Genomic DNA, 128408 nt, shown 5'->3' with positions numbered 1-128408 from the left:
AGAAGTTACGTCTCTTCACCTTTGTGTTTTGTGGCGGCAAATTGTAAAGGACCATGGCATTTATATCACTTTGGTGTATCACTCCATACCACATTCATAATGACCATCTGTTGGATTTCCTGCTGACTGTGTAAAAATGACATAATTGATCATATGAATCCATTCCTCCTTTTGTTGAATTATAAAATAAAACAGCTTCTGGTTCTTGTGTGGTTTCATCAATCTCTTTGCTGAGATGCATAGAAGACAACAACAAAACATTTTTGTTAGGTTTTGGGGAATATGAAACAAGCATCTTGTCAAGCAAAGTAAGAAGTTCCCTCTGGTTTTATTGCCGTGAATGATGGAGGTATTACTGATTTATTTGACCTCAGGGTCCGCACCATAGTGAATTTGTGATCTTGAAGCATATGGTGGAATAAAGACACGGAACTGAACCAATTATCAACTGTTATATTATGGTTAGTTCTGTGGGCTGGCTCAGACAAAGTTCTGACATAATAGGATGGTATTGGTTGTTTATTTGGGGGGGGGGGGGGGGGAGGGTGAATTTTACTACATATGGTGATGCATTTAGCATATGAAATGATTTGGCATCGGTCATCATAACAACCTTCAGGCCAAATTTATCAGGCTTGTTTCTCTTATACACTCTAAATGAACATCTACCTCTAAATCCTAGAAGCTGTTCATCTATTGTCACGTACTCTGATGGTATCGACAAGGAATTACAGTTCTCTACACATTTTTCCCAAATATCACCTATTGCTGCAAAATTGTATGTCGACTGCCTTTCTTGTCTTGTGGCTTTGTCATGAAATTGCAGACATGATGCTATAAATTTGAAACGATTCAAAGACATAGCAGAGTGGTAAATAGATGATCCGAAAGCAACGGACCACAGTTCTTCTCAATTTGCATGACAAACTCGTTGTACCCCAGACAAATAAAGTAAACCTAAAAATGCCATAGTTCTTCTTTGGTTACAATCCCACGATAGCTTAGTTTTGTACTGATTTCTTGGACTTTTCGTTCTATTTCTTGATTTGTTCTTAGTACGATTTCGTCTGAGATTGTATTATCGATTCGTAAATTCCAAGATGAGAAAGGACTACTTACATCCTTAGCCAGTTCTTTCGCTCCAGGCAAGTGTGTGACCAAATTTCTCGCTAATGTTCGACCTCGTCGCTCGGGTTCCTGAACGCTCCATATATGTCTATTTCTTCCAACACGAGCAACTGTATTTCTAACTCTTGGAAGTGGCACTGAGGCATTCAAAAGTCCAGGCACTAAGTTTCTGTTACTTCCATTTGGTTGTGGTTCTGGGTCAACTTCTTCATTGGCGATATCTTCGTCAAAAAAGTCACTTTCTTCAAACACAAAGTATGGATCTTCATCTCTATCATCACCACCAAAAACATCCCCGACACTTTGATTATCGCTGTCCTCGTCCATGAAAAGTCTCTGATATTATCATTTCCCAAAGCCATATTATCACGAAAACTACACTAAACACACTATAAGAACAGTGTTATGTAACAGCCACACTGGGGTGTTTAAGACCCCACTATGAACACGTAAAGGACACACTAGGGTGTACAACACCCAAAGCAAAAAACAATAAAACCTGATGACTCAGAGAAAGTGCGGTAAACAATGACAGTGGTCAGGGGCTGTAGGCAATGGTACCAACTAAATTTAGAGTGGGACCAAAGTTTCCCTCTCGCTAAAATGTGGAACTATGGAAAAAAATAAAATTTGTTGGGGTGTTTAACACCCCAGTGTGTCCCTTTAGGGTTCAGCCAAAACATTATGACCATTGCCCACCTCGATGTTGGATGCCACCTGGTGGCATTGCGGGCACCTGATGCAGTAGCAAAAATATTTAAGGGGAGCAGACACAGATGGTGGATCACCCAAAAGAAGATATGAGCTGCAAATGGGGGAATCCATTGAGACAAGCGACTTCTACAAAGGGCGCATTATTATTACCCAGAGCCTGTGAACGAGTATCTCGAAAACGTCGAAGCTAGTCGAATGTTCATGTGCTATTGTCGTGAGCATCTACAGAAACATGTAGAAGGACAGTGAAACTACCACTAGGTGCTAAATGGCTGGATGTCATACACACATACATAAATTAATCCTTCTTCCATAGATCATAAATACATTTCGTAATGATGTGGAATGTGTCACTTTAAAATAAGTTTTCTTTTCACAAATTAATTAATTAATTTTTTTTACAGTTACTAATTCATATCTAAGAATTCATCTATTGAGTAGAAGGAGTTGCTTTTCTGAAAGTCTTTTAATTTGCTTTTTAATGTTGATTGGCTATCTGTCAGATTTTTAATACTATTTGGCAAATGACCAAAGATTTTTGTGGCAGCATAATTCACCCCTCTCAGTGCCAAAGTGAGATTTAATCTAGAATAGTGAATATATCCATTCTTCTAGTGTTGTAGCTATGCACTTCGCTGTTATTTTTGAATTGGGATGAGTTATTGACGACAAATTTCATGAGTGTATATGTGTATTGCGGAGGTACCGTGAATATCCCGAGTTCCTTAAATAAATGTATTGGGTGGGTTCAAGCTTTTATTCTGATTACACACTTTTGTGCAATGAATACTTTCTCTCTTAATGACGAATTGACCACGATTCTTCACAGAACATGGAATTTGGAGGCTTATCTGCTCTGTAAAGTGGGATAGATGGTAAACTGTGGAATCTCTGCAGAAAGAATACAATGCTGCTACATGCACAAATGCTTCGGAGCACACCGTCAATCGTGCATTGTTGAACACGGAACCCATACGCATTCACATGTTGACCCAACGACATCGTCAATTATGATTCCAATGAGCACTACATCATCAGGATTTGAACGTCGATCAATGGAAACGTGTCAGCTTTTCAGGTGACTCACATTTTGGTACACTAGGTCGATGGTCGTCTCCACAAACGTCGTCATCTAGGTGAATAGTGGCTGGAAACGGGCACCACGCCATGGATGCAGGTTGGTAGGAACACTATTATGCTATGGGAGACATTGTCCTGCACTTGCATAGGAGCTGTGGTAGGAATCAAAGACATGCTGATACTTGTGAACCACCCACATTCCTCCATGCCTGATGTCTTCCCCAGTGGTGATGTCATCTTTCAGAAGTATAATTCTACATCTACACCTACATCATCTACAGGGATACTATGCAAATCACATTTAAGTGCCTGGTAGAGGGCTCATCGAACCACCTTCCCAATTCTCTATTATTCCAATCTCATGGAGCGTGCGGAAAGAATGAACACCTATATATTTCCGTACGAGCTCTGATTTCCCTTATTTTATCGTGGGGATCGTTCCACCCTATGTAGGTCGGTGTCAACAAAATATTTTCGCATTCGGAGGAGAAAGTTGGTGATTGGAATTTCTTGAGAAGATTCCGTCGCAACAAAAAACGCCTTTCTTTTAAATGATTTCCAGCCCAAATCCTGTATCATTTCTGTGACACTCTCTCCCTTATTTCGCGATAATACAAAACGTGCTGCCTTTCTTTGAACTTTTTCGATGTACTCCGTCAGTCCTACCTGGTAAGGATCCCACACCACACAGCGGTATTCTAAAAGAGGACGGACGAGTGTAGTGAAGGCAGTCTCCTTAGTAGACCACTTACATTTTCTAAGTGTCCTGCCAATAAAACGCAGTCTTTTGTTAGCCTTCCCCACAACATTTTCTATGTGTTCCTTCCAATTTAAGTTGTTCATAATTGTAATACCTAGGTATTTAGTTGAATTAATGGCTTTTAGATTAGACTGATTTATCGTGTAACTGAAGTTCAACGAGTTCCTTTTATCATTCATAAGGATGAGCTCACACTTTTCATTATTTAGGGTCAATTGCCACATTTCGTACCATTCAGATGTATTTTCTAAATCGTTTTTTAGTTTGTTTTGGTCTTCTGATGACTTTATTAGTCGATAAACGACAGTGTCATCTGCAAACAACCGATGACAGCTGCTCAAAAAATGGTTCAAATGGCTCTGAGCACTATGGGACTTAACATCTGAGGAGATCAGTCCCCTAGAACTTAGAACTACGTAAACCTAAGTAACCTAAGGACATCACACACATCCATGCCCGAGGCAGGATTCGAACCTGCGACCATAGCGTTCGCGCGATTCCAACTGAAGCGCCTAGAACCGCTCGGCCACACTGGCCGGCACGGCTGCTCAGATTATCTCCAGAATCGTTAATATAGATAAGGAACAGCAAAGCGCCTGTAACACCACCTTGGGGAACGCCAGAAATCACTTCTGTTTTAGTCGATGACTCTCCATCCGTTACTACGAACTGTGACCTCTCTGACAGGAAATCACAAATCCAGTCACATAACTGAGACGATATTCCATAAGCACACAATTTCACTACGTGCCGCTTGTGTGGTACAGTGTCAAAAGCTACACTTATTAATTTGCAATGGGTGGAGATTGTCTCTTAGGAAGGCGTCAAGTGAATTTTTATCTGCTTTTTTGAATAGGTATATTTTTCGCTTATTTTTCGAAGATTAGTGGATTACAGCATTCAATCTCGCTACGACAACCCTGTGTTCACTAATCCCTGAATGGGTTTTGATGCTCGTTATTAACTCAGGATTATTTGTTGCTAAGAGGTAAAGTGTGTTTTCACAGCCGTTGTCCATATCTCAGAGCCAGATGCATGATACAGTGGTTTGAGGAGTATTATAGTGAACTCACGTTGATGTCTCAGCGATTTGCCTGATGTAAATCCTATGGAACCACCTGGTCACCATTGGGCGCTATCACTGTATACGCAAATCAGCTTCCCGTTATTTATGTGAATTACATGACACGTGCATAGACAATTAATGCCACATATTTTCACAAACCTATCAACAAACTGTCGGATCCATGGTGTGCAGCATCAGTAACGTCTTTCCTTCCAAAGATGGTCAAACAAGCTACTAAGCAGGTGGTCATAATGTTTTGGCTCATCAGTGTATATCTACATCCATACTCTGAAAAACACTGTGAAATGCATGGGAGATGGTACATACTTATTGTACCAGTTATTAGGGCTTCTTCCTGTTCTATTCACCTATGGAGTGCGGGAAGAATGACTGTCATTGCCACTGTGTGCATAAACTAATACAATCGTAGCCTCACGATCCATATGGGAGATCAAACCTAGTGGTGGTGTTGCAACACTGCAAAAAGTGGTAGTAATTACGGAGCCATATATACGTAAGATGTTTAGGAGCTCAAGGTGTCATTGAACTGTCTGCGAAAACCTAGACTGCACAAAAAAGTATGACGTTTTCAAAACCAAAGAAAAAGGTGCCTACACCATGTCTCTGTAACAGTGCTGAAGTATGACGCCCTGCGACATCACCCTAGGGCTTGGCAGTGCTTCGAACAACAACGTCTAGGCACATACTAAAAAAAACACAGCTCAGAAGATTATGTGAGGTACTAAGTGGGTTAATTATGTCACATTGTCCCCAAATTTCACCAGTGTTATACCCAACACCGTCGTGGACTTGTCACGCGATGAGAAGGTCATCACACTTCCTCTTACCCACATTTCACTAGTTTTTCTGATGCCTCTGGGATGAAGGTCAGAACCGCAACATCCAGCATTGAAAACACGCAGTTTTCTTATGGGTTGTCGGGGAAGACATCTCAGACTCTCAACTGCTCGTAATTGACATTAAAGGCCCTTAGGAGGGGACATAAAGGTCATCAATGAAACCACCCCTTCCCTTGAGGAGTTGATTCCCACACATTTCATTGTCGAAAACGTCATTCGCAGAGTGATGAGCAATAGGACGACTTTCTTGACAATGTTCGATACTGCTGACAGCCCCTGAACGATTATATACTACTCTAAGGACATGGTGAGGTTGCAACCCTACTGAAGGTGATCTGACTCTCTTGGACTGTAGTTCGACCGCAATGTTTGCCCTGGTATACGGGGTGGAACCACTACAGACCGTTCAAAACCTTTTTGATGAAATTTGAACATGATCTGAAGCTGCAAGTGTGTTTATGGTTTTTCAGTCCTCCTGTTTTGCATCCTACTGTGGCGTGATCACGGAGGGATGTAACATTGACATATGCGTCAATAAAACAGCAAATGATCCCTCCAAGAGCCCCCAGTTCGGAAATACCTTCGGTGCAATACACGCACCTTTGTTGAGCAGGTTAAAAATGTACCTGTCAGAGACTTTGAACGGATTGCCTTCTCTCAGGTGCTAGAGCGGCCGAGAGACACCGCTCGTGTCGAAGTCTTTGTCAGGACATTTTTAACGTGCTCAACTAATATCTGTCAGTGGCACTGAGGGTGTTTGTGAACTGGGACCTCTTAGAGGGATTATTTGCTCTTTAATTCGAACTCATGTCAATGTTGCATGTCTCCACGATCAAGCTACATAAGGGTGCGAAATCGGAGAGTTGAAAAAGCATAAACATAATTTGCTGCCTCGGGTCACGTTCAAATTTCGTCAAATGTTTTTGAACTGTCCCTAGTGGTTCCACCCCGTACGAAGGGCGGTCGAAAAGTTTCTAGCCAGAGATAGTTACCGTAACGTCTCGCACAAACAACACCACCTACTTTTATGATGACCCTTTGCGGGTATGCAAGTAAAATTACGTTGCTCAAGCTTCGTTAGTTTTGCCTCTAGTACGCGTTGTATACCGTAGTGCAAGCAAAATGGCAAATATCGAGAGAATCAAGAACTGTGCTGCGACTGAATATCTTCATTTGAAGGGAATGACTCCCAAGAAAACTGTGGAGGACATGCGGAATGCACTTAAGGACAGTGCTCCGTCTTATGCAACAGTGAAAAACTGGGTGTCCGACTTCAAACGTGGAAGAACGGGTGTGGAAGATGCGCCATAGAGCGGAAGGCTAGTCACTGTTGCCACTTATGAAACAGTGACTGCAATTAACGACACGATTTTGCAAGATCGTCGAACAACGTTGCAGCACATTGAAGCCACAATTGGAGCATCCGATGGGCGTGCTCATGACATTGTTGTGGATACTTGGGAAACTCAGAAAGTTTCGTATCGGTGGGTCCCGAAAGACTTGAACGCAGACCAGGGCTGGGAGTGTGTGCAGTGTTGTGAAGAAATCGTCCGCCAATTTAAAGGTGATGAAGACGGCTTTCTTGCAAGGTATGCGACAATGGACGACATATGGGTTCACCATTTTGACCTTGAAAGAAAACAACAGTCACAATAATGGAAACATCTTTCATCCCCCCCACACCTAAAAAAATTCTGGGTGCAAAAATCAGTCGGTATGGTGATGGCACTGATCTTTTGAGATGCAGAGGGGGTAATTATGGTGGGTTAGTTGCAAAAGGGTGTAACTATCAGTGTGCACCATACTATTGTACCCTCTTGGTCCGTTTGAGAGAAGAGATAGAGAGAAAAAAGCGGAAAATTGGCGTACGGAGTTCTTTTGCATCAGGACAAAGCAACAGCGCACAGTCCTCGCAACATTGGAAACTCTGCGTGACTGCGGGTTCGAATTGTTAAGACGTTAAGCATATTCTCCAGATTTTGCGCCATCCGACTTTCTTCTTTTTCCAAATCTAAAAAACGACTTCATAGGACGACGATTTGACAATGATGATGCAGTGACTAATGCTGTGAACGCTTGATTGGACTCTAAAACGAAGACCTTTTATTTGAATGGTTTGCAGAAGGTATTTGAGCATGCCTGCAATTGTATTAGTATACACGGGTATTATACTGAAAAATAAATTGGTATTATGAAATTTCTGTAATTCTTTAATTCTTAGGCTAGAAACTTTTCGACCCTCCCCCTCGCCCCCCCCCCCCCATATACCAAGCAAAAATTGAGGTTGCATTACACTCCAAAGGGGTGAGATCACATTCAGTGGGGTTCCAGTTTCACAAAGTCTTTAGACTAGGGTTGAATCGTCTATGTGGTGTAAAGCTGAGTCGAAGGTTGTCAAGAATGTCGTCCTATAGATCCTTGCACTGCGAGCTGTCGTTTTTGACAGCGAAATGTGTGGGAATCAACAGCCCAAGGACAAGGGTGGTTTCATTGATGCCCTTTATGTCACATCCTGAAAGCTTTTCGTGTCAATCATGAGAGGTGGTGTGTCTGAAATGTTTTTGTCGGCCACCCATAAGGAGGCTGCATGTTTTCAACGCTGCATGTCACGGTTCTGACGTTTAATGCAGAGATGTAACAGAAGGGGTTAAATCTGGATGAGATGGGTATGTGGCGACCTTCCTATCGTGTAGCACGTCCACGATGGCGTTAGGCAGATTTGTGGTGAAATTTGATGGCAATGTGATATAATTAATTCATCTTATACTCCACATAAACTTCTGAGTTGTGGTCTTTTTTCCGCTTATGTCAACTCCTTGCTGCTTGAAGCATCACCAAGCCCTAGGGTGACGTCACGCAATTGGCCACGCTATTACACCATTACAGAAGAAGGTTTTAGACACCTTCAAGCCAAATTTCAAACCTTTGCATTGCAGTGGGGGACAATTACAGGGTTTCTAAAAAGTGATACTTATTTTTGCACAGTGTATGCATGGAAAAGCAACATATTATAACTGTGGGTACATACAGACATATGTTTCTAGCTGATCTCCATCAACTGCTTGTAGAGATAGACAGTAAATATTATGGGAAAAATGACTGGATGAATATAATAATAGCTGATGACATTAATATTGACACACTGTCCAATAATTCCGCCACAAAAAGTTTGCATTTCTGATTACATGAATTCCATTTAAATTTACTAAGGAACTCTCTAGAGAGAAAGGTGACACTAGAATATTCTCACTCACGCAGATAAGTTTACTTATAACACAGCTGTCCTCAAACTTGCTATCTCTGAGCATCATGCTGTGGAATTTTTAGTTTCTGTCTAATATAAACCCTCTATCAAGTAAAATGAAAAGACATATAACAATGATACATAACAAACAGAACAATACATAATGGGAATACGAAAAACCTCGGCCACATTTTAGGAAATGCAGCATGGATGGAAACAAACTGTTACACTTTTGAAAATTTTGCTAGCGAGTTCTTCTACTATTTTAACATCATAGGCCCAGTAAAAATCAAAACAGTGAAAAATAATCAAAATATGTAGGAAAGTACTTGGATATATGGGAAAATTGTACAAGAAAGGGAAATTTTAACACTATTCCAATATAAAATGTTAGAAAACTGTGAAAATCTTAAGCTGAAAGGACCATTTAGTAGACATGAGGAATATTATAAGGGCTTACTAGTACTCACAAGAAGCAAACATGTAGTTCACACGTTTTATAATGGAAACAATGCTACTGCGTGCATTTGGAATAGCTTCTGAATCAGAAGGGTAACTTCATTAATGACCTCATAATAAACCACAGTTGTAGTATATTAGAATGCCAACAGAATATTGCAAATATCTTTTTGTGACTATTTCTCTTTTGTTGGTAAATCTATCAACTATACGTTCAGTAACCACCAATATAACTTTACAAGTAGAGATTGTGCATACAGCATGCAACTCACCCCAACAGACAGCACTGAAACAGAAAGGGTAGTAAAGGCATTATGAAATTCTAAGTCTATGAGATACGATGTGCTGTATTATCATATTCAAATCATCCACTGACAATATATCTGGATCCCTTTGCACTTTCGTTAATAGTGTTGTAACATTAGGAAGTTTTACTGACCCATTGAAAAGAACCCAGGTAACTCTTACCTTCAAGAAAAGTGACACTCAGGACATAGAAAATTATAGACTAAATTCTGTCTTTCTCGACATATGTCGATACAAACATAATCTAATCTTTGAAAATCGGAATGATTTCATTAAAGACACACAGTTTATTGATAGGATAATATTTGCTATCAAGAACAATGAATACATTACAATCATATTTCTTGACCTATATGGGGCATTTGATTGTATCTCCATAACAATACTACTAGAGAAATTATGGGACATAGGCATCAGATGATAGTTCATGACCCAAAAAATCTTATCTAACTATACTGCTATGAATGGTGAGTGGCACACAGAGATCTAGCATTGCCAATATGAAATACAGGGTTCACCAGGGCTTGGTACCAGAACCCCAACTTTTCTTGCATTGTGCAAGTGACATAACGTACTGCTTCCGAAATTCAAAGATAACTCTGTACACTGATAATATATCTATTGTGTGCAAGCATGAAGATTATGACCAGTGAGAAATATTATGCAATCATATCACAAATGAAACAGTTCAATGAAAGTCATCTCAGTCTCAGCACCAAGAAAAAAGCAGTAATAGATTTTAGCCTCACAAGACAGACAGATCTTAAAATTTAGTTGTGCATTGGAACTAACATTGCCATAAAAAAACTATGTAATATGCTGGGAATAAAAGTATAAGATACACTTCAGTGGGATAAGCATGTTCACCCTCTGGCTAACGAAAAAGCGGAAACATATATTTGAATGAACATGATTAGCAAATATGCAATGTAACACATATGCTATGGTCTGTTTTCTTGCATTGATGTCAATCAGTGTAAATGATAGAACAGGAGTATGGGATGCCATAAAACAAGCAAACCTTTACAAGCCTTTAAGCATTTAAAAGTACAGAGGAAGACTCCGTTAATAGAAACTGGAAAGTACAGTGATACTCATGGGAAACGTTAATTTAAAACAAAATATCGCAGACATTCTAATTATAAGAAACTAATTAACACATTTTCCTTGTTCATTAAGAAAGCATGCTTTACAAATATCTATTAACTTGTTAGTGTATTTTGTGTATAAGAGCACTTAGTTATTTTAGTAATTTGTTAATTTTTCTATATTAGTGAATCTTTGACAGATCCTGAATTTTGTTTTTTTTCCCATGACAGTCTGTAACATGAAGACTCTCACAGAAACGTATGCAACAGTTTCATGCATATGTGTTCTGGGTGTTTACACAGTGGTACAGATTAGTCTAGAATATGATGCCCTATTTTTAATTAGGAATCTGATACACAGGTGGGACAAATGACAATCTTTTGTGATTACGATTAACTTCTTGACATCTATGATTTCGATGCTGTACCATGTTGCAAACGTAACTAGACTTCAAGAACGCCCTATTTAAAGCCATAATATTATTATTTTACTCAAAATTACGAATTATATATGGTTATAGAAAACATGATGTTTTTAACAAACTTAAAAGTATTCAGACCATATGTACAAAAGTTTTGTTCAACTTTTGTCAAAGATTCAGGGAGAATGTTACTAATACAGTTCACAAAGGAATGAAAATGTAAATTGACTTTTTCTGTACTAATGAAATACACGTCTATAAATTTCTATATGTAATGTTTTTCTGTCTAAATTATACTTTTATGAAACTTATTTACAGTAAAAAAACTATCATATTTATAATTTTTGACAGTTCTGCCTAATTTAGTCTGATTTTAGTTTGTGTTAAGTCAGCATGGAGTTTGTGTTTGTTGTTGCCAGAAATGTGTATTGTAATGTGTTTATATCAGTGTAATAAATGAAGGTTAATCTAAAAAGTGTTAGGTTAATCATTGCAACAAACACATATCCAGACGAGTGATTAAGTTACACTGCCCAAGTTCAGCAAATTTTCATTGATATTTTATTTGTACATTTGCCATTCGAACTTCTATTTCTCACTGACAGGTGCTCTAGTTGAATCACCTGTAGTTTTTCAAATTTCATTATTGGCAATGATTATGATGTTTATAACTATGATGGTTTTCTAATGGTCAATGTCACAAATGATGCAGTTGAGCTGGTGTTGTAAGTAATTGTTAACAACCTAATACATAGAAGGGAGAACTGATAGAGATACTCAAAGTACCATCTGCCATGCACCATCAGGTGGCCTGCAGAGTATGGGTGTAGATGTAGATACTAAATTTTGCAGCACCTTTATGTACAATTTAATAATGATATTTTGGAAAAAATTGAGCATCTACAAGATTAATTACAAACTCAAAATTGAAGAAATGATCTGAAGTGGCACAAAGTATGCTGACATCTGTTTTACAAAATTAAAACGAATATCTGAATTAGAAAAAGTGTAACACTAACGGAATGGGGCTGAGACACTCAAATAATTGAGTATAAAAACTTTTATTTTCCTTTTGTTGTGGTTGTTGTACAAAAACATTGTGTGTGACGAAATTTTTATCATGACGCTTCAAACTATTAGCATATTCTATAATGTCAAAAATGAGTACAGATTTAAGACAGAACAGTAGGAAAAACAGTTTTGGGCTAGAAATACATATGGAACGTTTCGGTAAAGAAAGTGATGAAGTAAGTAAAGAATTGAATGATAAAATAGACAGAATGTATAATGACGTAAAATACGATTTCTGTAGTAAGTTAGGTGAATGTAATAAAAACAGGATCATATAGCAGGTTACAAGAACAGAAAGAATTGTGCATTGAACTGGACACTGTTATTTGAACCAACCAACATCAGCTGAGTGAAAAATATCAGAAATTCGTGAACTAACAAGTACTGTTGAGGTAAGAATGAAACAAACAAGTGACCAAACAGATTCAGCTTTAGACATCGGACAGAGTGCTATGATGACTTCTGAAGATGTCCTTGTATCTGATGTAATTAATGACATTGAAATTATTTCATTCAGTGATTATTTAGAAAAAGACGTTTTTAGTGAAACTGACGATGTTGAACATGTGGCAAGTGAGCTGTCAAAAGTAACCAGTTTTCAACTAACTGTTCTAAAAGCGTTTTGAAACCTGTTGCATGTGGGATGTTTGTTTTAGAGACAGTACTTTAAACTCGAAAAGCTAGTCTATTTGGGAGCGTTCATCAAAATTTTGTGTTCAGCAGAAATTAGACTGGTGGAGTCATGTGCAAATAAAGTTTGCAATCAGCTTAAAACCAATAGGAGATACGTTTCCAGTGGCTGCATGAGTGAGGTAGATTTACACAATACTTTAGAATCAGGTAAGGAATTATATAGCTTTGAAGTACCATCTTCATATACTGTTCAGAAATTACGTTATAAAATACATAAAAAAACTTATGGTAGTGCTAAAGATGTCACTGACATCCAGAATAGTTGCAGTTCTGATGTAAAACATACTGGTTTTTACCTGTCATGTGTCTTGAATGAGAGAGTAACAGTGTTTTGTAAGTTGATTGATTGATTGTTTTCTTGACCTATTTCATCGTTTTTGTATATAGTTACAAACTGATATTGGAAATGTCAATTTTTGTACGGTGATGAGATGAGACAACATGAATTAATGAGATGGTTATGAATTGTATATCTACTACAATATAAATAAGTCTACATGCATAAAACTGTAAGCAAATGTATACATACAGATTATGTCTTTGTGCTCTTCTCAATAAATTATCACAGTTTCCTAGTTAAAGAGCAGGAGAATTTTTACCAATTTTTTCAAAACTATGTTGATCATGGCTTACAATTTTTTATAATCATTAAAAAAGCAGAATAAGATTTACAGTTTTGTGCCATCTTCATGCCTATAGTTTACAGCTTTTGCATTTGATCAAAGTATACAAATTTAAAGATAGGAAAATATTTAAACATTATATGACATACACTAAAGCTCATTAGTTTACTGACAGAAGTATTCTAAAGTATCTCATTCAGATTTTGGAAGCAGCTAGCTTCACTAGCTTGCACATAGTTCAAGATTGTATGTATTCATCAACATTATAATATAGTTTATTTAAAAGATACATTTTAGAGCTATTTTAAAATTCCATAAATTTTTTTGCTTCTTAAAGTGGTACAGTAACTTGCTGGAAATTATTTTCCCTGCTAGTAGAGGCCAATCCTGTCTAAGTTTTTGCATATTCACTAAGCTGATACATTTTTGTCATATATTGTACTAATGAACTGTTTCATTTTTTTTTACAATAGTTGGTCTCCAGTGTCTGCTATTTTCTTAATGGAACATGAAACTTCCAGAATGTATAAGCAAGGTACCAGTGGAAGAATTTCTAGGTTCTTTAGCAGTGGCCTGCATGAGCTTCTAGTAGTTACATTTCCTATGGTCCTTAAATTCCTTTTTGGACAATAAAGCAACTTCTGATGACAGGTGAGTTGCCCCAAAACATTATGACATATCTCAACAGCGATTTCATCTGTGTGTCATATGTAACAGCAGGTGTCACATAATTTCTTATTGATGAAGCTTAGATGTTTGTCCCACTTTAGGTTTCCCTGAATTCATATTCCAATAAATTTGGTGCTGTTTACAGTTTGTAATTCTTTGCCAGATAACATCATGATTGGGCTTGAGGGGTGTATGCTTTTTGTCACATGAAAATGTTGTCTTTTCAGCATTTATGATAATATTCTTTATGGAGAACTAATCACGTATGTATAACATACATACTTTGATTTCATTCTCTAGCTCCTCTACAGTCTTCTCTTTTATCAGAATATTTTTGTCATCTGCAAATTTTATACATATATGGGAAGTGGTTTCTGGCTCTAAGTCGTTTATAAATAGCAGTAACAAGATTGGATCTAGAATGGAACCTTGGGGTGCAACATATTCAATATTCTGTTACCCTGACTGATAATAATGTATATTGTTTTCTTCTTGATATTTAAGTCCACTATTTGTTGTCTGTTGTTCAGAATTGTATCTATTTGTGTCACAGTCCCCTGACACATGATTGTTCCAATTTGGAGAGTAGTAGTTTATGGTTTATGACATCAAAACCTTTGGTGAGGTCAAGAATATTTCAGTTAAGTGTTGTTTACAGTCTACTGAGGTCAGGGCCTCATTTACGAAATCAAAGATGGCAATTTCTGTGGACCTACATTTATGGAAGCTGTGGTGTGATTTTAAGAAGAGGGTAATTTCTTCTATAAAATGATCAGAACCTTATTAAATATTTTAGAAAAGCCAGACAGTAGAGAGCTCTGCCTGTCCCATTTGAAGGAACTCTCCAGGCATCAAGACCATTGGGAGAGAGAGAGAGACAGTAGAGAGACTGGCATGTAATGTTTTATTTCTGCTCTTTGACCCTTTTTAAATAGAGGCCTCACTTTTGCTATTTTCAACTTTTCAGAAAAAATCTCAGTAACCAGTGAGGAATTACAATCATCTGCAGAGGGTTTTGTTTACTGCAGAGGATTTCTGTAAAGTATCATCAGGGATGTTGTCAATGCCAGATAAGAGTTCTGATTTAAGTCCTCTAATGACATTTGGTACTACTCTCTCACCGACTGGATATAAAAAAGTCACTTATTTAATCTGTCTGGAAATTGTTCTTTCCTAGACTTTGTTTGGATGTATTAAAAGATGCTATTCCAAGTGGGTGTAAAATGAATATGCACAATAGAAATACTGAAAGTGAAAATGAAGATTTGGTCCTGTTTGACTACCCCCTGAAGTAGATCTTAGGATCTCTTAATGGTGATTATCTCCTCCTTCTTGCACTTTAACATATAAATTACACCATAAACATAAACGAATGATTAAGGGAACTATTAACTACAAAATGGTAAATGCTCTTTCCGCTCATACATTTATTGTAGATTAACACCCTTTATATTACAAATGTTTATATATCAATGTCCAGTGGACATACAGAGATACAAATGAATTTCTTAACTAATACAATTGATCAGTAGCCCAAATCTGCTCCTTTTATGGCCACGTGATCTAATATAAATAACGTGAGACGACTGACATCATCTACATACCAAATACTAGAAGACACTACTGTCAAAGATAATCTACAGTGGTGTGCAACCTCAGTGGAAATAAAATTTACGTAATCACAGCTTTTTAGCTTTATAGGCCTAATAAGCAGAAGCAATTAGCAATATCACTGTATGTACTGCATCCAGTGCGTCTGAGTGATGGTTCTCGTACACATCTGCAATGACAGAAGAACTACAGCCACAAAATATTAAAAAAATGTCATTCGAAGACTAGGATGGCACAAGACGGTCATCTGACTAGTATAATCTAATACTGTTTCCTCCTCTCTGTGTTCTACAGACAAGAAACGCGAACTCCCAGCAACAAGGACAGAGTACAGATAACGTCTCAACATGGGTATAGGCAGAAGAAGTGCTCTCAATCACTGAACACTGCGTACTCAATGACCAATCCCAACCCAGAGGCGAAGTCCAGAATCGTATAAGTTCGCAGCAGTTTAGTGCCTAACCGTTCTAACTATAAAATCTCCTGAGAACGAAGACAGCAAGTCCGTCTGTACCATCAAAAGCTGATACTGAGCGACCGTCCAACGTGAGCGCTCAAAACGGAAGACGTCGCCTCTCCACCGCTGGCTTCCCAGCAAAACTCGGTTCCCCTCCCTCATAACTGCAGAGGGCGAATCATATTCTCGAAACCACAGATATTCTCCATCTCTACTGTTTCTTCCGAACGCTGACCAACCATATATTTGTCATTTGTCGTCCAGCGCGGACAGTTTGCGAGGAAATACCTATACTCACACAATGGTACACTTCTCAGAGTAAAAATCCTCGGAAATAACCCAGCCTGCTTGATTTCTGAGGTAACGCTTCCTCGTTCCTCTATGCTGCATCCACGATTTTCAGAGTTTCCAAAGTATTATCCGATTATCCTTCTGGCCCCACTACAACACTGGCCGGCCGCCGCTATATTGTGCTTCCACGCTCAGGTGCCCAGACCGTCCGTCTTGGCACTTCTTGTGTGAGTCAGGACCAACACCCAGGCTTTTCCACCCAAGGCTTGAGTTACGCCTGCTGTTTGATATTCATTGGCGTTCCGACCTCTACTGGTATAGGCAATCGCTCATTATGCCATTTTGATAATTAAGACGCTCTGTCACCTTTCATGCAATAAGCATTAACAATTATTTACAAGGTGTACATGAAAATGTCAGTCTTCTTTAAATATTCATATATACGATGTACAACCTATCAAACGATACATAATTCCAGTTGTGAATCACGGCAAACTACGTAGATGAGTGCTTGAAAGGTGCGAAATTATAGCCACCTTACAATACCCCCACCTAATGAACTATTTTGTACTAGGATGGGGTAATTCTTATAGTATTGTCTCATCCAGTACAAAATAATATAACCATCAATTGTCTGTACAAGTGAACTAATAAGAATATGAGGGCGGAGGAACAATTGAATTGTGATATATTCTTCTACAGTCATTCTGCATTCATTAATGGTCTTACTGGCATAAATTTATTTACTACATGTTTATTTTAATCTGTCTGCTCCTTATGTTTGGAACTTTTTTTGTGACATAACAACTGGAATATACAATAACACACAAAGTAACCCATGTTATCAAACGAAATTTAACTAACGTTACACATTTTTTTGCTCTTTCAAAAATGGCAGTTCCCATCTTTCTTTAGACTTAAGGGCCATGCTCTCTGTCATTCGTCCATCCTTAAGAGATAGATTGAAGCAAGAAATATTAACGTAAAATATCCTAATCTTTTCAAAGTGGTTGTCCAATAAATTACATGTGAAACTTCCTAGCTGATTAAAACTGTGTGCCAGACCGAGACTCGAACTTGGGAACTTTGCCTTTCGTGGGCAAGTGCTCTACCACCTGAGCTACCCAAGCACGACTCACTCCCCATCCTCACAGCTTCAATTCCGCCAGTACCTCGTCTCCTACCTTCCAAACTTCACACAAGCGCACACTCAGCTGTAGAGTGAAAATTCCATTCTAGAAATATCCCCCAGGCTGTGGCTAGCTCTGCAAGGTTCGCAGGAGAGCTTCTGTGAAGTTTGGAAGGTAGGAGAAGAGGTACTGGCGGAATTAAAGCTGTAAGGACGGGGCGTGAGTCATGCTTGGATGCCTCAGATGGTAGAACACTTGCCCACGAAAGGAAAAGGTCCTGAGTTCGAGTCTCGATCCGGCACACAGTTTTAATCTGACAGGAAGCTTCATATCAGCGCACACTCCGATGTAGAGTGAAAATTTCATTCTAGAAATTACATGTACTTCATTTAGCCATTAATGTGCAAAACAAGCAGCTATGTCAATCATTCTAGAGGTTATCTATTGGTCATTATACAATTACATAAAATTATGTGAAACACCTTGTGTAATTTTTACTTGGTCATATTTATGCTCTTGGCTTACATTTAGAAACATCAGTTCACAAAATCATTGTCGAAGTCTAGTGTTTCCCTAACGTGTATACTCTTAAAACATTTCAGAAATCTTATGTTCTAAAGCGTTATTTGACAAATGGCATTTACATTTACTGTGAAAACTAATATTTATAATAACAGTTTGGATCAACTACTAATTTTAACTAATTTTCTTGTCTACAGTGTATACAAATGTAGTACATTAAGACATTAAGTCCATAGCATCTTAATCAAGGAAAATGACAAACAACAATTTTACATAAATAAAAACACAAATAAAATTCTGGAAATGCACAAACATTTAAAAACAGTGAAGGACATAGCATCATTATCTAAGAGAATGACATACAATACTTTTTCATGAGTAAATACACAAATATTTTCTTAAAACTACCCTGAAAAATAAGTAAAAGGTGTTTACAAAAATTATAAATATCGGAAACTGTTAGTTTGTGGATGTAACAGTTCAGTGTTCATTAAATTATACACCTTTTTTTTATCAAGAATCACACACTGATTCGGATTTCATAACATGGTTTCATCTTAATTTGTGTATGGGGATGGAAGCTACAGTTTTTGTGAAGTTTAGGAAGTGAAGATTGATTGAAATCGGTCTTGGTGGCTTTGCAAATCGGTCTTTGGACCTGAAGCCCATTGTTGATCCCATCAGGTTACAAGTCTCTCGCAGAGTTGATGATATGGAAGGATCCTCAGAATATACAGCAAGGTAAGTTGGTGTATGTTTAGATACAGTCCAGTTTTCGTTGAATTTGCACACTGTATGAGGGATGTATAGTCAGGTAGGATATTTATAGGTCACCTAAAATTCTTCTGCATTAGCTAAGAGAAGTGTAGTGGTACCTAGTCTTCAGTTTTTCATGTTTCTTCTTTTTACTATGTTTGTATTCCTACTCTTCTGTTCTTCATGTCACTTCTTTCTCTTGATATAAATATTACATTTTGGATAAGGATATCGATAATTCTGGACAGGTAGGTTATCTGTTTGGTGCATTATACAAGGAACTTGAGTTGTGTGTGACTCAGTTTCCTCAGGAGTCAGTGCCAGGTGACTGACTGCTACAGATTATGATGTTTATCAGTCTCTGTCTGGCAGATAACAGCAGAAGGAAAAGCAAATAGAGTTCACAGTTCCGTACAGCTATTACCAATTGCGCTATAGGCTTAACTGACTGCCTTATGTATGCAATTTGTTTAACTTGTCTCCATAATGCAGTACAACAGTGGAGACAAGTCATTAGTGGGCCATTTCAACACCCATCTTGACTCGATATTGCGGATGGCTGTTTGCTATCTACTCTTTTATTGCTGCATGAGGTCTTCATTAGCCGCATTTGAATAGTCCAGCTGTTTGCCCACATCTGCGACATGGCTTTGTCTTAGTGACGGCATCCCTTGCAAACACTATTCTGCCCGAGGTCTTCATTTAGCTGTGTTTGAATAGCCCAGCTGCTTCCCCACATCAGCGACATGCCTTTGTCTTAGTGACGGCGTCCCTTGCATCCGCTATTCTTTGCAGCTGTGCTGTTAGCCTCCTGTTCCATCCACACATCATGTTGTTGCTTCCAGTGTGTCTCAAAAAATTTTCTTTTTCTGACACCTGTTCCCACTAATACATACAATTAGTTTCCGATTTACACAAATATTATACAATACATAACACAAAATCATTGACATGTTTCAGTTATGAAATGTGAATTTTTAAGATGCTTTCATTAGTGAGGTCATTTATCTTTACAGTTATTATTGTTCTAGTTGTACAATCAGCCAAGACACTCACTTATTTACTCTTATTATCCTGATCAAAATTTCATGTACAAACTTAATATTAATTATAAAGGAACATATTCCTCAACCTAGGTAATTTAATTATTAATTATCCGTCGGCACCTGTGTAACTATAAAAAATACATGTTCATTAGTTATCCATACAACAGTAGAATTATAATCCTCACCAGATCCCAATGTTAATAATTGCAAATATTATTTCTTAAGCTACTCGTTAGGGTACTGGTCAGTAGGATGTTTATACTAGTCTAAGCACAACCCCTATTCAAATTACTACACTGTCGTTGGGTATCACAAGATCGTCCGCTCTCATGGATCTTGGTTTTGTCATGAATATCATCAATGAAGTGCATGTCTGCACAAAACATACTTGAACAAATGATTTGGCAGGCCTCTTCTTCATTCCTGTGGACAATCAAAAAATACATAGCAAGTTTAGTACAAAATTACTGATACTTTCCTTAATCACATGGTCACATACCTTCTTTCATGTTTTTACTTAGTAATACCTTATCTGTCTCTGTTCTTTTTCTGGTGCTACAGCCATTACCTTTATGTTTCATTAACTCTTCCTGTTAGTTTACTATAGATACTTTTTATTTTACTAGTGGTACCTGCAAATATAAAGATTTTAGTACGTTATATAAAATCACTTCTCATCAACACAGCTGACATGCCCTTATGTATGACTCACGCTGTCATGTGCTTTGAACAAATAGCATTTCTTTGCGGACCTCACATCCTACAATTTCTTACTTTCCTTTATTAATTTTTACATATCTATATCCTCTTGTTTCACTTCAATTTCCTGTCGCTATAACATTCAAACAATATTTCGGTGCCCTCATACAATATTCCGCAGTACTGGCCACCATGTACACAATTATTCTGTCTCTCTGAACAGTACAAAAGTACAACGTTTCCATATACAAATAACGATGCGTTCTCACGTAGCCATGTGGAGTAGGCCATCTAGTGAACTCTTGTTTCTCTGAATGGAGACAAATCATACTTGGACGGCACACCTATGTGTCACTACAAACCACTACTAGCAAGTCACTCATTTGTGACCCAATTGCTAAACATAGAAAATAGACACTCATTTCATGAAGCAGTTCTAAATTTTTTTTTTAAACTGCTGTCCTTCTCTGCTAATACATTTCACATCAATTGGGTAAAAAATTTACGTATTCACAGATCTTGACAAAATTTTTGCAGCAACATACGCTTCTCATTTTTACTTTATTCCTTCATGGACAGACAGCACATGTTAAACTTTAAACATCTTTTAAATTGCATGCTCAGCTTTCTGTGCACATAGTAACAGCCTACACAAAGAAACATACCCTAATTTTTCACCCTCGACATTCTGCCCTTTTTTATGCACTGTAGTACCTCTTTCAACATGATAATAGCACAGAAAATATTGATAAATATACATATCCCTTCATTGTAATAACTTAACCTAATTGCTAACTATATACAATATATTTTACTTTCGCCATACAAGCTCATTTTAATTCTTCCTACTTATTCTATAAATGGCTTGAGATGGCTCACATGATGGAGCCCTAAAGAGTTTCCTGATTTGACAGACTCAATTTCAACCGCATTTGCGTGCGCTAGTCTTCTTATACACACAGGGGCGTTGTATCTCTTGAAGAACTTTCGACATAGCTTCATTTGTTTATTGAACAACCTATAAGAATTAACTAAGACTTTTTGTCCAACTACAAGTTCCTTTACGTGCGCCTTTTGGTCATTCCGCACATTGCGCTTCTCTCCAGCGACCCAAATATTGCGCAAAGCCTCCTACACCATGACTTTACGTTATTGGCGCATCCTTTGTGGAAAAATAAATTACCAAAATCTTTCATCATTCTTTCCACAGTGTTCCAACTTGGATGGAATCTACTGATAAATATGGACTTTATTTTATACCTTCTTAGTGTTCTTTTCCGTACCTCAGATTTATATTGAGGTCCATTATCTGAAATAATACAATCCACAGTTCCCACTTAGTTTATGAAATCTCTGCACAAGGCTCTTCTCACAGTTGCATGAGTTGCCATTTTCAGTGGTGCCAACGTCACAAATTTGGATGTCAGCTCCAGTACTACCAATATATATTGATGGCCCATCGGTGTGTTGAGTAATGGTCCCACTAAATCGCTGCTATATCCCTTAGTTTCTCAGGAATAATTTGGCATACATCAGCCTGTGTCTCTACAGTTGTGGATTTCGCCTTTTGGCAGTTTTTACAGATGGCTATTACTTTCCTTATACGTTTCTCCATGTTTTTAAAACAGCAGACACTCCTCATTTTCATAAAAGATTTTCATGGACCGAAATGTTTGTAGCTTAGGTATATATACCATATAAGCTTATTTATTAACTCATTTGGTATGCCCACCACCCACAACGAATCATTAACGTTTGTCGTATAAAACAGAATCCCTTTTCTCAAGAGGTAGTGCTGTCTTATACGGGCCTGCATCCGATCCTTCAATTTTTTCTTTATTTTGACTAAATCTGGGTTTTTGTCCTGTTCATTTTGAATATTCCGCATCGTTACATTGACGAAGTTTTCAAATGCAACCGCAATGAGGTAGAACAACGAAAAGTGCTCTTGATCTAGTGCTACAGCTGTCTCTTCTGTTATAGGAATAGGTGAGTGGGACAGGGCGCCAGCAATTTCGTTTGTCGGACCAGGGACATAGACTGTTGAAAACTGGTATTCTTGAAGACAGGTACCCACCTCGCTAGCCTTCCATGTGGAAGTTTGGCGGTGAGGAGAAATTCTAGGGCCCTATGGTCTATATAGACTTTTGTTTTTCTACCGAACAGAAAGTATCTAAACTTTTTAAATCCCTATACCACTGCAAGGGCCTCATGTTCGGTGACAGAGTAATTCCTTTCACTTTTGGATAGTATCCTGCTACCAAAGCCGATTGTTCTGTGTCCTAATTTGCCATCTTGTTCAAACTCTTGACCTAATTTGCCATCTTGTTCAAACTCTTGAAACAACATAACTCCCAAACTGCTCTTCGCGCTGTCAGTGGACATACAAAAATCCTGTGATAAAATAGGAGCATTGAAGATTGCCGCCTTCAAATTATTGATTTCTCGTTGTGCACACACATCCCACGCCCAGGGTGTTCCTTTTCCTGTCAGTTGGCAGAGTCATGGACTAGCTAATGTTTCTACATAGATAAACTTTTTATAAAAATTTATTATACCTAGAAACCCTCTCAGTTGTTTTCTGGTTTTAGAAGTGGCAAACTCTGCAATTGCTGACATCCTCTCTGGGTCGGGACAAATCTCTTCTCCTGTTATCACATGTCCCAGAAAGCTAACCCTACTGCTTCCAAAACAAGAGTTATCAATATTTTCAGTCCCACATACCTTTTCAAACTGCGAAACACTTCCCCTAAGAGTTTGTTATGTCTATCCCAAGTATTTTCTGCTATCAGTATATTGTCTACATAACACATGAGCTTCTCTTTTAACTGGTTCAAATGGCTCTAAGCACTATGGGACTTAATGTTTTAACTCCTCAGTCAATATTTTGCTAAAACCTCTGATAAATGCAGATGAAGATATATTCAATCAAAAAGAGAGCCTTTTGAATTGAAAATACCTTCCGAAGGCAATAAATGCCGCATATTTTTGGCAGTCAGGATCGAGCTCTATTTGCCAAAAGCTCTATCACAAATCAAGTGAGGAAAACAACGAAACCCCGTGAAATCTTTGAAGGAGCTCCTCAAGCCTTTCAGGGTGATCTGTCTCTGGCCCAGCAATGGTTTCTAGTTGGCGTGAGTCTAACACCCCCCATGAACGATAGATCTTGCCGTTGGTGGGGAGGCTTGCGTGCCTGAGCGATACAGATAGCCGTACCATAGGTGCAACCACAACGGAGGTGTATCTGTTGAGAGCCAGACAAACGTGTGGTTCCTGAAGAGGGGCAGCAGCCTTTTCAGTAGTTGCAGGGGCAACAGTCTGGATGGTTGACTAATCTAGCCTTGTAACACTAACCAAAACGGCCTTGCTGTGCTGGTACTGCGAATGGCTGAAAGCAAGGGGAAACTACGGCCGTAGTTTTTCCCGAGGGCATGCAGCTTAACTGTATGAATAAATGATGATGTCGTCCTCTTGGGTAAAATATTCCGGAGGTAAAATAGTCCCCCATTCGGATCTCTGGGCGGGGCCTACTCAGGAGGACGTCGTTATCAGGAGAAAGAAATCTGGCGTTCTACGGATCGGAGTGTGGAATGTCAGATCCCTTAATTGGGCAGGTAGGTTAGAATACTTAAAAAGGGAAATGGATAGGTTAAAGTTGGATATAGTGGGTTTTATTGAAGTTCGATGGCAGGAGGAACAAGACATTTGGTCAGGTGAATACAGGGTTATAAATACAAAATCAAATAGGGGTAATGCAGGAGTAGGTTTAATAATGAATGAAACAAGAGGAATACGGGTGAGCTACTACAAACAGCACAGCGAACGCATTGTTGTGGCCAAGATAGACACGAAGCGCACGCCTAAGGCAGTAGTACAAGTCTATATGCCAACTAGCTCTGCAGATGACGAAGAAATTGAAAAAATGTATGATGAAATAAAAGAAATTATTCAGATAGTGAAGGGAGACAAAAATTTAATAGTCATGGGTGACTGGAATTCGGTGGTAGGAAAAGGGAGAGAAGGAAACGTAGTAGGTGAATATGGATTGGGGGTAAGAAATGAAAGAGGAAGCCGCCTGGTACAATTTTGCGCAGAGCATAACTTAATCATAGCTAACACTTGGTTCAAGAATCATCAAAGAAGGTTGTATGCATGGAAGAACCCTGGAGATACTAAAAGGTTGATATAGATTATATAATGGTAAGACAGAGATTTAGGAACCAGGTTTTAAATTGTAAGACATTTCCAGGGGCAGATGTGGACTCTGACCACAATCTATTGGTTATGAACTGTAGATTAAAACTGAAGAAACTGCAAAAAAGTGGGAATCTAAGGAGATGGGACCTGGATAAACTGACTAAACCAGAGGTTGTACAGAGTTTCAGGGAGAGGATAAGGGAACAATTGACAAGAATGGGCGAAAGAAATACAGTAGAAGAAGAATGGGTAGCTCTGAGGGATGAAGCAGTGAAGGCAGCAGAGGAGCAAGTAGGTAAAAAGACGAGGGCTAATAGAAATCCTTGGGTGACAGAAGAAAAATTGAATTTCATTGACGAAAGAAGAAAATATAAAAATGCAGTAAATGAAGCAGGCAAAAAGGAATACAAACGTCTGAAAAATGAAATCGACAGGAAGTGCAAAATGGCTAAGCAGGCATGGCTAGAGGACAAATTTGTGGATATAGAGGCTTATCTCACTAGGGGTAAGACAGATACTGCCTACAGGAAAATTAAACAGACTTTTGGAGAAAAGAGAAAGACTTGTATGAATATAACGAGCTCAGATGGAAACCCAGTCCTAACCAAAGAAGGGAAAGCAGAAAGGTGGAAAGAGTATATAGAGGGTCTATACAAGGGCGATGTACTTGAGGACAATAGCATGGAAATGGAAGAGGATGTAGATGAAGATGAAATGGGAGATACGATACTGTGTGAAGAGTTTGACAGAGCACTGAAAGATCTGCGTCGAAACAAGGCCCCGGGAGTAGACAGCATTCCATTAGAACTGCTGACGGCCTTGGGAGAGCCAGTCCTGACAAAACTCTACCATCTGGTGAGCAAGATCTATGAGACAGGCGAAATACCCACAGACTTCAAGAATAATATAATAATTCCAATCCCAAAGAAAGCAGGTGTTGCCAGATGTGAAAATTACCGAACTATCAGTTTAATAAGCCACAGCTGCAAAATACTAGCACGAATTCTTTACAGAATGGGAAGATCAGTTTGGATTCCGTAGAGATATGGGGACACATGAGGCAATACTGACCCTACGACTTATTTTAGAAGCTAGATTAAGAAAAGGCAAACCTACGTTTCTAGCATTTGTAGACTTAGAGAAAGCTTTTGAGAATGTTGACTGGAATACTCTCTTTCAAATTCTGAAAGTGGCAGGGGTAAAACACAGGGAGAGAAAGGCTATTCACAACCTGTACAGAAACCAGATGGCAGTAATAAGAGTCGAGGGACATGAAAGGGAAGCAGTGGTTGGGAAGGGAGTGAGACAGGGTTGTAGCCTCTCCCCCATGTTATTCAATCTGTATATTGAGCAAGCAGTAAAGGAAACAAAAGAATAATTCGAAGTGGGTATTAAAGTCCATGGAGAAGAAATAAAAACTTTGAGGTTCGCCGATGACATTGTAATTCTGTCAGAGACAGCAAAGGACTAGGAAGAACAGCTGAACGAAATGGACATTGTTTTGAAAGGAGGGTATAAGACGAACATCAACAAAAGCAAAACGAGAGTAATGGAATGTAGTCGAATTAAGTCGGGTGATGCTGAGGGAATTAGATTAGGAAATGAGACACTTAAAGCAGTAAAGGAGTTTTGCTCTTTGGGGAGCAAAATAACTGATGATAGTCGAAGTAGAGAGGATATAAAATCTAGACTGGCAATGGGAAGGAAAGCGTTTCTGAAGAAGAGAAATTTGTTAACATCGGGTATAGATTTAAGTGTCGGGAAGTCGTTTCTGAAAGTATATGTATGGAGTGTAGCCATGTATGGAAGTGAAACATGGACGATAAATAGTTTTGACAAGAAGAGAATATTAGCTATCGAAATGTGGTGCTACAGAAGAATGCTGAAGATTAGATGGGTAGATCACATAACGAATGAGGAGGTACGGAATAGGATTGGGGAGAAGAGGAGTTTGTGGCACAACTTGACTAGAAGAAGGGATCGGTTGATAGGACATGTTCTGAGGCATCAAGGGATCACAAATTTAGTATTGGAGGGCAGCGTGGAGGGTAAAAATCGTAAAGGGAGACCATGAGATGAATACACTAAGCAGATTGAGAGGGATGTAGGTTGCAGTGAGTACTGGGAGATGAAGAAGCTTGCACAGGATAGAGTAGCGTGGAGAGCTGCATCAAACCAGTCTCAGGACTGAAGACCACAACAACAACAACAACAACAACAACATCTATTGGTCATCCAGTTTTACTCCATTTTTTCTACAGCCATAGTGGCTGTTCAAAACTGAACAAAACTCATTTTGCTGAATTTATGGTAAAGCAGTAAACGGTTCATAATATCCACAAAAACCTTATTTAATGACAACACCAGTCGAATTCCACTGTCCTTTTTGTCTACTATGCGTAGTGGACTATTATACTCAGATCTTGCGGCCTCAATTACACCTTCGTCCTCCAGTCTTCGTAGTTCACCTAGGACCCTTTCCTGGGATGACCATGGGATGGCGTAAGGAGACACCTGTTTGGCTTGTAAGTAACTGCAAGCGCATCACCTTGCTGTCGGTGACCTGTGAACGTGTCTTGACCATGTGTATTAAAGAATTTGCTACAGCCGCAACAGTATTCTTGGAGCAGGGCAAGAGCACTTGGAGGAAGAGGAGGATGGTTGTAGTACAGAGTTTAGAGTGAGATATGGTTGGAAATGGCACCAAGACAGTGTGTTGTAGGAAGTCAATCTTACTTTGGATGTCGCTAGGATTCTGAAGGTTGGAATCATGGCTCTCGATTAAGGTATGAATGTGGGCACAGTATGCTTCCCAGTCTGCATGGGAATAATCCTGGATATGTGGGAGTTGATGATTAGGAGTGGTGCGAGTTGGGTTGGGTACACTGTACGAAGTATGAAGGACAGGTAGGAGATCACTCTGAGCTGGATCTCAGACTTCTACTGTGGTGCACCTCAAGAGGTTGGGAGAGACAATAATGATATTGGGGTGGTATCTGTGTCAGAGTGGGTGTGCACAGGGAAAATGATATCATGACCATTGAGGATGTTGCTAAACTGACGCCACCGCCATTGTTCGACGTTGTGTGGGATTGAAGGTTAAGGCCAGCTGTGATTGTGTATGTGGTAAAGGTTTGGTCTACATTGGTCAGGAAATCTTAGGGGATGCAATGGGTAGGGTGGATGTAGATATTGGCAAGTTTTGGGAGAAAGATGGTGAGGATGAGGTGCTCAGTTGGATCACTGGGGAGTGGTTGGGGAGTGGAAGAGATATTTTAGAGATGGGCGATGGCTATTCCACCATGGGAAGTAGTACAGGGATTATCAGTGCAGATGGAATGGTCAGGATCGAGAGATGTTTCGTTGAGGAGGAGGAGGGCGTGGATTTTATGTGTTGGAGGGTATGGATAAGAAGATGTTTATTAAAATGGAGGGAACGCATATTTTGGTAGAGGATGTTGTATTCTGCTGCCCTGTTTTCAGTAAGCAAGGAGTTTGAGGGGTACATTAGACTAGTGTTTCGAGACGATTGGAAATGAAATGGGCTTGATTTTGGGAGTTTGTGATGTAGGTATTGAGATGGAAGATGGTGCCTATGGCGAGGGTTATTTGTTGTAGCATGTGGGGGTCTTGCAAAAGGATGAATGTTCTGTAGGATTAATGCTATTAAACGGATTATATCTTTGACAATAGGTGGAGGATGGAGGGAGTTGTTTCTGTTCATAAGGGGGTGGTGAGTTCAGGCTTTTGCAGAGAGGACTTGGATTTTTCGAGTGGTGTTTTTGAAGGTTGTTTTGCTTGCAAAGATCTGAGCATAGTGCACTAACATTTTATCTACACCGTCTCCCGACAGAATCAGTAGATTTCATTTAATCACTGTATTTCTAGACGGTCATTAGCAGAGCGTTTACAAGTAAAAGATAAAGTCGGTAAAATTTAGTTTGGGAACCAACTTCGTTTGTTTCAGTACACCATTTTCTACAGAAAACTTTAGAAGTATAACAACTACACTGAAGAGCCAAAGAAACTGGTGCACCAGCCTAATATTGTGTAGGACCCCCGCGAGCACACAGAAGTGCCGCAACACGATGTGGCATGGACTCGAATAATGTCTTAAGTAGTGTTGGAGGGAACTGACATCATGAATCCTGCAGGGCTGTCCATAAATCCGTAACAGTACATGGGGGTGGAGATCTCTTCTGAACAGCATGTTGCAAGGCATTCCAGATATGCTCAATAATGTTCATGTCTGGGGTGTTTGGTGGCCAGTGGAAGTGTTCAAACTGAGAAGAGTATTCCTGGGGCCATTCTGTAGCAGTTCTGGACGCATGTGGTGTCGCATTGTCCTGCTGGGATTGTCCAAGTCCGTCGGAATTCACAATGGACATAAATTTATGCATGTGATCAGACATGATGTTTATGTATGTGTCACCTGTCAGAGTTGTATCTGGACATATCAGGGGTCCTGTATCACTACAATTGCACATACCCCACACCATTATGCAGCCTCCACCTGTTTTAACAGCCCCCTGTTGAAATGCAGGGGCCATGGATTCATGAGGTTGTTTCCATACCCACACATGTCCATGCACTTGATACAATTGAAAAAGAGAATTTGCGACCAGGCAAGACGTTTCCAGTTGTCAACAGTCCAATGTCGGCGTTGATAGGCCCAAGCGAGGCGTAAAGCTTTGTTTGCGCAGTCATCAAGGGTACACGCGTGGACCTTCAGCTCCGAAAGCCTATATTGATGATGTTTTGTTGGATGGTTCACATGCTGACACATGTTGATGGCTCAGTAGTGAAATCTACAGCAATTCGCGGAAGGACTGCACTTCTGTCACGTTGAACGATTCTCTTCCGTCATCTTTGGTCCCATTCTTGCAGGATCTTTTTCTGACCGCGGCAATGTCGAAGGTTTGATGTTTTACCAGATTCCTAATATTCACGGTACACTGGTGAAATGGTCGTTTAGGAAAATCTCCCCTCACCGCTACCTCAAAGAGGCTGTGTCGAATCGCTTGTGCGTTGAGTGCAACACCATATTCAAACTCACCTAAACCTTGATAACCTGCTATTGTAGCAGCAGTAGCCGATCTAACAACTGTACCAGACACTTGTTGTCTTATATAGGTGTTGCCATCTGCAGCGCCATATTCTGCCTGTTTACACATCTCTGTATTTGAATACCCTTGCCTATACCAGATTCTTTGGCGCTTCTAGTGTATTTAAGGGAAAAACGTTCAACAAATATATTACAGTATTCTCGATCGCATGTATTGTTAGTTTGACATTGAAAGCGAAAACTCTGCTGCACCGAGCTGGAAGACACCACCCAACCCCCCCCCCCCCCCCTCCCTCCCCAGAGGGTATATTACGCCCTAAGCCATGCAGGCAGTCGAATATGTAATGAAGTTTTTGGTTGACCATAAGTTTACTAAAACAACAGCCAATATAGTACCTTGTCTTTCACATGAATCAGATTACTCTGCTTAATATAGGTACAAATAGAGCCAAATGTTGCAGAGTTATGAAGTAGACTCCACTCACATTTTTCTTAGTTTATCTATGATGTGTGTGCATAACTACATCAATACACTTGGAGACTTGCCTATTCTCTAAGATGTATTTTTTGAATTTACCCTGCAGTTTTAGTTTTTATGCCGAAACATGCGTTAAATATAGAAAAGGGCTGAAAGTATACATTAGGCTTTGTTACAGGTCAGTCTCACCAGAATCAAGATTTAAGAGGAGTGGGGAGGGGGGGAAGTGAGAGTGGGGTCGTCCAATGTAGCACTTTAGCCCCATGATTAATCTTCTATATTTCGATTTCTACGACTCAGCATGAGATTAATTTACCCCTTGCTCATTATATCTTATCTACATGGTCATTAGATGTTATAATTTAAAATATGTAACTACCTGTTGTAGATCCAAACTTTAAAAAATGGCTATCCTTATATAAACTCACACTGTAGTGATAATGGAAAATTAACTTGCTGCAAAGTGCCACTTATCAAATAAGTTTATGAGCTGCTATGTAGTCATAGTGTCGTTTATTTTTTGTTTTTACTTTTGGTTTGCTACGTGTAACCAGAGATGAATTTTACAGATTGTCTCTGTAGTTGCACTTCGTAAATGTTTGAATAAATTTTGTTAAATAGCCAACATTTAGTGGTGACTCCGACGTGATCACCCCGCCTAACGAGTTAACGACCACATCGACTACAGTGTATGCGTAAACCTTCTGTAAACATATAACAACTGCACAAGCCGCACTGTGTACTTCTCACACAACTTACAGAGGATCCTAGACTATACTCATGTCGGAACCAGTACCACAAGCAAGATGCCAACGATGCCAGCAGTCAGCCACACATCCGTAAAGCTGCCTCTCTTGTGGCAACAAAGCCCAATGCTTTGGTTTGCTCAGTTTGAGAGCCAGTTTGTGTTGGTGAATGTCACCGCCAATGAGACGAAGTACAACTATGTCGTTGTTGCACTAAATAAAGAGATGGCTAGTGGAGTACAGGATATCCTAGCCATGTCCCCACCCATGGAACCATATGCAACAATCCAAAGTGCACTAATCCTGTCATGGTCATGGTCTGAGACCAAGAGACTGAAGAAACTGTTGTGAACAGAAGAGCTCCATGATCGCAAGTCGTAGCAATAATTACGTCGTCTGTGCACTTTGGCAAATAGTGCAGTCAGTGATGACATACTGAGGAGCATCTGGATGTCACCCCCCTCTGTAGAAGCACAAAAGATATAGTTTCTAGCCGGCTGCGGTAGCCGTGCGGTTCTAGGCGCTGCAGTCCGGAACCGTGGGACTGCTACGGTCGCAGGTTCGAATCCTGCCTCGGGCATGGATGTGTGTGATGTCCTTAGGTTAGTTAGGTTTAAGTAGTTCTAAGTTCTAGGGGATTGATGACCTAAGATGTTAAGTCTCATAGTGCTCAGAGCCATTTGAACCATTTTATAGTTTCTGTAGGAGATTTAGACGTGCTTGCGCGGACAGCCAAATATATAGTGGAAATGTGTCCATGTGCAAATGTAGCAGTTGTCGCACCATAACCAGAGTCCTGCCACCGCAACATTTGCATCACTATAGGCAAAGTTTACAGCACAGGTCGCAGATCTGTATGCAAGTACCAACCGACGTCGACGTCGTATCTCACCAAAGGGTCATAGCCACTCACCATCAACCATAAGGGTATGCTGGTACCACAGACGATTCAGTATGGAGGCCAAGGAGTGTAACTTGCCATGTGAAATGGGAAGCAACGACAAGGGCCCAGCGGTGATGGCAACTGACTCAGATAAGGGCCGCTGCCTTTTCGTCGCTTAGCAATACATGAAAGAGCTGTTCTTGGTAGACACTCGAGCAGATGTGTCAGTTTACCTGGCCAAATGTCTACCTCACTGTAGTCGTGACGACTGTCACCTGTTTGCCACTAATGGCTCCACCAATCAAACGCATGGACAGGTGATTCATAGTCGCCGATGTAGTGCATCTGATATAAGGAGCAGACTTCTTGTCATACTTTGGACTACTTCCAAACCTCAGACACAGCTGTCTTCTGGACACAAAAACCAACCTAAGCAGTAAGGGTCGATTTCATCATAATGACTGTGCCAGAATACGAACAGTGAGTGATTCACTGTATATCACACTCTTTCAGCAGTATCCAGAGATTGTGTAGCAGTCACCCAGACTTGCCCCAGTACAACACAATATGGTGCACTATGTATTAACAACTTCTGGACCACTGATCCACGAATGACCAAGGCATTTGAAAACAGTAAGTTTGAAGCAGCAAAATGGGAGTTTGCCTTCATGGTGGTACAGGAAATCTGCTGACCATCTTGTAGCAGCTTGTCTTCGCTTCTCCACTTCATACTAAAGAAAATGGATGGCACTCCAAGTGATGTGATCAAGGCCTCGGACTTTGTTACGAAACTGCGGTCGCACATATAGCAATTGCGCCCGGTGGCACCGAGAGAATGGCAGTCCCATCATTCATTTGTATTCCGCGAGTTGTCACATACGAGTGCAGGCGCCACCCAGCAGAGGTCAACCAACGGTGCTGGTGACGCTGTAAGAAGCGAAAGTAAGTGGTTACGAGGTCGGGGCGTCGTGTTCAGTTCAACCAACGGTACTGTTGACACTGGGGGGAGGGGGGGGGGAGGGGGGAGGTGATAGTGGAATTTTATCTTGCTGCATAGTGCCGCTTGTGAAAGAAATGTATGAGACGTTATGTAGTCATAGTGTTCTATGTTCTTTGGTTTTACTAATGGTTGTTACGTGTAGCCAGAAGTGTATTTTATTCATTGTCTCTGTAGTGGCGCTTCGTAAATGTTGAAACAAATCTTGTCAAATCCTCAACAATGTCACGATTGATTCACAGAATAATTTGTGCTCTATACTTAGCATATAAAGGGCAACTATTATAATTTGAAATTATAATTTAAAACGTAGTTTATGTTCTCAGGGAATTACACATTTTTCCTCCAGTAAACAATACTTTCTAATATGAAAGCATACTTCATTTAGGTTCCAGAAAGCAACAAAAACAGTTATTGCTGTAATGACTATTGCAACTGTCAAAAAAAGAATAATACCAAAAAAAATCGAACATACCTCGCAACTAGCAACGAAGTTTTCCATTATAAAGAAAGCTTAAGATCTTATGGTGCTTACGTTTCGGAAACGTTACAAAGTATGATGCGGGTCTTTGGTAGCTTCTCCATCGTCACAAAATTCTTGGAATATCGTGTAGATGAAACAATCTTTATTACCCAAGTAAGCAAATACATCATTGTACACAAAACACAGCACAGTTACAGAATACATTCTGTAAGAATAATTACATCTATCTTCAATCTTTTTTCTGGATATGTGCGTTTTTTTTTTCTCTGAGCACGCGACAGCGATGATTCCGAAAAGAAACTCAGCAACTGTATAGCTCACAAAACCGTACACGAACTCTCTCGCTTTCCAAAAAAGCGCAGAATGACCTCTCGTCCCCGCCGTAGGAGCTACTAGTATGGCGTGGCACTGCAGGCAGTGCTGAATAACGTGTCACAGTCTCTCTATGTATTCCCTGTCTCCTTGTGTTATGCTGTTACCCGTAAAGATAGGCCGTCTACACTCTGTTTTTGTGCATATCTTGTGGAAGCTCATTGATCAGTGTTTACCTGAGGTACTGTTTTAGCTATTTTGTTGTTGTAGTAATGTTGTTGTGAGAAGCAGAAGAGGAAGGAAAAGGTGTCAGCTGATCGAATAATATGTGTATGAAAAGGTACGAGTAAAATGGATTATTGACGAAATTGAAGAGGAAGCATAAAACCTGAATTTATGTTTTGTTTACGAGCTGTTGCTCTCTACCTGTTGACTGTTCGATAGCTGGTTTGAATCCAAGTTACTGTTATCCAAAGAGGTACTTATTTTATAAAAATGAACTGATTAGATGTGTTGTCCATTGGCGAAAGTGAATGATTTGAAATTAGGTTTACTGATGAGAACTATAGTCAAAATGTATACCGATTTGAGACTTTACCTTTGTTGCTTTTACAAGTATATTTTCCAAATCAGCGTACCTTAACCGACGTCTTATGCATCAACACCAGGCATCCTCAGATCCAGATAGACCCTTTCATGGTGCCACGGACGACCACACCTGAAATAACTTATAGATGCCGTCACAATATTTTGGTGCTATAATCAGTAGGCTGCTATGCAGCAGCATGTGTAATGTTCGGAACATTTGCAACTAATGAAAACCTGGAACAAAATAGAGGTAAATTAATGAGCAGTTTTACCATTCCGTCATTTTTGAGACACATGGGTTGGTGCTGTGGTCGAACACTATCCAAGAAAGGCATTTGATTTGATTTTGAGTTTAGTTGTCGGTACCGCTGTGAACATGTTAGGGTACACAATAGCCATTGTACCGTGTGTTATTTGTGTCATATTAGTCGGTCTACGGAACAACGCGAGCCATCGATATATTCTTGTATTAATAAGAAAGACGTTATACGTTGTGTCCGTGGCGCCGTGAATGTTTTTATGTTTTAAATGAAGTTGTATTTACGGTTGTGTGTTTTGTTTATAATACGTTGGTTAATCTAGTAGGTGGTGGCTATAATTTTGTTTGCTGTTGGATATAGATAACGCCTCGACAGAAGCGTCCGATCCCACGCGTCGGCTTTGACCCATGACGTAAGGGTGTTGTCGTGTGTGACGTCATGACGGCGCGGAGTATGGTTTGTGTGTGGCTGTCTCCAGTTCTGTTTTATCTTATTTTATTTACTTTTCTGATCTGTTCGTTCTATCTCGTGAGATTTTTTTTAAATTTAAAAACACTTATTACTTATTTTAATTATCTGTTTCCTCCAATTTCTGTTTTAGTTTATTATATTTATCTCTCTGATCTGTTCGTTCTATCCCGTGAGATGTTTTTTTTAAAGACAAAAAACACTAATCAGCTACTGAAGCATCTTTATCTTTTATGGGTTGCAGGGGTTACGACCCCTGGGGAGGTGGGTGGGTATTCATGCATGGCTGTCTTCACTTACACGTTGTAGCTACGCAAGGCGTCTAAATTTGTTTATATTTAGTTTGCCCCCCGCCCAAAACACCCCATTTCCCGCGCTTGCCCCGTTAGTGTCATTAGGCTTCTTGTGGAAAGAGTGTGTGTGTGTGTGTGTGTGTGTGTGTGTGTGTGTGTGTGTGTTTTTCCGCCATATTTGTGACGTCATGGGTCAAAGCAGACGGGCGGGATCGGACGCTTCCGTATTTCCGATAACCATTGAGAAGGACGACGTTTTGTATTTTTTTAATTTACGGCACTCGAAAGACATTTCTTATGAGTCTGCAATGACGTCATCGCTACATGAACGAGGTATCACGTTGTTAAATAGTTCACAATAGTTCCTCTATCTTCTATCGATTGTGTTGTAGATGGCGATATCATGGTGGAATAATTGGCTTGTTCAATCTCGCTTTGCTGTTGGACTATTCAAGACCTCTGGCTACACTGCACTACAGATGAGTACGTTACCTTATTATAAGATTTGTGAGAGCAATGTCAAAGGAAGTAGGCCCATGGTAGAGTTACTGCTGCGATAAGGCCTATAGTTACTCCACTGAAGATTTCTGTTGAATCATAACCAAACAGTAGTACATCTTTGTGATGAACATTCACTTTCTTGGCTCTGTGAAAATATGTGTTCTTCTTAAGTTAAAGTCTATTCACTGCATTTTTATGTATGAAATCAGGTACGCATGTATGCGTATTGTTTCAAAAATCTGTTTGACAAGAGAAATTAGAATACTTGCTTTAAATTAGATAAAAGTAAAGAAGAGAGCCTATGTACCTGCAGATGATGTACCTGTATGCCCATTTGGAAAATAGGCTGTGAGAATATATCAAAGAAATAAGTGCAAATTAAGGGAAAGATTATGGTGGCTGAGTGTGCATAAGAAAGAAATGAAATGAACACCCACTCAGTTACTAATTGCTACCATTTTAATGTAAGGGTACTAGTCACCATTGCCATTTTAGAGAATTGGTGAAAGGAGTGCAGACCTAATTGGGTGGCCACAAAAGTGCATTGTTGACTAGGAAAAATAAAAGGTGGGGAAATGTTCTTGAAAGACTGTTGTTATCCTGAGTGTAACTCATGTGATGAATAGTTACGGATAGCAGGACTGTGGATGAACAGAGGAAGGAAGTCTTCTCCAAACATTGATTGGTTTAGTCTGCTTGTACTGGAGTCATTGGTTTGACATGGTGGAATTCCATTATACTGCATGTTTATTGTATAGTGCAGAATTGGATTGTGAGTGGCAATTATTGTGTTACACTTATTGGTTGACTGTACTTTGGTGCTATAAATTTACATGCATGTAATGTATGCACTCTGATTTCAGCTTGTCTTAGTAACCTCATTTCATTTATTTATCCAGGGATCATCTTACAATGATATTGAATTTGTCATCATAATACAACGAAAATAAATAGCTAAAAATATATATACACATAGAAAATGTAAGTATACTTTATGAAGATAGAACAGGTGATAGGCATATGATTTCTTTGCAAAAGCATTACAGCATTGTTATGTGAAAAGGTGTTGTAATTATCCCCATTCATTATGAATCCCTTACTGCGAATTCTCTTCAAGTAATGCTTGATTATGTTATACACAGTACTTACAAACAACGTTTCAGCTGCCTGATTAAACCGATGTATTTTAGTAATCTTTTTCTTCATGTTGGGCAGTTTATTATATAGTTTTATTCCCTGATGGAAAATGCTGTTGAGTTATTTGTTTGTCCAAGCAAGCTCTAGCTCCATGGTTCCGTATATAACGATACGTACAATAGATTGATAGATGTACTCACTTGGTTCCGTTAGTATACTCAGTTTTTTTAAACAGTTCTGTACAATGAGTCTGACTACTACTACATGTAGTTATATGGTGTGATTCTGCAGAACTTTATGTATGCTACACAATCTAGAGATTTATAATCTATGCTTAATGCAACAGTATGTTCCCATTTGTAAATATCCTTGAGAGTTTCATTTGAGTTCTGGTGTTTTATCAGTGACTATGATGTTGCTGTCATCAGCAAAGATAACTTTTTCTTCATGTCTTATACTTCTTGAAAAGTCATTGATATGCAGGATGTTTGTTGTAACTTGGAATAACTAAATGTCTCATCATATGAAGGAGATGGGGGGGGGGGGGGGGGGCAATGATCCAGATGTAATGTCTCCCTTTTCCATATAATACATCAGTCTGTACTAAAACTGGCCAACCCTCCCTCCCCCCCCCCCCATATGGGGATCCCCCTTTATTGCAGATTTTTTTCATCCATTCATGGTCAATAGCACTGGAATCAGCATGAGACTTACAGCAGATAGATGAAAGAACAGACTGAAATCAGTCACCTTGATGATGAGTTTCTAGAGGGCTCTTCAAAATAAAGCGTCCTGGTGGTATGAGGATTCTCCGAAATCAACCGCAAAAAGAACAGAACTTACATTATGCATTAAATGTAGCCTGTTTTCCAAACTTTTAAACTACTAAAAACAAAGGTTTTACTACGCAACCAAATTTATAAAAATGGAACCAAATGAGTCATTTCTTAATTCCTAAAATCAGAAAAATTGAATATTGTCAATTAGTGTGCCAGGTAGCCTAAACGGAAAAAAATGTCTTTGCTAAATCCTAGGAATTTTTTGGCATGGAATCATTGTCTGCAATAAAAATGGGGGGGGGGGGGGGGGCTCCCATTTGAAAATAAATAGTTGACTATTCCTGTTGTGTAAGTTGTGGGGTGATCAGTTTTAGCATAGACAGATGTCTCACTTGAAAATATTGGGGTGAATCCATATGAAGTGGTCCAATGATGGTTGCTTGGCCATTTTTAAATATTTTAATTTTTTATATATGATCGCCCTGTATTTGAGAAGTTCAAAACAGCTTTGTAAAATAACTATCTTGCACCTTTACTGGATGGCGGCCATTTTTATTTGTAGGCGTGCGACGATTTTTCAATCTTGAGACATTAGCACAAATTTAAATATCTCTGCACTGGGTTGAGTTACAACATTTCAATTGATGAATTTTTCTCGGGTTATCAGCAGAGTGGTGGTATCATCTTGTCGTAATGTTTCAATGAGTTTCGAATCCATCATCTTCTGGTGAAGTGTTGGGATGCTGTGTTCTGCATATCTACATAGCTGCTTGGCCGTCATCCCCTTCTGTAGGCTGGCCAATCCCGCTCCTCCTGAAGGGGGTACTGCATTGTTGGTGGTGGGGGACTGCGGCCCGGTGTGGAGACCCGGTGGCTATCCAATCTGTCTGCAGATGCCACTGTCTTCAGATCGGAGCGTTCCTGACGTATTTTGTCAATTGCAGGATTCCACGCTTCACTGAACTGAAAACCGCTATCCCTGTTTATTAAATTGTTGTGCAGACATATCTCCACTGCTTCTTTATAGATCAAGTGCCAGAAACTGCAGACGCTGCACAGCTTCTTCATTTTTTCAAATTCAAAGGTGTGCCCCTCGATAATGCTATGTTCTGCTACCACGGACTTGTTTATCTGTCCTAGTCGTACGTTCCTGATGTGTTCAGTACAGCTTTGGGAGATACATTGTTGTGTCTGCTCGACATATTCCATCCCACTATTACACTCAATATTGTAAATGCCCAGCGTCTGCAACCTCAGCTGGTCTTTGGTTGAGCCAAGTATATCTTTAACTTTTTGCGGTGCCCGAAACATGGTCCTTATTTTGTGCTTCTTTAATATTCCTGCAATCTTGGCTGTCAGCGGTCCAGCAAATGGCAGAAACGCCACACGTTTTGCTTCATCTTCTTCTGGTTTCTCCTCCTGCCTCTTGTCTGCAAACCGAGCGGGGTGGCGCAGTGGTTAGACACTGGACTCGTATTCGGGAGGCCGACGGTTCAATCCCGCGTCCGGCCATCCTGATTTAGGTTTTCCGTGATTTCCCTAAATCACTCCAGGCAAATGCCGGGATGGTTCCTCTGAAAGGGCACGGCCGACTTCCTTCCCAATCCTTCCCTAATCCGATGAGACCGATGACCACGCTGTCTGGTCTCCTTCCCCAAACCAACCAACCAATCTTGTCTGCAAGCAAGATGAGTATTATTTGCGTCTTGATGTATCCGTTCGTTCAGAAGGTTTCCCGCAGATGTGCTAACTCATGCGTCAAACTCTCGCTGTCACAGATCGACCTGGATCTTTGTACTAAGGTCTTTAGTACCGAGTTATGTTCTGCTGGATGGTGGCAGCTCCAAGCATTAAGATATAAGTCCGTGTGCATTTTCTTTCTGTAGACCGAGTGTCCTAATGTACCGTCTGGATTTTTCTTGATCAAAATATCCAAGAAGGGAAGGCAGCCATTCTCTTCGCTTCTACCTCCATGGTGAATTTGATGCTTTCATGTATGCCATTGAGACGGCGTGGGAACTCCTGTGGTTTTTCCTTGCCATGGGACCACACTACAAAAGTATCGTCTACATATCTGTAGAACACCTTTGGTTTATGGCAGGTTGTGTTCAGAGCCACATCTTCAAAGTTCTCCATGTACAAACTGGCAATACCTGGGGCCAGGGGGGAACCCATGGCAACACCATCTGTTTGCTCATAGAATTTCCCGCCACATTTGAAGTTCGTTGTGGTTAACACGAGACGAAAGAATCTGAGTGTGTCTTCATCGAAGTGATCTTCGAGGAGAGCTAAGGAATCATCCAGCGGCACCTGGGTGAAAAGAGAAGTGACATCAAAGCTGACTAGTAGATCATTCTCGTCCAGGTATAATCCTTGGAGTACCTTAACAAATTCGGCCGAGTTCTTGACATGGTGAGGGCAGTGACCCATGAGTGGTTTTAACGGCTGTGCTAGGTGTTTGGCTACACCATGCGTCAGAGAATTTATGGTGTTCAGTTTAGGACGTAGTGAGACATTCTCCTTATGGATCTTCGGGAGGCTAAACAGTCACGGTGGAGCTGGGGTTCGAGGCTAAATCTTCCTGACGGTGTTTCTGTGAAGTCCTGAGCTATTGAGAAGATTGATGGTCTTGCGTGTAACAGAAGTAGTCGCGTCTTTTGCCACTTCTTTGTATGCTGGATCTTGTAGTAAGGTGTCGATCTTCTGCCAGTAATCTTCTGACTTCAGTAGGACTGTCGCATTCCCTTCGTCTGCTGCTAAGACCACTATATCCTTATCATCGCGAAGGCTCAACAGTGCCTTGCACTCTTCTGCTTTGTTAAGGTACACCGTGGGTTCTGCCTGGATGAGAAGGATCTGCTAGTCAGCTTTGATGTCACTTCTCTTTTCACCCGAGTGCCGCTGGATGATTCCTTAGCTATGCTCGAAGATCACTTCGATGAAGACACACTCAGACTCTTTTGTCTCATGTTAATCACAACATACTTCAAATGTGGTGGGAAATTCTATGAGCAAACAGATGGTGTTGCCATGGGTTTCCCCCCTGGCCCCAGGTATTGCCAAATTGTGCATGGAGCACTTTAAAGATGTGGCACTGAACACCGCCTGCCATAAACTCCATAAACTAAAGGTGTTCTACAGATACATAGACGAATGGCATACATGACAGCATCAAATTCACCATGGAGGTAGAAAAGAAGAAAATGGCTGCCTTCCCTTTTTGGATATTTTGATTGAGAAAAATCAGGACAGTACTTTGGGACACTCGGTCTACAGGAAGAATACGCACACGGACTTATATCTCAATGCTCGGAGCTGCCACCATCCATAAGAATGTAACTTGGCACTAAAGACCTTAATACATAGAGCCAGGTGGATCTGTGACAATGAGAGTTTGCCGCACGAGTTAGCACATCTGCAGGAAACCTTCTGAAAGAACGGCTACACCAAGACACAAATAATACTCGCCTTGCATGCAGACAAGAGGCAGGAGGAGAAACCAGAAGAATATGAAGCGAAACGTGTGACGTTTCTGCTGTTTGCTATACCGCCGACAGCCAAGATTGCAAGAATATTAAAGAAGCACAAAATAAGGACCATGTTTTGGGCACCGCAAAAAGTGAAAGATATATTTTGCTCTACCAAAGACTAGCTGGGGTTGCAGATGCCAGGCATTTACAGTATTGAGTGCGAATGTGGGATGGAATATATCGTGCAGATACAACAATGTATCTCCCAGTGCTGTACTGAACACATCAGGAACGTACGACTAGGACAGATAAACAAGTCCGTGGTAGCAGAACATAGCATTATCGAGGGACACACTTTCGAATTCAAGAAAACGAAGAAGCTGTGGAGCGGCACAGTTTCTGGGACTTGATCTACAAAGAGGCAGTGGAGATATGTCTGCACAACAATTTAATAAACAGGGATAGCGGTATTCAGCTCAGTGCAGTGTGGAATCCTGCAATTGACAAAATACGTCAGGAATGCTCCGATCTGAAGGCAGCGACTTCTGCAGACAGATGGGATAGCCACCAGGTCTCGACACTGGGCCATAGTCCCCCACCACCACCGACGCGGTACCCCCTTGTGGAGGAACGTGATTGGGTGGCCTACAGAAACCAAGCAGCTATATAGATACGCAAAACACAGCAACCCGACACCCAAAGTGACAGTTCCCAACTATGTTAGCTACCGTAAATACAGGCCAATCCAAGTCGGAGGAGTGGCCATATACATAAAAAGAGAGATCCCCCACCATCAGGTATTCTTATCAGCTACCAATAAAATCGAAGCAGTGGCGGTCAAAGTAACCACTGCCACTGGACCCCTAATAAGTTTTGTAATCTACCGACCCCCACAAGACAAGATAGATGAGGGAGACATAACTGCTCTAGGGCAAATTGAAGGCAAATTCATAATAGGAGGCGACTTCAATGCCAAACAACCCGATTGGAACTCTAGAGTAACTCCAGAGCAGGCGCCAAACTGCAACAACTAGCGTGCAACCACCACTTCGAAACATGAGGTGTGGTCAAGTCCACACATTTTCCAAAAAATGGAGGTAGACACAACATGTTAGACATAGCAATCACTAGGAAGATCACGGGTTTTGTGGCCGCAATGACAATCAACACAATGTCCTCTGACCACAACCCAGTGATTCTAGAGGTCGATGTGGGAGAATGGGTAGCACTGCCACGATACCAGACATCTTACAAATGTACAGACTGGGAGCAGTACTGAGAAACTGTCACCTCTGACTTTGCTCGCACTCCGCCACCTACTGCTGAAACAGTAGAACAAGCACTACAAGACCTAACAGGTACCATCTTGCAGGCAGCAGAAGAAGCCATGGCCCCCCCCCCCCCCCCCCCCCCCGCCACAAAGGGACGGACTGCCCTCACAAATACAGCTCCCGGAACACTTCCTAGCTCAAATTCGACATAAGAACAGAGTGGCAAAACAGTGGAAGATCACCAGAAATCAGGCCCCCAGGAGGCTGCTCAATCGTCTGCAGAGAGAGCTGAAAGTAGCACTCAATGAGCACGGAAACCAGCAATGGCAAAACCGCATCAGAGCTCTCAAAGTAGACGATCACACACTACGGCAAGCAACCAAGCAATTCACAAAAAGACGTGCTAGGATGCTGCCACTGCACGGCAAGTGGGGTCTGGCCTACAGCCATACTGAAAAGGCCAACGCCCTCGCCGACTCCTTCAAGAAGCAGTTTCAAGCGGCAGAACCCCAGGATGAAGAACATGAAGATTTAGTCCGTCGTTAACTGACTGTCTTCCTCAATTCGAAGGAGGACCCAGAGGATGAACTCACACTTTTTGCCCCCGAAGATGTGGCAAAGGTAATTAGGTCCCTCCCCACAAAAAAGGCGCCAGGACATGAGTGTCACCAATCAGTTAGGCCTAGTTAAAAACCTCCCACCCTTGGCGATCACACACCTCGTGAATGTCTTCAACGAGATTACTCGTTCCCGCGAGTTCCCAGCTTGCCGGCTACAGGCCGATTAGCCTCTTGCCAAATCTCAGCAAGATCTACGAGTGCCTCCTGCTAATACCCATACAGGAACATTTTACCAGAGAGCAACTTCTGCCGGATTCCCAATTCAGATTCCAGCAGAACCACTCTGCCCCACAACAGATCATGAGAGTGGTTAAAGCAGCCACAGAGGCTACTGCGGGATAGTGCTACTAGATGTAGCCAAAGCCATCAACTCAGTATGGCACAGAGGGCTACTTTACAAGTTGTACGCACAAGGGTTCCCCAGGAGCATAGTTAAGCAGATCGAAAGCTATCTCTCAGATAGGACTTTCTCTGTCAAAGTAGAAACCGCCACCTCCACCAAAAGGCGAATCTGTGCCAGGGTGCCACAGGGATTGGTCCTGCGCCCGTTTTGTACAGTCTGTACACTGCGGACACACCTATGCCCCCCCCCCCCCCCCCCGGTGCACACCGCACAGTACGTAGATGACACAGCCTTCTACACACTAAATGCGAACAAGGGCCTGGTCATCTGTAGGCTACAAAGGGTTTTAGATGACACAGTCACTTGGGCCCATCGCTGGCGCAGTAGCAACTCCGAAAAGACACAGGCTATGCTGATCATCCGGAGGCTCGAAAGGCGCAGACCACCTCAACGCCCCCCGCCCTTCCACCATCACCTAAACCGAACCAACTCCCCTGGCGCAAAACCGCCAAGTACCTTGGCGTAACCTTGGACTCTCATCTTACATGGAAACCCCACCTAGAAGTATATGAGGCCCTGATACGGCCAGTAATGGAATGTGCGTGCCCTGTCTGGGGATACGTGGCAAAACAGCACCTGAACAAACTCCAGAGGCTGCAGAGCTGCGCCCTCAGGAGGGCACTGCATCTACCTGTCGGATTCCATACCAATGATCTGCATGCCGCAGCTGAAATCCCGCTCCTGAAAGAGTGTTTCCAAGACCTGCCAAGGGCCTTCTGTGAAGGCTCTTCCAGATCAGGAAAAGTCCTCATCCACTTCCTAGGTCAGCATGACATGTCCCGCGACAAGCACAAACGCCCAATGATGATCTTCTCTGACTGAGTCGAAGAGAAAATCCCCATATCCAATCCCTAATCCTTCACCCTACCCCATAATATCAATCATCTGCCAACCTCAGGCAAGTACCAGACAAACACGGAACATTCATCACATTTTGCAGACACCCAAAAATTACAGAAATAACCACACATACAAGGAAACACATGGAGTAAAAGCTGAAAGGCTACAAACTCCCCCACACATTTCCCCAAAGAGGGGAATGCCGAGAAAGACTGCAATCACGTATAAACATGAGTGTTTTTAGAAAAGTGTCCTCTACAACATTGTCTGTTATACAAAATACCCTAAATTCAAAAATAACCAGTCAAAATGACCTTCAAAGTTTGGTATCCAAATTTTAAAAAATCCATTTTTTAGGCCCAAAAATAACTAACAAAGAAGTGATTTATGAGTCTATTTTTTTCCTATAGTCAGATGTCATACACCACTAGCCTCATATACAGCAAGAACACCTACAGATGCTTCCTTAATTTTTTATGAATTTTTGAAATTTGAAAATTTTCATGTTTTGTAAAGTTTGCGGTTAGTTATCTCAGGTGGGTGGAATATAAAAATATGATTTTTGCACAGTTTGTACACCTATATGATAGCAACATACTGTAAAAATTTCAACATTGATATCTGAGTGTGAACAAAGATATGAATTTTTGAAAATGAGGAAATAATTCACATTACTCTACACCTGATCTTATGGCTGTTGCCTATTTAAATGGTTTATTGTTTCGTTGTAATAAAATTTAATTGTGACATATATTTAGTTAACACTATCACCCAGTATTCATTTAGTTTATTTATTTTTAATAATGCAATAATTAACAATAGGAGCTTTCGCTTTTGTTGTATGGTAATAAAAATGCCCATTTACATTTAGGTTTATTGTCATGAAAGAAGTACATTATTGTTGGGTGTGGCATTGTTGTAGTCTGTCCTGAAACCCTGTTAGAGGGATGTACATACTTTATCGAGAGTGTAGAATGTGTTATGTGCTTTGTTCTGTGTAATTTGTAATTAATTTTGAGAGATTAACTGGGATGCAATAACATGGATTAACATTGCTCTGTTGGACAGATAGCAAGTGAAGTGTGTCACAAAACAGTTAAAGTTCAGTTTCAAAAAACTTGAAAAATATGAATGACTTTGACGAAGTTAGACAAACTTTGTTTAAATTTCGAGTAAGTTCTTCTGTAACATCAGTGTGTGAGTATCATGAGAAGAAATATATTCTGAAATACAACCACACTTTTGGAAGAAAGTGCTGTGATCCACTTAAAGTTCATAAAAAGCCCATTACTGAAGGTTTGAGGGAAATAAAACTTGAACATTTGTCCTTGTTATGTGAGAGTGAAACAGCTTCCCAAGTGAAACATAATGTGATTCCTGGAAATTCCCTGTGCCCAAATTGTTACTCAAAAATATTTGTTGTGAATCCAGAACCAGAATCATGTAAACTTGTTAATGACATTTATATTCCTAATGAGGAAGCTGTTAGCATATTGGATTTTGCTTGTTCTAAGTTAGACATGTCTCCTGCTTCGAAAACAATAAAATTAAATAGCAGAAAGAGAAAAGCAGCTATTGAAAATAAAGTACAACAAATTTCAGACAAAATTAGAGAAGACTTGGAACCATGCTTTATTAATACAGATACCAACATTATTTCTAAAGAGGCATCATCTGACACTGAATATTTAAGCTTAATAGAGAAATTAAATATTGAGTGTTCAGTGGCATCTAAAGAGGAAAAAGTTAAAATTTTAAGTTTGCTCCCTGACTCATGGTCAAGAGAAAAAATAATTCATGAATTCAATGTTTCTCATCGTTTGGTTAAACTAACCCGAAAATTAATGAAAGAGTAAGGCATTCTTCCTGTTTTAGGAAAGAAGAAAGGAGTAGGTACAAGTGAAAAAACAATTAAAAAGGTCCAGCAGTTTTTTGAAGATGATGAAAACTGTAGAATGTGCCCAGGTTGCAAAGATAGCAGAAGAGTTGTTATAAATGGAGTTAAAGTAACAAAGCAGAAACGACTAGTGCTGTCCAATTTAAATGAACTTTATGTAGATTTCAAAAATTCTCATCCTGAATGCAAAATTGGAAGGTCAAAATTTTGTGACCTCTGTCCTAATCTTCAGGGACATACTCCGTATGTCAAACTGATGATTTTGGGTGCAAAACTCAGTGATCTTAACTAAATAGAGTTACTGGATTTAATGGTCTGTGACACTAACAGTTATGACTCTATGATGAGTTTGTGTAATAAATGCCCTTGTAAGGAAACTGTTATTGAATTGTTTCACGAATATGATGAGGAAATGCCAGACAGTACTACCTTCAAACAGTGGGTCACAACTGACAGGGCAGAAATGATAACAGTAGTTAAATCTCAGGAAGAGTACTTGGAATCTTTAATTGATAACTTACAAAAACTCAAAAGTCACCACTATGTTTCTAAAAAGTAAGTTTTTGAAGGACAAAAAAAGCACAACTTCATGAAACTGAATGCATAGTGCTAGCTGATTTTGCAGAAAGGTTTACATTTTTGATTCAAGATGCAATACAAGGGTACCACTGGGTCCAGTGACTAGGCAACAGTGCAGCCATTTACTCTCTACTTTAAAAATGAGAAAGCCGCGCGGGATTAGCTGAGCGGTCTAAGGTGCTGCAGACATGGACTGTGCCGTTGGTCACGGCGGGGGTTCGAGTCCTCCCTCGGGCATGGGTGTGTGCGTTTGTCCTTAGGATAATTTAGATTAAGTAGTGTGTAAGCTTAGGGACTGATGACCTTAGCAGTTAAGTCCCATAAGATTTCACACACATTTTTTTTTTTTTTTTTTTTTTTTTTTTTTTTTTTTTTTTTTTTTTTTTTTTTTATGAGAAAGATGAAGTTTGCAGTTCTTCTATTTGCATTCTAAGCGACTACTTGCAGCACAACGCTTCAGGCTGTACACGTGTTTCAAAAGTATGTAATAAAGTACATAAAAGAAAATTTTGCCAAGGTTGAGAAACTGTTATACTTTTCAGATGGAAGTGGTAGTCAGTATAAGAACAAAAATAATTTTTCACATCTGTGCAACTGCAAAGTAGACTTTGGGTTGGAGGCTGAATGGCACTTTTTTGCATCTTGCAATGGTAAATATGCATGTGATGGAGTAGGAGGTACAACAACATGTGAAGTAAGTAAAGCCAGCCTACAAAGACCTACCACAGACCAAATTCTCAGTACAGGACATTTATGTCTTTTGCAAGGATAATATTAAAGGCATTACCTATTTTCTGAATAAGAAAGAAGTTGTTCTGCATATGAAAACAACACTTCAAACCAGATTTGAAAACTGTATAGCAATAAAAAGAACAAGGCATTTCCACAAATTCCTTGGCATTGCAGAAACCTTAGTTCGATGCTATGAAACATAAGAAACCGAAATTTATAAGGATCATTGTGTCAGTAAAATTACATCTCTATCTTTAATGTTGAATGACCTAGTGGCATGTGTGTATGATGGACAGTGGTGGCTTGCAGAGGTTGAAAGAATAAGTTTGGAAAACAATGATGTATCTGTGCATTCTTACTATCCTGCTGGCCCAAGAACATCTTTCAAGAAAGCTACTAGTGACAAAGTTTGGATACCGATGAATAATGTTTTAAGGAAACTTTCTGTGCTTGAACGTACCACAGCAACTGGGAGGTCTTATTCTATATCACAGAAGCTATCTGAAGAAATAAGTGTTCTTAACATTCACCACCAGGTGTGGGAACAGTCACATCTCAAAAGATGTTAATTGAAAATATTTATTTTAAGTATGTCAAAATAATATAAATGTTAATTTCAGTGATTTTTCCACTTTTTGTGTATAATTCAGTACCTTACTTCAATAATAATTGATTATATCCCACCAATATCACACATGAATAGGCAACAGACATAAGACCAGTTGTAGAGTAATGTAAATTATCTCCTCATTTTCAAAAATTCATATCTTTGTTCACTGTCAGATATCAATGTTAAAATTTTTACAGTACGTGCTACCATATAGGTGTACAAACTGTGCAAAAATCATATTTTTATATTCCATCCCACCTGAGATAACTAACCCCAAACTTGACAAAAAATTAAAATTTTTAAATTTCAAAAATTCATAAAAAATTAAGGAAACATTTGTAAGTATTTTTGCTGTATACGAGGCTAGTAGTGTATGATACCTAACTATAGGAAAAAAATAGACTCTCATAAATCACTCCTTGTTTGTTACTTTTGGGCCTATAAGTGGATTTTTGAAAATTTGGGTACCAACTTTGAAGGTCATTTAGACTGGTTATTTTTTAATTTAGGGTATTTTGTGTAGTAGACAATGTTGTTGAGGACACTTTTCTAGCCGGCCGAAGTGGCCGTGCGGTTAAAGGCGCTGCAGTCTGGAACCGCAAGACTGCTACGGTCGCAGGTTCGAATCCTGCCTCGGGTATGGATGTTTGTGATGTCGTTAGGTCAGTTAGGTTTAACTAGTTCTAAGTTCTAGGGGACTAATGACCTCAGAAGTTGAGTCCCATAGTGCTCAGAGCCATTTGAACCATTTTGACACTTTTCTAGAAACAATCATGTCAGTTGCAATGTTGTAACTTAACCCAGTGCAGAGATATTCATATTTTTGCTAACATCTCTAAACTGAAACATCGTCGCACACTTACAAACAAAAATGGCTGCCATTCAGTAAAAGTGAAAGGTAAATTTTTTTGAAAAACTTTTGAACTTCTCAATTATAGGGTAATCACATATAAAAAAATTAAAATATTTAAGATTGGTCAATAAGCCAACTTAATTTTTATTGGACCATTGATGTTTTATTTGGAATTTTTTTTTGTACCATGCATATTTTTTTTGAGATAGTTCGTTGATCCAAATTAAAACAAGCGCCTTGCACATTAAGAACAGAACTGGACTTAATACACTACCCTGAGGAAAACCTATATGTTTCTTGTCTAACAACTGCTTTACAAAAAATTTATCATCAGCAGATATGTGCACTATCTGTACCTTGTGCACCCAGTTCTCCAAGTAATACTGAATCCAGTCATTTGCTATTTTTCTAGCGCTTCTAGCTTGGTTAATAGTATTTTATGGTCAGCAGTGTCAGAAGCCTTGGACAAGTAGAAGAAAATACCTGTAACCCAGCCATCCTTGTCAAGAGCTTCAAATACCATCTTTGTGAACTCTGTAATGAGAGACTTCTCCCACTTCAGAAACTAGATTGTGCTTCATTAATAGGTTGTGTTTATTCGTGCAGTTCATTAGTCAGTATTTCATGATGGATTCAGTTATTCTTGAGGATGCATACAACAGTGAAACTGGCCTGCAGTTTTCAGTACTATCAACATTACATTACTTTAGTAAGGGCACAACTCATGCATGCTTTAGTTACTCTGGAAAAATACCTGAATTAAAAGGCTCATCTATTATCTTTATTAATAATGCTTGTATGCTCTCTATGCATGCCTTCAGAATAGAGACCAGGAACTATCTGTGTCTGCTGACTTCTTATTTTTTAATGTCTCTATTGTCTTCCTGACTTCAAGCTCTGTTGCAGAGAACATCATTGTAATTGTTGTGTAAGTCACTGTGGGCACTGTGTGTGTTTTACATGTAGGAAGATTTTGTTACTACAAAATTTACTAATTCCTGGAGATTTTCAGTTATTCTACTACCATCTTTGATTAGTACTTCATTACATTTGAGTCTTTCTTTTCCAGTTCCTTGCTTTATGATGCGGCGCAATTTTTTGCTTTTATTTCTGCATTATATATTATTTTGTTGTTGAATGATATTTTTGCAGCAAGCAGCACCATTTTTTATACCTGGATGATAATCTATGAATCATGGATTAGTGTAGTGCTTTTGTAAAGAATTGAGAAATTTAAATGTCTGGGAGGACTTTCTAATACCTGCAGCTGTCCATTATTTTCCTAGGCTGCTGCTGTAGAAGTGGCCTCTTTTGGAAATATCTCCTGAAAAATTAATCCAAACAATATGTAGAATGTAGATAACTTACCATGTACATGGTTTTCCATTTACAGTTCATCCCAGATTTGATTTGCCAATGCTCTAAAAAAATATAAGTATTTTATGTTCCAAGAAGAACAGTTTTGCGGGTTTTACCAAGCCAATCTTTAGGTTTATTATCTGACAGCAAAGATCAGAAATGCCAAGATATCTTAAAAATACTTACAATTTTCCCTGTTCATATCTGTAAGCACATGGTCCACTGATGCTGAAATTTCTGGTACCCTACTTGCGGTGCTTACCATTTGTGCCACACCAAAAGTACTGAAAATGTTTAGGAAGTTATTACTCATTTCAGCCTCAACACCTGTGTTAATGTCCATGTTGCTAAATGCTATTATGTTTTGGGGTTGAGGCATTTTCCAGGATTCAGTTAATTTGCTAAAAATGTCCACATTATTACAAGATGAGTGGTACACATATAGAGAGAGTCACTCCTCAAAGATGTCTGGCTTTGTTATTTTATTGCTGCCTGTTCAAAATGTCTATCTACTCTAATTTCAATCAGATTTTCTCCAGATTTAAAATGTGTACCATCTGTAGTATATATACATGATCCCCCTCCTTAAGGTAGTTCTACAGCAGCAGCTTTCATATTCAGGTGATGACAGCACTATATGCCACAGTTAATTATCTCTAAACCAGTGCTCCCAAATGCATACCATTTTGCTGTTCAAAGACTGCAATTCAACTTCAAGCTGGTGTACTTAGCTTGAATGGACTGCACATTTTGATGAAGATTAGATAATTCCCAGCAAATTTCTATGATGTTTGTGCACTCTGGCCTGGTACATTCTTTTTTCTGTGTACACGATGAAGTAATCTGTAAACAGTTTGAGATACATTTCATGGAGTGGAATGTGGTGTCATGGTTATTCTGAAAATGACCTGGAGCTCTTTTTCATGGAAACAGCTATTTTACTATTGTGGAGCCACACCCACAGGCTGCACTCCGCCTGGTTCCCTTTCCCAGTCCTGTTACGGTGGAGACCATGCTTAATGTAGCCCCATCTCCAAATAGTCACCACTGATACCAGTGCAATGTGCATCCGGTCAACGCTCATCAGTGCCATCTCCAGCCCCTCATTGATTCACCATACAGCAGTGCCAAGATGAGGCCAGTAATGTCACCAAACAGTTCAGCCATGCTCATATTGGTGCCACCAGTTAGTCAAGCTATTTACTCATGTCACCACCTACATTGTATGCCCTGACCCTATCCAAGCTGTTCCGTTCCCCACCAATGTCACTACCTAATGGCCATAAACCCATGATCTCCTGATGTAGCCCAGCACTTGGTTTCAAAATGTTGGTGACATGATGCTCCTCCCCTAACTTACCTTGTAGTTAAGGACTTCAACAGTTCTATTACTGATACTTAGAAGCAGTAGTATCTTTTTCCTAACATTTGTGCTTTTCATATTCTTTCTACTCATGGGTAGAGTCTTCTGCACATTCCCTACTCCTACACCATCTCCTGGCTCACCTCCTCTGAACTCCAGCAACTGGAAACTGTTGCTGGTAGGCAACAAACACCGTCAGACCACATCCTCCTCCTGCAAGCCCTCATCCCAGCTGCAAGTTTTGAACCCCCCCCCCCTCCCCTCCCCCTGTTATGAGTACTTTCCTTCAGCCTCACTAGCTGTCTCCTAGCTTGGTCCAAATGTGCCTGAAGGACACAGATCTTCCTTCCCTGCTCCTCTGTTAACTTGTTCCTGCTGCATATTTTGCTGTTCCAGAAGAGGGTCTCGGTGCCCTCCACAGAGTTCTCCCCATTGCATTCTCCACAGTGAAGCCATTTACTATAGCTCCCACAATGCATCCCACTACTTACTTTCATAAGAAAACTCCCACAGTTTCCACTCCTGGTCAAATAAAAAGTCTATAGGAAAGCTTAAAAAAAAAAAAAAAAAAAAAAATATATATATATATATATATATATCTAAAAACAAAGATGATGTGACTTACCAAATGAAAGTGCTGGCAGGTCGACAGACACACAAACAAACACAAACATACACACAAAATTCAAGCTTTCGCAACAAACTGTTGCCTCATCAGGAAAGAGGGAAGGAGAGGGAAAGACGAAAGGAAGTGGGTTTTAAGGGATAGGGTAAGGAGTCATTCCAATCCCGGGAGCGGAAAGACTTACCTTAGGGGGAAAAAAGGACGGGTATACACTCGCACACACACACATATCCATCCACACATATACCTAATATATATATATATGTGTGTGTGTGTGTGTGTGTGAAACTAAAGTAATATTTTGAGATTTATTATGTTCGTTTCACTATAAAAAGAATTTAACCTCAATTAATGTGTTGAGTTTGCTACTAGTGCAAGTTCAGTACCGTCAGATGTATGTAAACAAAAATGTTAAACAGAAGTCACACCTAAAAGAATGTCAAAACAACATGATTTCCAAAACATAACTCAGAGATGTCAAATCTTCACCTGTGGGACAAGAAAAAAGTGACTAGTGCATCTGTTCATAGCAAAAGGTATGTATAAAAATACGGGCAGATTTGCAGTTTGTTAAGAGTGTTGCATTTAGTATGTAAACAAAGTCAGATGTAGGTGTCAAGCATCAGAAATTCACTGTACAGGAAAACCATTAATATACTCATCACTGAATAAGCTGCAGAAGGTACTCAGAGCGCAAAACAGACGGAAAAAAGAAGGAAAAATACAACCCAGAAACATGATCAAAACTTATGTTTTGATGAACTCTATAATCACACTTGTCACTTGGCCACCATCTTTCAACCATATGTTCCATGCTTAACAGTGCAAGAAATGGCCGCTGCTACCCACCTCTTACGCCAAATCGAAGCAGATTGTACTGCTCGTTAAACCAAGAAAATTTAATGTGAGTGTGGCTGAAAATGTATACTTTCTTGATAAAGGGCACAAGGAAAGGATTTCATGAGATGGACAATGTATAACTTCCTGCCCATTTACCCCAAGCAGCTATGATGATGTTTCAAAGGTCATCACAGGTTCTTGTTGCATGGCCAGTATAGTTGTATCATATCGACTATTTCTACATCAATATACATATGGTACTCTGCAAACCGTTGTGAAATGCATGGAATAGTATACTTAATATGGTACCACATGTTAGGATTTCTTTTGACACGTAAACCTTTCCTCCTTTGATAACATTTTACCAGAAACCCTTATATTTTCTGAAAGCTTATGTCACAAGTAGAAATCTTAGGGGCAGACGGACAAGCGTTTAGGAGCTAATATAGGACCCACGAAGTATCAGTAAAGTGTTGGAAATATGAAAGCAAAAGTTGCTAAAATGCTAATTTCACGTATTTATATAAACAAACAATATGATAAGAAGTTGGAGATCTCAATATAAAGGAAGAAACAGCTCATTGAAAAGAAACAATATATGTTGAGGTGTTGCAAATGTGACTTAGTATTGATTTCAGAGAAAATCTATTACAAGAGATGGTCAAAGCGCAATTCACCAAATAAACAATGAGATGGACAGAGGGACAGTTCACAATGGACACATTTTACAAAAGTGATAGTCTCACACTATGCACACCCATCATTTGTTAATTAATTGAAGCAGTAATCCATTGGCGCAATCCGCATTTCAGGTTCGTTGTCCAAGTATCTGCCCTTATAAAAAGCACAATTCATCAAGTTCTTGAAACGAGGAGTGCTGAACTGATATAGGGAAAAGGACCGCATGGCCAGAAAACTCTGTACATCCTTCACATACCAGTTCCTTCTGTAGAACTTTACCATCAGGTACTTTGGAAGCAGACAATGCATGATCTTTGTTAGAACACCATGAATCAACTAAAGGCAGAGTTTTCTTCCTGTCATCAGGCATACTTGGCCAAAACATGTCATGATAGAACTGTTTGATGTCTGCTTTTGACATGTTCACTATTTTTCCAGCATACATTCAGAGAATCTTCCAGCGTTGCATGTGGGAATTATCCAGACTGCTCAGATACAAGTACATTAATTGGCTACAGTATTTTGCCTTCCATTGAAATCACAGGCATAATCATTAAACTGTGCTGTGTTGCAGAGACTTATCCAACAACAGTGCGAACAACTGTTGGTCCTCTGGTTTGCAGGGTTCAATGCCCATATAAATCTTTGTCAAATCTGCTCCAGTAAGCATTGAAGACGTGTCGGTGGAAAGTTTTCTGTGAAAATGAGGTTGTGTCTCTCCGCAACAAAATCATCGCGTGCCTGTGACAGATTTGCCTCCTTATCCTGCCAGTCACTGTCGACTGTGTGGTTTATTACTCTGTCAACAAAGTTATTCTGCTACTTGAAGCAATAGACCCTGTAATCAGAAGCTATAAAATTGATTGTATTTTGCAGATTCATTGCTGTCTTGAGTTCCATGGATCACAGTCGCAATGTCCGGTTGTGAATAATTGTTCCTTCTGTTTCCTTCTCTTTGAGTTTCTGCAGGAAAATTTTTGGATCAATGGAGTATTCATTTTTTTCTCCAAATTGCACAGAATGTTGATGTTCATAATTTTCGTGAACTGATTCATTACTGATGCGACAGATGTTTTGTTCAAGGTTCACCTGTCGTAGTATCTGCGGTACAGTACACTAAAGTGTGCTGCTTGTAAGCAGTCCAGTCCTCTAAATGCTTGGTCCTCTGACCCTAAGATTTCACAGCTATTCTATTTGTTCCATAAGCTTTCAGAAAATATATGGGTTTCCGGAAAACCCGTTTCGGAGAGAAGGTTTACTTGATACAGGACTTCGTGTATTGCAAGGCTTCCCTTAAGCAGTCTGCCCCAATACAGAAAGTCCTATGTATTAAAATTCAATGCATTATTTAAGTCTCATGAACATTATAATAATATAGATAGAGACAGATGGTCTGGCCAGTACTTACCTTAGCTCAGTACAGCTGACTGTCACACATAACTTACGAAAATAAATAAAACCTATTTTTCAGAAAATTGTTCCTTCATCGGGTAGGAGAGAGGGGGGGAGGGAGGGAAAAAATGGGAAAAGAAGGGAAAGTGGATGCAGCTCACCTAGGTTATGAGTTAACAAGGGAGAGATGAGTCTGTCGACCTGCCAGCGCTTTCGTTTGGTAAGTCAAATCATCTTTGTTTATATATAAACAAAGATGATGGAACTTACTAAGTTGGTAAGTTACATCATCTTTGTTTTTAGATATATTTTTCCCACGTGGAATGTTTCCCTATATATATATGTGTGGAGAGGGAAAAGTATGTAAAAAGTTCTGAGAGACTGGTGTTGGGTGGGAGGATCCAAATGGGTCGTTTGGTGTACCAGGTGCTTAGATCCCTGTAGTTATAATGGAGGAGCATGCTTTGCCACTGGGTATTGGGCATGCCTCAGGTGAACAGTTTTTGTATGTGCACTTGCTTATATACCTGTGTGTGTATGTCTTCTTCACTTTGGAGCTGGCATAGCACTTACAACACACTTTCTTTTGGCACCTTTTACTCCAGCTATGCTTACCTCCCCTTGTTGCCTCATAGCCTAGGTTAGAGTGACCTGCATCCACTTCCCCTTCTTTTCATGTTTTTCCCTCTCTCCTCCTCCTTCCTGGTAAAAGAACAAGTTTCTGAAAGCTAGTTTTCATTTGTTTTCATTGGTTTTGTGTGAATGTCAGCTGTACTGAGCTAAGATATTACTGGCCAACCTATCTGCCTTTTTCTATATTTGTCACATTTCTTTGTGATTTTCCTTTTAACCAAACTTTATTATAATATTAGGTACAGACTTGCTTTCTCATTTATATATGACACTGAGGATTCAAAAACTTCATGCTACTAATACTTATAGGAATAGGCCTGAACTTAATCCCGTAAAAGTTTAAGAGCTTCACACATCCCATACCAATTGCATATGGAGCATGGGAAGAACGATTGCGTAAATACCTGTGTGTGCTGTATTTAGTCTAATCTTGTCTTTTCTGCTCGTACAAGAGTGATACATAGAGGGTGAAAAATAGCACTAGTTTCTTCACTGGACACTGGTTTTTGAAATTGTGTAAGCAAGCTTATTTGGAATACTTGACAGCTATTTTCAAATGTCTACCGATATTGGCTTTTCAACATTTCCAGGACTCCCCCAAGGGAATCAAAAGAACCTGTGACCATTCATGTTGCTCTTCTTTGCACATGTTCAGTATTTCCTGTTAATCCTATGTTATATGGGAGAGACAGGAAAATTTCAGGAAAACAATAATGCAAAGGAGGGGGGGGGGGGGGGGGATTTTAATGAAGTAGCACAAAATTGGTGATTGTTATGAAATTTTCAACTTATGGCATTTTCCCGTAAAAAATATTATGAACCTGAAGACAGCAGTTTTGTAAGTATTCGTAAAATTAGATTTTGACTTACTTCTTCCTTGAGGCTGAGGGTCAAGTATTATCTTAGATGGCAGCTTGTTTCCCACATAATGAACTATGATGTGATGTGTGACAAAAATACTGGTATCATACTTCATACTTTATTGCTGGAACAGTTTTAATCACCAATGTCACAATTTCTGACACTTTTGCTCAACGAATCATACAAAAAAAACCATACATTTTGTAGAGATCTTTAATGTGATGCATCAATTAAATTGCATAGCTTCATAGCATGCAAATATAAATAAGAACACTGCCAAATATAGCACTTTATTTTGCAAACTTGCAAGTGAACATGGCATCTGCTCGGTTTGCTTCTATCAGCCAAAGTACAGCATAAATGACGCCATGCAAATAGCAGTCATTGTACACAACTGATGGAAGAATTGAAATCATGTTGCATGAGTTGTACAATTGATCACTTCTTATGGAATCATGTTCATTGGTTTCGTCAACATGCAACCAACTTATGACCTTTCTTCAAAACCTAGACCTTGTGCTTTGCAACTCATCAGGCTTTCATCACAATCTACTTTCACAAAATGGTAAAAACAATGTTGACTAAATATTTAAAAAAAACATTCTCAGTGATATGTTCTCCTGCAGAAACACGTTTGCATGACATCTTGTGTCCTGTGGTATGATTAGGCGATAGAAGCAAACCGAGCAGGTGCAATATTGATTTATGTGTTTGTGACCGAGTGCCATATTTGGTGATTTTCGTATTTGTACTTGCGTGCTATGAAAATATATAGTTTAATTGATACATCAAATTAATTATCTCTCCAAAATGCGTTATTTTTGTATGATTCGTTGCGCAGAAATATTCGGAAATGTGACATCTGTGATGTCATTGAATAAAGCTGTTACTTCTGTTCTGAATTAAGAGATTCCTTCATTATTGTGGGGAAAGGAATTTTGGTATTAAAAGCAACAAGTTTCTGAAAAACATGTTGCGAATACTTCAGGCAGAGGTGAAGGAAAAACTGAAACACACCTTCAAATTAGACCAACAGCTCTTACAGCCACAGATCCATTCAGGTCTGTTCTCACAGCCCTAAATTCTTGTTACAACTATAGAATGATAATGATGAAATTTGTTAATACCGGCATGGTAAAGAGGACATTAAGTGTAACTGGAATGGGAGGTCCTTAGTCATGTAGATATTGTAAACAGATACAAATTCATTAGTAATTTGGTGGAAAACAGCTTTCCATACCAGCGGGATATGTGAGTGTTGGAAAATGTCTTGTGTTGTGCTGAATTCAAATATAGAATGCATGCATGTGTTTTCACACTATAGTGTAGTGTTGAAATATCGCCAGCATGGTGTTTCAGAAAAATGCTTCGTTATGGATACTTCCCAGCTGTGTGCGATTGCAGAGTTATTTTTCCTTTAAATGATCAGATGTAATGTGTTTAACTAAATAATTTTGCCCTTCAATTTAAATAAAGGTGATGAAAATAAGTATAACACAATTGATGGGTATATTTTCACTTTCGCCATAACACTTAAAACAAGTAAGACAAGGAAAATATGGTACTTCAAAAATAAGCAGTTGGAACCTTCTACAGAAGATGACAAAGAATTGCTCCAATAGTGGCAGCTAACAACACTAAAATTGATTGAAAAACACAAATTTTGTTAAAAAAATACTAAACTTGACAGGAAAAAATAACGCTGAAATTGGCCATAAAATAGAATATTTTTTCTCTATTCCTGGGTATGCGTCCCCCAAACTTGAACAATATTCTAAGATGGGATGCACAAATGTTGTGTCACCTCCACCATATATATCTGTCGAGTTTGATGTCTTTCCATGATATTGTTACTTGAGAAAATCACTCTCATTACATTTCGTAAACCATCTTTGCGTCATTACAGATGTGTGTATATGGGAGGCTGGTCCTGTTGGAAACAAAATTCCCTAAGGAAGGAAGATTAGGTCATCTAGAGACAAAGCACAAGCTCAAACTCTGGAAGGCTGTGCTCCTTCAAAACAACCATTGAAGCATTTGCCTTAAGCAGTTTACAGAAATCAGGGAAAACTTAAATCTGGTGGCTGGATGGGAAGGTGAATAGCTGTCTCCCTGAAAATAAGTTTGGTGTCTTACCACTGCACTACGTTGCTTTCTAGAAGTCCCCTAGGACATAATTGTCACACTGATGAGAACATAATGTTATCCATGAGTCCACTGGGCATCAGCAAGCCAACCATTTTTTCTTTGAAACCTTCACAGTAATTAGAGATCCAGGCTCACATGGTCTCTGTGAAATGGCTGACAGATATTTGTGAAGGTGAAGTGGATGTCTTAAATCTAGTGCACTCTAACCAAGAGACTGAAATACGAGAGCTATTAAGAAAGTAGGGAACGTTTCCTTCTGACGCCGCTAGGCATGCGTCGACCTCATACATTTTGGGATGTGCGTGCTCGGCAGCTCAGTCAGCATCCATCCATGACAGTGGGAACATCTCTGCGCGTCTGGTTTTTTGGATATTCGAATTTGAAATGAAATGTGCACTGCAATCGAAAATCCCACCAGTTGCGAGGTGCGTCTGTGATATGGTTATTGTTGGCAAAAATCCTAAAACCCATAGAAATTTATTGTGAACTGTGCGAAGTGTACGGAAACAACATAATGGGTGAATGTTCTGCCCGGAAATGGTGCATTCGGTTTAAAAATGGCCGAACCAGCACTCGTGATGAAGAGAAGAGTGGACGCCCGAGCATTGTGACTGACGATCTTGTTGGTGAAGTTGATTATACGATTCGTGAAAACTGCCCCTTCACAATAACAGAGCTTTCGCTTTCTTTTTCCACAAGTTTCACGGACTTTGTTGTTTGAAAGTGTCACTCAAAAGCTAGCCTATCACAAATTTTGTGCACAACGGGTGCCCAAAATGCTTGCAGAGCGCCATAAAGAACAGCGAATGGGGGGCAACATTGACATTTCTGGAGGCCTACCACAAGCATGGTGATTCATTGCTGGATCGAATCATAACCGGCGATGAGACTTGAGTAAAACACGTCAATTGCGAAGCAAAATTACAGTCCATGGAGTGGGGGCACACAAGGTCCCCCCCATAAACCAAGAAAATGTTTGCAAACCTTGTCAGCAAGGAAGTTGATGGCGACATTGTTTTGGGATAGGCAAGGTGTGCTTCTTATTGATCTTCTCGAACATGGAGCAACCATAAATTCTGCCAAGTACTGTCAAACTTTGCACAGGCTTAGAAGAGCAGTTCAAAACAAATGCCGAGATAAGCTGACTTCCAAAATTTTGTTTTTGCACGACAACGCCCGACCTCACATGGCAAACTGCACTAAAGAACTCCTTAGTTCATTTAAATGGGAAATTTTCCCTCATCCACCTTACAGCTGCAGTCTTGCACCAAGCAACTTCCACTTGTTTCGCAAGATGAAGAACTGGCTTGCAACGCAGCACTTTGATGACGAAGCGGAACTTCAGGTGGGCGCGACTTTCTGGCTGAAGTCTCAGGCGGCAGAATTTTATGATGAAGGTCTTTCAAAGCTTGTCCGCCACCTCAGGGTGTTTGGTGACCATGTGGAAAAGTAGTATGTCAGTCGCTCCTTCAGATGTATATAATAAAATGCATTTCTTGTACTTAGTTTTTTTTTTAATTTTATTTTTATTTTTATTTATTTTTTAGTGGCAAAATGTTCCATATTTTCTGAATAGCCCTTGTACAAGAGAATTTACAGTTTGTAAATTACCTTAAAGTTGTATTTTGGTGTCTACCTAAAGATCAACCATGTGGTCTTTTCAGAAGTGTATATTTAGTATGACAGAAATAGAGGGTCATTTTTTCCTTCCTTGCAACTCCATTAGGCCGTTAAAGGTACAGACTTTTCATTTAACTGTCTAAATATTTCTTCTTCTTTTGTTTCACCCTCTTTGGGGTACGTTGAATCAATCATTTTTTTGTGCGTTGTTCTTTTCTTAGGACCCAGTATTTCTTCATACTTTCTGATCTTCTTTTCCTCTCTTCTTCTGAGATGAAGGGTTTGGGCTTTTGTGTAGATTTGTCTTGGAATGTTTTCATCTTTAGTAATTAATTTAGCTGTTCGGTCCATAAGTGAATTTTCTGTAATCTTTAATTCTACTTGGTCTTTCTCAGTTTCTTTAAACCAGTTGTGTTTCGTTTTGCGGTTACGGAAAAAGTCAAAGATTTGTTTGGTTAATCTGTTGGAATTCATTGTGAGAAGATGATCATAAAAATGTATCCTCCTCTTACACATAGTATCTGAAAGTTTTTCAGTTTTCTTTTAGAGAGTTTCATTTTTGATGTACATAATCTTATTGTCTGGAAATTTTGATCCTATGATTTTTCTTAAAATTTTTCTTTCTGTTTAGTGTTTCTGCTGCATACAGTGCTTCTGGCTTAATCACTGTCTTGTAATGTGTGATTTTGGACCACCATGAAAGGGATTTTTTGTTGTATGTATTTTTTGTTAGTTGGAAGGCCAATTCAAGTTTATTTTTTCTGGATTCCATTGCTTTGCTTTCCCCAGCATTCCAATTAATTCATTCTTTGAGATATTTGAATTCTTTTACTATTTCAATCTTTTGTTCTTGAACTTTGAGGTATTTACATGAGTGCTTGATGTTTGTCAATTTCTTAGTTTTTTCAAAGGAGATGTGAAGACCTATTTTAGTTGCTTGTTTCCTTAGTTCAAGGATTTGCTCCCATGATTCTTCTATTGTTTCAGCACACAGGGCCATATCATCTGCAAAAGCAATGCAATTTACTTTAAGTTTCTTCTTTTTGCAACCCAGTCTTATACCACTCTTAATATTTGTATTCCATACTCAGACTACTTTCTCAAGCGCACAAGTGAACAGCAACAGTGAGAGCCCATCCCCTTGTCGCACTGCTGTTTTTACTTCAAAGGGTTCCGATAATTTGCCTATAAATTTAACTTTCGAAAATGTATTTGTAAGGGTCGCTCTTATAATATTAGTTGTTTTCTTATCCAAACCCATTTCTTCCAGGACTGATAATAAGGATTCTCTGTCAGTCGAATCATATGCTATTTTGAAATCAATGAAGGAGATTGCGTATGTCTTTGCCCGTGATTTTTGGTATGCCATGATGTTTTTAAGGTTTAGTACTTGTTCTGAACGTGATCTACCCTTTCAAGAACCCCCCTGGTATTCCCCGATTTGTGGGTCCAATTGCGGCTTTGTCCTGTTCAAAAGGACTTAGAAAGAATCTTGTATATTATATCCAGCAGTGATACTCCTCTGTAATTGTTGGCGGTCTGCCTTCAAATATTTTTTAATTTATGATGAAAGTGTTATAACCTTTAATCACCAATAATTGCATGGATATTCAAACACACTCACTTAGAAACAATGGCTCGTTACATGATAACAACTCAGTATCTCTTATTTGACTGCCGTGCCGTGACATGCGGCCGGTGCCGTTCGTAGCTAGGTGGCGCTCCCACGCTCAGCCAAGTTTCGGAGCGCCTCTATCGCCGTATGCGCGTACTGTCGTGGCGGCACTGTTAAATGTCGTGGCACTGTCACAAGACTTTTCCCCCCTTGAAAAAAACAAAACAAAACAAAAAAAACACTCACTTCCTTGGAGACATGGACAGTGTGGAGACATCCATGGCCTCTTGTGAGGCCCCGAGAAGATCCCGCGGAGAGACACGAGAGTATGGTCGAAAATGTCCAGGACGGAAGCTCGTGCGTGGAACGTGCCTCCTGGACGAGATGATGGGTGAAAACCTGGGGGTGTGCTCCAGCGAGATGGGTCCCGGAGAAGGCGGCGTCGCGACTGGGACCGGTTCCGGCGTACTCGGAAGCGGTAGCGACGTCGGCTGCATCAACACGTACGGTAGATTGGCAGCAGTGACAGGACTGGCTTCTCGGGCTGGTGTAGGCAAAGGAAGGGGCGGTGGCACCGGCGTGGCCACCACTTGTGGGTGCATCTGGTCGTAATGGCAAACAACCATGCCGTCGTCTGTACGTATTTCACAAAGCCGGCGGCCGCGAAGAGCCTTGACCACCCCTGGAATCCATTTAGGGCGAGATCCATACCCTCTTGCCCACACTTCGGTGCCCACCGAGTATTTTCCCGCACTAGGGGACACAGCACAAGGCCTGACAGGGTGAAGCAGGTGCAGTAGAGTGCGTGGTTGGTGGCCATGCAAGAGTTCAGCAGGGCTGCGATCACCCAGAGGCGTGAAGCGATAAGAACTCAGAAATTGTAGCAGAGCATCATCTGTGGAAAAATCACTTAGGAATTTTTTCATCTGGCTTTTGACAGTGCGGACAAGGTGCTCGACCTCCCCATTCGATTGCGGATGGAAGGGCGGTGCTGTAACATGATGAATCCCTTGTCCAGTACAAAAATCCCGGAAGGCCTGCGAAGAGAACTGAGGGCCATTGTCCGTGACGATCATGGATGGAAGACCTTCTAGCGCAAAGATTTTGGACAAAGCCAGCGTCGTCGCCGCAGTGGTGGGTGACGAACATCGAACAACAAACAGAAACTTCGAGAAGGCATCTATCAACAGTAGCCAATAAGTACCGAGGAAGGGGCCGGCAAAGTCAGTGTGCACCCGTTCCCATGGCTGCGCCGAATCAGGCCACGGAGAGGGCATTGTACAAGGTGCAGCCAGTTGTTGAGCACACTGACCACACGCAGCAACCATGTGGGCGATGTCCGAATCAATACCGGGCCAATAAACTTGCCTGTGGGCCAGGGACTTAGTCCGAGAAATACACCAATGGACTTCATGCAACAGTTTGAGAACATCTTTGCAAAGAGAGGCTGGCACCACAACCCGTGGAGATGCATCATTCGTGGCCAGAAGAACAACACCATCATGAACAGACAGATGAAGGCGCAAGGCATGGTAGTTGCGAAGGGGAACCGATGCCCGGCCCTTGCTCCTGTCCGGCCATCCCTGTTGAGCAAAACCGAGCACCTGACACAGGACCGAGTCCCGCGCAGTAGCCGACGCGACCTGCAAACCTGTAAGTGGAAAACCCTCGACCGCACGTTGTTCTTCCTCATCAATGTGGAAACAGAGTAGTTCATCACGATCGAAAACCGGGTCGGGGCCCACCGGCAATCGCGACAATGCATCAGCGTTGGCGTGCTGGGCCGTGGGGCGATAGTGAATCTCATAGTGAAAACGAGACAAGTATAAGGCCCAACGTTGCAGGCGGTGAGCTGCCTTATCCGGAAGCGACACCGATGGGCTGAACAGAGAGACCAGAGGCTTGTTGTCGGTGATGAGGTGAAACTTAGAACCATACAAAAAAACGCTGAACTTTTTTTTTAGAGCATAAATGATAGCGAGCGCATCCTTTTCGATTTGAGAGTAATGCCGTTGCGCATCGTTGAGGGTCTTGGAAGCATAGGCGATGAGTCGTTCCGACCCATCCTCATACCGATGGGTGAGAACAGCCCCTAGGCCATACTGTGACGCGTCAGTCGCCAGAACCAAGTGCTGACCCGGACGGAATGTGGCAAGACAAGGCGCCGACTGCAAATGAGCCTTCAGGCGGACAAAAGCCTGCTCACACTCGTCGGACCAACAGAAAGGGACGTGTTTGCCTAATAGCTGATGCAGAGGATGAGCTACTGCCGCCGCGGATGGAATGAATTTGTGATAATAAGCAATCTTGCCTAGAAACGCCTGAAGTTCTTTGACCGTAGATGGCCGGGGTAGAGCGTTAATGGCCGCAACGTGCTGACGTAGAGGACGTATACCCTCACGGGACAAGTGGAAACCAAGATACACAATCGAGGGTTGGAAGAACTGTGACTTGTCCAGATTGCACCTCAACCCAGCCGAATGCAAAACCCGAAACAGTGAATGCAAATTGCGAAGGTGCTCCTCAGCGGAGGCCCCCGTGACAACAATGTCATCCAGATAGTTTATCCAGCCGGGAACGGAAGCCGTGAGCTGTTCCAAAAACCGCTGAAAAATGGCCGGCGCGCTAGCGACGCCAAATGGTAACCGCTGGTACTGATACAACCCACAAGGAGTGTTGATGATGAAAAATTCCTTGGAAGAAGCATCCAACGGCAACTGATGGTACGCCTCCGATAAGTCAAGTTTGGAAAAGAACTGGCCCCCAGCGAGCTTGGTAAATAACTCCTCAGGACGGGGAAGAGGATAAGTGTCAATGAGGCTCTGAGCGTTGACAGTAGCTTTAAAATCGCCACACAATCGCAGACTCCCGTTTGGTTTAGAAACCACCATGATTGGCGATGCCCATTCCCTGGAGGTAACAGGAAGGAGAATCCCTGAAGCTGTTAACCTGTCTATCTCAGCCTTGACAGGTTCACGCAACACCACCGGAATAGGGCGTGCCCGGAAAAACTTAGGGCGAGCTGTAGGTTTAAGAGTAATGTGGGCTTCAAAATCCTTGGCATGACCCAGACCAGCAGAGAACACAGACGAAAATTCAGAACACAATCCATCCAGCTGTTGATACGGAATATCCTCAGGTATGAGGTGCACATCATCATCAATGGAGAACCCGAACAACTGGAAAGCATCATAACCGAACAGGTTTTCAGTGCCCGCATGATCCACCACATAAAACGCGAGGGGCCTAACAACAGACTTGTAGGCAGTGGAAGCATCACACTGGCCAATGATAGGAATTGTCTGTTTATTATAAGTTCTCAGATTTCTCGTAACTGGAGACAAGGGAGGGGAGCCCAACTCCAAATACGTGCAAGAATTAATGAGAGTCACTGCAGAGCCAGTGTCCACTTGCATGCGAATGTCTTTATCCAGAACACGAACAGTAACAAACGTCTTATTTGTTTGAGAAAGCACACAGTTAACATCCATGTCCGATGCCTCGTTCTCGTCGACAGGAACTTTAGGGGACTGACACACAGAAGCAATGTGGCCTTTTTTCCTACATGCATTACACGTGGCTCAACGTTTTGGACACACGGCCCTGTCATGCTGTACGAAACAACGTGGACAAGAAGGAAGTGCGGAACGAACCTGCTTCTGTGGTTGCTGTTTTCGCTGCGAGCGTTGCGGCCCAACGCGATGTTGTTTACGCGAGTGAACCGCCGCCACATCTTCGTTCTCCTGTGAAACAGGCAAATTGTCCGTGTCGAAAGTTGACTGTACAGCACCTACATCACACCATGCGTCTATTTGTGCGCCAGTAGCGTGAGACACTTCAAAGGATTGAGCAGTGCTTAGAACTTTCGACAACGACGGGTTTGGCAGTTGTAGGGCACGTTGCCGAACTTCTTTATCAGGAGCAAGCCGTAGAATAGCATCCCTAACCATTGAATCAGCGTAAGACTCATGATGAGTGTCCGTGACAAACTGACATTTCCTACTCAGACCGTGTAGTTCCGCCGCCCAAACCCGGTAAGATTGATGGGGCTGTTTACGACACCGGTAGAACGCCACGCGGGCGGCAACGACGTGGGTGTTTTTCTGGTAATAGTTAGACAATAAGTCTCACATTTCTTGGAAGGACAGAGAGGCAGGTTCCCGCAGAGGGGCTAACTGAGATAGCAGCTGATAGATCAGTGGAGAAATCCAAGATAGAAATAACGACTTACACATAGGACCGTCGACAACGCCGAAAGCCAAGAAGTGTTGCCGCAAACGCTTCTCATAATCCTCCCAATCTTCAGCGGCCTCGTCGTAAGGAGGGAATGGAGGCAGAGAAGAGGAAGACAGACGATGAGTAAGCGACGTCGACAACACCTGAATAGCAGCCGTCAGCTGTGTTTGTTGTTCAATGAACTCTTGCATAAGCTGTTACATGTCTGCCCCGTCACGAACACACAAATCCACAACGCAGAGAAGATATCTGACCTCGTCGCCAAAAAGTGTTATAACCTTTAATCACCAATAATTGCGTGGATATTCAAACACACTCACTTAGAAACAATAGCTCGTTACATGATAACAACTCAGTATCTCTTATTCGACTGCCGTGCCGTGACATGCGGCCGGTGCCGTTCGTAGCTAGGTGGCGCTCCCCCGCTCAGCCGAGTTGCAGAGCGCCTCTATATCGCCGTTTGCGCATACTGTTGTGGCGGCACTGTTGAATGTCGTGGCACTGTCACAACAGAAAGTGTTTTTGATTGTAGATTCTGCATGTAAGTGAAAGCGAACTGTTTAATTTATGAGCAGTATTTTTATAAGCAAACCATGTTGGTGTTATTTGGTGAATTGCCCATGGAGACACAATTTCAATATAACCTTTGTCATGATGATGTACTCAGTGTTGAATTTTGTGTTGACAGCTTAAATTTGATAATGAAGCTGGATGTTAAAGTGACAAATTGGCAAGGTGACATATATTTTTGTAAGGTATGAACATCACAAACCCTATAATTGACTGAAAATATATTAGATTTACAGTGACTTGCTGACTGTACAGTTAGATTCTTGTGTTTTCTCATCAATTTACTAGCTTGGTAGTCCTTCTAAAGGTGGCTGGCACAGCATGAAATTTAACTGAGTGGGATTGTTACAACTCACAAATCCAACTTTATTAGCGTGTGTGTGTGTGTGTGTGTGTGTGTGTGTGTGTGTGTGTGTGTGTGTGTGTGTGTTTGTCTCTTCATTAACATATCTGACAGTCTGACCTAAAGCTCAGTCTGCATAGCTGTGGCGGAAGATGAATTCATGCTGGAAGTAGGTAACATGAATACTGTATGCAATAAAGATACATTATTTTGTAATTAATAAGCAACGATTTATTTGCAGGGTCCACAGCATCCTTCATTAGAACATAACCATCTATAATTGGTTCAAATGCTGTTAAACAATAAAATTTATACTTTTCTTATCCTGCATCTTGGCAGTTGATACTAAATTACTTTGTGTTTGATGTTTCAGTGAGTTGAGTGGTAGGGGCCTGCCGCCATCCAATTGTAGTTCTTTGGAGTACCACATGCTTGCTGTGATGCTTATTCTGTAGGTACATGCAGCACCTTGTGAAACATAGCTGGCTGCAGGCCGGCAGTACTGCCCTACTCTTGCAGTCTGTCAATCACAGTGTAATCTTAAAGCGAGTATAAACCCACAAATTGTGAGAACTTTTAGACAAATAATGGAAACACTTCTGGGAAAGAGATATTCAGCCTAAGGACAGAGAGTCAGTTCTGCTTCCGCCCCAAGCTTCCATTAAAATGATATCTTCCAGTCTGTATTCAAGGATTTTCCAAGGTGGCAGACTTGATTGTGCAGGGCAACATTATCCTCTGACTGGTAAAGATCGTGTACTGTCACTTAGTATACATTCAGTAAAAAGAAAGACTGTTGCATTTGTTGAATTTAAATGTGTTATAACTGGTATTGGAGTGATTCACATGGTTGTTCAAGGAAAGACGGAATTTTCCTGCCACTTACTTGACACAACACAAAATCCTGACTGGAGAGACACAGCCAGTAGCTCAGAATGCTATACCATCTATAGCCGATAGAAGGGAAAATATAAAGCAGCAGTTAAACAGGGGCATAATCTGGCCTCCTTCTATCCTTTGGGCGCAGACCATTGTCATTTTACGTACATAGAGAATCAGAGGTGAAAATACCTATTGCTTATATGTCTACATGCGAGAGGAAACAAAGTTATCATGCCAGATATTTATGCGATGCTACGACTAGACAAGGTGGGCAACTGCTTAGGGAATTACAAGCATTTTTTCACCTTATATATGAGCTTAGGATAGAGCCAAAATGGTTTTCTTGATGCTGTGCAGGTTGTGTGAATGTCTCAGATTGCCTTTTGGGCTAAGGAATTCTTCCACTACATTTTAGCGGTTTACTGATTTGTACAATGTGTGTCTCAGGTATCTTGATGACATCATTGTTTTTCTCTGTCAGTTGAGGAACAGACGTTCTGTCTTGTCCACAGTTTGCGAATTTGAGCTTGAAATTAGAGAAATACTCAATCCCAAAGTTGCAAACTGTGTATCTTGGTCACATTATAAATGCTGCAGGTTTTAAGCCAAATCCGTATGTCACAAGTACAATTGATGATTTTCCTACTCTAAGAAATATAAAAGAGCTGCAATTTTGTGTGTGTGTGTGTGTGTGTGTCTGTGTGTGTGTGTGTGTGTGTGTGTGTGTGTGTGTGGAGGGGGGGGGGGGGGGGAGAGAGAGAGATCAATAAATAGGTAAAAACAACTTCCATGCTGTAAAATGTAAACTTTCATGTCCGGAAGAGCTACAATTAATAAAATGTTCCGGGCTGTTATGCCGTGGTCAAATGAATTTCACCTTAAGAGCCCAAGGTGAAATCCATTCAACCATGGCGTAATAGCTCGGAACATTTTATTAACTGTAATTTAATTTCAGTGCTGTAAAAGAAATAAAATTACTGAGCATACGTAGCATGTGAATAAACTATTATTGCATTGCTGAAGTATTGCTGACCTAACAACAAAGCAACCAGTTATTGGTCAAGTCTTAAAACATAATAAAAACACTTTCTCAATAAATATATTCAAGATTTCTTTAAGTTAGCTTTGTTGTGTGCAGCATCTAAAATAATCTTTTCCAAACTACTGACACGTTTTTTATGATAACCAACCAGTTTTGTGAAAAGTAGACTTGTAAATCTGTCAAGAAAATATGATCACCTCAAATCTTTCATTTTTATACCTATCTGATAAAAACATTATCACATCATTTTCTTTTTACAGTTTTATTGTGTGTTTTCTAGATTTCATTTAAATCTACAGTGAGCAATTTATCAGTTGTGACTTTGTCCTGGCAGAATATTTTTAATGCATTTAAGTGGTTTGTGCATTTACAAGAGTGTCCACTCACTTGTTACAGCATCTCCCTTCTTCTTCTTCTTCTTCCTCTTCCTCCTTTATGTTCATGGAGCTTCATACTGATGATTAGAATGTATGCATTTAAAAAGCCAGAATTTGAAGTTTCAGTAACATACATTTCTATGTAGTAACTTTATCTGATCCTTCAGATTGCTTTTTCCTGGTACTCCCTCAAACTAAAGACTGTGCCCAGTAATTGGAAAAAAGTACAGGTCACACCTGTATGCAAAAAGTGTAGCGGAAGTGATCCACAAAATTACCACACTCTTTCATTGGCATCCATCTGTTGAATAATCCTAATCCTAGAACATGTTTACAGGTCAACATAGTGAGGCATCTCAAATAGAATGACCTCCTCCATGCCAACTAGCACAGTGTCTGATAATGTCGCTCATGGAAAATCTAACTTGGGCTTTTCTCACGTGACATTTGTAAAAGCAAGGATCAAGTCAATCTGCTGGATGTGGTATATCGTGACTTCTGAAAAAAAAATTTAACTCAATACCAGAGCGAAGTTTATTAACAAAAGTATGATTATATGGAGTATCAAACAAAATTTTACTCCCGTTGAGGATTTCTATATGGTGCAAAGATTGGCAACTTGTTTTAATCATTCAGAAATGCAAAATTGTGCACTTCACTAAATGCAGAAAAGTATCATACGAGAGCAACATCAGTGAGCTACAGTTGGACTCGGTCAGCTCCTACAAATATCTGACTGTAACAATTTTTAGGAATATGAAATGGGACAGTCACTGAGGCTCAGCTGTAGATAATACAGGTGGCAGTACTTAGTCCATTGGCAGGATACTGAGAAATTGCAGTTGGTCTGTAAAGTGAACGGCATACAAATCACTTGTGCATCCCATTATAGAACATTACTCAAATGTAAGGCACGCACAACAAATAATAACAGGAGATACTGAGCGTGCACAAAGAAATATGGTGTGAATGGTCACAGGGTTGTATGACTCAAGAGAGAGTGTCCCAGAAATGTCGAAAAATCTGAATTGACAGACCCTTGAAGATAGACACCAATTATCTTGGGAAACCGAACTTAAGAAGTTTCAAGAATTAGTTTTAAGTGAAGAATCTAGAGATATTTTCAGCTTCCTACCAATCATCTCTCTGGGGTTTGTGATGGTAAGATTAAACTATTTACAGCACTCATAGTCATCTTTCCTGCATTTCATACGTTATTGAAATGAGAAGAACCCCTAATTTGGGGTATTATTGTGAGTAACTTCTGCCATTCACTTTGTAGTGGTTTGCAGACTATTATGTAAAATTATGGCCATTGATGTTTATCATTACCACTTGCGATGCTCTCTTATGGGAGGATCAGGACACAAATCCGTGGCTAGTCATCCTGTTTTGTGTGATCAGTAGTTTCTGTAAATTCCCAGAATGGTTCCTTTAAAAAATCGCATGGTCAGTTTCCTTTCTCATTCTTGATCAGTTTGAGGCTCAAATTCTACCTCTAATGATTTTGTAGTGGACAGAATGTTAAATACCAATGTTTCTCTTTCCTTCATTTCCCTGCTACTGTTAAGAGCTTGATTATAATTTCTTTCTGTTTTTTTAATTATTTACTACAGCAACATTTTTTTTAATTTGAAAGAGCCTTTTCTCCATTATATTTCCATTGCTTGTTTTACAGTAATATGAGGTGTGTAGATTCAGTGACCATTGCAGCAATCCTGTTCTTATTTTTCATCACAATCCTCTTCAGTGATTGTCCATCACACACACACACACACACACACACACACACACACACACACACACACACACACACTTTTGTCCATATTGTGGCTTAGCAGATGGTGTTTTTCCATTCCACTTGTATGTGGTATGAATATTAGATACAATGCTTTGTGAAACACCAAACACTTCGGCTCCCTTGGTTAGAGACGAATGTGCAATACAAGAACCAACTGTGTTTGAATTTCCTTTTCTCCATTATAATGCACTCATAACTACACAGAACACTGTTCTGACTATGACTGCCTCTTGTAACATGTTGAGGACATAGTACAGGTGCTGTTTGTGGTAAAATATAAGGCACGACCTGCAGGTTTGGGTAGCATCTACATCTACATCCATACTCCACAAGCCACCTGATGGTGTGTGGCGGAGGGTACCTTGAGTACCTCTTTCGGTTCTCCCTTCTATTCCAGTCTCGTATTGTTCGTGGAAAGAAGGATTGTCAGTATGCCTCTGTGTGGGCTCTAATCTCTCTGATTTTATCCTCATGGTCTCCTCGCAAGATATACGTAGGAGGGAGCAATATACTGCTTGATTTCCCGGTGAAGGTATGTTCTCGAAACTTCAACAAAAGCCCGTAACGAGCTACTGAGCATCTCTCCTGCAGAGTCTTCCACTGCATTCTGCATTTATGTCCCAGCATGCATTTCTCACACTGTTTCAATTTTTCATCCACCCTCTGTATATTTGGAGATTCATATTCCGTACAAATTATGTAAGGTTGTGATGGTTAAGGTACTGTACTGCCTTTTGGGATTAAGTCACTGTACTACAATTTGGGAAGAGTAGGATTCACATCCCTGTTTATCCATTCAGATTTGTGTCTCTCTCCTGAATCACTAAGACGAATGCTGGGCTAGTTCCTTCGAGGATACTGTCTTTTCCTCCCTAATTCTTGTGCCATTCAATTTTGTGCTCATTTCTAATGACCATATTCTCCCCAGAATGTTAAATGCTGTTCTTACTGTGCAGACATTATCAGCTTAGCTTATTTCAGTTTGAAACCGTTGTTTGAATCTGTATAGCCTTAGTGATGTCTCTAACATTATGAGATGAAACTTTTGCCACAGAAACTTGCCTTGGACCCCGGCTTAATGGCCATAAAACAAGAATCCTTATTTATTATATGTACATCTCAGATTAACATGCTCATCTCACATTATTCTCAATCAGCCTTCTTTATCAAGAAGAAGAAAACTGTTATGTGTAATATACATTTCTATTTATCATATAGGCCTATCATAATTTTGACTGTAAATGTCTACTGCTATTTTCCAAAGCCACTTTAAATGATTTCATGTGTATTATATTTTACATTTAACCACCCCCAATTGTCTTTTATAATTTATGTAACTGTTTTCCTGATTGCTTAGGTAGCCCCAATGATTGACAGTCAGTGCAAAGATGCCAACGGTAATAGTTGTTGATGTGTCATTGTCGATGACAAGACCTGTTGCTTTGCCTGAGAGTGGTGAAGTATATACCAGACATAACCTCGCAATTCATGGAATAAACACATTATTGGACTACCTAGCTGTCCATAGTAAACTTGAATTTGTAGCATTGGTAAGAATTATGAACAGAAGTATTGACAATTCATTTTTGCATGGCATTTAAGTATATATTGTTATGCATTTACTTTTGTAAGTTGCTTATTAAAATCAGTGCATAAGGCAGTTTTGAAACAGTGCTGTATGATTTACATAATATAAGTTGTTTTAAAGTTCCCAGTTGTTAATTCTTTATTTCTGCCTTTGTTCTGAAGCATATTTGAAGAGTGTGTCTGTAGAGGAATAATTGTTCTGTTGGTTTTCATGTTATCCAATGGAAGATAATTGGACTAAATCTTAATGCTTAAGGATTATAAGTTCCATATCATATAAGGTTGTTGGAAGTGATGTTAGGTTTCATGTTCAAACAGTTCACATCATTCCAACTAATAAACTGCTCATCATGATCCATTGCATCAAATGGACATCAAAGTGTGTTAAGCAGCTAATAGCTGTTGACACTACACAAACATTGAGATCACTATAAATTTCTTAGTAAGCTTTAAGCTTTAATTTATTGATTTCTTTCTTTCAACATTGTCTGCCAAAATGTAGAGATGACTCCATGCTTCTGTTCTGTCTTTGTACTTTTCTTATGATACAAGCGGGCAAAGGATGCTGTATCTTAAGAAGAGAAGTAGAAAGGACTTAAGAGAGATGAAGTGGAAAGAATGGATTACCAGCAGAGTTGTTTAAGAACCTTGGGGGTAGTGGTATGAATGAGTTAATTTAGCCTTGTAATAAGATATATGAAAAAGGTGGATGGCCTGATAAATTTCTCTTCACAGTGATGATACCGATTGAGAAGAAAAGCAATGCCAATAAAAGTGAGGATTTTTAGAACCATAAGTTTGATTTCTCAAGGAGGAATAGTTCTACTAAGAGTGATGATTGACTGATCTGGCTCTGTAACAATAACCAAAACGGCGTTGCTGTGCTGGTATTGCGAATGGCTGAAAGCAAGGGGAAACTACAGCCGTAATTTTTCCCGAGAGCATGCAGCTTTACTGTATGGTTAAATGATGATGGCGTCCTCTTGGGTAAAATATTCCGGAGATAAAATAGTCCCCCATTCGGATCTCCGGGCGGGGACTACTCAGGAGGACGTCATTATCAGGAGAAAGAAAACTGGTGTTCTACAGATTGGAGCGTGGAATGTCAGATCCCTTAATCGAGCAAGTAGGTTGGAAAATTTAAAAAGGGAAATGGATAGGTTAAAGTTAGATATAGTGGGAATTTGTGAAGTTCAGTGGCAGGAGGAACAAGACTTTTGGTCAGGTGAATACAGGGTTATAAATACAAAATCAAATAGGGGTAATGCAGGAGTAGGTTTAATAATGAATAAAAAAAATAGGAGTGCGGGTAAGCTACTACAAACAGCATAGTGAGCGCATTATTGTGGCCAAGATAGACACGAAGCCCATGCCTATTACAGTAGTACAAGTTTATATGCCAACTAGCTCTGCAGATGATGAGAAGAAATTGATGAAATGTATGATGAGATAAAAGAAATTATTCAGGTAGTGAAGGGGGACAAAAATTTAATAGTTATTGGTGACTGGAATTTGAGAGTAGGAAAAGGGAGAGAAGATAACATGTAGGTGAATATGGATTGGGAGTAAGAAATGAAAGAAGAAGCCGCCTGGTAGAATTTTGCACAGAGCATAACTTAATCATAGCTAACACTTGGTTCAAGAATCATAAAAGAAGGTTGTATACATGGAAGAATCCTGGAGATACTAAAAGGTATCAGATAGATTATATAATGGTAAGACAGAGATTTAGGAACCAGGTTTTAAATTGTAAGACATTTCCAGGGGCAAATGTGGACTCTGACCACAATCTATGGGTTATGAACTGTAGATTAAAACTGAAGAAACTGCAAAAAGGTGGGAATTTAAGGATATGGGGCCTGGATAAGCTGACTAAACCAGAGGATGCACAGAGTTTCAGGGAGAGCATAAGGAAACAATTGACAGCAATGGGGGAAAGAAATACAGTAGAAGAAGAATGGGTAGCTCTGAGGGATGAAGCAGTGAAGGCAGCAGAGGAGCAAGTAGGTAAAAATATGAGGGTTGCGAGAAACCCTTGGGAAACAAAAGATATATTGAATTTAATTGATGAAAGGAGAATATATAAAAATGCAGTAAATGAAGCAGGCAAAAAGGAATACAAAACGTCTCGAAAATGATATCGACAGGAAGTGCAAAATGGCTAAGCAGGGATGGCTACAGGACAAATGTAAGGATATGGAGGCTTATCTCACTAGGGGTAAGATAGATACTGCCTACAGGAAAATTAAAGAGACCTTTGGAGAAAGGAGAACCACTTGTATGAATATCAAGAGCTCAGATGGCAACCCAGTTCTAAGCAAAGAAGGGAGAGCAGAAAGGTGGAAGGAGTATATAGAGGATCTATACAAGGACGATGTACTTGAGGACAATAGCATGGAAATGGAAGAGGATGTAGATGAAGATGAAATGGGAGATACGATACTGTGTGAAGAGTTTGACAGAGCACTGAAAGATCTGCGTCGAAACAAGGCCCCGGGAGTAGACAGCATTCCATTAGAACTACTGACGGCCTTGGGAGAGCCAGTCCTGACAAAACTCTACCATCTGGTGAGCAAGATCTATGAGACAGGCGAAATACCCACAGACTTCAAGAATAATATAATAATTCCGATCCCAAAGAAAGCAGGTGTTGACAGATATGAAAATTACCGAACTATCAGTTTAATAAGTCACTGCTGCAAAATACGAACACGAATTCTTTACAGAATGGGAAGATCAGTTTGGATTCCATAGAAATATTGGAACACGTGAGGCAATACTGAGCTTACGACTTATCTTAGAAGAAAGATTAAGGAAAGGCAAACCTACATTTCTAGCATTTGTAGACTTAGAGAAAGCTTTTGACAATGTTGACTGGAATACTCTCTTTCAAATTCTAAAGGTGGCTTGGGTAAAATACTGGGAGCGAAAGGCTATTTACAATTTGTACAGAAACCAGATGGCAGTTATAAGAGTCGAGGGGCATTAAAGGGAAGCAGTGGTTGGGAAAGGAGTGAGACAGGGTTGTAGCCTGTCCCCGATGTTATTCATTCTGTATATTGAGCAAGCAGTAAAGGAAACAAAAGAATAATTTGGAGTAGGTATTAAAGTCCATGGAGAAGAAATAAAAACATTGAGGTTCGCCGATGACATTGTAATTCTGTCAGAGAGAGCAAAGGACTTGGAAGAGCAGTTGAACGGAATGGACAGTGTCTTGAAAAGAGGATATAAGATGAACATCAACAAAAGCAAAATGAGGATAATGGAATGTAGTCGAATTAAGTCGGGTGATGCTGAGGGAATTATATTAGGAAATGAGACACTTAAAGTAGTAAAGGAGTTTTGCTATTTGGGGAGCAAAATAACTGATGATGGTCAAAGTAGAGAGGATATAAAATGTAGACTGGCAATGGCAAGGAAAGCGTTTCTGAAGAAAAGAAATTTGTTAACATCGAGTATAGATTTTAATTGTCAGGAAGTCGTTTCTGAAAGTATTTGTATGGAGTGTAGCCATGTATGGAACTGAAACATGGACGATAAATAGTTTGGACAAGAAGAGAATAGAAGCTTTCGAAATGTGGTGCTACAGAAGAATGCTGAAGATATGATGGGTAGATCACATAACTAATGAGGAGGTATTGAATAGAATTGGGGAGACGAGGAGTTTGTGGCACATCTTGACGAGAAGAAGGGACCGGTTGGTAGGACATGTTCTGAGGCATCAAGGGATCACAAATTTAGCATTGGAGGGCAGTGGAGGGTAAAAATCGTAGAAGGAGACCAAGAGATGAATACACTAAGCAGATTGAGAAGGATGTAGGTTGCAGTAGGTACTGGGAGATGAAGAAACTTGCACAGGATAGGGTAGCATGGAGAGCTGCATCAAACCAGTCTCAGGACTGAAGACCACAACAAAACAAGAGTGATGAGTATAAGACTTCATGATAGACTGGATAAAGGTATTGCAGAGGAACAGCATGAATTTAGAAGAGGTAAAGGTACAAGAGATGCAGTTTGGCTGTTGAGAATTGTAGGTGAGAGATACATTGAAGGAAGAAGAAAAGTTTTTACTGTTTTCATTGACTTGAAGAAAGCCTTTGATAGAGTACAGTTGACTAAATTAATGGACATTCTAAGATTGAAATCGATTGGAAGGATAGAAGGCTAATTAAGAATCTATACCTAAAACAAAAAATACAAGTACAGCTTGGGAATGAGACAGCAGAGGAAAGCACAATTGCGAGGGTAGTGAGACATTTAATAAGAGAAGGAGGCTTCTATGTGGGTGCATCGACAGGGACCTGTGAAAGAAATAGTGAAGTGCTTTATATGAAATGTGGCATTACACAGAGCTGAGACTTGGTCACTGGGGGGAAACAGGAAGAAAGGAGGACAGAAGCATTTGAAATCGGGCTTAGGAGGAAGATGGATGGGATAACATGGGTAGACAAAGTGAGAACTGGGGTGGTGTTTAGAAGAGAGGGTGGGGGGAAGGGAGAGAAATTTTAAAGGTAATCAGGAAGAGGTAACAGAATTGGCTTGGAGAGTGGATGAGAGAAGTTGTTTACTGTTGGATGCTGTAGAAGGAATGGTGAATAAAAGAAGAAGAAAAGGACATAGAAGATACCAGATGGTGGATAGTATAAGGATAGAAAACAGTTATGAGAAACTGAAGAGGTTAGTGAACGAAGACTACAGGATGATGATGATGATGATGATGATGATGATGATGATGATTATAATAGTGTGCCACAAAATAACTGGCACTAGACATGATTTGTTAAGGCCATCATTAGTCCCAAGTACTCCACCTAGCTCTGAATCTGGATTTATGTGTCACCCATGGAAGATATCACATTCATTGGCCAGCAAAAGTTTTCTACAGATGTGGCCAGCACTGTGAACCTTCATGTTTTCATGATGTGTAACTTGGTCCAATCCCTCAAATTTTATAGACCTGTCATGATCCTTGCCCAGAATGAAGTAGATGATCAGACATCAGCCAATGAGACAATTCCGATTTTAATGACTCCATTGGGCCTCCATAGATGTCTCATCACAGGACGAAAGATGCTTAGGCCTTTTAGCTACCATGCAGAAACCATTCAGTCTGTGTAAGGGCAGCAAAGTGATTCCAACTCTCTCTCTCTCTCCCTCTCCCTCTCCCTCTCCCTCTCCCTCTCCCTCTCCCTCTCCCTCCCTCCCTCCCTCCCACCCCAAACACACACACACACACACACACACACACACACACACACACCATTTACAGTAGAATAGAATTACAATGGCCACTATACAGTTGCTCAGGTCCAACAACTTGATGGAGCATATTCTGCCTTTCTCATCGAACTTCAAGTGTCAGAATTGTTATATCACCGCCCTTGCATAGGAGATAAACCACCAATTGATGTGAGGATTTGAATCTTCTCAGTAGCAATATGGTTTTTATTTCAGTCCACCACAGACTACCTGATGTGCTTGGAAATAATAAGATTACTGAATTCCTTAACTTGAGGGATCAAACATCAGTTGGCATATCATATGAGGGGAAGTTACAAAGCACGTTTCGTCCAGCCTGCATTTTTTAATTGGTCCATCCACTTCACATCTGATCGAAGGTGTTGGAATGACTCTTAGTAATCACTGTGTCAAGGGAAGAGCTTGCGAATTGCCTGTACCTCTTTTTTTCAGATTGTTAGCCCTTGCTGGATCCTTTTCACCAAAGTAAAAATTATTTGTCAGCTGCTCAAAAATTTTATTTTCATTTTACTAGCTTCAACAGATTCATATATCATGTTCAGAAGTTTGATACAGGCAGATAGTTAGAAAGCCATCAAGTAATTCCTGCTCTCTTTGAGGAAAAGTGGATTCTTTTACCTATTCAGCTTCCATATTAGTTTTTGTGTTGCAAGAGCTCTGATGTAGGGAATATTTATGCCTCATCAACGTCCTCATTATTGATGGTCCCGTGTAACAGTGAGTCTGAAGGTAGTAATATGGTCAGATGAAATAAATATAAATAAATAAGTTGTAATTGTTACCATTTGGTTGTTGTTGAGGAGGAGGGTGTATTTAAGAGTCTGGTCTTGTAAGAGTCTAGTAAATAATAATAATAATAATAATAATAATAATGATAATAATAATAATAATAATAATAGTTCCAGAATGAGAGTTTCACTCTGCAGTGGAGTGTGTACTGATATGAAACTTCCTGGCAGATTAAAACTGTGTGCCAGACTGAGATTCAAACTCGGGGCCTTTGCCTTTCACGGGCAAGTGCTCTATCTCGTCTCCTACCTCCCAAACTTCCAGAAGCTCTTCTGCAAACCTTGCAGAATTAGCACTCGTGGAAGAAAGGATATTGTGGAGACATGGCTGAGCCACAGCCTGAGGGATGTTTCCAGAATGAGATTTTCACACTGCAGCGGAGTGTGTGCTGATATGAAACTTACTGGCAAATTAAAACCGTGTGCTGGAGCGAGACTCAAACTTGGGACCTTTGCCTTTTGCGGGCAAGTGTTCTACCATCTGAGCTCCCAAGCATGACTCTCGACCCATCCCCACAGTTTCATTTCTGCCAGTATGGCACAGTAGCTGCAGTAGAGCACTTTCCCGTGAAAGGCAAAGCTCCTGAGTTCGAGTCTTGGTCCGGCACACAGTTTTAATGTGCCAAGTAGTTTCAATTATAATAGATGTTTGTAAATGTGTTCAGGTATTTGTTTGGGTATTACACAAAGAATTTCTTCTAATGACGGCATGGCACTTTGCTAATCCTCATGTTTTTATGTTTTGGGCCATACAGGGTAAAGTTCTTCACTGTCTGCTGCAATTGTCAGACCTAGAATCATCTCTTTTTTTAATCTCAAAAGCGAAATGTAGCTTAAAATGTTCAGTGGATCTGCTGTAGCTATCATGTTAACAAAACTTATATATCTGAGAAGTGCAGAAATCCCCCAAAAGTTACTCTACATTTGTTTGTGATTAGTTTTTGTACTTATTGGTAACTATCTTTAGTTTGTGCATTAATGTTACATAGTACATAACCATTGTAATTTGTTATTCTTTCTTTGTACAGATTGCATTTTCATCACTTTATGAAATTGTTTCACCTTTTACACGAGATTTTGACACAATAAAATCAAAGCTTCAGCAGCTAGAAGAATTTGATAAGACATGTGTTGAAACAGCTCTTCATGGAGTAAATAGACTTATATTGAGTGAATGGGGAAGTGCAACACCTTGCCAGGTGAGTAAAACAGTATGCCAGAATGTTGTAAATAATTATTATACTGAAAAACAAAACTTAAACAATAGAAAATCCAGGATGAAATGCAACAATACTATGAGAAGGAAAGTTGCTACTCACCATATAGTGGAGATGCTGAGTTGCAGCTATGTACAACAAAAAGACTCTCACAGTTAAAGCTTTCGTCCATTAAGGCCTTTGTCGTCAACAACACACACACACACACACACACACACACACACACACACACACACACACACACAAACTGCAGTTTCAGGCAACTGAAACCACACTGCGAGCAGCAGCATCAGTGCATGATGGGAGTGGTGACTGGGTAGTGGTAAGGAGAAGTAAAGGGCGGGGAGGGGGAGGGACACTATGGTGGGGGTGGTGGACAGTGAAAAGCTGCAGGTTAGACAGAGGGTAGGGGAGAGATGGGGAGGGGGGGAGGACTTAATGGAAAAAGAGAGAAAAAAATAATAAAAAGACTCGATGTGGTGGTGTAATGACGGCTGTGTAGTGCTGAAATGGAAACAGGGAAGGGGCTGGATGGGTGAGGACAGTGATTAACAAAGGTTGAGGGCAGAGGGTTACAGGGATGTAGGATGTATTGCAGGGAAAGTTCCCACCTGCACAGTTCAGAAAAGCTGGTGTCACTGGGAAGAATCCACATGCCACAGGCTGTGAAGCAGTCATTTAAATGGAGGACATCATGATTGGCAGTGTGTTCAGCAATAGTGTGGTCCACTTGTTTCTTGACCACAGTTTGTCAGTGGCCATTCATGCGGACAGACAGCTTATTGGTTGTCATGCCTACATAGAATGCGGCACACTGTTTGCAACTTAGCTTGTAGACCACATGACTGATTCACAGGTAGCCCTGCCTTTGATGGGATAGGTGATATTAGTGACGACTGGAATAGGTGGTGGTGGGAGGATGTATGGGACAGATCTTGCATCTAGGTCTATTACAGGGGTAAGAATTATGATGTAAGGGATTGGAAACAGGGGTTGTGTAAGGATGGATGAGTATGTTGTGTAGATTCAGTGGACGGCAGAATACCACTGTGGGAGGGGTGGGAAGGATAGTGGGGAGAGAATTTCTCATTTCAGGACACGATGAGAGGTAATCGAAACCCTGACAGAGAATGTAATTCAGTTGCATGGGAGATGTGGTTTTGTACAAGGTTGGGAGGAAAATTACCCTCCCAGCCTTGTAAAAAAAACAAATTTCGCTGCCTTATCTTCTGTCTCGCACCACTTCCCGAAGTCCCACCATCCAGCCACAGAGAAGCTTTCCCCTCGTAACACAGTACCACCTAGGACTGGAGCAACTGAATTACATTCTCTGCCAGGGTTTTGATTGCCTCTCGTCATGCCCTGAAATGAGAAATTTCCTCCCCACTATCCTTCCCACCCCTCTCACAATGGTATTTTGCTGTCCACCGAACGTAGACAATATATTTGTCCATCCTTACACAACCCCTGCTCCCTATCCCTTACCTCATGGCTCATACCCTTGTAATGGACCTAGATGCAAAATCTGTCCCATACATCCTCCCACCACCACCTACTTCAGTCTGGTCACTAACATCGCTTATCCCATCAAAGGCAGGGCTACCTGTGAAACCACTCATGTCGTCTACAAGCTAAGCTGCAGCCTCTGTGCTGTGTAGCCATGACAACCAACAAACTGTCTGTCTGCATTGATGGCCACCGACAAACTGTGGCCAAGAAACAATTGGACCATCCTGTTGCTGAACACGCTGGCAGACATTGATATCCTTCATTTCAATGACTGCTTCGTAGTCTGTGCCATGTGGATCCTTCCCACCAACACCAGCTTTCCTGAGTTGTGCAGGTGGAACTTTCCTTGCAATACCTTCTATGTTCCTGTAACCCTCGTGGCCACAACCTTCATTATTTACTGTTAGTTAGTTACTGTCTAGCCCCTTCTCTGTTCCCATTCCAACACTACACAGCCGTCATTCAACCACCACACCCAGTCTTTTTATTTCTCTTCCTTTCCACTTTTCTCCTCATAATATTGAAAAACAAAACTTCATAACCTAAGTACCTATCAGATAGTTGTAGTTGTTGGTAGAATGAGTTGTAAATCTAGATGTAGTTAAGATTCCCTAAAAGTAATTAATTTTAGTAAGAGAAGGTAACACATTCAGAAATTCTAAGACACAATGTGTAAAATCTCAAGTTTAACGTTGTACACTTTCAAATGAAATATTTTAGGTATTGTTGTGACTGGTGTTTGTTTTATGTTTCACCTGACCACACAGTATTCTGGAGGTTGCAGAACATATTTTCATTGTTTAGGGTTTGTGGCGTAGAAAATATATGTGTTGCAAATCTTATGTTTGACTGGTTTTTGTTGACATTGTCAGATTGACTTGTTTGGCCAAGTTGGCATGGGTTAGTCCACAATTAAATTGAAAAAGCTGTGCATTTTATGTTACTATGATGGAAGATTAAGATTTTTGTGTTGTACATTAAAGTATGGTTCAATTATTTAAAGCAGTTCTTATAATTGGAATAAATTAATGCTTGGACTGGGTCCTGTAATGGGTCCCACTAATTTCTGCTGGACACTATTGTGGTTTGACGAAAAGAATTTTTATAGCCATCAGCTGTAAACATTCAACTTTATTCTTTACCAGTTTTGGTTATTACAACCATCAACACTGGCAGAAAAGCAGTACTTCAGATCGATCAAAAATGCATACCACTCATAAACGAGTCAACACCAAGTCAAATGCAATAATAATCTGCAATGGTATGTATAACACCCCCCCCCCCCCCATGAACCATGGACCTTGCCGTTGGTGGGGAGGCTTGCGTGCCTCAGCGATACAGATGGCCGTACCGTAGGTGCAACCACAACGGAGGGGTATCTGTTGAGCGGCCAGACAAACATGTGGTTCCTGAAGAGGGGCAGCAGCCTTTTCAGTAGTTGCAGGGGCAACAGTCTGGATGATTGACTGATCTGGCCTTGTAACATTAACCAAAACGGCCTTGCTGTGCTGATACTGCGAACGGCTGAAAGCAAGGGGAAACTACAGCCGTAATTTTTCCTGAGGACATGCAGCTTTACTGTATGATTAAATGATGATGGCGTCCTCTTGGGTAAAATATTCCGGAGGTAAAACAGTCCCCCATTCAGATCTCCGGGTGGGGACTACTCAAGAGGACGTCGTTATCAGGATAAAGAAAACTGGCATTCTACGGATCGGAGCGTGGAATGTCAGATCCCTTAATCGGGCAGGTAGGTTAGAAAATTTAAAAAGGGAAATGGATAGGTTAAAGTTAGATATAGTGGGAATTAGTGAAGTTCGGTGGCAGGAGGAACAAGACTTTTGGTCAGGTGATTACAGGGTTATAAATACAAAATCAAATACATCTACATCTACATCTACATTGATACTCCGCAAGCCACCCAACGGTGTGTGGCGGAGGGCACTTTACGTGCCACTGTCATTACCTCCCTTTCCTGTTCCAGTCGCGTATGGTTCGCGGGAAGAACGACTGTCTGAAAGCCTCCGTGCGCGCTCTAATCTCTCTAATTTTACATTCGTGATCTCCTCGGGAAGTATAAGTAGGGGGAAGCAATATATTCGATACCTCATCCAGAAACGCACCCTCTCGAAACCTGGCGAGCAAGCTACACCGCGATGCAGAGCGCCTGTCTTGCAGAGTCTGCCACTTGAGTTTATTAAACATCTCCGTAACGCTATCACGGTTACCAAATAACCCAGTAACGAAACGTGCCGCTCTTCTTTGGATCTTCTCTACCTCCTCCGTCAACCCGACCTGGTACGGATCCCACACTGATGAGCAATACTCAAGTATAGGTCGAACGAGTGTTTTGTAAGCCACCTCCTTTGTTGATGGACTACATTTTCTAAGCACTCTCCCAATGAATCTCAACCTGGTACCCGCCTTACCAACAATTAGTTTTATATGATCATTCCACTTCAAATCGTTCCGTACGCATACTCCCAGATATTTTACAGAAGTAACTGCTACCAGTGTTTGTTCCGCTATCATATAATCATACAATATAGGATCCTTCTTTCTATAGGGGTAATACAGGAGTAGGTTTAATAATGAATAAAAAAAATAGGAGTGCAGGTTAGCTACTACAAACAGCATAGTGAACGCATTATTGTGGCCAATATAGACACAAAGCCCATGCCTACTACAGTAGTACAGGTTTATATGCCAACTAGCTCTGCAGATGATGAAGAAATTAATTAAATGTATGACGAGATAAAAGAAATTATTCAGGTAGTGAAGGGAGACGAAAATTTAATAGTCATGGGTGACTGGAATTCGTCAGTAGGAAAAGGGAGAGAAGGAAACATATTAGGTGAATATGGATTGGGGGGAAGAAATGAAAGAGGAAGCCGCCTTGTAGAATTTCGCACAGAGCATAACTTAATCATAGCTAACACTTGGTTCAAGAATCATGAAAGAAGGTTGTATACCTGAAAGAATCCTGGAGATACTAAAAGCTATCAGATAGACTACATAATGGTAAGACAGAGATTTAGGAACCAGGTTTTAAGTTGTAAGACATTTCCAGGGGCAGATGTGGATTCTGACCACAATCTATTGGTTATGAACTGCGGATTGAAACTGAAGAAACGGCAAAAAGGCGGGCATTTAAGGAGATGGGACCTGGATAAACTGAAAGAACCAGAGGTTGTACAGAGTTTCAGGGAGAGCATAAGGGAACAACTGACAGGAATGGGGGAAAGAAATACAGTAGAAGAAGAATGGGTAGCTCTGAGGGATGAAGTAGTGAAGGCAGCAGAGGATCAAGTAGGTAAAAATACGAAGGCTAATAGAAATCCTTGGGTAACAGAAGAAATATTGAATTTAATTGATGAAAGGAGAAAATATAAAAATGCAGTAAATGAAGCAGGCAAAAAGGAGTACAAACATCTCAAAAATGATAGCGACAGGAAGTGCAAAATGGCTAAGCAGGGATGGCTAGAGGACAAATGTAAGGATGTAGAGGCTTGTCTCACTAGGGGTAAGATAGATACTGCCTACAGGAAAATTAAAGAGACCTTTGGAGAGAAGAGAACCACTTGTATGAGTATCAAGAGCTCAGATGGCAACCCAGTTCTAAGCAAAGAAGGGAAGGCAGAAAGGTGGAAGGAGTATATAGAGGGTTTATACAAGGGCGATTTACTTGAGGACAATATTATGGAAATGGACGAGGATGTAGATGAAGATGAAATGGGAGATAAGATACTGCGTGAAGAGTTTGACAGAGCACTGAAAGACCTGAGTCGAAACAAGGCCTCGGGAGTAGACAACATTCCATTAGAACTACTGATGACCTTGGGAGAGCCAGTCATGACAAAACTCTACCATCTGGTGAGCAAGATCTATGAGACAGGCGAAATACCCACAGACTTCAAGAAGAATATAATAATTCCAATCCCAAAGAAAGCAGGTGTTGACAGATGTGAAAATTACCGAACTATCAGTTTAATAAGTCACAGCTGCAAAATACTAACGCGAATTCTTTACAGACGATTGGAAAAACTGGTAGAAGCGGACCTCGGGGAAGATCAGTTTGGATTCCATAGAAATGTTGGAACACGTGAGGCAATACTAACCTTACGACTTATCTTAGAAGAAAGATTAAGAAAAGGCAAACCTACGTTTCTACCATTTGTAGACTTGGAGAAAGCTTTTGATAATGTTGAATGGAATACTCTCTTCCAAATTCTGAAGGTGGCAGGGGTAAAATACAGGGAGCGAAAGGCTATTTACAATTTGTACAGAAACCAGATGGCAGTTATAAGAGTCGAGGGGCATGAAAGGGAAGCAGTGGTTGGGAAAGGAGTGAGACAGGGTTGTAGCCTCTCCCCGATGTTATTCAATCTGTATATTGAGCAAGCAGTAAAGGAAACAAAAGAAAAATTCGGAGTAGGTATATTAAAATCCATGGAGAAGAAATAAAAACTTTGAGGTTCGCCGATGACATTGTAATTCTGTCAGAGACAGCAAAGGACTTGGAAGAGCAGTTGAACGGAATGGACAGTGTCTTGAAAGGAGGGTATAAGATGAACATCAACAAAAGCAAAACGAGGATAATGGAATGTAGTCAAATTAAATCGGGTGATGCTGAGGGGATTAGATTAGGAAATGAGACACTTAAAGTAGTAAAGGAGTTTTGCTATTTAGGGAGTAAAATAACTGATGATGGTCGAAGTAGAGAGGATATAAAATGTAGACTCGCAATGGCAAGGAAATCGTTTCTGAAGAAGAGAAATTTGTTGACATCGAGTATAGATTTAAGTGTCAGGATGTCGTTTCTGAAAGTATTTGTATGGAGTGTAGCCATGTATGGAAGTGAAACATGGACGATAACCAGTTTGGACAGGAAGAGAATAGAAGCTTTCGAAATGTGGTGCTACAGAAGAATGCTGAAGATAAGGTGGGTAGATCACATAACTAATGAGGAGGTATTGAATAGGATTGGGGAGAAGAGAAATTTGTGGCACAACTTGACTAGAAGAAGGGATCGGTTGGTAGGACATGTTTTGAGGCATCAAGGGATCACAAATTTAGCATTGGAGGGCAGTGTGGAGGGTAAAAATATTAGAGGGAGACCAAGAGATCAATACACTAAGCAGATTCAGAAGGATGTAGGTTGCAGTAGGTACTGGGAGATGAAGAAGCCTGCACAGGATAGAGTAGCATGGAGAGCTGCATCAAACCAGTCTCAGGACTGAAGACCACAACAACAAACAACATGTATAACACACATTATTTGACTAATGTCATAAGTCACACAAGTTGCTTAACCTCCAGTAATGACAAAAGTTATGGGATAGCGATATATATATTTATATATATACACAGATAGGTAAGAAAGTGCAGTGCATTGGTGAAACTGCCATATATAATCATGTGATGCATGTAAAAGGCTTCTAAGCTGATTGTGTCCACAAAACTGGAGTTAACAAACTTTGAACATGGAATGGTAATAGGAGCCTAGTTGCATGGGACATTCTACTTTGGAAACCATAGGGACTTCAATATTCGGAGGCTCACGGTTTCAAGAATACCAAATTTCATGTATTACTTCTCATCACAGACAACACAGTGGCCGAAGAGCTTCACTTAATGACCAAGAGCAGCAGTGTTTGCACAGTGCTAACAGACAGGCAACACTGTGTGAAGTGACTGTAGAAATCAATGTGAGATGTACAACATATCCGTTTGGACAGTGTGGCGAAATTTGGCATTAATGGGCTTTGGCAGCAGACGACTGATGTGAGTGCCTTTGCTAACAGTACGACATCACCTGCAGCCCTCTCCTGGGCTGTTGACCATTGATTGGACCTTAGATGACTGGAAAACTGTGGCCTGGTCAGATGAGTCCCAATTTCAGTTGGTAAGAGCTGATGGTAGGGTTAGAGTGTGGCGCAGACCCCAACGATGAGGCCATGGACCCAAGTTGTCAACAAGGTGCTGTGCAAGCTGGTGGTGGCTCCATGGAATTGACTGTGTCCTCTGTTCCAGCTGAACTGATCACTTGCTGGAAATGAGTATGTTCGGCTACTTGGAAATCATTTGCAGCCAATCTTGGACTACATGTTAACAAAAAACAATGGAATTTTTATGGATGAAAATGCGCCATGTCAGAACATTCTGAATAATTCAAGTGAAAGATTTGGCCATCCAGAGTGCACGACAAGAATGTCATCGAACATTTGTGAGACATATAGAGAGGTAAGTTTGTGCACAAAGTCTTGCACTGGCAACACATACACATTTACGGACGGCTACAGACGCAGCATGCCTCAATATTTCTGCAGGGTGCTTTCAGTGACTTGAGTCCATGCCACGATGAGTTGCTGCATTATGCCACGCAAAAGGAGGTCCGACATGATATCAGGAGGTATCCCATGACTTTTTTCACCTCAGTGTGTATTATCATATACATTGGAGTTAAATCTACCAGTATGATTTATGACATTAGCCAAATTGTATGTATCCTAGTGTCAATGTTTGTCGAGCTCCAAGCATTTGTGATTCAACTGATACTTCTTTTCTTCCAGTGATAATGGTTGTAATAATCAAAACTGGTAGATAATAAAGTTGAATATGTACAGCTGATGGCTATAACAATGCTTTAAGTGTAATATTTAGTAAGTGTAGCAAGTTACCTACATAAAATAAGAACTGTTGTTTTTTGAAGCTGTGCATCAGAAATAGACTCAAACAATGCCTTTTACAAGCAGTGTGCTGCCCTCAAGTATCAGCCACACCTCCTGTGTTGCAGAACTGTTATAAGTATGCAGTGCTCTATAACATGTTTTAAACAATGTTCATAACATTACAATGGAATATTTTATTTGTTATCAAGGAAGAAGCCTCCCCAAAGATGGTGAAGATGGTGGATACTGCAATAGGGCAGTCAGTCACTGGGCAAATTTTAATACTGGCTAATTCTTCTGTGAAGCAGCTGCTACACAGCAACAAGCAAACATTAAAATGTTACCATAGCACACACATGTAGATCAAAGCAGGGGCACCTTGGTTGGCTTAATTGTTTTTCCTCTCTTTTTTCAGTTCAATTAATTTAATTCTGTAATTCAGTATTTGAATAACAAAACTCTCTCATATTCGCCAGCTCATGGAATTTTCTCCAGCTTATTAACCAGAGAAGTGGTTTAGAATGTTGTCAGTGGCAGATAATGGAGGGAGATACTTCAACATAAAATGTTCTCATCTTGCTTTCCATGTTGTATTCTGGTCTCTCTGTTCATGGTTCAGTAGTTGTAATTAACTCTTGTCCTTTCACATAGTTATTGAAGTGCCTGTTCATTACGTCAGTATCTGTCATTCAAATTGGAAAATTCAAACAAAATAACAAGGTGGAAGAGAATGTTGTGGTGGCTACTGCTCACATTATTGAAAGTCAAAGGCAAGGTTTATGAGCAAAGCAAGTTCAACCTATGCCTCTAAAGATCCGTATAATAAACTGAGGCAAAATGAGTATCACAGACTATAAATTGCCTTTATTTGCTTGCAGAGTGAAAGTATCAAAACTTTTACATACGCAGTTACATAAAAATATGGAGGATATTTTAATTATCATATTGGTTGACATGGCCCTTGCAGTCTGCAGATATTGATTTGAGTGAACACCTCACAATTAGTTAATGTGTAAAAATATAACTAATTATTTTTATCACGATTGTCAATATTGCTGTTCTTGTCCTCAGTCTGAATCTGGTTTGATGCAGCTCTGTTTGCTAGTCTGTCCTGTGCAAGCTTCTTCATCTCTGCAGAATTACTGTAATCTACATCTTTCTGAATCTGCTTACTGTAATCAAGCCTTAGCCTCCTCCTAGAATCCCCCCCCCCCCCCACACACACACACACACATTACCTTCATTATCAATTCAACAATTGCTTAATACTTGAGAATTTTGTTACATCAATCAATCCCTTTACTTAAAGTTTTGGTTGAACTGTTTGTTACCTACATTTCACTTCCGTACAGGCTTATACTCCAGAAAAATGCCTTCAGAAAAGCTTCCCTAATGTTTACATTTATATTTTATGTTAACAGTAGTCTCTTTTTCAGAAATGCTTTTCTTGTTATTGCCATTCTGCATGTTATAACTCCTCTGCTTTGTCCATTGTCACTTAATTTAATGTCCAAATAACAAAACTCTTCTACTATTTTTAATGTCTCAGTTCCTAGTCTAATTCCCTCCCTTCTTTTACTTTGGTTGATATTCATCTAGATATTACAGTGTCAGTGGCAAACCTCAAAGTTTTAATTTTGTCTATTGAACTATAATTGTACAGTGTACAGATTGGCTAACATCATGAGTAGACTACAGCCTTTTCCCATGCCCTCCACAACTGCTACTTCCCTCTCATATCCTTTGAGTCTCATGGTGGTAGCGGCTGGTGTGGCCACAGCCATACAGTAGATCTCCTGTGCCTATACTGTGTGGAAACCATGTGAAGTGGGAGGCAGAGGGTACTTCAATTGATTCTGTGTACATTTTGCAGATAACCTTTTGGTCCCTGTATTTGATCCCTGCAACCTTCAGAATTTCCCTCTTATCTTCATTTACTTCCTGTTTCTGTAAGTACTGATCCAAATTGGAGTAGTTTGCAAAAATTGGTGATTAATTTACAACTTGTTTATGGAACAAAATGTAAAATTGTAATGGAGGATCAGTGGCACCAATTGTTTTAAAATTGAGTGTGGAACGTGACAAGGTTGTAGAAAGTCTCCCAAACTATTCAGAGTGTATGGAGAGTACTTGATTAACCCCTTAAGAAATTGATTTTTTTTCAAATTATGTTCCAAAAAATAGTATTTTTTATTATTATTAAACTTATATATTGAATGACATCACATACAGATATATAAATGCAGCTCTTAAAGTTCACAATAAAGAGCTGCAAATTTTTGGAGAGCACCATTAATAAAATTCCAAGTATACTCGTGCACTGGACTTTGACTGAATTATACTGAAACTTGAAGTCATTCTTTAGTTTCTATGAATCTAGGAAGTAAAACCATTTATTTCACAATGGTTACCTGTGAACAGAAGTCTTTGAGGAGTTGGGTGGTGTACGATGGCTGTATTTATCTCGGAGTACTGGTGAGCACTTGTCAGTCAGATGACGGACTGTTGCCACTTTCAGTCTCTGTTGGAGGAACGTCATGTTCTTCTTCTTCGTTCAGGGAGGACATGAAATGGCTTACCAATGAAACTTCTGCAGTATGGGTGACACAACCTTGGCAACGTGTGGAGCCACCACACATCTTCCACAGAGTCCCGATCACACTCCATATGATTTCCACATTTTTATAGCCCTGAAGATTAAAAAGATACTCCTCCCCCATGTGCCTCTTTTGAGCAGTGCATTTGGTCCTGACTTCATTTTTATAGATGCCAATGCACAACTTCACTGAACAGCGCAGGTGGAGGAGCTCTCTCCGTATGAGAAGATATTCAGCGAATGGACAGGCCTGCCTGTTTCCCCGATTTAAATCTCATTGAGCATGTGTGGAACGTGTTGGGGGGACGTATTGCAACATGCCCACATGTCAATGACCATCCAACAGTTGTTAGCCACACTGGTGGAGAAGTGGGATGCCCTGCCACAAGAACTCCTTACCAACCTTGTGGCCATTATGGGAGCACATGGCAGTGTATGCATTGCTCTCCATGGTGATCACACGCCCTATTAAGAACCATGTCCTGCCTTTTTTAATGTCTGGGGGTCATCATAAATAGTAGTGACTTCTGAGTAATTATTGTCTTTGAATAAAAGTTCATTTCCATTTGTCTCATTGAGTAGTTCTTGTAGTTATCTTCTTTAGTATATGGCAACATTTCTTTTTGTATATGGTCCGAGTTCCATCGAGCAAAACATGTGAGCTAGTTTTGTCCTTAAGTTTTGCACACCAGTGTATTTTGAATGCTCATAAACTGTTTGTGTGTCATTTGTTTTCAAGATAGTTTTAGTTGTATCTAATGTAATTTGAGCTACACAAAAACTGATTTCAGACATATTAGAACTTCTTCCTTCTTTTTGAAAAGCACACAGTCAATAAAAATGGGCATATGTTGAAAAGACAAAATTAATCTCATTGTCACCAGTGAGGACACATTATTGTATGGTCTAGTGTTGAAAATGTGTAATTTTTCACTGGATGCACCTACATTTCTAAAGACATTTGGATGTATTTAACCAGACTGTCCATCTTCATCCATGTGAATTCACAAATAATATACGCCTGGCTCAACTTGTGTGTCAGAAAGAGTCAGCTGGGTCTGAACCCTGTGGGCTGAGGTACTAGGTTCACAGTTCGATGGCTCGATACTGTGTCATGGCAGGTAGTGCTCATCCAGGCAGACATCATGGTCAACAAGTAGCGGCAGTTTGATAACCCCAAGATGTTCTTCAGAAAACATGTCTTACATAGCACCAGACACCACTGCAGAACCCAGAGTGTAATGGCAGCATGGAGAAGTTGGGTACCATATTTTCCCGTGACAGGCATATAGTTGTTGATTCAACAGTGACTACAGCATTTATCACTGTTGTTTGTGAAGAAGTATAAACAAGGTCTAACCACTACCATTTCTGCATGATGCAATTTTTATGCTCTGCGTTACTGCCCCCCCCCCCCTCCCCCCCCCAACCCCTTCCTCCTCTACCTTCTTCTACCTGTTTTCACTCAAGCTCCACTTCAGGTGCAAAGAGAAACAAAGCACAATAAATTTGCAAATTTCCCCCAATTTACCAGAATGTTACGGAACAATATTGTGAAATCGACATGGTATTCGTTCGGTAACAGCTTTGCATCAGTATGCACACAAATGCTTTGTTCACTTAGTATCATGCACTACACTTGCAGATTCATTGATGTACTGCCTGTGGTGGTAAATCATAATTCCTTTAGCAGGTAATACCACAAGTCCAGTGAAGGAGAAAGCACGCATTGTTATGGCTGTGTGTAGAATCTTTCTTCAGCCCTGGTGTAAATTCAGTAACAAACATTCCATACTAATATGAATGTATTGTAAAGCTATGAACCATTCATGTTTTGTTCTAGCAACCAGTAACTAATTTTTTTTGGTTTACTCTTCAGTGTTTGTAGATTACTCAAGAATACCCGCTGTCCAATAATAATTTTAGAAGTGTTGCTTTCGTGTTCTTCAAGTTTCTTGACTTCCTAAGGCTTGAGCATAAACTTTAATCTTTTTGCAAATGTGAAAAACGTCTGATGTTGGTGGGCATATCCAGTTCTAACAGGGAAGCAATTTGCTAGCCATTCGCAATCTTATACACAAGGAGTCTTGAGCTCTTGTGACCTTTGAATTATATGTGGCTACCACATATGTTAGAAGTGTATGTTAACTGTTATGCTAACTATTTCCGTAGTGATTCCGCATTTCCTTTACTATCATGTATGCTAATTTTGTACGTCCCTTGGGAGCTGGGTGCAGAGAACTAGCGCACTATTTCATAAATTGGGGATCTTAATGAGCTGACGCAATTAGATAATTCGTTCTGAAAAAAGATTGGTGCCCAGGTCCACAGTGAGGGTGTTACAGCAGTTTGTGCTATAGTTTTGGCATGTTGAAATCTAATTGGCGCTGTGATTTGTGCCATGCTTCCGTTTCCATAAACAGAATTCCTTTGTCATTGACAAACTCCACTTTTGGTGTGAACTGTTGACATTCTACTGCACATTTTGACTTGGCCCATCTCTGTTGCCTTGTGCATATCCAGGCCATTGTGTCACATCATAATCAAACCTGCTGACAGGCAGTGTGACTGGATGCGTCTTTGCACCAGCTGCCATTTGAATGTTGCGTGGATGGTAATTACTCAGTGTACTAATCCAGTTAGATAACACTGGAACTACCATAGGTCAGATTTAGATTGTCTATCTGTGGTGTATAATATTCTTCACCTCTGTTAAGTTGCCATGAGGTATAAGCTAGCAAATGCACTTGGTCCATCTATTTCCTGGCTTAAGGCACAATTCCCTCACCTTTTGTTGCCCAGTGAAACGTATCTCCTTTCCTCTACAAGTCCACAACTGGCTTGACAATTTTACAGCTTCTAATAGATGGAGATCTGGTCAAATTCCATCCCAGTTGATGATGTGCGAGTATCAAACTACTAGTGTGGAGCGACAGGTTTTGAGACTCAGTGTGAGGCATTTTAGGATGTTACACATCCGTATTTCACATCTGTCAGTGTCCTTAGAGAGAAAATGTAAGGACTCCAGAAAATAAGCTACACATTTGGTCCAATGCTAGACCATTGTGCAACAAGAGTGGCACATTGTCAGAAGAGTGTACACATGCTGGGTTTTTGCTGTGGTGTGGACAACAGGTGCATAAGAGTGAGTGATTAAAACGGCACAGCAGGTGAAAACATACTCCAAAGTATGATTCTTGGCAAAATGTGTAAATCGCACACAGATTCATCGTGAACTTTTGAAGGTATATGGACCAAATTTAGAGTCACACTCAGCCATAGTGAAATGGTGCCAATAATTTGATCAGACCACACAGATGCTGATTGGAAAGTCCAGATCATGAACCATGTGATTTCGTGTCCCCCCCCCCCCCCCCCCCTCAAGCTGAAAAAACGTTGGGGCAAGGGAGATTGTCCAATGATCCGTATGTTCACACAGTGGTTGTCAAGTAGTCCTGTGACCAAGAAACAGATTTCTGACGTTGAGGAACTGAACATTTCGTAAAGCATTCCAACCATTGTTCGCAGAGACTTTGTGATTATGTTGAAAAATAGTAGTTTCATGTATCTGTATCACTTTGGAGTGTAGTGCAGCATTAAATGAAAGTTATATGGTCTGCCATAAACATGTTTAACTTACTTTTTGAAAGCTCCTTGTATATCATTCAGATTCATACACTCTGTGTTGTCCATGCATTAGTATGCTTAAAATGTTCACACATCAGATGTAACTGATGGGTTCATTTTTTTTTTTTAGTCCAAAGGGCATTCTATAGTACTCAAAAAGTCCTGAAGTGATAGTAAATGTAGTTAATGGATGATTCTATTTGCATCTCAAGCCAATGATATCCACTGTATAAACTCATGATAGTAAAATACAAGCACTGCCCATATTGTCTAGGATCTCTGTAACCTCAGGTGTGTCTAAACAGCCCACTGGGCAAACTACACACTGGCACAAGTCCATGCAGTCACAAAGAATCAGTTTGTATTGGCTCCAGTCACACATTTCTTGGGTGAAGCCAACTGGTTTGCATTTTCCTCTATAATGCAATTACATGCAGTTTAATGATATCTTTCATTATTGATTTAAAGTGATGAGAAAACTAGTGTGGAGCGACAGGTTTTGAGACTCAGTGTGAGGCATTTTAGGATGTTACACATCCGTATTTCACATCTGTCAGTGTCCTTAGAGAGAAAATGTAAGGACTCCAGAAAATAAGCTACACATTTGGTCCAATGCTAGACCATTGTGCAACAAGAGTGGCACATTGTCAGAAGAGTGTACACATGCTGGGTTTTTGCTGTGGTGTGGACAACAGGTGCATAAGAGTGAGTGATTAAAACGGCACAGCAGGTGAAAACATACTCCAAAGTATGATTCTTGGCAAAATGTGTAAATCGCACACAGATTCATCGTGAACTTTTGAAGGTATATGGACCAAATTTAGAGTCACACTCAGCCATAGTGAAATGGTGCCAATAATTTGATCAGACCACACAGATGCTGATTGGAAAGTCCAGATCATGAACCATGTGATTTCGTGTCCCCCCCCCCTCAAGCTGAAAAAACGTTGGGGCAAGGGAGATTGTCCAATGATCCGTATGTTCACACAGTGGTTGTCAAGTAGTCCTGTGACCAAGAAACAGATTTCTGACGTTGAGGAACTGAACATTTCGTAAAGCATTCCAACCATTGTTCGCAGAGACTTTGTGATTATGTTGAAAAATAGTAGTTTCATGTATCTGTATCACTTTGGAGTGTAGTGCAGCATTAAATGAAAGTTATATGGTCTGCCATAAACATGTTTAACTTACTTTTTGAAAGCTCCTTGTATATCATTCAGATTCATACACTCTGTGTTGTCCATGCATTAGTATGCTTAAAATGTTCACACATCAGATGTAACTGATGGGTTCATTTTTTTTTTTTAGTCCAAAGGGCATTCTATAGTACTCAAAAAGTCCTGAAGTGATAGTAAATGTAGTTAATGGATGATTCTATTTGCATCTCAAGCCAATGATATCCACTGTATAAACTCATGATAGTAAAATACAAGCACTGCCCATATTGTCTAGGATCTCTGTAACCTCAGGTGTGTCTAAACAGCCCACTGGGCAAACTACACACTGGCACAAGTCCATGCAGTCACAAAGAATCAGTTTGTATTGGCTCCAGTCACACATTTCTTGGGTGAAGCCAACTGGTTTGCATTTTCCTCTATAATGCAATTACATGCAGTTTAATGATATCTTTCATTATTGATTTAAAGTGATGAGAAAAGCAATAGGATTTCCAATAAAGGAGTAGCTAGTTTACAGTCACAGTTCAGTGATGCATAAATGGAAGGCCTATAAAATTGGATCACTCAGAATGCTCCACTAATAGCATTAGAAAATTTCCTTCCTCTGTTTTCATGTTAGAAATGTGATAATGTGTCTTTAATTGTGATGGCGTTGACAAGTTTTCCCAGTTGACTGCTTCAAGAGAGCTTCTCTCTCCTCCAATTATCTTTTATTACTCCCAGATTGACTTCCGGGATACCCTGAGATAAAAGTATCAACACTGATGGTTGCCATAAAATCATTATCGCCATGAGCGTATGATCTGTTGCACGACACATAAGACTGTCCACCTAATCCATATTCCCATTTTATGACAAGAATTTTTCAACATATAATTTGTTGTTATATCTGAGCCACTGAAATACGTCACTTGACAGCTTAAGTGTAGTTGGCTGTATTGCGACTGCAAGGTTTCAGTAGTTGCCACTGCACACGCCAACAGCTGATAGCTCTTAAAGTATGTTTTGTAAATGTAAGCTTCAGTCAATGTGTATATAAGCCATTGCATAATAATGTATACATGTATGAATTTTTTTTAACAGTGGAGAGAACGACAATGGAGAAAAAGTGTTTGATAGTATATAAAACTGTGAAATAAAAACAATCCCCAAAGTTAATGACAATGTGTACGAGAAGTTGCTACAAATTGTTACTATAATGGCTGCATATAAAACATCATACAATAATGTAAACCTGAGCATACTAAATAACACACTGTCCACAATCGTATAACTAAATAAAAAAAGATGCACAGCCTACTCAATTGCAGAGAGAAAGAAATAATTCTGTATACATTTACACCCACCTATTTACGATGTCAGTGGCACAATTACGTGCAGTTCTCTTTCACCATCATTGAAATTGGCGCCAAAATCATTGTCATCACCATTAACAGAAATCATCAATTGTTCATTCTCATGTATAATTCTGTCTATAGTCTGTGCTTCTCTGATAAGCTTACCAACGTGGTCTGCTTTCTTCTTCTAAGGCGTGGTGTCAACAGTAGCAAGACCTTCATGTAGCAGTCTTTCCACTTGTTTTGTTATAAAAGACTTGTGGCATAGTCCTATCAATTCAGGCAGGCTAGGAAAAAATCTTACCTTCGCAGTCTCGGATATTATTGAATTTAGCCTATGTTAAAATGAAGGACTAAGTAAGGAACATGTATTTTTTTGTTTTCTCCAAAAAAATTTCTTCTCCAAGATGCAGCCCTCGAAAGATGACACTGCACACACTGTCTTGAAGGTGCAAATTTTGGAAAAAAATTAAAATCTCTGGACCAGTTCTAGATATTTTATTTATTTATTTATTTTTGGTTTGGAAGATAATTGATTTATGATAACAAATAAATCCTCCATTTGGACTTATCTGTCAAAGTTCTTTTACTATAGCATTCTGAACTTTTTTTATAATTTAAGGAGAATTTTTTTTTTTTAAATGCCAATCCATTAAATTTTGATTTTTTTTCTGTTGAGTAGTACCACATAGTTCTACATTACCTGAAAAGGAGAGCTCCCATTGTTAGGTTGAACAGGTTTTATAAACAATTGAAATTTTTGCCATACATAAAGCCTGTTTTATTACCACATTATTACATAACAGGCTCATAAAATCAAAACGTAGCCTTATTGAACATAATTTTAGTTTTGAAAGATGAGTAAGAGACTCATTCTTCAAGCATTTTAAATGGTTCCAAAATGTGAGTGAAAGTTCCAAAAATTTGAAGGTTTCAATTTATACGACTTGTGTGCACTCTGTTTTGTACTGAAATTAGCCTGTCTATTCTATGAACTAAAAATGTGTTCCACTGCTCCAGTATCTTCCTTTGATATAGAGTGACACTTTCCTATTGAACCAATAGGAACCGGAGCACATACAATCTTCAAAACATTGTGAACAGGAAGTGAACACTGATGTCGTTGTTGCTGTCCTTCAGCTGCAAACCTATGTCCAGTAGCTAGTCCATGTGGTAGCATAAAGTCCACTACAATTTCGTTTAACTCTTAACTGGTGTCTATAATCTCTGCAATGCACCATTCACAGTCATACAAACACGCCACAAACATCCCTCTTCTCAGTTTGTGAATCTGAATATTGTCCTGCATTTTCTGAGGTGTTGGCCGAACGAACGAAATTTCTTCTTGCTCTTTAAAGTGCGTGCAATATGAGTTCGCCCGTCACTTTGGGTCCAAAAATGGGTCTTCTGAATTCCTTTCACAGGAGTAGTTTGTTTGGACCATTCTTCTTTTTTCTGCTTATGGAATTCTTCGATTTCCTCTTTGGACAAAATAATGAGGGCTGTGGATGTGTAAGATTTCATGACTATCATAAAACGCTCAGCATTCTGAATCGCAGCTGTATTTGGTCTGGAAAGATTATGTTATGTAGCATGGTGCTTCAGCAGACCACCTACACCATCACAAGGCCCCTTCCCATGACCAGTATCACGGTATTTCCAGTCAGTTGGCACAAGTGACATATTCAATTCAAACAGCTGGTAACAATTTTTAAAATGACTAGGAGCACCATCACAAATAATGATGATCTTCTCATCCCCTGTTTACAGTTGAAGAATTTTGTGCGTTGCTAGCAAAGCATGTGCTGAGTCATGTCCTGTGTCATCATTTATAACTGCAATACTTATGGTCTTGTTTTGAAAATATGTCACTCCTGTAAAAATTGAAACCTGATCATTACTCCAATGACACCCTTGTACTTCTTGTGGGAGAATTGCAGACTATTTCTCAGCAAAATCACAGTGAAGCACTAAACATAGTTCTTCAGCCTGTACACACCCTTTTGCTTCTGCAGCGTGGTGGTGCTGCAATTTTTTCAGATGCTGGTGTGTTACTGCTTTCACTGGCCATTCACCAAGTTCATCAATGAAACTGTCAAAGTCGACAGTTTTCTTAATTAGTTTATTTTCCTCCCATGTTGCATATGTAATTTGTGCAGAGTTATCTGCTATGTCTTCCAGGCCAAATATCTGTAAAGGCAGTCCTCCCTTTCCAAGGCAGTCACCACATTCTTGAAACAAACAAGTCTGTCGCTTTACGTCACAGGCTACTAATGACTTCACCTGCCGAACCAAGGTGTCACATGTCACATGCTCCAGTAATTTCTTCAAAGTTACCACACAAAGTTCAAAATTCGTGAAGTACACACATAAACAGACATCTCTAGGCAGGTGTGGAACTACCCACTTAGGTCGTAGTGCATAAGATTTTGATCTTATGTGAAGTCGTACAGTTGCTCTTATAAATTGCAAAAGTTTCTGTAATACTGCGAATCATGCACCTCTTCACTTTCCCAACTTTTTTGTCCTTCAGCTATTACAGTTAAAGTGTCTTTTTTTGCTGGCACTCTGGCGAGAACAGTCCCATTTACCTTCCAGACAAAATGACTGCACTAGTTGCTTCTACAGGATGACCATAATAGGGACTGGTCTTCCAAAGACTCCTTTTGCAGACCTCACATTTCTTAATTTGTCTACGATGTACTTTGATACTGATGGAAAGTGGTTCAAAATTGTTTTCTTTGAAGATGTCTCAGAAATAATAGTTAAAACTTGCACCTTTTCACTGTAGGATGCACAGTATTCAACAACTGGATTGATATTTGTGAAAAATTCATGGCAAGAGGTGCAAGGGTGCTTTGGTTCATTTTCTTCTGAAGATGGAATATCTACTTTGAAGAGTGTGGTCAGTTTTGCTGTAGTATATTCATCCGTAGCTTTAGTAATTTCTCTGCACTTTCTTGATGCATAGAGCTTATGACTCGACTTCACTGACCACAGTTTCTTAACAGGACTAACGGCTACCTCTGTAGTTGACTGATTCAGGGTATTTAATTCTTCCTCTATTTATGCAGAATCTACATCATCTCCACTGTGGGAGGCTTCACCTTGTTCAGATACTATCATTATCATTATACTCTGTCAAAACATTTAGAACACAAAAAGTCGTCACTGTAAACATCTTCACTTTGAAACATTCTTCAGATGAGAACACTTATTCCCAACCTGAACAAAGTCTGTTTTTTTGTTTGCAAACAGTCCTTTTACAAAACACACAGCAACTGTGTCAACTGGCAACTTCCTCACGAAAACACAGAACTCAAATTTCTAAGAAGCCTCTTCAGTAAACAAATTAGCACTGAACAACAACTATACGGAAACCTGCAATGAACAACCACGACAAAGAAACTGACAAGAAACTGCATATAGTGTAAGTAATATCTCCAACAATGAAAGTGAAAAGAAATAACTGCAACAAAAAAGTGATAAGAAATAACTGCAATAAAGACAATAGAAATAAACATTGTAACAAAGAAATTAGTAAGAAACAACTTCAGTGAAGACATACATTACCCTTGGGGGAAAAAAAAAATTTAAATAAAACCTGTCCAACTTAAAAGTGGAGCTCTCATTTAGAGAGAATATAGTACTACATGGTACTAATCAACAGGAAAAAATCTAACTTTTCTGGATTGGCATTTTTGAAAAAAAAATTGTTTTTCCTGTAAATTATAAAAAAAAATTCAAAAGGCAACAGTAAAAGAACTTTGACAGATACCATTGTAATCATAAAGCAATTATCTTTCAAATAAAAAAAACTCCAACAAAATATCTAGAACTGTTAACAGACATACAGCATTTAAAAAATAAAATTCCGAATTTCCCATCTTCAAAATGGTGTTCATAGTGTCCTCTTTGGAGGCCTGTATCTTGGGGTAGGATTTTTTTTTTTTTTTTTTTTTTTTTTGAGGAAACAAGAAACTACATATTTCTTACGTACTCCTAAATTTTAACATATGCTAAATTCAATAACATCCGATACTATGAAAGTAACCCCCGTGCCTGAAGTGATACGGATTATGCCTTGTTATTATTTCGAATGTAAGGCTTGACATCATTCCTAACCAGTTCAGTTGGGGTAAAATGTCACTGATAAGGCAGTAGCCTGATTACCATATGACCCTGCTCCCTTGCAGTTTCATCTGCAACAGGCTTATTTTGTTTTACAAGTGAATATAACAGCAGCTTTGTTACGCTCATATCTGCAGCAGTGCCTCTCATCTGCAACCACTGCACAGAATTTCTTTGAGGTCACTAGTTCAAGTTTTGCTAAAATCACAGAATGGTAAGGTGCATTATCCATTACAAACACTTTTGTAACACTAAGCTGTTTTAAACCACTGCAGAAATCATGGGTGGTCCACACCGTCATGGCAGTCACCGGTTTTTCTCGATTGAAAAGCTAAAGTCCTTCATGCACAAAAGATTTGAAAAACTTGCATGAGCCACAATTAATTGGGATCCTCTTCCTGTTGGCTGATGACTGCTGCTATTCAGAGTATCGTCTGTCCAACATTTATCAGCTGCTTCTCCAGCATTGTCCCAGGTTTCATATAACTGTGTAATTGAATGTATATCCATTTTCTGCAATTTTATTTAAGGAAACATTATGAGCTGCAACAACATGAACTTTTTTGAGCAACAGTTTTTGCCTGTCTAACTGTCTAAAATGGAAGCCAATACTTTTTAACACATTTTTAATTGATGTTTTCATACCCGAGAAAAGTTCACATTCTTTTAAAGAAATTGGAAATTTGCTTTTGTTGGTTGATCTTTCCTATTATAATATCCAAACGTACCAATAAACTGCATCGGTTTGGTAATCAAAATTTGTAACTGAATGAGGCTGCTTTTTTTTCTGTCCAGTAGTCCTTAAAAATACACTGTTTTATCCACAAGGGTATTTGCTCCACACGGTTTACTTCAAAATCTTGCAAGTCTTGAAGTAGCACCCCTTTACTTGTAACAGTTGTTTGACTGAATCCTGGAGTTTTCAAGGTAAATTCTAAAACTTTTATCAGCAGGTATCGATACATGCCCATGAACAGAAACAAATTCTTTTTCTTGCTCATAAAACTTATACGCTGTTCATAGCAATTCCAAAGCTGGATTATTTAATGGTACTCTACAATGCAACAAGTTGTCACTTGGTGAACAATGTCATTTTTGTGACATTCTTCAGTAAACAGAAACTGTAGTCTAGGCAGTAACACAGCATAACTATATAGAAGCAGGTAGTCGCACATTAACACACAATGTTTACACAGAAGCTGGCAACATGGTAGTGTCGGTGCTGGAACCAGCTTTTGTTGCTGTGCTGTAATTAGTTCAGAATACGCAGCACATCGCGATCCTTGTTTGTTCGTCAATCATGCTTCCAATTTTACGGCACTTGTAGAGTGATTTGAAGCAACATGTTTCAGTGGCCCAGGTACAGGTAGTTCCATTCTGCCATCCACCCATAGTATATCCAATTCCTTTTAGTATCCAATCATGGAAATTGGGCCTAAATGACCATGTATGTGGATTATTTGGCTCCCCATTGTCTCTGGTAGTGCTTTTTGACACTTTGCTAATTTTGGCCACATAACCCTCAATCTCCACAGTATGCCACATGGTCAGTTACGACATAGTGTGCCCATAGAAACTCTGGAGGATTCCCTTCTGCAAGTTTATAAATCTTCTAATGCTGAACTTATTATGGACTTACTGGTACTTCCAATTGCATGCAATTTGCATTGTGGTAGACCCTTACAATCAGCTCCATGTATTCTATGACAAAGTATGGGCACTTATGATACTGAGTTCAAGAACAATTTACATTCTTGCCCTTTAGTAATACAGAATTATGCTGCCCCTTTAGTAATACGGAATTATGCTGCTGTAGTTCGCAGTGAGCAGTGGTAGCTACATTTATGGGTAGTGCTGGCCCGCGTGCCAGTTTAGAAAAATGTGTGATCACAAGCTGCTCTAAGATTGTAGCAGAAAGAGTGCTTAAACTAGACTGCAGTGTGTACTAAAGACGTTGATATGCTGCTGCTGGCAGCAGTGTTCGTATTGTTGAACGTTTCCCCCACCGTGCACGAACAGCTGATGACGTCACAATAAATCGTTGTCCCTTGTTATGCAAAACATCGCTCGTTAAGTGAGAGTCATTTTTTTTATAATTTGTTTTTCTCATCATGCAAATTTCATGTTTCAGGGAGGTGCTCGTTAAGTGAAGTTCCACTGTACTGTGTTCCCTCTGTGTGTGCCTTGTGTACTTACCTCTGTTGCATACTCTTTCTTAACCTGGAATGCTTTACAGCTTTGATTTCTGCCAAAGCTGGAGTGGTGAATTTGTGACCTGTAGTATCTTTGGGAATTCAGATCTTACTGTGTGGGACAAGTCTGCTGGTAGGCCTTAAAAGGAAAAAAGTCAAGAATTCCTTGTCCTGCTTCATGCGTGATAGCTGTGCTTAACATTATCAGCACTGTTCGAGTTTCCTGGCATCATATAGAAATTCTGTGATCCCTGTAATGTTCCTTAACTCCTCCTTATAGTACCGACATTTGCTTTTAGATCTGTAATACTGCCCTTCATGTAACTGTAACAGTAACTTTTGTCGACGAGAGATGAGGAACATCCAAACACCATCTGCTAGGTTAAAAGGAGCCATGCACTTGAGCTAATCATTGCTCCAATGCAGCTGCCAGTTTCAAATGAAAGGAAAAAGATATAAACTTGCTCCTCAGGCTTAAGTTACATATTTAACTACTAAAGTTACGGCCTCCCCACAATGCTGATACTGCTGTTTAGTTACCTCAGTATAACTCAGTTTTGCATGGTGCAATACTTATCCTCTGGGGCACTTCAAAGTATTGGATGGACTACCTTCTCTCAAGCAGGAAGTAATCTTTTTTTTTTAAATTATTCATTATCTATTTATCAAAAAATAATGAAGTATAAAAAGCATTTGGAACTGATGATGAATTGTGTTTTTTGTATATATTTCCAAAATTAAATCACCTGTTTTTTTTTTTTGTTAACAAAAAGTTTGTGACCATAGACGTAAATTAAAGGAAACTTCTCTATAAAAAGTTGTACTGTTGTATTATTTCAAAATTCTATGTGGTATTCAGTTTTTAAGAAAAGCTTCTCTTTCAGGTTGTGCTTGTTACTGATGGCAGCCCTGGTGTAGGACCATTGTCCTTGAAGCATTCACTGAGCACTTTGGGACAACGAGATTTTGCTACACCGTTCCCGTTGCCGTTTTCATTTCCATGTAAACTGAGTGTAATGTGCATTGCTCCACCTGATGATCCATCATTACAGCTAGGCCTTCCTCTGTATAGTCGTCTTGTTGAATTGGCAGGCCTTGATAGCTGTGTTCATGTACCTGAAGCAGCACTTACTATCTCTTCGGTTCAGGCAATGTTCCAGAAACTGGCAGAGGCAAATTTTGCATCCTTTCAGGGCACACTGAAGTGTGGCAATTTGGGTTCCCGCATTATTCTCTCACCTGCCCCTCAGGTATGACATAATCTTACATTAAGTGGGTCTACATTGATCATTATTTTTATCTTGTGTGTATACACAAAAGCAAACTTAAACTATAAGAAATGTGCAGCTCAAATCCTTAGACATATTAACTGTAATTCTATAGTTATAATGAAAACAATAATGTCTATTGTGAAATGCAGATAAAAATTGTCAAGAGTTTGGACAGCAGCTTCTGGAGATATTGATTTTCAGTATAATATTAATTGTACTAATAACTTACCGTGTGATTTACTGGACATGAAGATCAGAGTACAAAAAAGACCATGAATATTAAAATTATGGAACTGCAAGCCAAATATAGTCACACTCTTCTTTCATTATTGATGTAGGCTTTGATTTTGTGTTACAGTTATAGAAATTGAAGACACTCACTCATGTATTTGTGGCAGTGTTGTAAAAACTGAGATGGTTGATCGGAGACCGTGATCAACCCAGAGTAAATAATTAAATGAATGTGTGAGAAATGCAGAGAAAATTTTTAGCCTAGGAAAAGAGTGACAGAAGATTTTCGAAGAGTACAGAAGCATGAGCGTTAACACGGTAACAGCTGTAACACTGACCATGCAAAAAATGAGAGCCAATGTAAAAAAAGCAAGAAATTGCTGAAAATATTTTTGTTAACCAGATGGGTAATGAAAAGCTTTACTACTTTGTAGCTTCAGCTCACAGAGTGATAAAATTGTCTCAGTTATTGCAGCACTGTAACTACACTGAAAAATTTTATATGTCACTACCATAGAATGCACCTGTAACATGTCAAAAAGACACTTCAGTCTTGAACTCATCGTGACTGAAAGTTTTGCCTTTTTTGTTGGTTGCATTTGAGGTTAAAAAAGATATGGAGATACCAGTTGTAAATTTTGAACTGCATAGGGGATTGTTTGACACTTTTCACTGGACACTTGTGAACAACCCTCTGATGACATTTTTCACAAACCCCAGTGCTGGTTCCGACCAGTTGAACAGAAAAACTTATCATGATCTTCCCTATTATTTTATAAGGAGAATTTTGTTTGTTTGTCCATAGCTAATATACGAGGGTTGCCCAGAAAGTAATGCGCCACATTTTTTTTCTTCGACAATTCTTTATTGAACATAATGACAATTACACACTTGAAAGAATGATGTTTTATTGACACACCCTATTTTTCCAGTCTCCATCCCATTACATGACCTTCGACCAGTGCGAAACAAGGGCATGCGTGTCCAGTTGGTACCAATCCTTGTTCTGATGCCGGAGCCAGCACTTTACTGTGTGAATCACCTCATCGTCCTCAAAATTTGTTCCACGAATGGCATCCTTGAATCGCCAAAAAAAGTGGAAGATTCAGTGCTGAGCATGTCAGGTGTGACAGCCGTGGGTGGTCTCCCCAACTGCTGCAAATCGTGGAGCTCTGCCGAACCGCCTTCTGATGACCTCACCTTCCACGCCCAGCGACTAATTGTACTTCTGTCGACAGCAGATGCTCCATAGACTTTACACAAGTGTTTGTGAATATTCCCCACAGTTTCTTTTTCTACAGTGAGAAATTCAATGAGGGCACGTTGCTTCATCACATATAGATGCCATTTCGAAACTCTCCTGCAGCTACGCTAGCTGTTGAATGTGACGGAAACTTGGCACACTCACTCAGGAGACTTCAAATAATACATATGTAACGTTTCACATTTGTAGCATTGTTTTTGGCTGAGAAAATAAGGGGGTGCATGACTTTCTGGGCAACCGTCACATTACGAGGGGTGTTCAATAAGTAATGCAACACATTTTTTTCTGCAAGCAGGTTGGTGTTATTCAGGATTCCAATAATCATATTATTCCCCACCCTTTTGTCTACAAAACCCTATTTTTCAACATAATCTCTAGTCAGTGCAAAGGCCTTATGACACCTTACTGCGATGCACTATGAAGGGAGATATCAAACTCCCTCAGAATCCCTGAAGACTGTCGCCATGACTTTACCAGCTGAAGGTGTGGCTTTGAAATTTTTCTTTGGCGGAGACGGTTCGGGGTCACCCTATGGATTGCTGTTTTGTTTCTGGTTAGAAGTGATGAACCCATGTTTCATTGCTGCGAAGATGTTTGACAAAGAATTATCTCGATGAGCCTCGTAATGCACAAGCAATTCTGCATGAGTGGTCCTTCGTTGCTTTTTATGATCTTCTGTTAGGCATGAGGAATCCAGTGAGTGAATCCTGTAAGTACCACAGCTGGTGGATGTGTATGTCAATACTATCAACAGAAATGTCCAGTCGTACAGCGAGGTGTTGCTTTGTGATTTGTCAATCACCTCACATTAGTGTGTCCACACATTCCAACATTGCAGGAGTCAAAGCTGTGTGGGACCGGCTGGCACATGGGAGAGTGGACAGGCTTGCACGACCTTGTCATGATGATGATAGATGCCGTGCACAATGACTCGCCATGCTTTTGTTCAATGCCAAGTCTCCAAAGACATTCTGCAAGTGCCTATGAAGACCTGTGATGCTCTGGTTTTCCGCCAAGAGAAACTAAGTGACGATTCTCTGCTTGGAATGCACCTCTATTACAGATGTTATTTTGAAAACTATGCGTAGAACCACCACCTATCAAACCTTCATGAAACTATAGAGTCTGAAGTGGGAATATTACCACTTAAGCCCTTCAACAAATTATGCATTTTTTCCCACCGAAATTAGTCGAGGAAAAATAATGTGTTGCATTGCTTATTGAACATCCCACGTATATTCTTTTTTTTGGGGGGGGGGGGGGGGTGACAGTTAACAGCTGCACTGCTTTATTTCTTTGTTCATTACTAGTTTTGGGGTAACAGTTCCATTTCAAGTGCTCATTCGCATTCAAATCAGTCACACTGTCATGCCATGTTACAGCATGATATCTTGTCTGAATTGAACAAGAGTGAGCAATTCAGAGAATGATCTGTGCCCCCTGAACTATTAGTGAAAAAAGGTTGCTGTGGAACATGTAGTTCCATGGCACAGAGGAATCAAAATTTATCAGAGAGACATGAAATCAGAAAGAAGAAGACCTTGCAAGTCTCACAACACAAAAGCTGCTTTCTTGTTGAAATTCAGGTTTTGAATTCTTTTGGTGCTCTTGACAATATTGTTGGTTCTTGAGGCTCTTAAACAGACACAATTTACTTTTGAGTTGGGAACTCAAACCCACACATCATGTCTGGTATGAGCTGAAACTAGTGTAATCATTATGTCACATTGCCAAACGACTATGAGGGGGATGGGGAAGGCTGAAGATTAAGTTCAATGTTGTGAACACATGCATACCTTTGCAATTGAGACTCAAATTTCGCTGTGTCATTAAGAGGCCCATTGAGTATTTTATTAGTCTTAAGAGACCAGAAACAATCTGGTCATTAAAAAGTTTTCATGAAGACAGGGGAATATGAAGTGGCCATGCGAACTGCTCAACCACACAAACAAGCTGTTTAACTGATAGGTGATTGGAATTGAGTTTTGAGAGAGGAACAGAATTGAACAGGTTCAACAATAAACTTTTGAAATGTGAAGCTAGTGAGAGAGAGTTTTGGGGTTAAAAAGGAAAGAAGATATACAAATGATGGCGCTGTCAAAGTTCATTACTGCTGTAAAAAATGTAATTTGTGATATTTCCTGTAAATTTGAAATTAACAGAGTTTTGGGTATTTCACTGCTTGGTCCCTTCTCAGTTGAATCAAACACAATTTAGAATTGAAATTACTTGGGATGAACGGAAAAATTCAACAAATTCTATTCTTATTCCACATCTTTGTTTAGCCTGAAGGTCATTCTCACAGTTCTTTTTTAACTAAAACTTTTTTTGGCCTCTTTGGGTACATCCTTTATGTGCTACTGCAATTGAATATCCTGTCTAAACCACTGTTGGTGTGAAGATGTGCCATTTGATTGTGAACTGCAGAAAATTTTGTCTTTATATGTGGGAGCTAATACTCTAAGTGTTTAGTTGGGCCAGTTTTCAAGGGAAAGCAACAAAAGACTGCCAGTTCATAATTCTAAAATTGAGAGTTCCTTACCTTGTGTCATGCTACCTTGTTTATCTCCGTGGTCCAAGCTACTAATTGCTGTGCTAATTCTCTCTTGTGTTGCTAAAAACTGTAATACCTCGTACGTATGCTTTTTTCCCCTACAGCCTTTCAATAAAGCTACTGATTTTGAGTATATCAAAAGGAATATATCAGATACTATTGAAGTATGTGGATTTATTGATGTTGCTGATGTTGGAAGCCCTATGGCTATTTCACGTCATCTGGTGCTACCTCATGGTTCAGGGAAAATGGAGGAGGCAGATGGTTCGTTATTGTTTACTTGTAAGATACAGATACCAGTTTCAAAAATAAAAAATAATAAAATAAAAATATTTTAAATATTTTTTTCAGGTATTTCCTCTGTCATGAAGTCAGAAGGAGACTCTGATGATGATTCAGGTGTAGATGAAGGAAAAGTCGCCTCATTTTGTGTACTACTTCATGGTGCACTTAAAGTGGAAAACATGGCTGCCTTGTGTCTTTTAGCCAAGGACTGGTTTGGCTTTGTTTACTCTTGGGCTGACAGCAAGAAGAAATCAAATTTAATGTTAACAGTGTTGGAACCTGGAACGAATGTTGTGCCATGGCTGGGAAATTTAAATAACTTAGGTTCTTTGGAAGATTTTCGCGCAGTGAATGGTGAGGAAGATCCGCCACCACAGTTTCCAGTTCGTCCTCTAGAAAAAAGAAGTTACTCACAAAATTGTGTGGTTTGGATAAGGCAGGCAGGATTACAGTCTGATATACAAAAGATCTTGCGGCATGCTCGCAAACTTCCAGACAAAACACAACAGTTTTATAAGGTGTGTAATGAATTAGTTTTGTGCATTTTATTTAAATAGCAGACAATATAGGCAACATTTAAAATTTATTTCAATATTTTTCTCAAAGAGAATGCATGATAAAATTCTCACACTTTAAAATACATATTATCGTATCCCAGAAAAATAATTGGAACTTTGTTAAGACTTTGATGTGCTAACATGTTACTGACTGCACTGTGCACTGGTAGTAAGCATATTCTTTCAGGCAATTAATACTTCTTTAACTGTTGCAGGAGTTAAACAGGTTGAAAAGAGCTGCAATATCATTTGGCTTCATTGAACTGCTGGATGGTTTAGCAGCAATATTCGAGAGGGAGTGCACTCTACTCCCTGGAGGTGCCCATCCAGATTGTGCATTGCAACTTACACATGCAGCGGGAGTTTTACGCAGGCCTTACTGTCGTGATATCAAGTTCAATGTGACACCTCTGTTAACAAAATTCCAAATTTGTGAATAACTCTACCTTTGTGATATGTGAAGTCCCACCAAATATATTTTTTTAAATATCAGTAACTGTTCATAAATGAATATCCATTTTCTTAACAGAATGTGGGCATCAGATCTTGGAAATAATAACCCCTTTGCATCTACTGATCATTCCAGCAACCATAGATATAATTTAGTTTCAATGTGATGATGATCTCATTATGCTTAAACATCCTTGGTTACTTAAAATGATGCTCTGAATTTTGAATGTATCATCTACAGATGATTTGTGGTTTGATCTGTGCCACGAATGTCATTAAGAATGATACTTATTATTTGTTTTATTCCTCTGGCAAGCTCTAGTGCTGAGTAAGGCTTATTTAAATCAGGTACATGAATAAAGAGTGTTCGAGAATTATCAATACTTAATGAGGAATAGTACGTGAACTCGCACAGATACCTGGAAAAGAAAATGAAAAACTTAGGATTTATGTAACTGAGCTTTACATAAACACTTGACACTGAAGCATACACAAAAATTAAAATCACAAAAAAGTAGAAAATACTCACCAGCTGACAGCTGACATAGACCCAGGCAAAAGAGGAAAAAAAGGGTGTTGTAGATAGAAGTATTGACTTTTGTAAACAGAGGAGATAGAGTTGGCAGAAACAAAATAATCCAGGTTAGATAATACTTCATCATCTTGGATATTGTGAAAGGAAGAGCACGACAGGTTCAGAGGAAAATCAATAATGAAATGCTAACAACAGGTAACAGAAGTGTGTGGCTACAGTATATAAATGAGATGAATATAGTTGGTCGGTTGGTACCAAGTATCTGCTATAAGGGAAGTTTCTATTTGTAAAATACTACAAGGGAGAAAAACATTGTATACATGATGAAGTAGGTGCCAAGGCTAGCATGCTTAAGTGTGTGCTGTGCAATTGTATTTTCTGTGTGTGTTTACTCATCTTCTGGTTTCCTGTATCGCCTGTTCACAGTATTTCATCAGTGATTCCTTGTCATTCTGCAGTGTCCCGCTAAAAGTAACTTAAATGGGGTTGTAGATGATTTTCATACTTAACCTTAGAATAATATTGCTTTCTCAACCCTTTTCTTTCCTTTCCTTTCCTGTTGATTGACCTCTGACTTTGAGAGTGTATCAACTTCTTTTCTGTCTGTGCCTAGCTGCTTTTTGGCAAGTAGGATTTTTTTTCTAAAACCATAAATCTGACAATAACTTAATATCACAAAGGTTAAAAATAAGGAAAATTGTAGATAATTAGGGCAACATTCTTTTACAATGTTACAGGCATTCTTAATGGTAATGGTTTTTAAATTGAGAATATTATAAAAATCCCCTTTTAGTCCTTTGAAATTAGGTACATGCACGAAGAACAACTTAAGTCTAACTTTTGTTTCTTTGACACCAAATTGTTGCATCAAAGATGAAATAAGAAGTATTATGGTGTAAGTTAATTTTTCAAATCTCCTTCAGAAATTTTTTTTCTTGTAATGTGCAAAGATGTCTGGACACTATATACTGGAGGTGTTGAGGGACATGCATATGCATAGACAAACACTTTACACTGTCTCAGGACTATGGTCAGACTGGTATGAACAGTAGCCTTACTTGTGACACTAGCAGAGTGAACATGGTATAGAGACAGAGTTTTTTTTTTGGGGGGGGGGGGGGGGGGGGGCGGATCAGAGATAACTCATCTTTGTGTATGCAGGGATAGTAGCATGTTGTGAGGATACAGAGGCAAACTTCTACCTACAAGGAGGAACTTTCTTTGGTGTGATATTCTTATCCTCTCTTCTGCCCATTCTATATCCTGCACATTCACCTCAGCATCATGACTACTGTGATTTCGGCCGTAGCTCAGAGACATTGTAGCTTTGGTTTCTATATGTGTGTTTGCACTCTGAAAAGGAGCATATGTTTATATGTTGAGATGCTACATTCAGATTCTTGTTTATGGGGCTATCCATTACTCATGGTCTTCATTAGTGGATGTCATCGCTCATTTCACTGTTTGTGTCCTGATCAGCCATGATTTGCCAATTGCCTGACAATATGCTCAAAGAGTCTGTTCCAGTTTCACAATCTTGCCATCGGTCATAGCACAATTTTTTTCTTGAACAGCTGTAATGCAACAATAGACAGGGAAGGGTACAACTTGTGATTTCATGTTTATCACTAAGCACTCACTGTAGTAGTCAACTCAGTTTAGCAAGTACCAGTAAATTTTTAAATAATGTAAATGTTCTAGCAAATATAATTATTTAACTTCAATGGCACTAGCTTTTGTTTATTCGTAGTGTCAAGTATGTACCCTTTTGTCATGTTCTTCCATGCCCTATGATGCACTATGGTCAAGATCGAACAGTAAGACTAGAAAAAACATTTTTTATTACTGTTATCAATATTAGGGAAGGAAAGTTGCTACTCAGCATCCTGGATTTTCTATTACTGTTCTCATGTACCTATGCTTCTGCTCTTATTTATGTATGGTGAGAGCCAAACTACACACTTAACCTTAGTACTTTCTTTACCAGAGATTTGAAAGATAGCATTTTCCCCAGATTTGCAGCACTATTTCAGCATATATGAAACCTTCTCTTAGTTCCTACACCTATGCCCTTCACTTTTTGAGCATGCTTGCACCACCTTATGACATTTGGGAAATTTAAGAGAGATGGCCCAAAATCAGACATTTCAATATGTCACTGAATAAATGTTACCGATTATGGAATGTTCAGTCATATGTCACTATTAGTGTGTCAAGACACTATTATGAAAGGAGTTCCAGAAACATTTTAAATAAGTGTTTAAGCCATAAGAGATGATCATCCAACACTTTCATATTCCTCCCCCTCCCTCAGGCTGTTGGGGAGGGGGGATGAAAATACCAGTAATTTTTGATAACATAAATGCAGTATTTCATCATACATAAAGGAAACTTAATACAGGTCTCAGAGTTCACGGAGAAACTAGCACTAAATACTTTTTAATACACATCTTTCCAATTTCAGTAGTAAACACATTACAACTACTCAGCTCAAAAACAAAGCACCAATCTCATATATAAATAAATAAATAATAATAAACACAGGCACACACACACGCGCTTTCTCTCTCTCTCTCTCTCTCTGTGTGTCTCTCTCTCTCTCTCTTTCTCTCTCTCTCTCTCTCTCTCACACACACATACACACCTTAAATTTTCAGAACTGATCACTGTGGTAGATAGCACATCATCATCATGTCTTGAACTTGTTTTCTGTCTACAACTGCAATGATATTTGTGTCTGCAATTAAGAAAAAAAATCTTTTAATGCATTTGTAAATGAAATATTAAAAAGAAATGCAAATTCACCTTCCTGCATTTGATGAAACAGAAGAAGTAAGTCCACATTCGCTTTCATTCAGTTTACAGCATATCTGCTCAACATCCAATGAGGAACAAGCTTCATCGCTGCAACCAAGGCAACATTCGCCTTCTGCTGGTAACTGCCCAAAAATATCAGCTTTTTTGTATCCTGATCTGTGTGCCACTTTCTCAAGAGTTATTTTGTCTGCCAGACCAGATACACCAACATGGATAACTAACTGTAATGTATACCAGAAGTTCAATCAGTAAATAAACACTGTGAACAGCTGGAAGCTAAAAGACTGTGCGTGCTAAGATTCTTGATGCCTTAAAAATGTTCTGAGTTTGGAATGTGTTACTTATGCAGTATTTGGAAGTAAGAGAATACCACACTATAGTAAGCACAAAATATCTCAGGGGTCTGATATAATAGATAGGAAGATTTTCTGAGTTATCAACATTCAGTATGGCTATATTTTAACCACTTAACGTATGATTTATGTCCCAATGGCTCGGGCCCAAAATATAAACACTGCTGCCTGGCCTTCGAACCATTTCTTCGTTCAGCAAATTGGTTCCACCAATCACGCACAACTTACGCAATGTAAGTACATATGTAAGATCCAGCTGGATTAATTTTGTGAAATACCTGATACGTAATCATAATCTTAATCTCATGTAATAATAGTGTTAGAAATACCACAAAATATTTATCATCAATTAATACAATATAATATAAATCAATACCATTTGTATCCAATTCCTCTAAACATAAATAGCAGTTTTAAAAAATGCAACAACACAAAGCAATAATCCTCAAGGGTGTTCTATCATTCAAAACATATGGGTACATGTAATGGAACTTTGCATCTTTTGCAGACCCACATTGTTTCACTACTTTTTTTTTAATTCTTTCTGCAAACTTTACCTGATCAACATACAAAAGGCCTTGTCCATGCAATTTACATTTTGCCTGACCAATGTACCACCAGCCAGGTTTGTGATAATCACATTTGGCCCGAATACCGAACCACTAGTCTCGCACATGGTTGTAGGTTAAGGGGTTATGAATCGGATATTAAAAATAACTGAGTTCAAAAATTATATTTTTAAATTAAAATTTGTTATTGTTTGTTTGTTCTGCTAACACAGAATTAAAACTAATTGACTAATCCCACAAACAAAATTAGTAATTATCTAAACCTAAATTGTTAACAGCACAACAAAGAAAATGGCGCACCCTCATAAACATAATAAAATGAGATCACATGTGATAAAGAGATACTTAGTAGGCATTGCTCATACCCATCTTTGTAACAAAATATTCTTCAAATTTTTTTTATCTCAAAATGCAAGTCCTACAAAATGTTATTGATGCAGCCAGCTGATACTGTCATGTAAAATACAGACTGCTGAGCAGTTGGCTAAAAGAAATTTTGTGGGCCTCACACTTTCAGGTACAGTAGCAGACCAAAGGGCCATCTCATCTTATGAGGAAAGGCTACAGCTTTATGAAGCAGTTATTCTAAAGCTTTCACATAGGAATATCAGAGGATGTCTTTAAGGTACAGAGAAAAAAAAGAAGTATGACTGTGTGTAAGTTGAGGGGCATCAGCAAGGGAACAGATCAGGAGTGTGACTCTGTGTGTGTGTGTGTGTGTGTGTGTGTGTGTGTGTGTGTGTGTGTGTGTTTTAGTTAGCTTTACTTTTTACAGCAGATTTTATTCCAACTAAGACTTTCCAATGTCCATTAGTTGCCACAATAATTACTACTAGTAAGCAAATTATATGCTTCAACAAAAATAATTTTTGAAAATATAATTGGATACATAAAAAAATCTACTTGCCAAACAGCTGCAGCAGACACAAAAATAAAAAGTATTACATATGCGAGCTTTTGGAGCCAATGGCCCCTTCTTCCAGCTGGAGGGTGAAGGGGGAGGAAGAGGGGTGAAGGAGAAAGGGTAGAGTTCGGAAAAAGTCACCCAGAATCGCAGATCTAGGGAGACTTACCCAGACCCTGGGGTTCTGGGTGACCTTTCTGAAGTCCACCGCTTCTCCTAAACCTCACCAATCCTTTTTCTTCACCCCTCATCCTTCCTCTTCAGCCCTTCTACCAGAAGAAGGAGCCATTGGCTCCAAAAGCTCGAATACTTAATATCCTTCTTGTGTGTCTTTACCTGCCACTGCTTGATGAGTAGATTTTTTAACCATGCAATTACATAACATTATATACTTTATTATTTTGCTAATTTCTAGTTATTCATATGCATATGCGGCTGACTGCAACTTTTTCTCACTTTCATTTGGAGTCAAATGTACATGAAAAAAGACGCGAGATGAAACACTGTATTGTAAAACGCTACCAACTTGTATCATGGAACATAACACTAACATCAAAGAAGAGATTTTAATCAGCAAGAAGAGAGTCAAATGAAATTATATGGTTCTAGAGACCTTTTCAAATCTCAAATGTTTATTATGTATATATGCTATTTGAAGTGACAAATGAAAGTTTGCACCAAGGCTGGGATTCAATCCCGTATCTCCTGCTCACTAGGCAAGATGCGCTACCCCTACGCCACTCTGGCACAGTGGCTTTACACAACAGCCCAGACTACCCTAGCATGCCACCCTCGTCGGTCCAGGCCAATCGGCTGAGGTGTGAGTGGGCATTTGGAAATACTTAATTTTAAAATACTTAATATTTTAAAGTGTTATTATATGAATATTATTCCATATAAATTACCAATGTTTAAAAACTGCTTATGGCTGGTATAGCTGAACTGAGAGGAAAGAAAAGTCGTTATCGTGGTATGCTGCCCCCTCTCCTCCCACTCCCCAACTGGAATCCTCAACAAATTTTTTTCCCAAGTTTGAGTAGCCATACTGGTGAAGATATTATTGTAGCTGAGATAGAAACAAAGTCAACAACCACTATAGCAGCACAAGTTTATATTCCTACTAGTTCTGTAAATGATAAGAAAAATTGAAAAAAAATGTATGATGAGATAAGAGAAATCCTACAGAGAGTTAAGCAACAGTAAGGAAATTGGAAAAAAAATGTATGATGAAATAAGAGAAATCCTACAGAGATTTAAGGGACAGGAAAATTTAACTGTGATGGGTGCCTGAAATTTGGTAGTAGGAAGAGTAGGAAAAATAATAGGAGAACATGGACTGGAGGATGGGAATGAAAGAGGAAGCTGCCTGGTGCAATTCTAAGAAACACAAAAAAATGTTGTAAATGTGGAAGAGATGTGGAGACACACTGCTAGATTCCAGATTGATTACATAATGGTAAAACAGAGATTTTGGAACCAGATTTTAAACTGTAAGATGTTTCCAGGGGCATATGTGGACTCTGACAATAATTTATTGGTTATGAACTGAAGGATAAAACTGAAGAATTTACAAAATGGTAGGAAATTGAAGAGATTGGACCTGGATAGATTGAAAGAAACAGGGGTTATTGAGGATTTCAAAAAAGGGCATTGGACAATGTTGGACTGAAAAAGGGCAAAAGAGTACAATAGAAGAATAGGTAGCTTTGAGAGATGTAAGAGAAGGCAACAGAGGATCAATCACATAAAAAGGTCTATTAAAATTTTCTGGATAACAGAAGATATTGAATTTGATTGGCAAAAGGAGGAAGTATGAAAATCCAACAAATGAGGCAGGTGAAAGGGAATCCAGGCATCTAAAAAATGAGGTTGACAGGAAATGCAAAATGGCAAAGCAGGAAAAGCTAGGTCTACAATACAAATGCAAGACTATAGAAGCATGTATAACTGGGAGTAAAATATATGCTGTTTAGCAGTTTGAATATCTAGATCTCAAATGGCAACCATGATCAGCAATGAAGGGAAAAGTGGAAAGCATATACAGAAAAGCTGTAGAAGGGAAATGAACTTGAAAGGCAATAATTTACAAAGGGAAGAGGAATTGGATGAGGCAGGACATATGACGCTACAAAAGAATCTGACAGAGCAGTGAAAGACCTAAGTTGAAACAGACTCTTGGAGTAGATGGCTTTCCCTCAGAATAACTGAGATCTTTGGGAGAGTCAGCCATGACTAAATTATTCCATATGACACACGTGACATACCTTTAGACTTCAAGAAGAATGTAATAATTTTAATTCCAGAAGAAAGATGCTGACAGGTCTGAATTCTGAACCATTAGTTTAGAAAGTAATGCTTACAAAATGATGAGGCAAATTATTTACAGCAAAAGGAAAAACTGTGGTTATGTTGTTTTGTAATATTAAACACAACCCAATAGTTTTACCATCTGGAATTTTATCTCATACAAGTAGCTGATTTTTTAAAAAAAATTCTGTTCAACTGTGTATAAGATCTGGGGAAAAGTGTAACAGAGTTACTTGCAATAAAAATGAATTCTTTGTCATGGTGTGTTAAGCATGTGCCTATTTCTCATCTTTTAAGTGTGTCCTCACAATATGTAAAGTTCCATGAAAACTGCTCAACTCAGTGTCAGTGGATGAACTATGTACCACAGATGTGTTCATGCTCTGCTGGAAAGTATTGCCTATAAAACCTCACACAAAAGAAATGAGACTGATGCTGAAGTTTTTGTCCATGGATAACTGCATTCCCCCCACTGCTTGTTCAAAGCATTTCTGTGTTCAGTTTCCTTAAGGTTGAGCAAGATTTTCCCTGCTTTCACTTTCCAATAGAGTGCAGTAAAGCATCTCTAACAAGATGTTCATCCACTGCCACTGGGTTCATAAATTTGATGAATCTTAGAACAGCAACTCCACTATATGGTGAACAGCAACTATCTTTTCATAATACTGTTACATTCCAATCCTGTTTTTTCCATTGTTTGATTTAGAACAGCATAATGTCAGTTATCATCTCTTTCTTGTCAGCTTATGTATTACCTGAGCGCTCTCTCTCTCTCTCTTCCCCCCCCCCCCTCTCTCCCCCTTACTTTTAGTGGCAGTACATGCTGCTATAAAAAGATTGGGGGCTTTTAAAGGAAATGAGGAAGATTAGAGTGTAACATCGCATTATCCCAGATAAAGTACAAGTTCTGATTGCAGAAGAAAATCAGCCAAGTTCTGTATCAAAGTAACCATCCCAGCATTTTCCTTAAGCAGTTTCGGGAGCCAATGGAAGACCCAAATCATGATGTCCGAACCCTACATCATGATGGCCTAATGAGGATCTGAACTGTTATCCTGAAAGCGAGTCAAATATTGTAGCACTGCTCTATATCACTCAGTGGAAGCTTACAAATAGTCTGATGAACAAACTGAAATTTAGTTAATGCATTGAGATGAACACTAACATGACAAGAGCAATCCAGCAGTTGCTGATACTGATTACTAAATTTTGAACAAAAGAATGGGAATGGGCTGTGATATAAAAGAAGAAAATTACAATGACTGTCTTGTCAGTTACAGGATAATGACACAGGCTTCTAGAGTGATGAAAAAGAGAAAACAAATAAATTTCAGTGAAGGAAATCAGTTTGTGAAACGCCTCCATCATACATAGTCAGATATTTTTAGTATCAGTTGAGTTTCTGCATCCTGACAGCAGAGTTTGTGTGTGTGTGTGTGTGTGTGTGTGTGTGTGTGTGTTTTAGTTCTAAGGAAGAACGCTGCCCAAAAGTTTAGCTACACGTGGAATGTTGATTACATGCCTGTCTACCAAAGACTCAACTATATAGTGGATGGTTATCTTATACTCTTTCCATTGTTTGTATTCCATCCAGCAAGTTACAACACAATAGAAGCATAAGCATTACCATTACACTTACAAACTGTTATATTTCATCAGACCAGAAACAGGTAATGTGCCTCATTTTTTTTAACAATCTGACTCGCAGGATTTCACCCTATTTTCTTATGAGTTTGCAAACGAGTGGAACTTGCAGAAAATAAGATTTTTGACAGATGCACTAACAAACTGCAACATGTAGGTACCCTCCCGCCACACACAGTCTAATAGATACTGCATTAGTTGTAGCAATTTTATCATTTCTTTGTCAAATATTGGAATTGCCACATTCCACAGTTACCGTATAAGGCTGTCACTTTTAAATGTTTTAACAAAGGCATGAAAATTACATATGCAGATGTTGCATAGTGAATCACATTATCTTCCAGTTTCACTGGTCAAGATTCAATGTGATTGTAGCTTGCAAATGTGTCCTCCCCATCATGTGCTATATGGTAGATCCAACTGTCACTTACAAAGAACACTAGTTTTCAAATGCAATAATCTTCTGGCATAAAGTATAAGGAACCTCCAGCAATAGTTCTGGCATAGAACAGAGAACTGAAACACGCCAGCAACTGCCACGTTCAAAAAGCACAGCCACTGTCCTGAGATCGATATGAAAATTCAATATTTAAAAAAATCTCAGCCCATTACAAACATTTGTCATTGCTAAAATATTTAAAAAAACACAGCATCTTGTCCAAAAGGCCATGTCCATATACATATTGCTTACAGGTGCTTGCTACATGGTACAAATACGTAAGCAATATGTATATGGATATGGCCTTTTGGGCAAGATGCTGTGTGTTTTTAAATATTTTAGCAATGATGAATGTTTAAAATGTGCCGAGTTTTATCCACCTCGTATTCTGTGCATATGGTCAGTGTAAAAAGAACACTGTGAGTGACATGAACAACATGTCCGCCCCAATAGCTGTGTGGTCAGCGTGACGGAATGCCATGCTAAGGGGCCCAGGTTCGATTCCCAGCTGGGTCAGAGACTTTCTCCACTCAGGGACTGGATGTTGTGTTGTCTTTATCATCATCATCATCATCTCATCCCCATTGACGTGCAAGTCGCCGAAGTGGCGTCAACTCAAAAGACTTGCACCCGGCGACCGGTCTACCCAACAAGAGACCCTAGCCACACGACATTTCATTTTTTATAACAACATGAGGAAAAAGACGCAATTTTTGTTGGATGCCAATAGTGTACTGTTGAGATATTATATTTGTTGGTTGGTTCGTAAAGGGGATTGGGCCAAACAATGAGGTCATTGGTCCCATCAGATTAGGGAAGGAAGTTGGCAGTGCCCTTTCAAAGGAACTGTCCTGGCATTTGCCTGAAGTGATATAGGGCAATCACAGAAAACTGGGTTTGACCAGTCATCCTGCCGAATGAGAGTCCAGTGTGCTAACCGCTGTGCCATCTCTCTCAGTATTATTTCGGTAACTGCTTTGATTTACTAAAGTATTGCAGTGGAAGTTTTCTGTAAAGTAAGTGTTTTGTAAGTCACAGATGGACATTCTATGAGACCAGAAAGACTGTAAATCCCGAATTATTTGTTTCAGTTATAGTTACTGGGAGAAATCTATGTTTACCTATGTCAGTGTACAATATGCAAGACTAGTGAGGATAATACCTGGAGATAATTTGTCAGTATATATAGTGTCTGTAAGAGAGGTATCAAAAATAGATCAGTACATAATTGATCCTGCGTTTGAAGTAGCTAGTAAACGGCTTTGCTCCCCTTATTTAATGCTGAATCTCTTACCAACGAAAGTTAACCCTGAAAGCACCATACAAAAAAATTCTATAACGATGACCATATCACTTACGAACCATTGGTTTGTGTTCTGTCCAAATTGCTGGGATCATTTTAACAACATCTTCGTACGCAACAGGAAGCTTCATTACTATCAGTTTCACTCCAAGTTGTTCCTCAGATTCTAGTTCTGGCAAAAGTTTCACCGCCTCCCAGCTTGCATTGATGTCGTGGCCTTGAAAAGGCCCAAAACCGGTGACAACAACACATTCCTCAATTGTTCCCGGCATACCTGCGCAAAATTGGATCACTATTATTTGCAAAAATTTGGAAACAAATGTCAACTTACGGTTGACGTGTACCAGTACCGTAGTGAGTGCTGAAAAGCTTATACTGAAGTCTTTTGTAGGCTATCGTCCTTTAAGACTTCGCAAGAATAACGAAAAGGCTAAATCAATGTTTCAAATCTGGAATAAATTCACATTTACATGCGTCTAACGGATTTAACTACAGAACATGCGGCAAGGTAGGGCAAGCAAGTATGTGTGTATGTATTGTAATTATTGTTTACATTATCACGGGCAATATTACGAATATAATACCTGGTACCTATTATTCACAGGTTTACCTATCCATACGAGCGCGATAAACAATAATCCCTGTCACGAGATCACATTGTGCACTTTATAAGTTCCAACATGTTGCCAACTTACACTTGAATACCGGCGAGAAAATGAGTTCTGTTTCATTTCGATAAATATTATTGGACTAAATCTAGGAAGAATGATTGCTTATAAAGTTATAACATATTTCGATTTATTTGTGCCGAAATGTATTATACAATTCCATACCGTGTCAGCAGAGAATATCTACTTGCAGTATATAAACCTAGGCGTTTCACTGATCAGGTTTAGAAATACGCTACTTAATAGCTGATAGCGTAGGTGTGTTTTCTGGTTGACTAAGTAGGTACTGGTCAGCTGCCTGGGGCCCACACGCGAAATGAAACACAAAACAGACATTTCGTGTCTATTTCTTTATAGAAGCGCCTCAAAATTGTATCATCAAATAAAAAAGTATATAGGCCTACATATTTCTAACATCTTACGTTAGTTAAAGTGCGTACATTTAAAGAGCGATTACGGTAATGATTTTGAATATTCAGAAATTCCTGCGCAGCGACAAAATGACTTACTAGAAATACGTTTAGTTTGATCTAGAAAACTGATTCTAGCGATTTTCTTCTGATGTTATATTGCACCGTATGACGCAGTGAATTACATTATTCTCACAGAATGATGTTCTGGCAAAAGTTGGCAGGTATTTGATTGACTGTCGGTACAGTAATTGTATACAGGGCAGCACAAAAGACAGGGTAACTATTACTCAGTACAGTGAACAGGCACCAGTGAATGAACAAAGAAGATATAAATTTAATAACTCGCTTTAAGAAACCCCCCCGAATTCGGTGAACTTAGTTTTCTTACGATGTGGTCACAGCGGCTCGATATCGGAGATCGGAGGATTCCATCGACGACCTACATCGGCCGAAGGCGGCCGGTCGTATCAAATCAGTACGCCACTACGTGCGCGGTCACAATGTAGCCGACCTCATCGTCCGAACGTATGGCCTACGTATTTCGTACGACAACCAGCGAAATTCATATCAGTTTTTTTTTTTTCGGTCATAATAGCCGACACGACAAGAAACATGAGCTGCGAGAAATTGATAAGTTTAGTCAAAGTCAGAGTTTGTGGCATCCCGAGCGTAAAAAATATCATAACCAGGATACAGTTCGGAATCTATGTACTGAAACTGCAGGTTTATTGGAAACCACATAAAGGCAAAATCTTCATCAGAAATTTTAGGTGTGGATTGTGAAATGTAAAAATAGAAAAATAATTTGTTCAGGTGACAGCGATAGCTTATCTTTTACTCAAAGTTACTGTAATGAATCTTTTGGGTTGTGGAAGGTGGACATCAGCTGTCTATAGATTGTTACTACTGCTTACTGCAGTAGGTTGGTGAATCAGTTACGTGAAATGGTTTGCAAATGTAGTGCTTTAGGTGATCAAAGTGTCTTACAGTAAACTTTATGTTTGTATTTCACATATATATTGAATAAGAGCCATTGAAGGTTAATTGACGTATGCTTGCACAACGACAATAAATTCAACAAAACAGATTTCGAGTATGCCCCTACTCGTAGAGGTGTGATTCGAGGTCTAGTAAAAAATCCGATTCTCACTTTAAAGATGCAGTTTTGGTTCAAGTAAAACCAGAAGTGACACATTGATATTTGCCATCTGTTGATTACGTCTTTCTAATAATTACACCTATACTACTTTCGGAAAAGTAAAGCTTCAAAGGTTATGTGTGATATATTACATGTTATTTACGACACTGTAAATACTAATTTAAAATCTAATATTTTCACTCCTCCACCCCCCCCCCCCCCCTCCCCATCATGAACCATGGACCTTGCCGTTGGTGGGGAGGCTTGTGTGCGGTATCTGTTGAGAGGCCAGACAAACGTGTGGCTCCTGAAGAGGGGCAGCAGCCTTTTCAGTAGTTGCAGGGGCAACAGTCTGGATGATTGACTGATCTGGCCTTGTAACACTAACCAAAATGACCTTCCTGTACTGGTACTGCGAACGGCTGAAAGCAAGGGGAAACTTCAGCCGTCATTTTTCCCGAGTGCATGCAGCTCTACTGTATGGATAAATGATGCCGTCCTCTTGGGTAAAATATTCCGGAGGTAAAATAGTCCCCCATTCGGATCTCCGGGCGGGGACTACTCAAGAGGACGTCGTTATCAGGAGAAAGAAAACTGGCGTTCTACGGATCGAAGCGTGGAATGTCAGATCCCTTAATTGGGCCGGTAGCTTAGAAAATTTAAAAAGGGAAATGGATAGGTTAAAGTTAGATATAGTGGGAATTAGTGAAGTTCGGTGGCAGGAGGAACAAGACTTTTGGTCAGGTGAATACAGGGTTATAAATACAAAATCAAATAGGGGTAAAGCAGGAGTAGGTTTAATAATGAATAAAAAAATAGCATAGCATAGCGACCGCATTTTTGTGGCCAAGATAGACACAAAGCCCACGCCTACTACAGTAGTACAAGTTTATATGCCAACTAGCTCCGCAGATGATGAGAAGAAATTGATGAAATGTATGATGAGATAAAAGAAATTATTCAAGGTAGTGAAGGGGGACGAAAATTTAATAGTTATGGGTGACTGGAATTTGAGAGTAGGAAAAGGGAGAGAAGATAACATAGTAGGTAAATATGGATTGGGAGTAAGAAATGAAAGAGGAAGCTGCCTGGTAGAATTTTGCACAGAGCATAACTTAATCATAGCTAACACTTGGTTCAAGAATCATGAAAGAAGGTTGTATACATGGAAGAATCCCGGAGATACTAAAAGGTATCAGATAGATTATATAATGGTAAGACAGAGATTTAGGAACCAGGTTTTAAATTGTAAGACATTTGCAGGGACAGATGTGGACTCTGACCACAATCTATTGGTTATGAACTGTAGATTAAAACTGAAGAAACTGCAAAAAGGTAGGAATTTAAGGAGATGGGACCTGGATAAACTAAAAGAACCAGAGGTTGTACAGAGTTTCAGGGAGAGCATAAGGGAACCATTGACAGGAATGGGGGAAAGAAATACAGTAGAAGAAGAATGGGTAGCTTTAAGGGATGAAATAGTGAAGGCAGTAGAGGATCAAATAGGCAAAAGACGAGGGCTAGTAGAAACCCTTGGGTAACAGAAGAAATATTGAATGTAATTGATGAAAGGAGAAAATATAAAAATGCAGTCAATGAAGCAGGCAAAAAGGAATACAAACATCTCAAAAATGAGATCGACAGAACTGCAAAATGGCTAAGCAGGCATGGCTAGAGGACAAATGTAAGGATGTAGAGGCTTATCTCACTAGGGGTAAGATAGATACTGCCTACAGGAAAATTAAAGAGACCTTTGGAGAAAGGAGGACCACTTGTATGAATATCAAGAGCTCAGATGGAAACCCAGATCTAAGCAAAGAAGGGAAAGCAGAAAGATGGAATGAGTATATAGAGGGTCTATACAAGGGCGATGTACTTGAGGGCAATATTATGGAAATGGAAGAGGATGTAGTTGAAGATGAAATGGGAGATATGACACTGCGTGAAGAGTTTGACAGATCACTGAAAGACCTGAGTCGAAACAAGGCCCCCGGAGTAGACAACATTCCATTAGAACTACTGACAGCCTTGGGAAAGCCAGTCCTGACAAAACTCTACCATCTGGTGAGCAAGATGTATGACACAGGCGAAATACCCTCAGACTTCAAGAATAATATAATAATTCCAATCCCAAAGAAAGTAGGTGTTGTCAGATGTGAAAATTACCGAACTATCAGTTTAATAAGTCACAGCTGCAAAATACTAACGCGAATTCTTTACAGACAAATGGAAAAACGGATAGAAGCCGACCTCGGGGAAGAAATGTTCGAACACGTGAGGCAATTCTGACCCTACGACTTATCTTAGGAGAAAGATTAAGGAAAGGCAAACCTACGTTACTAGCATTTGTAGACTTAGAGAAAGCTTTTGACAATGTTGATTGGAACACTCTCTTTCAAATTCTAAAGGTGGCAGGGGTAAAATACAGGGAGCGAAAGGCTATTTACAATTTGTACAGAAACCAGATGGCAGTTATAAGAGTCGAGGGGTATGAAGTAGCAATAAAGGAAACAAAAGAAAAGTTCGGAGTAGGTATTAAATCCATGGAGAAGAAATAAAAACTTTGAGGTTCGCCGATGACATTGTAATCTGTCAGAGACAGCAAAGGATTGGAAGAGCTGTTGAATGGAATGGACAGTGTCTTGAGAGGAGGGTATAAGATGAACATCAACAAAAGCAAAACGAGGATAATGGAATGTAGTCGAATTAAATCGGGTGATGCTGAGGAATTAGATAAGGAAATGAGACACTTAAAGTAGTAAAGGAGTTTTGCTATTTGGGAGCAAAATAACTGATGATGATCGAAGTAGAGGGGATATAAAATGTAGACTGGCAATGGCAAGGAAAGCGTTTCTGAAGAAGAAAAATTTGTTAACATTGAGTATAAATTTAAATGTCAGGAAGTCGTTTCTGAAAGTGTTTGTATGGAGTGTAGCCATGTATGGATGTGAAACGTGAACGATAAATAGTTTAGACAAGAAGAGAATAGAAGCTTTCGAAATGTGGTGCTACAGAAGAATGCTGAAGATTAGATGAGTAGATCACATAACTAATGAGGGGGTATTGAATAGAATTGGGGAGAAGAGGAGCTTGTGGCACAACTTGACTAGAAGAAGGGATCGGTTGGTAGAACATGTTCTGAGACATCGAGGGAATGCCAATTTAGTATTGGAGGGCAGCGTGGAGGGTAAAAATCGTAGATAGACCAAGAGATGAATACACTAAGCCGGTTCAGAAGGATGTAGGCTGCAGTAGGTACTGGGAGATGAAGAAGCTTGCACAGGATAGAGTAGCATGGAGAGCTGCATCAAACCAGTCTCAGGACTGAAGACCACAACAACAACAACATTTTCACTCTTGCACCTGAATTATCTATACTATGAAATTTTTAATTTTTTCTATACTGAATTTTGGAGCTGTGCAAGTGCACTAAAAGACAATTTAATATTGTTGATTTTTTTTATTAAAAGCAACAATAAATCTAAAATAATACTGCCTCAAGGAATATTGTTACCCCCTTTCTTAAATCCACTGGGTAAGTGTTTAGAATGTAGTGAAATGTACTAGAATCTGATTATCTGAATATCCTGCCAGTAATGCATTAATTTTCACCATTTTTGTAATAAAGTGAGTTGCTGTGAAACCACAAATTTATCTTTCATTAGTTAGATATTAGTAGCTTGCTTACACGCAAATTTTATTCATTCTTTATATAATGGAAACACGTAGTTTCACCATATAATTATGTGCTCAAAACCTCATTGGCAAAAACTGTACACACCCAAGTCACACATCCTGCCAGTGTAACATAATAAACAACATTATGAAGAATGTGATTTGGAGAGATGATTAGTACAGTGTATCACGCGTATAAATATGAAAAACATCAATTACGGCCAGTTAGTTTATAAGATGGTGGTACCTTTGCTTTAATTGTTGGTGAGAGAAGGAAAGTGGTGTCACGAACTTAAAGCGTTTTTAACTTTTGTGGCTTGGTGTTTTTTCCTTCGTCTCGTATATTCGTAAAACTTGTCTGATAATTCCAGTAACAGAGGACAGATTGTACAGTACTCGCCACGTTCCTTTCGAGACAGATTTAGCTCATTTACATGCATATTTTAAGAGTGAAATCTGCACTGCAGCACTCGCCTCCTAGCACAGAGGCGTCGCGGTATCTACCCTATACTTGGAGGTTAAAATATAACCTACTTCATTCGTAAAACTGATTCCAACCTAACTACATCAGTCCTGTCAAAATCCTCAAAATCCAACAAATGAGATCGGACGCATAGTGACGAAGCTGTCAGCCAATGTTATCCACCAATCTTTGGCGACGACGGTTGGAGTCCGATGTCAGTGATACTGTGAACCCATGCTTATATAGACAAATTGGGATATGGCTGCCAGCCAACTGGACGTCAACTTGATTGTTTGATGCACCCGTAGCTATTGTTTACTGCTGTCCAGTACTAAGGTAAGAGTTGCATCATAAGTCATTTTGCCGGCCGAAGTGGCCGTGCGGTTAAAGGCGCTGCAGTCTGGAATCGCAAGACCGCTACGGTCGCAGGTTCGAATCCTGCCTCGGGCATGGATGTTTGTGATGTCCTTAGGTTAGTTAGGTTTAACTAGTTCTAAGTTCTAGGGGACTAATGACCTCAGCAGTTGAGTCCCATAGTGCTCAGAGCCATAAGTCATTTTATTCAAAATATTAGTATTTTGGTAAACATAGTTGCTTGTTTTGCGTAGTATGTATACACTGTAATGGATATATAACATTTGGAACGATAAAAAATAAATCAGAAGTGTTTTATTTTGAGGTGGGGGTTGTTTACTAACTGGACAGTAAAATCAAGATTTGCCGACAAATGAACGTCTTTTAATTCACTAGGGTTTTTAACACCTTCTTGAAACCAAATCAGTCTAAATAAACCGCTCACTACGGCAAATATATTTTACATTCAGTTTTTAATATTCTCTGTACCTTTGCCCACTTACTGAACATCCAGCCACTGTGTTTACATGGCGCTTCCGAAACCGGATAACGTAAAGTGGTATCCCAATACCGCTT

At 39.7% G+C, this 128408-nt stretch overlaps 2 protein-coding genes across 8 annotated transcripts; one reads left to right on the top strand and one right to left on the bottom strand.

Moving 5' to 3' along the window:
• Positions 1–34068: 34068 nt before the first annotated feature.
• Positions 34069–110292, top strand: LOC124616777 (integrator complex subunit 14). Of its 4 annotated transcripts, XM_047145171.1 has the most exons (8): positions 34069–34197; positions 67818–67899; positions 72904–73096; positions 80209–80379; positions 104523–104888; positions 109063–109222; positions 109310–109761; positions 110016–110292. In XM_047145171.1, exons 3-8 carry the CDS (start codon positions 72935–72937, stop codon positions 110238–110240), a joined length of 1536 nt encoding a protein of 511 aa, XP_047001127.1. In that variant the 5' UTR covers positions 34069–34197; positions 67818–67899; positions 72904–72934; the 3' UTR covers positions 110241–110292. The 4 variants fall into 4 exon arrangements, with proteins under 4 accessions (XP_047001127.1, XP_047001128.1, XP_047001131.1 ...); XM_047145172.1 differs by lacking the exon at positions 67818–67899; XM_047145175.1 differs by lacking the exon at positions 67818–67899 and having other exon boundaries at positions 34076–34098.
• LOC124616778 (pyroglutamyl-peptidase 1) lies at positions 109810–122088 on the bottom strand. 4 transcript variants are annotated; one of them, XM_047145179.1, is made up of 4 exons: positions 121955–122088; positions 121181–121395; positions 113591–113823; positions 109810–110669 (listed from the first exon to the last, which is right to left on the bottom strand). In XM_047145179.1, exons 2-4 carry the CDS (start codon positions 121391–121393, stop codon positions 110486–110488), a joined length of 630 nt encoding a protein of 209 aa, XP_047001135.1. In that variant the 5' UTR covers positions 121394–121395; positions 121955–122088; the 3' UTR covers positions 109810–110485. The 4 variants fall into 4 exon arrangements, with proteins under 4 accessions (XP_047001135.1, XP_047001134.1, XP_047001132.1 ...); XM_047145178.1 differs by lacking the exon at positions 121955–122088 and adding an exon at positions 121732–121831; XM_047145176.1 differs by lacking the exon at positions 121955–122088 and adding an exon at positions 121706–121824.
• Positions 122089–128408: the final 6320 nt, after the last annotated feature.

This window comes from Schistocerca americana, chromosome 5 (genome assembly GCF_021461395.2).
Source record: "Schistocerca americana isolate TAMUIC-IGC-003095 chromosome 5, iqSchAmer2.1, whole genome shotgun sequence".
In the NCBI taxonomy this organism is placed as follows: Eukaryota; Metazoa; Arthropoda; class Insecta; order Orthoptera; family Acrididae; genus Schistocerca; species Schistocerca americana.
The sequence above is the reverse complement of the archived record's forward strand: the minus strand, read 5'-3'. Positions and strand labels throughout refer to the sequence as shown.

Coding starts and splice junctions, on each gene's coding strand:
- LOC124616778 (XM_047145179.1), bottom strand. CDS start 121,393: ATGCCGGGAACAATTGAGGAATGTGTTGTTGTCACCGGTTTTGGGCCT. Junction 113,824..121,180: donor GGACAGAACACAAACCAATG/GTTCGTAAGTGA, acceptor TATACATTACAG/TTAGTTATCCATGTTGGTGT. Junction 110,670..113,590: donor GTTTCATCAAATGCAGGAAG/GTGAATTTGCAT, acceptor TTTCTTTTCCAG/GTATCTGTGCGAGTTCACGT.
- LOC124616777 (XM_047145172.1), top strand. CDS start 72,935: ATGCCAACGGTAATAGTTGTTGATGTGTCATTGTCGATGACAAGACCT. Junction 73,097..80,208: donor AACTTGAATTTGTAGCATTG/GTAAGAATTATG, acceptor TTCTTTGTACAG/ATTGCATTTTCATCACTTTA. Junction 109,762..110,015: donor AAACACAACAGTTTTATAAG/GTGTGTAATGAA, acceptor TAACTGTTGCAG/GAGTTAAACAGGTTGAAAAG.